The sequence below is a fragment of the Hemitrygon akajei genome, unplaced genomic scaffold, assembly GCF_048418815.1.
Source record: "Hemitrygon akajei unplaced genomic scaffold, sHemAka1.3 Scf000033, whole genome shotgun sequence".
Classification (NCBI taxonomy): domain Eukaryota; kingdom Metazoa; phylum Chordata; class Chondrichthyes; order Myliobatiformes; family Dasyatidae; genus Hemitrygon; species Hemitrygon akajei.
Window position 1 is genome coordinate 16,909,026 of NW_027331919.1, and position 135,323 is coordinate 17,044,348.

The window sequence follows — 135,323 nt, forward strand, 5'->3', positions numbered from 1 at the left end:
GTTCCTCCATAATCGCTAAATTAGAACTCATGATTTGCACCCAATTAATTTCACTACAAATATACCCTTCAGCTGTTTCATCTTTAGGAATTGAAATGGCGTTGTTCGTGGGGCGTGCGTCGTGAGAATCAGATGGCCGGCTATAACCTGTCGGATGGTCGCCAACCCACGGCCACTCCGGTCCATTATTGTCCTCCATCCGGAGTGCACCGTCTGAAGCCGGCATGCATTGCATTTCTGTTGTTTGACTTCCATAAAAAACTACACCCTGCATATCATTGGAAGAATGGTGGAAATTCAGACAGTTGTAACTACCGATAATTCTGTGTTGTTTTTATTTTCCTGCAAATTTCCTGTAGTTAATTTAACGGCGATTGTGATCCTATCTCGGGGAAAATGCGGACTCTCCAAATGCATCACCCGTTACCTGGTTGGAATGGCAACAGCGGATCTGATAGTGGTTATCGTTGCCGTTTTACTGGATGAGATCAGAAGAATCTACATTCAATCCAGATCCCTGCTCATCACTCCGGTATGTGCTCTAGCACTTGTATTTAGGGTTGCGACCAGAGACTGTTCTGTTTGGTTTACGGTCAGTTTTACCTTCGATCGTTTCATCGCGATATGTTGTCGAAAGCTGCGGGAACGTTACTGCACTGAGAGAGCAGCAACGGTGGTTATGGTGACTGTGGTTATAGTGAGCGTCGGGAGATGTGCCCCGTTTTACTTTGCCGTTGAACCTTTTGTCATTATTGACAACATACCGTGGCATTGCGCCCTCACATATGAATACAATACTTCACCCTTGTGGAGAGGATACGAATTGCTGGATAGCATTTTAACACCTTTGCTACCAATCGCCTTAATTCTAGTGTTCAATTGCTTAACAGTGAGGCATATCATTGCGGCCAATAGAGTCCGCAGAGGACTTCGGAACGGCAGTGAAAATCAGCAGGATACCGAGATAGAAAACCGCAGAAAATCGATGATTTTGTTGTTTGCTATATCAGCTAATTTTATTTTATTTTGGATCCCCTATGTAGCTCATTCCCTGAAATGGCAAACGCAAAACTATGATTATCAGGACAGATATTTCAGTTCCTCGGTATATATACTACAACAATTCGGGTTCATGTTGCAAATTCTGAGTATGTGCACCAATACCTGCATCTATACTCTGACACAGAGGAAGTTCAGAAAAGAGCTGAAGGATGGAATAAAGTATGTGGTTACGTTAAATGGCCGTCTGTGTAGATAACATCCACATCCAATTGCGGAGTTTTCTGACAAAACAGTTTTACAAACTCAGCGGAGGCTTCTAATAAAACAGTTCTACAAATGTGTAGGTCATGAATCCAAAGAATCATTTGCCTGGTCATCCTGAAATTGCAAAATCCACAGAAGGTTGCATACTTCACACAGCTGAGGTAGGACCCCGCACACTATCTCCAAATCAAAAAAAAAGAAAGTAGAGTCAGGAAGAATCTGATCAGGAGGTTGATTTTGGACAGGTGGCATATTAACACAGTTGTTGTCACAATCAAATTAAACTTCCCTAATATTCATTGGCACCTTCTCGGGATTAAATGTTCACGTATGATAGTATTTCTCAATAAGCTGGCAGGGGGAATAGAGAACCGTCTAGTCAGGATCTGGTACCAGAAAATGACGCAAATCTCCTCGCGGGTCAACTGTTCGACATGTACCATAAGCATTCAGTGTGCTAGGAGCTGACAGTAGAGAATGTGTTTAATTGGTGCTATTAGGTAGGCACTTGGAGCCGAATTTGGGAAATGGTGTGCTCCTTGAAATGGGCAATAAATGATTTGCTAATGGAACAGTTGATTGGCGTTCAGTATAGACTTGTCTCACTGCAGCCAGGAACGGAAGGTAGCGTCAAATAACCCTGGTTGCCAAGAGATATGGAAAACCTCGTCAAGAAGAAGAGAGAAATATACTTAAGATTCAGGAAGAGAAGATCAGACAGGGCTGCGGAAAGTCACAAGTTGGGCGGGATGGAAATGAACTGAACTTAGAAGAATTGGGAAGGAACATGAGAATGCCTCTGAGTGTCTCATTAAGGTTCATGAAGAACAAGAGGGTGACGAGAGGGTGGGAGGGTGAGAATGCCTCTAAGTGTCTCATTAAGGTTCATGAAGAACAGGAGGGTGACGAGAGGGTGGGAGGGTGAGAATGCCTCTGAGTGTCTCATTAAGGTACATGAAGAACAGGAGGGTGACGAGAGGGTGGGAGGGTGAGAATGCCTCTGAGTGTCTCATTAAGGTTCATGAAGAACAGGAGGGTGACGAGAGGGTGGGAGGGACATATCAGGAAACATCTGGCTGGAGTGCAAGGAGGCAGTGAAGGTCCTTAATGATACTTTGCTTCGGTGTCAGCCGGTGAGCGCGACCTTGATAAATGTGGATCCGGCATAAAAAGACGGATACAGTGGGACATCCCTACGTTACGATCTATGCCTTGGAAACTTGTAAACCATTAAAATAAACCATTCTATATTTATATATAGAAGATATGTACCCCAGGTAACTTGAGCAAGCGGGCGATGATACTACTGCGGTTTTAAACATGATATGTGTGTCTTCACTGGCCACAGGAGTATTACCGGGGAATTGGAGGATGGTGACTGTTAATTCTTTGTTCACGAAATGCAGTAGGGATAGTCCTGAGACTTACAGGACATTGAGCCTTTCGTCACGGTGGGCAAGCTCCCGGGGAGGATTCTTAGAGATGGAATTTATGCATATCTGGAGAAATGTATTCTGGATGAGAACAGTCAGCATGGTTTTGTAGGAGCTGGTCCTCCCATATGAGCCTAAATGAATTATTCGAACATGTGAACAAATATACTGATGAAGACAAACCAGTCGATGCGGGGTGTATTAATCGTGTAAGGTGTTTGACCGGGATATGCATGATAGGCACATTCAGAAAGTGAGACGGCATTGGGTCGAGCGAAACCTGATTGTGTACACTGAGAATGGGCTTATTAACAGAAGGCAGATTAGATACCAGAAGGAAGGAATTCTGCAAGGAAGACGGTGGTCAGTGGTGTTCCACAAGTAACGGATACACGTTAATAGACTTTACAACTATGTCTCCACTCCGCAATGAAAGTGTTCTGAAATTCCGACTGTAATTTGACCATCCTGCAACACTTGGATATTTTATTGAATTACTGCTGACGATGTATGCAAAATTCTGAATTTCTGAATGGAACTGCACGCATTACAATCTGACCTCCCGTTGGCATATTACACAGCTGATGCTACAATGACACCGAAAGAAATATTTTCAATGGAACCCATAACACTCAACATTTGATAGTCTTCAGCAGCATCTGTTAGTGCTCCCCAGATCAACCAATCTCCCAAAATGCCAATTCCAAATTCCAATTTCAATTATACATGAATTTGCCCATCTGCCAACTTATCTTTCAACAATGAGTTTGTCGTGGCCGGAATAGTCACACTCATATTTCGATCCCTTTAACCCTGATTCCACCCGGCCGCGGAGGAATCCGCGTCTCCGTCTGAAATCAATACAAAAGGAGACAAATAAAAGATCATATTCTAAATACGCAGGTAAAGCAGAACCAAAAATACAAACTTGAACTTTTCTATCGTCAAACCGTTGCAGGTCACTGGCATCTGGAGGGTTAATTGCCAGGGTGAAATACCCTATCAAATATGCTAAAGAGCACAAGGAAGGTAAATGAGGGTGATAGTCGCCCAGATACACAAACAGTTTCGGAAAGAAACCCACCCTCTGAAATTCACATCAGGGCCTGGAAATGCATTTCACTCAAGGAAACATAGATTTTGAGATAGACAATTGTGGTGTCGAATGGAGGATTAATTCAAGCATTCTCTCAAAACAAACCTAACAAACACGAGTGCCTTCCGTTCACTTACGCACGAATTGTCTCTCTTTATATTTCAAGTGATCTGACAGATATCCAGACCCTGTGCAATATTTTACGTTCTCAATGCATTCACACTTTAAACTATCACAGAAAATGACATAATTGTAAGTGTTGAACAATTCAAAGATAATCTATGATTAGAATCATACATTTGAGAAATCTTTTCCATGTCTAAAGCAAATGGACGCTGGAAGTTAAGTATCGTCCGCAGATTAATATTCAAACCATTTAAAATACCTCAGCGCGCCATTAAATCTCCAACGGCGTCCACGTTCTCTCACCTGCAATCTATGACCAAGTATAGGATTCAGAGTAAATCAACGTTCTGTTGCATACTAGCAGGCTTAATAAACCCAATTACCACCGCTGAATGAATAGGTTTGGACACAGTACTGGGAACATTTCCCCAACAAAATCCAATCCAGATATCTCTTACTGATGGAGTGATGGTATTTTCCTTTAGAGTGTTACTTCCCTCAGAATTTCACACTTGCACTTTCTTGTGCACACTCGAAAACTTTGTACTGAACCTCAATTCCTCACTGTGTGTTAGGACAGAAGGATGAAACAATATCAAGGACATTCGAGATTCATCGGTGCTGCCAGACACCGCATATATCTGACTATTGGCTTTAAATTGTCTCGATATAATGTTTATTTATTGTGGCCGTTGGGACACCATTCATTGATCTGACGTAAATTTAATTGAGTGCTTGCCGCTCCTCTGGTTACATTTGGTTGGCACGTCTAGCGAGATACTCTGCTCGTACCCAGAAATAACTTAAAGGATTGTTTAATTCTTCACTTGCTGCCTTATTCTTGTATTTGCCGTAAATTCGAGTGTGAAGAATGTAATTCCGGGACTGAGAAAAGGCTGCTATGTATTATGACCTAATGATATGTTCCTATAGAAACACATTCAAATCAATGTCCTTTCATCAGCGTTACCTAGACCGTGTACTGCTCTCCGGTGATCATTGTCTGTAACAACTCAGTATGATAATCCGCAGGCATGAATGTCTCATTTTCCTGAGCAGTATCTCTCAGACGCTTAAACACAAAGGAAGTAGTGCATGTTATATTCCCATTTCAGTTCCTGCTTCGTTTCCTTACATTGCGATCTCTTTCTGGTCTCACATGGGGAAATCGCCAAGAGAGGTACAGGGTTCTTCGGTTTGTATGCTGGCAAGAGATGTTTGGAGCGAGGCTGCCGTACAGAGATGCGTCATTACGTCCTCTTCTATTTCAAAGACCCGTATTATTTCTCTCTGAATGGGCAAGTTGGCTGTGCAGCTTTTCCATCTGCTTTGGAAACTTCTTCTGATCTCTAGTGTTGTGTTTCTTTTCTAATATTGATTTAAGAATTATATTCATAATGTCTTTAAATCAGTGCAAATTTTCCCATCCTTCCACTACAAGCTAAAATGCTTCTTATCTCTCACTCTTTTCTATAATAAGCTCTCTAAAACTGACTGAAAAGCATTGTTATCCACTCTCCTTTCGCCCACTCTCCTTGTAAATTATTGGGCTTCACCCTAATGTGAATATTTTCTCTTCAAGCCCGACACCACCTCATGCAACGCATAATTGCTTCTTCGAATCATTCCCGCTTTACTTTAAATTACTGCCAACAATCTCCACAATCCTCAATTAAACATTCTCCTGCACTGACTTTGCTTAACTACCAGACGTCACATCCTTCCGTGAGGAATCATCCACATCTTTATCGTAGCTTTTTCAAAAAAATTATTTATTTTAATTCATACCTCCATGACCAGCCTAGTCTACACAATGAGGACAATTCCTTGTTACGTATTTCTCCATCAGACGATTAAAAACAACCGTGATGGTGTGTTGTAGTTATGGGTACCATTATCTTCCAAAATACTGACTGGAAGAACCCAGTGACTAATGGACTAGAGGAGAGTGAATTTATTGAAACGTTAAACAAGTGTTTCTTGACCCAGTATGTTCATGCACCAGCAAGAGGAGAATCCTGTCTAAATTTGATATTCTGTAAGCATAACGCTGAGTTTTCAGTACGGAAGTTGTTGTGCCTTTAGGAACAAGTGATCATATCATTGTTAGTCTCGAGGTTTTTTGTTGGGAGAAAATCAGTAAAAACCAAAACAAGTGAATTCAATATCGGGAAGGTACATTTTGTGAAGTTGCGGCTAAGGCTTTAGAAGGTGAACTAGAAGGATCTGCTTGACATTCGGGCCGATTTAAAGAAGTAATACTCGCAGTGCAGGAAAAGTTCATACCCAAGGTCGGGAGAAGCAATCAAAACGATAGATCAATGTTCAAAGGTTAAAGGAAAATTTTTAATCAGAGTACACATCTAACGGCAGACACAGCCCTGAGATTATTTTCCAGTGGCTATACATAGCAAATCTATAGAAGGTGTGTGCTGCCTTTAGGGCAGTTATTTAGTTTATAATATTTTCGCTTAGTAATTTGTTAGCATTTTTTAGGTAAAGTTAGGATTGTTTAAGTAAATTCATTTGTCTGTAATATATCGCGGCTGCGATGACGTCACATCCGGGTTCGCCGCGTCTTGTGGGAAAATACCGGTTTGGGATAAACGCAAGGGTGGGGGTCGCTCACATGTGGCAGTCCAGCGCAAGCAGTTGTTCCCTACGCACCAGAGACACAGTGAAAGCAACGCTGTAAGTCATTAGATAATCGATATGTTGAATTAAAATGTTAACGCCGATTCTGTTAAAAGTAACGACGGTCGATAAGGTTTATGTTTTCGTTAGTTAAAGAGTCGGGATAGTTTGTGTTGAAGTGTATTTAAAGCAGTCAATGGAGCAGGTAGATTCTGACTGTATGCTGCACTTTAATGTAATGTAGTTGTTGTAGTTTTACCTTTGCAAGTATTCACGATGCAAATGTGATATTTAGAAGGAAACAAATACTGTACCAATCTTGTATTGTTTTTATCAACAGTTTTCACCATACGTTAATGTGAAGAGTGAACAGTAAATGGTTAATCTTACTGCGACCTTGTTTTCATTGACTCCGGTTTAACTCGACGTTTAATTCGGGTCCGTTACACCCGAGCGAGAACGTTACAGTGAAAAAGCAGCATTATCAGGTGTTTCAAGTGCAGCAATGTCAACTCGGTCCAGCATAAAGTCGTTGCCATCCTGCGACAGGGGCAGTAGGGCATCAAGTAAGGCCGCCCAAGCAAGAGCTAAAGCAGAACTCGCCGATGTGCGAGCGTGCTTTGCCAAACAAGAATTAGAAGTCAAAATGAAAGCGGCTGCCAGAGAAGCCGAAAACGAGTTGCAAGAGCAAAACCAGAGGAGAGAAGCCAAAAACCAGTTGGAAAGAAAAAGGATAGCGGCACAGTTAGAAGTGCTGAAGCTAGAACGAGAAGCAGCAGCTGCCAGGGTGGAAGCAGAGTTAATAGAAGATGCTGAAGAAATGCATGACCCGGTTGACGGAAAATCTACTTCAGAAAAGATCAGGTTGGAACGCACAAGCGAGTATGTCTAATCTCAAATAAACTGGAAGATTCGTTCTTCCGCTCCACACTCAGTAGATAACGTCCAACTTCACGAGGAGTCTCAGAGAGGCCCGACCGCACCACATCCATCCGAGGAAATCAATTTACGCGTGCAACTCCCCGACGAACTCAAGAGTGAAAGGGCTCACGACAAGTACTTCTCGACACCGAACTTACCAGATTTGGGGAGAAGAGAGGCAAAGACCGAGTCCAGAACAGCAAATTCCATAACAGATGTACGCCCTCAGTCGTGTACCTGCAGACATGTTCCCTCAGCCCGCACGCCACTTGCAGTCGAACCCGTAGCACGGTATTTAGCACAACGGGATCTCGTCACTTCAGGACTATACCAGTTCGACGATAAACCTGAAAATTACCGTGCATGGCACTCCACATTCACCAACGCTATCGACGGAGTCCAGCTCAGAACAACCCAGAAGTTGGATCTTATGGCGAAATGGCTGGGAAAAGAATCATGTGAACAGGTGAGACGCATGCGTTCAGTGTACATCAAGAAACCCGAGCTAGCATTGAAGAAAGCATGGGAGAGACTTCAGGAGGGCTATGGAGCCCCCGAAATTATTGAGGCGGCGCTATGCCAACGTTTGGGAAATTTTCCTAAGGTGTCAGCCAAGGACCACACCAAGCTAAGAGAACTCGGAGATTTACTCATGGAGATTCAAGGCGCCAAAGAAAATGGCTACTCAGCTGGTCTAGTATACCTAGATACTCCAACCGGGATTAGACAAATCGTGGACAAACTTCCATTTGGGCTGCAGGACAGGTGGTTGTCCGTTGCCTCAGAGTACAAGGACGATCACAGAGGTCGATTTCCTCCCTTTGAGTATTTCACTAGGTTTGTGTGCAAGGAGGCGAAGAAGCGAAATGATCCTAGCCTCATAGGTCCAGGAAGCAGTACAATTTACACCAAGCCAGATAAATCCTCTCCGAATAATTTCAACATTAATAAACCAGTCTCAGTGCTTAGGACTGAAGCCTTTACAACTAACGACGACCCTAGCAAGAATTGTCCATTGCATAACAAACCCCACCCCCTCAAAAGATGCAGAACGTTTAGGGAAAAACCCCTTGAAGAGTGGATGGCCCTTCTCAAGGAGAAAAGTATATGTTTTAAATGCTGTTCCTCAACCTCTCACTGTGCTAGAGAGTGTACGATCGCCGTGAAGTGCCCGGAATGTAATAGCACTAATCACGATGGGGCCATGCATCCCGGCCCGTTACCGCGAACCGACAAAGCTCCACCACCTCCACAACAGGACGGCGGGGAGGGAGAAGCTCCGTCCAGGACAACTGTTGTCAGCTCGAGCTGTACAAAAGTTTGCGATCAAGCTCAGTCAAGCCATTCTTGTTCAAAGATCTGTCTCACTAAGGTATACTCTAAGGGAGCCAAAGACAAGGCCATCAAAGCCTATGTAATTCTGGATGATCAGAGCAATCGTTCGCTAGTCATTCCAGAGTTCTTTAACTTGTTCAACATTGAGAGTGAGCAGTTCCCATACTACCTTAGAACTTGCTCAGGCAACATGGAAACTTACGGAAGGAAGGCTGAAGGCTTCCAGATCGAGTCCCTGGATGGTAAAGTCGTCATCGGTCTCCCTCCACTCTTAGAGTGCAACGAAATCTTGAATAACCGCACTGAGATCCCGACGCCAAGTGCGGTGCTACACCAGCCACATCTCCACCACATCGCCAAACACATCCCAGAACTGGATCCAAAAGCGTAAATACTCCTGCTATTAGGAAGAGATGTTCTCCAGGTGCACAAGGTTAGGCAGCAGGTCAATGGACCACACGACGCCCCTTTTGCGCAACGCCTGGATCTGGGCTGGGTGGTGATAGGAGAGGTGTGCCCTGGCAACATACACAAATCGACGGTTAACATACTCAAGACCAATGTGCTGGAGAGGAGCCGCCATTCGATTCTTCAACCCCGCACAAGTTCCATGTGTGTCCAGGAAGCACAACAAGGCTTTAACAAGCGCAAAGTAACTGACGAGACGCCGGGTCAGTCAGTCTTCGCTCAAACGGAGCATGATAATAAACCTGCTCCGTCAGCTCAAGACGTCATTTTCTTAGAATAATGGACACCGAGGTCTTCAGAGATGAAGCAAATAATTGGGTTGCCCCACTACCTTTCAGAGAACCACGCCAGCGACTGCCAAACAACAAAGAGCAGGCAGTCAAGCGGTTCACGTCCTTGCAAAAAACCCTGAAAGGGAAACCTGAGATGCAGCAACGCACCCGATTGACCAACGGGGTACTGTGCACACTAATGGCAGAGGTCACAGCCATTATAAATGCACGATCTCTCCTACCTGTGTCTTCCGACCCGGAAAACCCCTTCATACTCTCGCCATCAATGCTCCTTACGCAGAAGGCGGGAGCTCCCCCCTCCACCAGGGGACTTCTCTCATAAGGATTTGTACACAAAGCAATGGAGACAGGTCCAGGCCCTGGCAAATCGATTCTGGTCTCGTTGGAGACAGGAATATCTACCTTTGTTGCAACACAGACAAAAGTGGACAGAACCCCGCAGGAATCTTCAAGTTGGAGATTTAGTCTTGCTCAGAGACAAGCAAATCGCCCGCAACTGCTGGCCAATGGCCAGAATCACTGCCACATTCCCTAGTAGGGATGGACATGTCAAAAAGTCGAGTTGAAAACTACCGACCAAGGCGATGTGAAAATTTACCAAAGGCCAGTTACAGAAGTCATTCTACTTCTACCTAATGACTGATTTAGAGACTGAAGTTTTGTATTATGTTCATTGTGACCTTACGAAGGTCAAGCGGGGAGTGTGCTGCCTTTATGGCAGTTATTTAGTTTATAATATTTTCGCTTAGTAATTTGTTTGTTAGCATTTCTTAGTTAAAGTTAGGATTGTTTAAGTAAATTCATTTGTCTGTAATATATCGCGGCATGCGATGACATCACATCCGGTTTCGCCGCGTCTTGTGGGAAAATACCGGTTTGGGATAAACGCAAGGGTGGGGGTCGCTCACATGTGGCAGTCCAGCGCAAGCAGTTGTTCCCTACGCACCAGAGACACAGTGAAAGCAACGCTGTAAGTCATTAGATAATCGATATGTTGAATTAAAATGTTAACGCCGATTCTGTTAAAAGTAACGACGGTCGATAAGGTTTATGTTTTCGTTAGTTAAAGAGTCGGGATAGTTTGTGTTGAAGTGTATTTAAAGCAGTCAATGGAGTCGGTAGATTCTGACTGTATGCTGCACTTTAATGTAATGTAGTTGTTGTAGTTTTACCTTTGCAAGTATTCACGATGTAAATGTGATATCTAGAAGGAAACAAGTATTGTACCAATCTTGTATTGTTTTATCAACAGTTTTCACCATACGTTAATGTGAAGAGTGAACAGTAAATGGTTAATCTTACTGCGACCTTGTTTTCATTGACTACGGTTTACCTCGACGTTTAACTCGGGTTTCGTTACACCCGAGCGAGAACGTTACATGGACTATAGTCAGACCATCAATAGGTTCACGCAGCTTGACGCGTACCCCCTACCCCGCATCGCGGATATGGTCAACCAGATAGCTCAGTACAAGGTGTACTCGACGATAGATCTGAAATCCGCTTATCACCAGCTCCCCATCCGCCCAGATGACCGCCCCTACACTGCCTTCGAGGCGGGCGGCAGGCTCTATCACTTCCTGCGCGTCCCATTTGGTGTCACCAATGGTGTCTCAGTCTTCCAGAGGGAGATGGACCGGATAGTGGACCAGTACAACCTGAAGGCCACATTTCCCTATCTAGATAACATCACCATCTGTGGTCGCGACTGGTCGGATCACGACGTCAACCTCCAACGATTTTTCCAAGTGGCCGAAGCTTTGAACCTTACTTATAACAGGGACAAGTGTGTGTTCAGAACCACCCGACTCGCTATCCTTGGGTATCTCGTGGAAAACGGGGTCATTAGCCTGTTAGAACTCCCCCTTCCCACCACTCTCAAAGCCCTCAGACGGTGCCTGGGTTTTTTTTTCCTATTACGCCCAATGGGTCCCCCCTTACGCAGACAAGGCCCGCCCCCTGGTCCGGTCTACCACTTTCCCCCTCTCTGCTGAAGCTTGCGCGGCCTTCAGCTGCATTAAAGGGGACATTATCAAAGCAACGATGCATGCGGTGGACGAGACCATTCTCTTCCAAGTAGAGAGTGATGCCTCCGATTTCGCGCTTGCCGCTACCCTGAATCAGGCAGGCAGGCCAGTAGCATTCTTTTCTCGTACCCTTCAAGGCTCTGAACTTCGACACTCCGCGGTGGAGAAAGAAGCCCAGGCCATAGTGGAAGCTATCAGGCACTGGAGGCACTATCTCGCCGGCAAAAGGTTCACCTTGCTGACCGACCAGCGCTCGGTTGCGTTCATGTTCAGCAACCAACAGCGGGGCAAAATCAAAAATGATAAAATTTTGCGGTGGAGAATAGAACTCTCCACCTACAATTATGATATCCTGTACCGGCCTGGCAGACTCAATGAGCCCCCTGATGCCCTATCCTGGGGAACGTGTGCTAGCGCACAGCTCTGCCAGCTGTATGCCCTTCATGCACATCTTTGCCATCCGAGGGTCACCCGATTTTACCATTTTGTTAAAGCCCGGAACCTGCCGTACTCCCTGGAGGACATCAGGACGATGACCACGGACTGCCAAATCTGCGCTGAGTGCAAACCCCACTTCTACCGTCCTGACATGGCGCAACTTGTCAAGGCCACCCGCCCTTTTGAGCGACTGAGTTTTGACTTTAAGGGCCCCCTTCCCTCCACTGAACTCAATGTCTATTTTCTCAATATTATTGACGAGTACTCGCGATTCCCCTTTGCCATTCCCTGCCCCGACACTACTACCACGTCCGTCATAAAAGCCCTGCGCCAGCTCTTCACTCTGTTCGGATATCCCTGCTATATCCACAGTGATAGAGGGTCCTGCTTTATGAGTGACGAGCTGCGCCGGTACCTGCTAGCTAGGGGCATTGCTACTAGTCGAACCACGAGTTACAATCCCCGGGGGAATGGACAGGTGGAGAGGGAGAATGTCACGGTGTGGAAGGCCACACTTTTAGCCCTTAAGTCAAATGGATTGTCGGTCTCTCGCTGACAGGAGGTCCTCCCCAAGGCACTCCACTCTATCCGCTCTCTGTTATGTACGTCCACCAATGCCACCCCTCACGAACGCCTATTCTCTTTTCCCAGGAAGTCTGCCACTCGGACCACCCTACCGGCTTGGCTGACGTCCCCAGGGCCAGTGCTGCTCCGGAAACATGTGAGGAGTAATAAATACTCCCCGCTGGTAGAGAAGGTTCACCTCCTGCATGCTAACCCCCAGTACGCCTACGTGGTCTTGCCTGATGGGTGGGAGGACACGGTCTCTGTCCGCGACCTGGCGCCCGCAGGAGCAGCAGACCACTACCCCGAACACTCCACGGTAACTATGAACCCCGTACCCGAGGTGACACCGCGCACACCGTGCCCCACACAGACTCCTCACGACGCTCATGTACCGGGCATCTCGTACGCGTATATTCCGGGCGCCTCGCACACACGTGAGGGATCCCTGACACCTCCAGTTAGGCCAGAACCAGCACAACCTCCGTCTCCTGTGCAATCACCACCACCGGCACCTGTGCAATCACCACTTCCGGCACCTGTGCAATCACCACCTCCGGCACCTGTGCAATCACCACCTCCGTCCCCTGTGCAAACACCAGCACCGGCACCTGTGCAATCACCACCACCGGCACCTGTGCAATCACCACCTCCGGCACCTGTGCAATCACCACCACCGGCACCTGTGCAATTACCACCACCGGCACCTGTGCAATCACCACCTCCGGCACCTGTGCAATCACCACCTCCGGCACCTGTGCAATCACCACCACCGGCACCTGTGCAATCACCACCTCCGGCACCTGTGCAATCACCACCACCGGCACCTGTGCAATCACCACCTCCGGCACCTGTGCAATCACCACCACCGGCACCTGTGCAATTACCACCACCGGCACCTGTGCAATCACCACCTCCGGCACCTGTGCAATCACCACCACCGGCACCTGTGCAATCACCACCACCGGCACCTGTGCAATCGCAGCTGGAGCTACGTAGATCGCAGCGACAGATTCGACCACCTGATAGATTTAACCTGTAAATATACTTGTAAGAAACTTCGCCACCTGGGGACTCTTTTAAAACAAAGGGGGGGTGAATTTGGTGAACTACATATACCTGTCTGGACTGCTCCTGTGGCTCCTCCCACAGACCCCTGTATAAAGGCGATTGAGGCCTGAGCCCGGCTTCATTCTCCAGGATGTAGTGTTGTTCATTCTTCCAGTCAATAAAAGCCGATATCTCGCTTCTTCCGTCTCAGAGTGAGTTATTGATGGGGCATCACTGCTGTTGTGCAGATCCTGTCAGTGTCTCAGTGTCACGATGAGGGGCGTGTTCATGTCAGATGTGGGTTGTGGCTGTGACATCGAAACACTTTCAGTGTCCCATTGAAGAACATCTCCGTGTCACAGTGAGGTCTGTGTGTCTCGTTCATAGCTTATGCAAACGGTACTGTCCCGCCTGCAATCAAGTCTCACTAATATCTGCCGTGTCAGGCTGAGAGACGTTGACCCCTGACCTGAGCGCATCGGCCCTTCAAACAATACTTCCCGCATTGAAACGTACGCCGCTCAGAACATGAGTCCCGACAGGCTCGAGTTTTTCAGAAGTCCTCACAACATCAGTCCGAACAACCACTCAACTAACTCTAATGGTGTTCTTATTTACATGTCCCTGCAACTCTAGTTTATACCACCACTCTCCCCTTCTCATGGCAAACATTACCGCTGGGATATTAGTTCGATCCCAGTTCAGGTGTAAACTGTGAGAGTTGCTCATGGGAGAGGAAATGAAGGAGCTGAGCGAGGTGGGGGCGGTGTGGCGCGGCCTCCAGGCAGGGGTCTGTGCTGCCCCCCAGTGTTCGCTCGGCAGTAGACAATCTGCTTTGTGAATAATTGTCGATTACAATGGCATTCAAAATGCCCGGGGTGCTTCAAGCTGCATAAATGTGTGTGTGTGTGTGTGTGTGTGTGTGTGTGTGTGTGTGTGTGTGTGTGTGTGTGTGTGTGTGTGTGTGTGTGTGTGTGTGTGTGTGTGTCTGTGTGTGTGTGTATACTTAATGCGTGAATTTACTTACTGATATCCTACATATACTTGATATCTGTTTTCTTATACAAATTACGTGAGTTTCAACCCTAACTCCTTAGCCACGTATTAAACTCAATGTTCTTGCTAATTTTGTCCACACCTGCACATACATCAGTTTGGAGAACCGGCTCCCTTTTCCTACTTATACACCGGTGACGATAACGACAGCATGCCGTCGAGGAATCTCGTTCCCGTCCACAGTGTCTCTTTTCCTTTCCCCTAACAGAGAGAACACTGTCGATACAGCTCGCCAACTTTCACCCTTTACTCCCTGCTGAGCCACAGAACCACAGTCAGTGCCAGAGACCTGACCGGTGAGACTTTCCCCTGCTTGGTCATTTGCACCTCTCTCCTCCCATCCAGTGGTATCCAAAGTGGTCTGCCTGTTATTGAGCGGGTTGGCCACGAGGGGTAGCTGCACTGTCTCTGGCTGTTTAAGTCCTTTCACCGTACTGTCTGTCACCCATTTTCCTGTACCCTGCACCTTGGGTGTAAGCACCTCTCTATATGTCCTCCCTATCACCTCATCAGCTTCCCGAATGATCCCGAGTTCATCCAGTTCCAGTTCCAACTCTGTAACGCAGAGTGATAGACGGTGCAGCTGGATGACTTTCTTACAGGTGAAGTTGTCGGGGACTCTGGAGGTCTCCATACCTCCCACATCTCGCAGGAGGAGTATTCAACTCTCCTGATAGTCATTGCTACTGCTCTGACTGTGCGATTATAAAGAAGGAAACAATATTTAAACTGAAAACAAATCATGAATAGTTTTGTACCTTCTCTCAGCCAAGAGTCTCCTCCTGAATGATTCAGAAAGATAAACCCTCTAAATCCCACTCAACTTCAATTTCCCTTCACTTTTTCTCTCTACTCCGGCTCATCTCACACACACACACCGAGTGAATCTCCCTCCACACCGTCCCATCAGACACTCCCAGGGTCGGACACAGAGTGAATCTCCATCCACACCGTCCCATCACAAACTCCCGGGGTCAGACACAGAGTGAATCTCCCTCCGCACCGTCCCATCACACACTCCCAGGGTCGGACACAGAGTGAATCTCCATCCACACCGTCCCATCACACACTCCCGGGGTCAGACCCAGAGTGAATCTCCCTCCACACCGTCCCATCACACACTCCCGGGGTCAGACACAGAGTGAATCTCCCTCCGCACCGTCCCATCACACACTCCCAGGGTCGGACACAGAGTGAATCTCCATCCACACCGTCCCATCACACACTCCCGGGGTCAGACACAGAGTGAATATCCCTCCACACCGTCCCATCACACACTCCCGGGGTCAGACACAGAGTGAATCTCCCTCCACACCGTCCCATCACACACTCCCGGGGTCAGACACAGAGTGAATCTCCCTCCACACCGTCCAATCACACACTCCCGGGGTCAGACACAGAGTGAATCTCCCTCCACACCGTTACGTCACTCATATTCGGGATCAGAGCTCGTCCGCTCGTTCTACCGAACGCAGGGTGAAGCTCCCCCTGTGGGGCAGCAATAACGCACTCCCGGGACCAGCCACTAGGTGTCTCTCCCGGCACACCGTCGCTTGACGCACTGCTCGCGTTCGGACACTAGGTGTCGCTCTCGCCTGAAGTCTCGTCGCCACATTCCCGAGATCAGCAGCCTCCCCTCCCTTTCGACCTTGTGATTCAGAGCGGGGGAAGTGGGGATGTTTCCTCACCCTGTCTGCCGGTCATATCGGAGTATAAAAGTTGCATTGTTTGCTGTGTAATCAAAACTATGTAGTCAGGTTTGAACTTGCTATGCATGTATCCAATTTAGTAGGAGAATGAAATCTTAAGAATGTAGAAGACAATGGTGTGTTAATGAGAGGTAGCTAAGAGATGTAGATTAGAACAGTATTAAGTCAATGGGTAGAAACAATAGTGGCGGATGTACTTGTGATACGCAACTGTAGTTGGATATGCTAATGCAACTAAACCAGGAGATTGCTATAAAAAATGCTATGCACAAGGATCGGTGGGCAATCGGCGACTAGCTCAACGACTGTCTCAGCTTTGATTTGCAAATTAAAGTTTAACACTTCTTGAAGAATCTTCTGCGTCTCCTGGTCGTTTGTGGGGCACGAGAAACCGCGACAAAATTGGCGACCGCGGCAAGACCGGAAAGAGACCCGCGGAAAGGAAACGGCAGATTGGGGACACTTCCCAGTCCTCTAGGGACCCCCACAAGGCTGACAGAATAAAGGGTGCGCCCAAACAAAAGGTAAGCGCTTTTTGCGACAATTTGGACTAAGAATTCTGTTGGCTTTTGGGGAGGTCTCGGAGTCTCAGAAGTGTGGAACCACTGCCGAAGGGTCTCTCCGGTCCAAAGAATCTGGCGGAATTGGGGGTTAACAGGAGGCTCAGAGGATTGATCAAGAACACTGCAGTGAGGGTAGGTACAAATAAGCTAATGAGAAGTTAAGTGAAGAAAAATTCCACGTGGTGTTGGTAAGTCCCTGTGGATACCGCTTTGTATGAAACGAAGGGCTGAACGGGCAGGGAAAGGGAAAATACAGAAAATCCTCGTGGATACCGCCTTAAGAGATAAGGGTCTGAATAGACGAGGTGCAAAGAGAAAGTTCTGTGGATACCGCTCTGAATAGAGGTCTGTACGGGCAGAACATAATAGGAAACAAGGACAGTTCAATATATAGTTTAAAGCGCTGGTAGATAGACGATAGACCAGGCATAGAATTAGAGTAAATAATATTATCCAGTAAACGAACTGTGAATCTCTGAAATACCTTAAAAAGAGAGAACAACATGACAGGTAAAGAAACAGCAGTAGAGATTCTGAGCAAAAAAAATCCCGGTAAATAAATATCAGATCACAAAAACTTCAGAAAAATGGGAAAAGAGAACCAAAAACCTGGTCACAAAATGGCCAAGAGAAGGAACGTTTGATGTAAGTTTGTGCGAAGAAATGGAGGGACTAATTAAAAATTACAAACCAAAAGATAAATCTAAGAAAAGAGGGCAAAAAAGAGAACGAGAAATGGAAGTGCTAAGACTCTTCAGAATGGAGGGAGAAAGGCTGAGGAGGACAGGTAGAATATTGATTACAAGCGAGGAAGACACTAAGGTGCTGGAGAAACAGCCTGTTAGAGAGAGGAAGGTACAGTGAGAAGCTGGCTTCAGCTCCGTACCCGGATGCGAAAGAAACAGAAAAGCCCCCTCCCTATAATGAGGAAGGAACCCCTAAGCAGTGCCCCCTGCTGACGGGAACAGTAAACATGCAGGGAGAAGTACAAGTTTGTGATAATGAGGAGGAAACAAGACAACACGAGAAGGAAAAAGCGGCGATATGGAAGGAGATACAGGCAGAAAGGATAAAGGTGGAACAGGCAAAGAGAGAAATGAAAGAAGAGATTGAACGGATGAAATACTTGAGAGAGGAAAAGGAGTATGAGGAGTATCGGTTATACCATAGAAATAAACAGACTAGAAAAGAAAGTGGCTCATCAGGGCAGGAAGAGATGAGGCATTCAAGAGGAAGTGGAAAAAAGATAGGAGATGAGAGTCTTGGAGAAACACAAGAGAGAAGGGAATCAAGCACGAGTAAGGACCATGAGGAGTCCCTGCCACAGGTGTACAGACACGGACAGGAAGAAAGAGAATGTGACTCATTGGAGGAGCAAGAGTTAAGTGGAAAGAGAGAGGATGCGGTATTTGTGGGGAAGAGGTAGGAGGCATAAGCCTAGAAGGGCAGAAGGAGGCGGTGGGGAGCGACTTGCGGAAGTAGAGAGAGAGCTAGATAAGTTACTGAGAGGGGATTGCCAGAGGAGATGCGAAAAATACTCCAGGGGCCAACCAAGTATTGAATCGGGACAGAAAGGAAGGACTCCACAGGGAGACCGAGGGAAGAAGAGGACCCCGGAGACATTTGTGTGGGAGGCAGTAAAGACATACCCGACAGAAGGGGAGTCAGGTGAGGAGGAGAGCCAGGGCAGGTGGGAAGAAGGAGGAAGAATGATGCCGTTGTTAGTAAAAGGATCAGGACAAGTGCAGTACATCCCTTGGGGATCCCAGGACCTAGAAGGGCTGAAAAACACTCTGCCCAATTTACATGAAGGAGCAGGGAAATAGATTAGAGCCTTTGAAGAAGAAACGGCGGGACGATTATTGACTATGGGAGATTTGAAGGCACTGTTGATAAGGTTGATGGGAACCTCCAAATTTAATGAACTAATGGAAATGGCTGGAATAGTAAACTCGAACGACCCAAGAACTGTTGGAGATGGGTTTGAGAGTGAGGCAGAGGGTATGGCAGGCCCTCAGGAAGCTTTATCAACCCAAAGTGGACCTCAAAGCCTTACAAGTGGATCCACTGGGAGACACTGAAAACCCAGCAGCCTCCGTAGGAAACCAGTTGAAAAGCTGGAGACTGGAGACTGAGCAAGAGGTGGAGAACAGCTTATTTATGACCTCACTGTTCCGACATAGCATTTTGGATGCAATGCCTCCACAAGTAAAATGTAAACTGGAGGAAGTGGTTGGGCTGATGTCAATGACCCCACAAGAATTCAGAGACCACGTAGTCCATGCGGTTGATAAATACAGGAAAGACAAACGAAGGTTGTCTGAGCAACAGGAAGAGGTGCAAAGAAAGTTAATACAAATGTAGCTCGAAGAACTCAAAAAGAAGGAAAAAGAGAAAAACAAAAAGATGCTGCCAGGAACCACCAGTTCGAGTAAAAAAGAAAGAGAAGGTGACTCATTGGAGGAGCAAGAATTAAGTGGAAAGTGAGAGGATGCGAGAATTTGTGGGGAAGAGGTAGGAGGCATAAGCCTAGAAGGGCAGAAGGAGGCGGTAGGGGAGCGACTTGCGGAAGTAGAGAGAGAGCTAGATAAGTTACTGAGAGCGGATTGCCAGAAGAGATGCGAAAAATACTCCAGGGGCCAACCAAGTATTCAAGGGCTGGAAAACCCAATGCTAATAATTGTCTTTGAGAGAGCATTCCCACAAATGCCCTATGAGGAGCAGACTAAATTCAAACAGCCCAGACAGGACTGGAAGTCCCAAGGAGGGGGACAGAGGAGCTATGGGCAGAGGGGACCAGTGAGGAAACAGGGGGAAAGAGAGGTAGACAGATTGTGCTGGGAATGTAATCAGCCAGGTCACATGATAGATAGATAGATAGATAGATAGATAGATAGATAGATAGATAGATAGATAGATAGATAGATAGATAGATAGATAGATAGATAGATACTTTATTCATCCCCATGGGGAAATTCAACATGAGAAGAGATTGTCCGTTTATACTATGGCCTGTCACACACCAGCAGGAACCGATAAGAAGGGAACCAAAGTTTAGCCAAGGACCAGCCCCCACAGGCCCAAGCGGACCTGTGAACCCTTATGCGATGTATTAGGGGTGCCCCGAGAACTTGAGTGGGAAGGGACATTACCCAATGATAACAAGGGAGGCAGACGAGGAACCCATTGTTCAGGTTATGTTAGAAGGGCAACTGACACCAATGATGATAGATACTGGAGCCACGTACACTTGTGTACAGCCACAGTATGCCCTTCACCTTCCCATGTCAGGAAAGTTTATTAAGACGGTAGGGTTCTCGGGGGAAACACAGTTGACACAGTGCACGGCTCCAGTGCGCTTGAGAATGGGAAATAAATAAATTGTTTTGCCGGTGCTAGTATTTAAAGGAACTCCGATGAATTTGTTGGGCAGAGATGCCTTATTGAAACTGGAATTAAAATTAGGATGCACCAGAAATGGGCTGAGTGTGGAAAGAGCAGGGGTTCAATTGATAGTGCAAGAAGACAAGAAGGCTAATGTCTTTTGGATAGGAGACATCGCACATCAGATTCAGGAAACCTGGGAAAAATGGAAATAGGGTGTGCAGGCTATATTACCCAGGGCTGTAATGCCCAAATCCGAGCTACATTGTACAGTGATTTTTGACGAGACTCAGAACAGGGAGTTAGAGGAGAGATGGCACCTGGAGGCATGTATCCAACAGCACCTGGAAGGGGAGGCTGTGATAATTGGAAAGCAAGGGGCAGCTTTACAAGTTAAGTGGAACACATTTTTAGAAAAATGGTACAGGATACCGGAGGCTGTGCCCCACGTAACGTTGTTGGTAAACAAGGGATATCAGTCTAAAGACTTAGGACCCTTAGTTAAGAGTGCTGAAACTGTAACAGTGTGGAGGAAAATCACGCCAGAGGTGTGGATATCAGAAGACAACAATTGCATTAAAATAATGGTAAGTGTAGATATGGTAGGGACAGTGAGAGAGGTCGAAATAACTCCCCACCCACACATGCCATTGCTGGGAAAGGAAAGAGGCCAGCAGAAAGATAAAAGGTTGGATGAGTTGCCGTCTATTCTGTGGTCACAGCATGACACGGACGTAGGGAAAGTAAAAAAGAAAACAGCTAGTCCGGTGGAAATAAGGCTGAAAAGGGGAGCAATTCCACGCAGGAGACCACAATACCCTCTAAGACCAGAAGCAGAAGAGGGAATAGCATCGACAGTGCAGGGGTTGCTTGAAATAGGAGTGCTAAAAGAACAAACAGTCCATGCAATACCTCGTTGCTGCCGGTCTTAAAAGCAGATAAATCTAAGTGGAGATTGGTGCATGATTTGCGAGCGGTAAACGATGTGGTAGAGGACTGGCCAGCGGTAGTCCCCAACCCACACACGCTTTTGACTAATGTTCCACCAGAAGCAAGTTACTTTTCAGTGATCGATTTGTGTTCGGCTTTCTTCAGCATTCCTCTGGCCGACCAGTGTCAGTATCTGTTTGCATTTACTTACAGAGGTGCTCAGTATACCTATACCAGAATGCCGCAAGGGTTTAAACATTCACCACACGTTTTTAATCAGGTGTTGAAGGCAGACCTAGAGGGCATACCATTGGAAAGTACATTGTTACAGTATGTGGATGACCTGTTGATTTGCTCCCACAGCGAGGAACAGTGTGAGCAGGACACTCACTATAACTCTGTTGGAGAAGCTGGCGCACGGAGGACATAAAGTATCCAAAAAGGAACTGCAATTTTGCACGCAGCAAGTGGAATACTTAGGCAGGGTAATATCCAAGGGAGTGAAGGCGATAGCACCAGATCAGATTGAGGCAATAACTAAGCCCCCAAAACCCCAGACTGTAGGGCAGATGATGACGTTTTTGGGAATGGCAGGGTACAGCTCAGATTGGATAGGAGAATATGCTGAGATTGTGGCACCTTTGAGAAAGATAATGAAAGAAGCAGGACATACAAATTTGAAGAGCGGCTTACAGTGGAATGGAGAGGCGGAGATAGCTTTCAATACTATTAAGCAGGAATTGCAGTCAGCACCAGCATTAGCTTTGCCTGACTACGAGAAGGTTTTTCATTTGTATGTATCCAACCGACAGGAGGGTTATGTCACAACGGTTCTAACACAAGAGACAGGCACAGGAAAAGCAAAGCAGCCGATAGCATACCACAGTATGAGACTAGATGAGGTGGCTCAGGGGTATCCACCCTGTTATCAGGGATTGGCGGCGCTGTACTATGCATATGAAAAGGCATCATCTGTAACCCTGGGCTATCCTGTGACTCTGTACACACACCACAAAGTAGCAGAATTGCTGGAAAGAGGGAAATTTGCGCTGACGCCAGCCAGGATAGCAGCGTATCAGATGCTATTGACATTTCCAGACATAACAATACAGAGATGCACTACCAGTAATATAGCCGATTTTGTCCCTTTGGGCTATGAAGGAGAACCCCATGATTGTGTAGGGAAGACGATGACATTTGCCAAATTGAGAGCAGATTTACGGTCAGAACCACTAGAGGATGCAGATAAAAAGGTTCTGTTCGTAGCTGGCTCTTGTTATAGGGATTACGATGGAAATCATGCAGGGTTCTCAGTAGTGCAGCGGGATCAGTCGAGCTATAAGATTATTAAGATGGAGTCCTGTCCCCAACCGTGTTCCGCCCAACTAGCGGAAATCAAAGCCCTGACAGCTGCGTGTGAAATGATGGAAGGTGAGACAGTAGACATCTACACTGATTCGGCATATGCTCATGGAGTATGCCATTTGTTCGGGGCAGTGTGGAAACAGAGGTTTTAAAAAAAGCAGTGGAGATCCCATACAACAATGTCAGCAAATTCTAGACTTAATAAAAGCCATAATGAAACCTAAAGCATTGGCTATAGTAAAATGCCAGGCACATAAAAAGGGAAATGATGTAATAACAAAGGGAAATCAAGCTGCGGACGAGGCAGCCAGAAAAGCGTCTGGATGTACATCAGCTGTCATTGCCCCCCAGGTAAGCCTAGCTCCAGAACCTGTGGTAGAGGACCTAATTGAAATACAAGGTAAGGCAACTTTGGCAGAACAGACGATGTGGAGATGAGGGGCGGGGGGGGGGTGTGGGGGGCGCCAAGCAGAACCCGGAAGGCCTGTGGAGCACGGAAGACGGTTTGTTGGTAGCGCCCACCCCTCTACTGACGGTTCTGATTTCAGAAGCGCATGGGATTGACCATTGTGCAAGGGGGGAAGTGTTAAAGAAAATAAAGGATGGTTTTTGGTCACCTTATTTACAGGCTTCAGTGGACTTTGTCTTGTCACAGTGCGAGGTATGCGCACAGAATAATGTTCGGAAGGGAATTACAACCCCAATAGGTCACATTCCTGTACCTGAAGGACCATTTAAATATCTAGTGATCGATTACGTAGACATGATAAAGACAGTGAGAGGGAAGAGATACATGCTGGTAGTAATTGATCGATTTAGCAGATGGGTGGAGGCGGTACCTTCAAGAGATCAAGGGGCAAAGACAGGGGTAAAATTTCTGACAACTGAAGTGATCCCAAGGTTTGGAATACCTACAGAAGTTAGCTCAGACAATGGTTCAGCTTTTATCCAGAAAGCGGTCAAATTGGTACTACAAGCGCTAAGGATAAAGCAAAGATTTGGATGTGTATACCACCCTCAGTCGCAGGGCATGGTAGAGAGAATTAATGGAACTCTGAATGCCAAACTGAACAAGATCTGTGCAGACACTAAACTTAATTGGGGCGATGCTTTACCGTTAGCATTGATGAGTTACCGCATGCAAACGAATCGAATGACATGCCTGACACCGCATGAGATGCTCACTGGGAAGCCCATGCCTGTGCCCCAGTGGAGAGGGCCGTATAAAGGACCTAGCTTGGAACAATTGGAAATAGAATTGAAACAATACATGTAGCAGCTAACTATGATACATAGGTCTATTTATGTCCAGGAAAAACAGAAAGAGCCGGAGACTGTACCAGGGGAAGGACCGATCAAACCAGGAGACCAGGTTTACGTGCGAGATTTTTGGAGAAAGTGGAACGAGCCGAGAAGGGGGAAGGACCCTTTACGGTGGCCAAGGCGTCACCCACCGCAGTTCAGGTAGAAGGACGCTCCCACCCGGTACCGTCTGAACCACTGCACGAGGGCAGTCCTGCAAGGGCAATCAGGTGAAGTGTCCGAGGTAAGTGATGCGGAGGAGTAGTTAGCAGGAGACAGACAGGAGGAACAAGAAGCTGACACTGCACCTCAGGAGTCTGATCAGTTGGTAAGGGAAATTTTTGGTCCTGAGCACGGGCCTGAAGACCCTCAGGATGTGGTGGTGGACAGTAGGGCTTCTTCAGATAATAGGGATGAGCTGGGAACGACCAGTCGTGCCCCTGTGGACAAAGCACCCACATACTCCAGTGCAGACTTGGGAACCATTAGTGTGGCAGATACGGAATGGGACTGTTAAGTCCCCACAGAACCTACAGAAAAGAAGTAAGAGGAGCACAACACTTACCTCCTCGCCATGGTTACAGACACGTACTAATCAGTGGTTTCAATGGGCAGCTTACACGGCAGGAATGATGGAGAGACAGAATTCTTACCTGTGCTCAAGGGAAAGCCCCGCTCAGCATGTAGTCCCCATGCCTTATAACTCCTCCACCTGCACGCGGTGGCAAAGAGAGCACAGGGGAGCAATGTGAACGACAGTGTCCAGGTCCGATTAAGGCTTGCTTCCTGAAGCTTTGTGTTATAACAGACCCCTGCTATCAAAGCTGTATGGGGAACGCACCAATGTGCCCATATTGGTGTATGTTCTATCAGGCTTCCTCGCAGTTAGTGTGATGTTTGGAGAGAAGTGCTGTACTTTTATACCAAATAACACTAGTCCGGAAGGATCGGTTACTAAGGCAATGTATAAGTTGAAATGTCTAAGAAAGGAAGTTAAGCAGAATGCAGGGTCCGGACATCAGTTATTTGACTGGTTAGACAGTAGACTCGGAGGATGGGGAGCATGGCTGACTAAGATGGCAAACACTGTCAGTATTGTATTGTTGAGCTGTGCTGTTTTCCTCCTTGTCTCAAGTCTCTTGTAGTGCGTGCTGCAACCAAACAATTTCCGATGCTCGTGGCAATTACTGAAGCAAGCTTAGTGGAGAAAGAAACACCGAAAATGTATCGTTAGAGCCTACAACACCTGCAGGATGAACAGGAGCAAAACGACAGTGTGGGTGTAGATTGCAAGAGCTTCTGAGTTTTTTCCCCCCTGTCTCAGGTACAAAGGGACAGGTTTTTGGCTCAGCGGCCCAGGGTAACAGGGGGAGAATACTTTGAGGTCTTGGCGCAGAAAATTATAGTTTAACCCGAGATTTGGGAATAAGTGCTTGAGTATATTGGGGCTTTTGTGCGCGGGCTCTTAGTCTTCTTTCTCTGTGTGAGACCCTATGGGTCTCAAAGGGGGGGATATACTGGAGTATAAAAGTTGCATTGTTTGCTGTGTAATCAATACTATGTAGTTAGCATTGAACTTGCTATATATCCAATTTAGTAGAAGAATGAAATCTTAAGAATGTAGAAAACAATGGTGTGTTAATGAGAGGCAGCTAAGAGATGTAGATTAGCAAACACGAGGAAATCTGCAGATGCTGGAAATTCAAACAACAACACACACAGAATGCTGGTGGAACACAGCAGGCCAGGCAGCATCTATAGGGAGAGGCGATGTCGACGTTTCGGGACGAGACCCTTCCTCACGACTAACCTATCTTTCCTTTCCTTTTAGTCCTGACGAAGGGTCTCGGCCCGAAACCTCGACATCGCTTCTCCCTATAGATGTAGATTAGAACAGGATTAAGTCAATGGGTAGAAACAATAGTGGCGGATGTACTTGTGATACGCAACTGTAGACCGATTGGATATGCTAATACAACTAAACCAGGAGATTGCTATAAAAAAATGCTGTGTACAAGGATCGGTGGGCAATCGGCGACTAGCTCAACGACTGTCTCAGCTTTGATTTGCAAATTAAAGTTCAGCACTTCTTGAAGAACCTTCTGCGTCTCCTGGTCGTTTGTGGGGCACGAGAAACCACGACAGTCAGCAGTCGGCAGATTTGAGCCCTGGTTTCGTTGAGAGTTCTGTACTTCAGTTCCAGGTCATTGAATCTGTCTCGGAGATGAGTTTGCGCTGGATGCTGAACAGAGAGATCGGTGCTCAGGACCGAGAGGTTCCTCCGCAGGGCGAACAATTCGTTTTCGAGGGTGGAGCGGTTGCTTTCCAGGACAAACAGTTTGCTCTCGGGGGTGGAGGCGTTGTGGTTTAGGGCCGGAACATTCCTGAGACAGAGATCCGGGCGGGAATCGTCGCCTGTCCTGGATTCATGGGCTGAGTTCGGCTCGTCGATCTGCGGTCGACATGGGCGCTGGGTCCTGTTCGCCTCCTGATATTTTTTTCCAAAGGCTCCGGTATTTTTGATCGGGGGCGATCAGAGACGGACGGATCTGTAACACTGAGGGAGATGGTGAAGGGGGTGTCGGTGATGCTACAGAGAGCGGGGTGTCGGTACCACGGTGAGGGGTGTGAGTGGGAATAAAAGGATCCTTTTCTGGTCGGCTGCCAGTGACCGGTGATGTTCTGCCGGGGCCGGTGTTGGGACCGCTTCTCTTTATGCTGTGTTCCAGTGATTTAGATGATGGAATAGATGGCCTTGGTGCCAAGTTTGCAGCTACGGAGAGGGTGCAGAGGAGATTTACCAGGATGTTGCCTGGTTTGGAGAACAAGTCATATGAAGCAAGGTTAGCAGAGCTGGGACCTTTCTCTTTGGAGCGTAGAATGAGAGGGGACTTGATAGAGGTCTAGACGATTATGAGAGGCATAGATAGGGTGGATAATCAGTACCCGTTTCCCAGGGCACCAATAGCAAACACCAGAGGGCATAGGCACAAAATTAAGGGAGGGAAGTTTAGGGGAGACATCGGGGGTAAATTTTTTACACAGAGGGTTGTGAGTGCCTGGAAGGACTTGCCAGGGATGGTGGTGGAGGCTAAAACATTAGGAGTGTTTAAGAACCTCTTGGACAGGCACACGGATGAAAGAAAAACAGAGGGTTACGGGGTAGAACTTTTTTTAAAGGATTATATGGGTCGGCACAACATGGAGGGCTGAAGGGCCTGTACTGTTCTATGGTGTGTCAGTGGGAACATAATGGGAAACGGGACTGTGGGGTAAGCGATTAGTTTGGGGACTGACATAAGCCTGAGGGAGAGTGTGGGTCAGTGAGTGTATTCCGGAGGCTGACAGAGGGCTGTGTTGTGGAAGTAGGAGATGTTGGGGTCTGCTACAGGTCAGTGGTGAGGGAGGGTGTCAGTGACTTTGGGGACTGACACAGGGATGTATTGGGGAAGTGGGAGATGTTGGGGTCTGCTACAGGTCAGTGGTGAGGGAGGGTGTCAGTGACTTTGGGGACTGACACAGGGCTGTGTTGGGAAAGTGGGAGATGTTGGGGTCTGCTACAGGTCAGTGGTGAGGGAGGGTGTCAGTGACTTTGGGGACTGACATAGGGCTGTGTTGGGAAAGTGGGAGATGTTGGGGTCTGCTACAGGTCAGTGGTGAGGGAGGGTGTCAGTGACTTTGGGGACTGACACGGGGCTGTGTTGGGAAAGTGGGAGATGTTGGGGTCTGCTACAGGTCAGTGGTGAGGGAGGGTGTCAGTGACTTTGGGGACTGACACAGGGCTGTGTTGGGGAAGTGGGAGATGTTGGGGTCTGCTACAGGTCACTGGTGAGGGAGGGTGTCAGTGACTTTGGGGACTGACACAGGGCGGTGTTGGGGAAGTGGGAGATGTTGGGGTCTGCTACAGGTCAGTGGTGAGGGAGGGTGTCAGTGACTTTGGGGACTGACACAGGGCGGTGTTGGGGAAGTGGGAGATGCTGGGGTCTGCTGCAGGTCAGTGGTGAGGGAGGGTGTCAGTGACTTTGGGAACTGACACAGGGCGGTGTTGGGGAAGTGGGGGATGTTGGGGTCTGCTACAGGTCAGTGGTGAGGGAGGGTGTCAGTGACTTTGGGGACTGACACAGGGCTGTGTTGGGGAAGTGGGAGATGTTGGGGTCTGCTACACGTCAGTGGTGAGAGAGGGTGTCAGTGACTTTGGGGACTGACACAGGGCGGTGTTGGGGAAGTGGGAGATGTTGGGGTCTGCTACAGGTCAGTGTTGAGGGAGGGTGTCAGTGACTTTGGGGACTGACACAGGGCTGTGTTGGGGAAGTGGGAGATGTTGGGGTCTGCTACAGGTCAGTGGTGAGGGAGGGTGTCAGTGACTTTGGGGACTGACACAGGGCTGTGTTGGGGAAGTGGGAGATGTTGGGGTCTGCTACAGGTCAGTGGTGAGGGAGGGTGTCAGTGACTTTGGGGATTGACACAGGGCTGTGTTGGGGAAGTGGGAGATGTTGGGGTCTGCTACAGGTCAGTGGTGAGGGAGAGTGTCAGTGACTTTGGGGACTGACACAGGGCTGTGTTGGGGAAGTGGGAGATGTTGGGGTCTGCTACAGGTCAGTGGTGAGAGAGGGTGTCAGTGACTTTGGGGACTGACACAGGGCTGTGTTGGTGAAGGGAGAGATGTTGGGGTCTGCTACAGGTCAGTGGTGAGGGAGGGTGTCAGTGACTTTGGGAACTGACACAGGGCTGTGTTGGGGAAGTGGGAGATGTTGGGGTCTGCTACAGGTCAGTGGTGAGGGAGGGTGTCAGTGACTTTGGGGACTGACACAGGGCTGTGTTGGGAAAGTGGGAGATGTTGGGGTCTGCTACAGGTCAGTGGTGAGGGAGGGTGTCAGTGACTTTGGGGACTGACACAGGGCTGTGTTGGGGAAGTGGGAGATGTTGGGGTCTGCTACAGGTCACTGGTGAGGGAGGGTGTCAGTGACTTTGGGGACTGACACAGGGCGGTGTTGGGGAAGTGGGAGATTTTGGGGTCTGCTACAGGTCAGTGGTGAGGGAGGGTGTCAGTGACTTTGGGGACTGACACAGGGCGGTGTTGGGGAAGTGGGATATGTTGGGGTCTGCTACAGGTCAGTGGTGAGGGAGGGTGTCAGTGACTTTGGGGACTGACACAGGGCTGTGTTGGGGAAGTGGGAGATGTTGGGGTCTGCTACACGTCAGTGGTGAGGGAGGGTGTCAATGACTTTGGGGACTGACAAAGGGCGGTGTTGGGGAAGTGGGAGATGTTGGGGTCTGCTACAGGTCAGTGGTGAGGGAGGGTGTCAGTGACTTTGGGGACTGACACAGGGCTGTGTTGGGGAAGTGGGAGATGTTGGGGTCTGCTACAGGTCAGTGGTGAGGGAGGGTGTCAGTGACTGGGGACTGACACAGGGCTGTGTTGGGGAAGTGGGAGATGTTGGGGTCTGCTACAGGTCAGTGGTGAGGGAGGGTGTCAGTGACTTTGGGGACTGACACGGGGCTGTGTTGGGAAAGTGGGAGATGTTGGGGTCTGCTACAGGTCAGTGGTGAGGGAGGGTGTCAGTGACTTTGGGGACTGACACAGGGCTGTGTTGGGGAAGTGGGAGATGTTGGGGTCTGCTACAGGTCACTGGTGAGGGAGGGTGTCAGTGACTTTGGGGACTGACACAGGGCTGTGTTGGGGAAGTGGGAGATCTTGGGGTCTGCTACAGGTCAGTGGTGAGGGAGGGTGTCAGTGACTTTGGGGACTGACACAGGGCTGTGTTGGGGAAGTGGGGGATGTTGGGGTCTGCTACAGGTCAGTGGTGAGGGAGGGTGTCAGTGACTTTGGGGACTGACACAGGGCTGTGTTGGGGAAGTGGGAGATGTTGGGGTCTGCTACACGTCAGTGGTGAGGGAGGGTGTCAGTGACTTTGGGGACTGACACAGGGCGGTGTTGGGGAAGTGGGGGATGTTGGGGTCTGCTACAGGTCAGTGTTGAGGGAGGGTGTCAGTGACTTTGGGGACTGACACAGGGCTGTGTTGGGGAAGTGGGAGATGTTGGGGTCTGCTACAGGTCAGTGGTGAGGGAGGGTGTCAGTGACTTTGGGGATTGACACAGGGCTGTGTTGGGGAAGTGGGAGATGTTGGGGTCTGCTACAGGTCAGTGGTGAGGGAGGGTGTCAGTGACTTTGGGGACTGACACAGGGCTGTGTTGGGGAAGTGGGAGATGTTGGGGTCTGCTACAGGTCAGTGGTGAGGGAGGGTGTCAGTGACTTTGGGGACTGACACAGGGCTGTGTTGGGGAAGTGGGAGATGTTGGGGTCTGCTACAGGTCAGTGGTGAGAGAGGGTGACAGTGACTTTGGGTACTGACACAGGGCTGTGTTGGGGAAGTGGGAGATGTTGGGGTCTGCTACAGGTCAGTGGTGAGGGAGGGTGTCAGTGACTTTGGGGACTGACACAGGGCTGTGTTGGGGAAGTGGGAGATGTTGGGGTCTGCTACAGGTCAGTAGTGAGGGAGGGTGTCAGTGACTTTGGGGACTGACACAGGGCTGTGTTGGGGAAGTGGGAGATGTTGGGCTCTGCTACAGGTCAGTGGTGAGGGAGAGTGTCAGTGACTGGGGACTGACACAGGGCGGTGTTGTGGAAGTGTGAGATGTTGGGGTCTGCTACAGGTCAGTGGTGAGGGAGGGTGTCAGTGACTTTGGGTACTGACACAGGGCGGTGTTGTGGAAGTGTGAGATGTTGGGGTCTGCTAGAGGTCAATGGTGAGGGAGGGTGTCAGTGACTTTGGGGACTGACACAGGGCTGTGTTGGGGAAGTGGGATATGTTGGGGTCTGCTACAGGTCAGTGGTGAGGGAGGGTGTCAGTGACTTTGGGGACTGACACAGGGCTGTGTTGGGGAAGTGGGAGATGTTGGGGTCTGCTACAGGTCAGTGGTGAGGGAGGGTGTCAGTGACTTTGGGGACTGACACAGGGCGGTGTTGGGGAAGTGGGAGATGTTGGGGTCTGCTACAGGTCAGTGGTGAGGGAGGGTGTCAGTGACTTTGGGTACTGACACAGGGCGGTGTTGTGGAAGTGTGAGATGTTGGGGTCTGCTAGAGGTCAATGGTGAGGGAGGGTGTCAGTGACTTTGGGGACTGACACAGGGCTGTGTTGGGGAAGTGGGATATGTTGGGGTCTGCTACAGGTCAGTGGTGAGGGAGGGTGTCAGTGACTTTGGGGACTGACACAGGGCTGTGTTGGGGAAGTGGGAGATGTTGGGGTCTGCTACAGGTCAGTGGTGAGGGAGGGTGTCAGTGACTTTGGGGACTGACACAGGGCGGTGTTGGGGAAGTGGGAGATGTTGGGGTCTGCTACAGGTCAGTGGTGAGGGAGGGTGTCAGTGACTTTGGGGACTGACACAGGGCTGTGTTGGGGAAGTGGGAGATGTTGGGGTCTGCTACAGGTCAGTGGTGAGGGAGGGTGTCAGGGACTTTGGGGACTGACACAGGGCTGTGTTGAGGAACTGGGAGATGTTGCGGTCTGCTACAGGTCAGTGGTGAGGGAGGGTGTCAGTGACTTTGGGGACTGACACAGCGCTGTGTTGGGAAAGTGGGAGATGTTGGGGTCTGCTACAGGTCAGTGGTGAGGGAGGGTGTCAGTGACTTTGGGGACTGACACAGGGCTGTGTTGTGTAAGTGGGAGATGTTGGGCTCTGCTACAGGTCAGTGGTGAGGGAGGGTGTCAGTGACTTTGGGGACTGACACAGGGCGGTGTTGGGGAAGTGGGAGATGTTGGGCTCTGCTACAGGTCAGTGGTGAGTGAGGGTGTCAGTGACATTGGGGACTGACACAGGGCTGTGTTGGGGAAGTGGGAGATGCTGGGGTCTGCTACAGGTCAGTGGTGAGGGAGGGTGTCAGTGACTTTGGGGACTGACACAGGGCTGTGTTGGGGAAGTGGGAGATGTTGGGGTCTGCTACAGGTCAGTGGTGAGGGAGGGTGTCAGTGACTTTGGGGACTGACACAGGGCTGTGTTGGGGAAGTGGGAGATGTTGGGCTCTGCTACAGGTCAGTGGTGAGGGAGGGTGTCAATGACTTTGGGGACTGACACAGGGCTGTGTTGGGGAAGTGGGGGATGTTGGGGTCTGCTACAGGTCAGTGGTGAGGGAGGGTGTCAGTGACTTTGGGGACTGACACAGGGCTGTGTTGCGGAAGTGGGAGATGTTGGGGTCTGCCACAGGTCAGTGGTGAGGGAGGGTGTCAGTGACTTTGGGGACTGACACAGGGCGGTGTTGGGGAAGTGGGAGATGTTGGGGTCTGCTACAGGTCAGTGGTGAGGGAGGGTGTCAGTGACTTTGGGGACTGACACAGGGCGGTGCTGGGGAAGTGGGAGATGTTGGGGTCTGCTACAGGTCAGTGGTGAGGGAGGGTGTCAGGGACTTTGAGGACTGACACAGGGCTGTGTTGAGGAACTGGGAGATGGGGTCTGCTACAGGTCAGTGGTGAGGGAGGGTGTCAGTGACTTTGGGGACTGACACAGCGCTGTGTTGGGAAAGTGGGAGATGTTGGGGTCTGCTACAGGTCAGTGGTGAGGGAGGGTGTCAGTGAGTTTGGAGATTGACACAGGGCTGTGTTGGGGAAGTGGGAGATGTTGGGGTTTGCTACAGGTCAGTGGTGAGGGAGGGTGTCAGTGACTTTGGGGACTGACAAAGGGCTGTGTTGGGGAACTGGGAGATGTTGGGGTCTGCTACAGGTCAGTGGTGAGGGAGGGTGTCAGTGACTTTCGGGACTGACACAGGGCTGTGTTGTGGAAGTGGGAGATGTTGGGGTCTGCTACACGTCAGTGGTGAGGGAGGGTGTCAGTGACTTTGGGGACTGACACGGGGCTGTGTTGGGGAAGTGGGAGATGTTGGGGTGTGCTACAGGTCAGTGGTGAGGGAGGGTGTCAGGGACTTTGGGTACTGACACAGGGCTGTGTTGAGGAACTGGGAGATGTTGGGGTCTGCTACAGGTCAGTGGTGAGGGAGGGTGTCAGTGACTTTGGGGACTGACACAGCGCTGTGTTGGGAAAGTGGGAGATGTTGGGGTCTGCTACAGGTCAGTGTTGAGGGAGGGTGTCAGTGACTAGGGACTGACACTGGGCTGTGTTGGGGAACTGGGAGATGTTGGGCTCTGCTACAGGTCAGTAGTGAGGGAGGGTGTCAGTGACTTTGGGGACTGACACAGGGCGGTGCTGGGGAAGTGGGAGATGTTGGGGTCTGCTACAGGTCAGTGGTGAGGGAGGGACTCAGGGACTTTGGGGACTGACACAGGGCTGTGTTGGGGAAGTGGGAGATGTTGGGGTCTGCTACACGTCAGTGGTGAGAGAGGGTGTCAGTGACTTTGGGGACTGACACAGGGCGGTGTTGGGGAAGTGGGAGATGTTGGGGTCTGCTACAGGTCAGTGTTGAGGGAGGGTGTCAGTGACTTTGGGGACTGACACAGGGCTGTGTTGGGGAAGTGGGAGATGTTGGGGTCTGCTACAGGTCAGTGGTGAGGGAGGGTGTCAGTGACTTTGGGGACTGACACAGGGCGGTGTTGGGGAAGTGGGGGATGTTGGGGTCTGCTACAGGTCAGTAGTGAGGGAGGGTGTCAGTGACTTTGGGAACTGACACAGGGCTGTGTTGGGGAAGTGGGAGATGTTGGGGTCTGCTACAGGTCAGTGGTGAGGGAGGGTGTCAGTGACTTTGGGGATTGACACAGGGCTGTGTTGGGGAAGTGGGAGATGTTGGGGTCTGCTGCAGGTCAGTGGTGAGGGAGAGTGTCAGTGACTTTGGGGACTGACACAGGGCTGTGTTGGGGAAGTGGGAGATGTTGGGGTCTGCTACAGGTCAGTGGTGAGGGTGGGTGTCAGTGACTTTGGAGACTGACACAGGGCTGTGTTGGGGAAGTGGGAGATGTTGGGGTCTGCTACACGTCAGTGGTGAGGGAGGGTGTCAGTGACTTTGGGGACTGACACAGGGCGGTGTTGGGGAAGTGGGAGATGTTGGGGTCTGCTACAGGTCAGTGGTGAGGGAGGGTGTCAGTGACTTTGGGAACTGACACAGGGCTGTGTTGGGGAAGTGGGAGATGTTGGGGTCTGCTACAGGTCAGTGGTGAGGGAGGGTGTCAGTGACTTTGGGGACTGACACAGGGCTGTGTTGCGAAAGTGGGAGATGTTGGGGTCTGCTACAGGTCAGTGGTGAGGGAGGGTGTCAGTGACTTTGGGGACTGACACGGGGCTGTGTTGGGAAAGTGGGAGATGTTGCGGTCTGCTACAGGTCAGTGGTGAGGGAGGGTGTCAGTGACTTTGGGGACTGACACAGGGCGGTGTTGGGGAAGTGGGAGATGTTGGGGTCTGCTACAGGTCACTGGTGAGGGAGGGTGTCAGTGACTTTGGGGACTGACACAGGGCTGTGTTGGGGAAGTGGGAGATGTTGGGCTCTGCTACAGGTCAGTGGTGAGGGAGGGTGTCAGTGACTTTGGGGACTGACACAGGGCTGTGTTGGGGAAGTGGGAGATGTTGGGGTCTGCTACACGTCAGTGGTGAGGGAGGGTGTCAGTGACTTTGGGGACTGACAAAGGGCGGTGTTGGGGAAGTGGGAGATGTTGGGGTCTGCTACAGGTCAGTGGTGAGGGAGGGTGTCAGTGACTTTGGGGACTGACACAGGGCTGTGTTGGGAAAGTGGGAGATGTTGGGGTCTGCTACAGGTCAGTGGTGAGGGAGGGAGTCAGGGACTTTGGGGACTGACACAGGGCTGTGTTGGGGAAGTGGGAGATGTTGGGGTCTGCTACACGTCAGTGGTGAGAGAGGGTGTCAGTGACTTTGGGGACTGACACAGGGCGGTGTTGGGGAAGTGGGAGATGTTGGGGTCTGCTACAGGTCAGTGTTGAGGGAGGGTGTCAGTGACTTTGGGGACTGACACAGGGCTGTGTTGGGGAAGTGGGAGATGTTGGGGTCTGCTACAGGTCAGTGGTGAGGGAGGGTGTCAGTGACTTTGGGGACTGACACGCGGCTGTGTTGTGGAAGTGGGAGATGTTGGGGTCTGCTACAGGTCAGTGGTGAGGGAGGGTGTCAGTGACTTTGGGGACTGACACAGGGCTGTGTTGGGGAAGTGGGAGATGTTGGGGTCTGCTACAGGTCAGTGGTGAGGGAGGGTGTCAGTGACTTTGGGGACTGACACAGGGCTGTGTTGGGGAAGTGGGAGATGTTGGGGTCTGCTACAGGTCAGTGGTGAGGGAGGGTGTCAGTGACTTTGGGGACTGACACAGGGCGGTGTTGGGGAAGTGGGGGATGTTGGGGTCTGCTACAGGTCAGTAGTGAGGGAGGGTGTCAGTGACTTTGGGGACTGACACAGGGCTGTGTTGCGGAAGTGGGAGATGTTGGGGTCTGCTACAGGTCAGTGGTGAGGGAGGGTGTCAGTGACTTTGGGGATTGACACAGGGCTGTGTTGGGGAAGTGGGAGATGTTGGGGTCTGCTACAGGTCAGTGGTGAGGGAGGGTGTCAGTGACTTTGGGGACTGACACAGGGCGGTGTTGGGGAAGTGGGGGATGTTGGGGTCTGCTACAGGTCAGTGTTGAGGGAGGGTGTCAGTGACTTTGGGGACTGACACAGGGCTGTGTTGGGGAAGTGGGAGATGTTGGGGTCTGCTAGAGGTCAGTGGTGAGGGAGGGTGTCAGTGACTTTGGGGACTGACACAGGGCGGTGTTGGGGAAGTGGGGGATGTTGGGGTCTGCTACAGGTCAGTAGTGAGGGAGTGTGTCAGTGACTTTGGGGACTGACACAGGGCTGTGTTGGGGAAGTGGGAGATGTTGGGGTCTGCTACAGGTCAGTGGTGAGGGAGGGTGTCAGTGACTTTGGGGATTGACACAGGGCTGTGTTGGGGAAGTGGGAGATGTTGGGGTCTGCTACAGGTCAGTGGTGAGGGAGGGTGTCAGTGACTTTGGGGACTGACACAGGGCTGTGTTGGGGAAGTGGGAGATGTTGGGCTCTGCTACAGGTCAGTGGTGAGGGAGGGTGTCAGTGACTTTGGGGACTGACACAGGGCTGTGTTGGGGAAGTGGGAGATGTTGGGGTCTGCTACAGGTCAGTAGTGAGGGAGGGTGTCAGTGACTTTGGGGACTGACACAGGGCTGTGTTGGGGAAGTGGGAGATGTTGGGCTCTGCTACAGGTCAGTGGTAAAGGAGAGTGTCAGTGACTGGGGACTGACACAGGGCGGTGTTGTGGAAGTGTGAGATGTTGGGGTCTGCTACAGGTCAGTGGTGAGGGAGGGTGTCAGTGACTTTGGGTACTGACACAGGGCGGTGTTGTGGAAGTGTGAGATGTTGGGGTCTGCTAGAGGTCAATGATGAGGGAGGGTGTCAGTGACTTTGGGGACTGACACAGGGCTGTGTTGGGGAAGTGGGATATGTTGGGGTCTGCTACAGGTCAGTGGTGAGGGAGGGTGTCAGTGACTTTGGGGACTGACACAGGGCTGTGTTGGGGAAGTGGGAGATGTTGGGGTCTGCTACAGGTCAGTGGTGAGGGAGGGTGTCAGTGACTTTGGGGACTGACACAGGGCGGTGTTGGGGAAGTGGGAGATGTTGGGGTCTGCTACAGGTCAGTGGTGAGGGAGGGTGTCAGTGACTTTGGGGACTGACACAGGGCTGTGTTGGGGAAGTGGGAGATGTTGGGGTCTGCTACAGGTCAGTGGTGAGGGAGGGTGTCAGGGACTTTGGGGACTGACACAGCGCTGTGTTGGGAAAGTGGGAGATGTTGGGGTCTGCTACAGGTCAGTGGTGAGTGAGGGTGTCACTGACTTTGGGGACTGACACAGGGCGGTGTTGGGAGAGTGGGAGATGTTGGGGTCTGCTACAGATCAGTGGTGAGGGAGGGTGTCAGTGACTTTGGGGACTGACACAGGGCTGTGTTGGGGAAGTGGGAGATGTTGGGGTCTGCTAGAGGTCAATGGTGAGGGAGGGTGTCAGTGACTTTGGGGACTGACACAGGGCTGTGTTGGGGAAGTGGGATATGTTGGGGTCTGCTACAGGTCAGTGGTGAGGGAGGGTGTCAGTGACTTTGGGGACTGACACAGGGCTGAGTTGGGGAAGTGGGAGATGTTGGGGTCTGCTACAGGTCAGTGGTGAGGGAGGGTGTCAGTGACTTTGGGGACTGACACAGGGCAGTGTTGGGGAAGTGGGAGATGTTGGGGTCTGCTACAGGTCAGTGGTGAGGGAGGGTGTCAGTGACTTTGGGGACTGACACAGGGCGGTGTTGGGAGAGTGGGAGATGTTGGGGTCTGCTACAGATCAGTGGTGAGGGAGGGTGTCAGTGACTTTGGGGACTGACACAGGGCTGTGTTGGGGAAGTGGGAGATGTTGGGGTCTGCTAGAGGTCAATGGTGAGGGAGGGTGTCAGTGACTTTGGGGACTGACACAGGGCTGTGTTGGGGAAGTGGGATATGTTGGGGTCTGCTACAGGTCAGTGGTGAGGGAGGGTGTCAGTGACTTTGGGGACTGACACAGGGCTGAGTTGGGGAAGTGGGAGATGTTGGGGTCTGCTACAGGTCAGTGGTGAGGGAGGGTGTCAGTGACTTTGGGGACTGACACAGGGCAGTGTTGGGGAAGTGGGAGATGTTGGGGTCTGCTACAGGTCAGTGGTGAGGGAGGGTGTCAGTGACTTTGGGGATTGACACAGGGCTGTGTTGGGGAAGTGGGAGATGTTGGGGTCTGCTACAGGTCAGTGGTGAGGGAGGGTGTCAGTGACTTTGGGGACTGACACAGGGCTGTGTTGGGGAAGTGGGAGATGTTGGGGTCTGCTACAGGTCAGTGGTGAGAGAGGGTGTCAGTGACTTTGGGTACTGACACAGGGCTGTGTTGGGGAAGTGGGAGATGTTGGGGTCTGCTACAGGTCAGTGGTGAGGGAGGGTGTCAGTGACTTTGGTGATTGACACAGGGCTGTGTTGGGGAAGTGGGAGATGTTGGGGTCTGCTACAGGTCAGTAGTGAGGGAGGGTGTCAGTGACTTTGGGGACTGACACAGGGCTGTGTTGGGGAAGTGGGAGATGTTGGGCTCTGCTACAGGTCAGTGGTAAAGGAGAGTGTCAGTGACTGGGGACTGACACAGGGCGGTGTTGTGGAAGTGTGAGATGTTGGGGTCTGCTACAGGTCAGTGGTGAGGGAGGGTGTCAGTGACTTTGGGTACTGACACAGGGCGGTGTTGTGGAAGTGTGAGATGTTGGGGTCTGCTAGAGGTCAATGATGAGGGAGGGTGTCAGTGACTTTGGGGACTGACACAGGGCTGTGTTGGGGAAGTGGGATATGTTGGGGTCTGCTACAGGTCAGTGGTGAGGGAGGGTGTCAGTGACTTTGGGGACTGACACAGGGCTGTGTTGGGGAAGTGGGAGATGTTGGGGTCTGCTACAGGTCAGTGGTGAGGGAGGGTGTCAGTGACTTTGGGGACTGACACAGGGCGGTGTTGGGGAAGTGGGAGATGTTGGGGTCTGCTACAGGTCAGTGGTGAGGGAGGGTGTCAGTGACTTTGGGGACTGACACAGGGCTGTGTTGGGGATGTGGGAGATGTTGGGGTCTGCTACAGGTCAGTGGTGAGGGAGGGTGTCAGGGACTTTGGGGACTGACACAGCGCTGTGTTGGGAAAGTGGGAGATGTTGGGGTCTGCTACAGGTCAGTGGTGAGTGAGGGTGTCACTGACTTTGGGGACTGACACAGGGCGGTGTTGGGAGAGTGGGAGATGTTGGGGTCTGCTACAGATCAGTGGTGAGGGAGGGTGTCAGTGACTTTGGGGACTGACACAGGGCTGTGTTGTGGAAGTGTGAGATGTTGGGGTCTGCTAGAGGTCAATGGTGAGGGAGGGTGTCAGTGACTTTGGGGACTGACACAGGGCTGTGTTGGGGAAGTGGGATATGTTGGGGTCTGCTACAGGTCAGTGGTGAGGTAGGGTGTCAGTGACTTTGGGGACTGACACAGGGCTGTGTTGGGGAAGTGGGAGATGTTGGGGTCTGCTACAGATCAGTGGTGAGGGAGGGTGTCAGTGACTTTGGGGACTGACACAGGGCGGTGTTGGGGAAGTGGGAGATGTTGGGGTCTGCTACAGGTCAGTGGTGAGGGAGGGTGTCAGGGACTTTGGGGACTGACACAGGGCTGTGTTGAGGAACTGGGAGATGTTGGGGTCTGCTACAGGTCAGTGTTGAGGGAGGGTGTCAGTGACTTTGGGGACTGACACAGCGCTGTGTTGGGAAAGTGGGAGATGTTGGGGTCTGCTACAGGTCAGTGGTGAGGGAGGGTGTCAGTAACTTTGGGGACTGACACAGGGCTGTGTTGTGTAAGTGGGAGATGTTGGGCTCTGCTACAGGTCAGTAGTGAGGGAGGGTGTCAGTGACTTTGGGGACTGACACAGGGCGGTGTTGGGGAAGTGGGAGATGTTGGGCTCTGCTACAGGTCAGTGGTGAGTGAGGGTGTCAGTGACATTGGGGACTGACACAGGGCTGTGTTGGGGAAGTGGGAGATGCTGGGGTCTGCTACAGGTCAGTGGTGAGGGAGGGTGTCAGTGACTTTGGGGACTGACACAGGGCTGTGTTGGGGAAGTGGGAGATGTTGGGCTCTGCTACAGGTCAGTGGTGAGGGAGGGTGTCAGTGAATTTGGGGACTGACACAGGGCTGTGTTGGGGAAGTGGGGGATGTTGGGGTCTGCTACAGGTCAGTGGTGAGGGAGGGTGTCAGGGACTTTGGGGACTGACACAGGGCTGTGTTGGGGAAGTGGGAGATGTTGGGGTCTGCTACAGGTCATTGGTGAGGGAGGGTGTCAGTGACTTTGGGGACTGACACAGGGCTGTGTTGCGGAAGTGGGAGATGTTGGGGTCTGCTACAGGTCAGTGGTGAGGGAGGGTGTCAGTGACTTTGGGGACTGACACAGGGCGGTGTTGGGGAAGTGGGAGATGTTGGGGTCTGCTACAGGTCAGTGGTGAGGGAGGGTGTCAGTGACTTTGGGGACTGACACAGGGCGGTGCTGGGGAAGTGGGAGATGTTGGGGTCTGCTACAGGTCAGTGGTGAGGGAGGGTGTCAGTGACTTTGGGGACTGACACAGGGCTGTGTTGGGGAAGTGGGAGATGTTGGGGTCTGCTACAGGTCAGTGGTGAGGGAGGGTGTCAGTGAGTTTGGAGATTGACACAGGGATGTGTTGGGGAAGTGGGAGATGTTGGGGTTTGCTACAGGTCAGTGGTGAGGGAGGGTGTCAGTGACTTTGGGGACTGACACAGGGCTGTGTTGGGGAACTGGGAGATGTTGGGGTCTGCTACAGGTCAGTGGTGAGGGAGGGTGTCAGTGACTTTCGGGACTGACACAGGGCTGTGTTGTTTAAGTGGGAGATGTTGGGGTCTGCTACACGTCAGTGGTGAGGGAGGGTGTCAGTGACTTTGGGGACTGACACGGGGCTGTGTTGGGGAAGTGGGAGATGTAGGGGTGTGCTACAGGTCAGTGGTGAGGGAGGGTGTCAGGGACTTTGGGTACTGACACAGGGCTGTGCTGGGGTAGTGGGAGATGTTGGGGTCTGCTACACGTCAGTGGTGAGGGAGGGTGTCAGGGACTTTGGGGACTGACACAGGGCTGTGTTGGGAAAGTGGGAGATGTTGGGGTCTGCTACAGGTCAGTGGTGAGGGAGGGTGTCAGTGACTTTGGGGACTGACACAGGGCTGTGTTGAGGAACTGGGAGATGTTGGGGTCTGCTACAGGTCAGTGGTGAGGGAGGGTGTCAGTGACTTTGGGGACTGACACAGCGCTGTGTTGGGAAAGTGGGAGATGTTGGGGTCTGCTACAGGTCAGTGGTGAGGGAGGGTGTCAATGACTTTGGGGACTGACACAGGGCTGTGTTGTGGAAGTGGGAGATGTTGGGCTCTGCTACAGGTCAGTAGTGAGGGAGAGTGTCAGTGACTTTGGGGACTGACACAGGGCTGTGTTGAGGAACTGGGAGATGGGGTCTGCTACAGGTCAGTGGTGAGGGAGGGTGTCAGTGACTTTGGGGACTGACACAGGGCTGTGTTGGGGAAGTGGGAGATGTTGGGGTCTGCTACAGGTCAGTGGTGAGGGAGGGTGTCAGTGAGTTTGGAGATTGACACAGGGCTGTGTTGGGGAAGTGGGAGATGTTGGGGTTTGCTACAGGTCAGTGGTGAGGGAGGGTGTCAGTGACTTTGGGGACTGACACAGGGCTGTGTTGGGGAACTGGGAGATGTTGGGGTCTGCTACAGGTCAGTGGTGAGGGAGGGTGTCAGTGACTTTCGGGACTGACACAGGGCTGTGTTGTGGAAGTGGGAGATGTTGGGGTCTGCTACACGTCAGTGGTGAGGGAGGATGTCAGTGACTTTGGGGACTGACACGGGGCTGTGTTGGGGAAGTGGGAGATGTTGGGGTCTGCGACAGGTCAGTGGTGAGGGAGGGTGTCAGTGACTTTGGGGACTGACACAGGGCTGTGTTGGGAAAGTGGGAGATGTTGGGGTCTGCTACAGGTCAGTGGTGAGGGAGGGTGTCAGTGACTTTGGGGACTGACACAGGGCTGTGTTGTGGAAGTGGGAGATGTTGGGCTCTGCTACAGGTCAGTAGTGAGGGAGGGTGTCAGTGACTTTGGGGACTGACACAGGGCGGTGCTGGGGAAGTGGGAGATGTTGGGGTCTGCTACAGGTCAGTGGTGAGGGAGGGTGTCAGGGACTTTGGGGACTGACACAGGGCTGTGTTGAGGAACTGGGAGATGGGGTCTGCTACAGGTCAGTGGTGAGGGAGGGTGTCAGTGACTTTGGGGACTGACACAGGGCTGTGTTGGGGAAGTGGGAGATGTTGGGGTCTGCTACAGGTCAGTGGTGAGGGAGGGTGTCAGTGAGTTTGGAGATTGACACAGGGCTGTGTTGGGGAAGTGGGAGATGTTGGGGTCTGCTCCAGGTCAGTGGTGAGGGAGGGTGTCAGTGACTTTGGGGACTGACACAGGGCTGTGTTGGGGAACTGGGAGATGTTGGGGTCTGCTACAGGTCAGTGGTGAGGGAGGGTGTCAGTGACTTTCGGGACTGACACAGGGCTGTGTTGTGGAAGTGGGAGATGTTGGGGTCTGCTACAGGTCAGTGGTGAGGGAGGGTGTCAGTGACTTTGGGGACTGACACAGGGCGGTGTTGGGGAAGTGGGAGATGTTGGGGTCTGCTACAGGTCAGTGGTGAGGGAGGGTGTCAGTGACTTTGGGGACTGACACAGGGCTGTGTTGTGGAAGTGGGAGATGTTGGGCTCTGCTACAGGTCAGTGGTGAGGGAGGGTGTCAGTGACTTTGGGGACTGACACAGGGCTGTGTTGGGGAAGTGGGAGATGTTGGGGTCTGTTACAGGTCAGTAGTGAGGGAGGGTGTCAGTGACTTTGGGGACTGACACAGGGCTGTGTTGTGGAAGTGGGAGATGTTGGGGTCTGCTACAGGTCAGTGGTGAGGGAGGGTGTCAGTGACTTTGGGGACTGACACAGGGCTGTGTTGGGGAAGTGGGAGATGCTGGGGTCTGCTACAGGTCAGTGGTGAGGGAGGGTGTCAGTGACTTTGGGGACTGACACAGGGCTGTGTTGGGGAAGTGGGAGATGTTGGGGTCTGCTACAGGTCAGTGGTGAGGGAGGGTGTCAATGACTTTGGGGACTGACACATGGCTGTGTTGTGGAAGTGGGAGATGTTGGGGTCTGCTACAGGTCAGTGGTGAGGGAGGGTGTCAGTGACTTTGGGGACTGACACAGGGCTGTGTTGGGAAAGTGGGAGATGTTGGGGTCTGCTACAGGTCAGTGGTGAGGGAGGGTGTCAGTGACTTTGGGGACTGACACAGGGCTGTGTTGGGGAAGTGGGAGATGTTGGGGTCTGCTAGAGGTCAATGGTGAGGGAGGGTGTCAGTGACTTTGGGGACTGACACAGGGCTGTGTTGGGGAAGTGGGATATGTTGGGGTCTGCTACAGGTCAGTGGTGAGGGAGGGTGTCAGTGACTTTGGGGACTGACACAGGGCTGTGTTGGGGAAGTGGGAGATGTTGGGGTCTGCTACAGGTCAGTGGTGAGGGAGGGTGTCAGTGACTTTGGGGACTGACACAGGGCGGTGTTGGGGAAGTGGGAGATGTTGGGGTCTGCTACAGGTCAGTGGTGAGGGAGGGTGTCAGTGACTTTGGGGACTGACACAGGGCTGTGTTGGGGAAGTGGGAGATGTTGGGGTCTGCTACAGGTCAGTGGTGAGGGAGGGTGTCAGGGACTTTGGGGACTGACACAGCGCTGTGTTTGGAAAGTGGGAGATGTTGGGGTCTGCTACAGGCCAGTGGTGAGGGAGGGTGTCAGTGACTTTGGGTACTGACACAGGGCGGTGTTGTGGAAGTGTGAGATGTTGGGGTCTGCTAGAGGTCAATGGTGAGGGAGGGTGTCAGTGACTTTGGGGACTGACACAGGGCTGTGTTGGGGAAGTGGGATATGTTGGGGTCTGCTACAGGTCAGTGGTGAGGGAGGGTGTCAGTGACTTTGGGGACTGACACAGGGCTGTGTTGGGGAAGTGGGAGATGTTGGGGTCTGCTACAGGTCAGTGGTGAGGGAGGGTGTCAGTGACTTTGGGGACTGACACAGGGCGGTGTTGGGGAAGTGGGAGATGTTGGGGTCTGCTACAGGTCAGTGGTGAGGGAGGGTGTCAGTGACTTTGGGGACTGACACAGGGCTGTGTTGGGGAAGTGGGAGATGTTGGGGTCTGCTACAGGTCAGTGGTGAGGGAGGGTGTCAGGGACTTTGGGGACTGACACAGGGCTGTGTTGAGGAACTGGGAGATGTTGGGGTCTACTACAGGTCAGTGGTGAGGGAGGGTGTCAGTGACTTTGGGGACTGACACAGCGCTGTGTTGGGAAAGTGGGAGATGTTGGGGTCTGCTACAGGTCAGTGGTGAGGGAGGGTGTCAGTGACTTTGGGGACTGACACAGGGCTGTGTTGTGTAAGTGGGAGATGTTGGGCTCTGCTACAGGTCAGTAGTGAGGGAGGGTGTCAGTGACTTTGGGGACTGACACAGGGCGGTGTTGGGGAAGTGGGAGATGTTGGGCTCTGCTACAGGTCAGTGGTGAGTGAGGGTGTCAGTGACATTGGGGACTGACACAGGGCTGTGTTGGGGAAGTGGGAGATGCTGGGGTCTGCTACAGGTCAGTGGTGAGGGAGGGTGTCAGTGACTTTGGGGACTGACACAGGGCTGTGTTGGGGAAGTGGGAGATGTTGGGCTCTGCTACAGGTCAGTGGTGAGGGAGGGTGTCAGTGACTTTGGGGACTGACACAGGGCTGTGTTGGGGAAGTGGGGGATGTTGGGGTCTGCTACAGGTCAGTGGTGAGGGAGGGTGTCAGGGACTTTGGGGACTGACACAGGGCTGTGTTGGGGAAGTGGGAGATGTTGGGGTCTGCTACAGGTCATTGGTGAGGGAGGGTGTCAGTGACTTTGGGGACTGACACAGGGCTGTGTTGCGGAAGTGGGAGATGTTGGGGTCTGCTACAGGTCAGTGGTGAGGGAGGGTGTCAGTGACTTTGGGGACTGACACAGGGCGGTGTTGGGGAAGTGGGAGATGTTGGGGTCTGCTACAGGTCAGTGGTGAGGGAGGGTGTCAGTGACTTTGGGGACTGACACAGGGCGGTGCTGGGGAAGTGGGAGATGTTGGGGTCTGCTACAGGTCAGTGGTGAGGGAGGGTGTCAGGGACTTTGGGGACTGACACAGGGCTGTGTTGAGGAACTGGGAGATGGGGTCTGCTACAGGTCAGTGGTGAGGGAGGGTGTCAGTGACTTTGGGGACTGACACAGGGCTGTGTTGGGGAAGTGGGAGATGTTGGGGTCTGCTACAGGTCAGTGGTGAGGGAGGGTGTCAGTGAGTTTGGAGATTGACACAGGGCTGTGTTGTGGAAGTGGGAGATGTTGGGGTTTGCTACAGGTCAGTGGTGAGGGAGGGTGTCAGTGACTTTGGGGACTGACACAGGGCTGTGTTGGGGAACTGGGAGATGTTGGGGTCTGCTACAGGTCAGTGGTGAGGGAGGGTGTCAGTGACTTTCGGGACTGACACAGGGCTGTGTTGTGGAAGTGGGAGATGTTGGGGTCTGCTACACGTCAGTGGTGAGGGAGGGTGTCAGTGACTTTGGGGACTGACACGGGGCTGTGTTGGGGAAGTGGGAGATGTTGGGGTGTGCTACAGGTCAGTGGTGAGGGAGGGTGTCAGGGACTTTGGGTACTGACACTGGGCTGTGTTGAGGAACTGGGAGATGTTGGGGTCTGCTACAGGTCAGTGGTGAGGGAGGGTGTCAGTGACTTTGGGGACTGACACAGCGCTGTGTTGGGAAAGTGGGAGATGTTGGGGTCTGCTACAGGTCAGTGGTGAGGGAGGGTGTCAGTGACTTTGGGGACTGACACAGGGCTGTGTTGTGGAAGTGGGAGATGTTGGGCTCTGCTACAGGTCAGTAGTGAGGGAGGGTGTCAGTGACTTTGGGGACTGACACAGGGCTGTGTTGGGGAAGTGGGAGATGTTGGGGTCTGCTACAGGTCAGTGGTGAGGGAGGGTGTCAGTGACTTTGGGGACTGACACAGGGCGGTGCTGGGGAAGTGGGAGATGTTGGGGTCTGCTACAGGTCAGTGGTGAGGGAGGGTGTCAGGGACTTTGGGGACTGACACAGGGCTGTGTTGAGGAACTGGGAGATGGGGTCTGCTACAGGTCAGTGGTGAGGGAGGGTGTCAGTGACTTTGGGGACTGACACAGGGCTGTGTTGGGGAAGTGGGAGATGTTGGGGTCTGCTACAGGTCAGTGGTGAGGGAGGGTGTCAGTGAGTTTGGAGATTGACACAGGGCTGTGTTGGGGAAGTGGGAGATGTTGGGGTTTGCTACAGGTCAGTGGTGAGGGAGGGTGTCAGTGACTTTGGGGACTGACACAGGGCTGTGTTGGGGAACTGGGAGATGTTGGGGTCTGCTACAGGTCAGTGGTGAGGGAGGGTGTCAGTGACTTTCGGGACTGACACAGGGCTGTGTTGTGGAAGTGGGAGATGTTGGGGTCTGCTACACGTCAGTGGTGAGGGAGGATGTCAGTGACTTTGGGGACTGACACGGGGCTGTGTTGGGGAAGTGGGAGATGTTGGGGTCTGCTACAGGTCAGTGGTGAGGGAGGGTGTCAGGGACTTTGGGTACTGACACAGGGCTGTGTTGAGGAACTGGGAGATGTTGGGGTCTGCTACAGGTCAGTGGTGAGGGAGGGTGTCAGTGACTTTGGGGACTGACACAGCGCTGTGTTGGGAAAGTGGGAGATGTTGGGGTCTGCTACAGGTCAGTGGTGAGGGAGGGTGTCAGTGACTTTGGGGACTGACACAGGGCTGTGTTGTGGAAGTGGGAGATGTTGGGCTCTGCTACAGGTCAGTAGTGAGGGAGGGTGTCAGTGACTTTGGGGACTGACACAGGGCGGTGCTGGGGAAGTGGGAGATGTTGGGGTCTGCTACAGGTCAGTGGTGAGGGAGGGTGTCAGGGACTTTGGGGACTGACACAGGGCTGTGTTGAGGAACTGGGAGATGGGGTCTGCTACAGGTCAGTGGTGAGGGAGGGTGTCAGTGACTTTGGGGACTGACACAGGGCTGTGTTGGGGAAGTGGGAGATGTTGGGGTCTGCTACAGGTCAGTGGTGAGGGAGGGTGTCAGTGAGTTTGGAGATTGACACAGGGCTGTGTTGGGGAAGTGGGAGATGTTGGGCTCTGCTCCAGGTCAGTGGTGAGGGAGGGTGTCAGTGACTTTGGGGACTGACACAGGGCTGTGTTGGGGAACTGGGAGATGTTGGGGTCTGCTACAGGTCAGTGGTGAGGGAGGGTGTCAGTGACTTTCGGGACTGACACAGGGCTGTGTTGTGGAAGTGGGAGATGTTGGGGTCTGCTACAGGTCAGTGGTGAGGGAGGGTGTCAGTGACTTCGGGGACTGACACAGGGCGGTGTTGGGGAAGTGGGAGATGTTGGGGTCTGCTACAGGTCAGTGGTGAGGGAGGGTGTCAGTGACTTTGGGGACTGACACAGGGCTGTGTTGTGGAAGTGGGAGATGTTGGGCTCTGCTACAGGTCAGTGGTGAGGGAGGGTGTCAGTGACTTTGGGGACTGACACAGGGCTGTGTTGGGGAAGTGGGAGATGTTGGGGTCTGTTACAGGTCAGTAGTGAGGGAGGGTGTCAGTGACTTTGGGGACTGACACAGGGCTGTGTTGTGGAAGTGGGAGATGTTGGGGTCTGCTACAGGTCAGTGGTGAGGGAGGGTGTCAGTGACTTTGGGGACTGACACAGGGCTGTGTTGGGGAAGTGGGAGATGCTGGGGTCTGCTACAGGTCAGTGGTGAGGGAGGGTGTCAGTGACTTAGGGGACTGACACAGGGCTGTGTTGGGGAAGTGGGAGATGTTGGGGTCTGCTACAGGTCAGTGGTGAGGGAGGGTGTCAATGACTTTGGGGACTGACACATGGCTGTGTTGTGGAAGTGTGAGATGTTGGGGTCTGCTACAGGTCAGTGGTGAGGGAGGGTGTCAGTGACTTTGGGGACTGACACAGGGCTGTGTTGGGGAAGTGGCAGATGTTGGGGTCTGCTACAGGTCAGTGGTGAGGGAGGGTGTCAGTGACTTTGGGGACTGACACAGGGCTGTGTTGGGGAAGTGGGTGATGTTGGGGTCTGCTACAGGTCAGTGGTGAGGGAGGGTGTCAGTGACTTTGGGGACTGACACAGGGCTGTGTTTGGGAAGTGGGAGATGTTGGGGTCTGCTACAGGTCAGTGGTGAGGGAGGGTGTCAGTGACTTTGGGGACTGACACAGGGCTGTGTTGGGGAAGTGGGAGATGTTGGGGTCTGCTACAGGTCAGTGGTGAGGGAGGGTGTCAGTGACTTTGGGGACTGACACAGGGCTGTGTTGGGGAAGTGGGTGATGTTGGGGTCTGCTACAGGTCAGTGGTGAGGGAGGGTGTCAGTGACTTTGGGGACTGACACAGGGCGGTGTTGGGGAAGTGGGAGATGTTGGGGTCTGCTACAGGTCAGTGGTGAGGGAGGGTGTCAGTGACTTTGGGGACTGACACAGGGCGGTGTTGGGGAAGTGGGAGATGTTGGGGTCTGCTACAGGTCAGTGGTGAGGGAGGGTGTCAGGGACTTTGGGGACTGACACAGCGCTGTGTTTGGAAAGTGGGAGATGTTGGGGTCTGCTACAGGCCAGTGGTGAGGGAGGGTGTCAGTGACTTTGGGTACTGACACAGGGCTGTGTTGGGGAAGTGGGAGATGTTGGGGTCTGCTAGAGGTCAATGGTGAGGGAGGGTGTCAGTGACTTTGGGGACTGACACAGGGCTGTGTTGGGGAAGTGGGATATGTTGGGGTCTGCTACAGGTCAGTGGTGAGGGAGGGTGTCAGCGACTTTGGGGACTGACACAGGGCTGTGTTGGGGAAGTGGGAGATGTTGGGGTCTGCTACAGGTCAGTGGTGAGGGAGGGTGTCAGTGACTTTGGGGACTGACACAGGGCGGTGTTGGGGAAGTGGGAGATGTTGGGGTCTGCTACAGGTCAGTGGTGAGGGAGGGTGTCAGTGACTTTGGGGACTGACACAGGGCTGTGTTGGGGAAGTGGGAGATGTTGGGGTCTGCTACAGGTCAGTGGTGAGGGAGGGTGTCAGGGACTTTGGGGACTGACACAGGGCTGTGTTGAGGAACTGGGAGATGTTGGGGTCTGCTACAGGTCAGTGGTGAGGGAGGGTGTCAGTGACTTTGGGGACTGACACAGCGCTGTGTTGGGAAAGTGGGAGATGTTGGGGTCTGCTACAGGTCAGTGGTGAGGGAGGGTGTCAGTGACTTTGGGGACTGACACAGGGCTGTGTTGTGTAAGTGGGAGATGTTGGGCTCTGCTACAGGTCAGTAGTGAGGGAGGGTGTCAGTGACTTTGGGGACTGACACAGGGCGGTGTTGGGGAAGTGGGAGATGTTGGGCTCTGCTACAGGTCAGTGGTGAGTGAGGGTGTCAGTGACATTGGGGACTGACACAGGGCTGTGTTGGGGAAGTGGGAGATGCTGGGGTCTGCTACAGGTCAGTGGTGAGGGAGGGTGTCAGTGACTTTGGGGACTGACACAGGGCTGTGTTGGGGAAGTGGGAGATGTTGGGCTCTGCTACAGGTCAGTGGTGAGGGAGGGTGTCAGTGACTTTGGGGACTGACACAGGGCTGTGTTGGGGAAGTGGGGGATGTTGGGGTCTGCTACAGGTCAGTGGTGAGGGAGGGTGTCAGGGACTTTGGGGACTGACACAGGGCTGTGTTGGGGAAGTGGGAGATGTTGGGGTCTGCTACAGGTCATTGGTGAGGGAGGGTGTCAGTGACTTTGGGGACTGACACAGGGCTGTGTTGCGGAAGTGGGAGATGTTGGGGTCTGCTACAGGTCAGTGGTGAGGGAGGGTGTCAGTGACTTTGGGGACTGACACAGGGCGGTGTTGGGGAAGTGGGAGATGTTGGGGTCTGCTACAGGTCAGTGGTGAGGGAGGGTGTCAGTGACTCTGGGGACTGACACAGGGCGGTGCTGGGGAAGTGGGAGATGTTGGGGTCTGCTACAGGTCAGTGGTGAGGGAGGGTGTCAGGGACTTTGGGGACTGACACAGGGCTGTGTTGAGGAACTGGGAGATGGGGTCTGCTACAGGTCAGTGGTGAGGGAGGGTGTCAGTGACTTTGGGGACTGACACAGGGCTGTGTTGGGGAAGTGGGAGATGTTGGGGTCTGCTACAGGTCAGTGGTGAGGGAGGGTGTCAGTGAGTTTGGAGATTGACACAGGGCTGTGTTGGGGAAGTGGGAGATGTTGGGGTTTGCTACAGGTCAGTGGTGAGGGAGGGTGTCAGTGACTTTGGGGACTGACACACGGCTGTGTTGGGGAACTGGGAGATGTTGGGGTCTGCTACAGGTCAGTGGTGAGGGAGGGTGTCAGTGACTTTCGGGACTGACACAGGGCTGTGTTGTGGAAGTGGGAGATGTTGGGGTCTGCTACACGTCAGTGGTGAGGGAGGGTGTCAGTGACTTTGGGAACTGACACAGGGCGGTGTTGGGGAAGTGGGAGATGTTGGGCTCTGCTACAGGTCAGTGGTGAGGGAGGGTGTCAGTGACTTTGGGGACTGACACAGGGCGGTGTTGGGGAAGTGGGAGATGTTGGGCTCTGCTACAGGTCAGTGGTGAGGGAGGGTGTCAGTGACTTTCGGGACTGACACAGGGCTGTGTTGTGGAAGTGGGAGATGTTGGGGTCTGCTACACGTCAGTGGTGAGGGAGGGTGTCAGTGACTTTGGGAACTGACACAGGGCGGTGTTGGGGAAGTGGGAGATGTTGGGCTCTGCTACAGGTCAGTGGTGAGGGAGGGTGTCAGTGACTTTGGGGACTGACACGGGGCTGTGTTGGGGAAGTGGGAGATGTTGGGGTGTGCTACAGGTCAGTGGTGAGGGAGGGTGTCAGGGACTTTGGGTACTGACACAGGGCTGTGTTGAGGAACTGGGAGATGTTGGGGTCTGCTACAGGTCAGTGGTGAGGGAGGGTGTCAGTGACTTTGGGGACTGACACAGCGCTGTGTTGGGAAAGTGGGAGATGTTGGGGTCTGCTACAGGTCAGTAGTGAGGGAGTGTGTCAGTGACTTTGGGGACTGACACAGGGCGGTGCTGGGGAAGTGGGAGATGTTGGGGTCTGCTACAGGTCAGTGGTGAGGGAGGGTGTCAGGGACTTTGGGGACTGACACAGGGCTGTGTTGAGGAACTGGGAGATGGGGTCTGCTACAGGTCAGTGGTGAGGGAGGGTGTCAGTGACTTTGGGGACTGACACAGGGCTGTGTTGGGGAAGTGGGAGATGTTGGGGTCTGCTACAGGTCAGTGGTGAGGGAGGGTGTCAGTGAGTTTGGAGATTGACACAGGGCTGTGTTGGGGAAGTGGGAGATGTTGGGGTTTGCTACAGGTCAGTGGTGAGGGAGGGTGTCAGTGACTTTGGGTACTGACACAGGGCTGTGTTGAGGAACTGGGAGATGTTGGGGTCTGCTACAGGTCAGTGGTGAGGGAGGGTGTCAGTGACTTTGGGGACTGACACTGCGCTGTGTTGGGAAAGTGGGAGATGTTGGGGTCTGCTACAGGTCAGTGGTGAGGGAGGGTGTCTGTGACTTTGGGGACTGACACAGGGCTGTGTTGTGGAAGTGGGAGATGTTGGGCTCTGCTACAGGTCAGTAGTGAGGGAGGGTGTAAGTGACTTTGGGGACTGACACAGGGCGGTGCTGGGGAAGTGGGAGATGTTGGGGTCTGCTACAGGTCAGTGGTGAGGGAGGGTGTCAGGGACTTTGGGGACTGACACAGGGCTGTGTTGAGGAACTGGGAGATGGGGTCTGCTACAGGTCAGTGGTGAGGGAGGGTGTCAGTGACTTTGGGGACTGACACAGGGCTGTGTTGGGGAAGTGGGAGATGTTGGGGTCTGCTACAGGTCAGTGGTGAGGGAGGGTGTCAGTGAGTTTGGAGATTGACACAGGGCTGTGTTGGGGAAGTGGGAGATGTTGGGGTTTGCTACAGGTCAGTGGTGAGGGAGGGTGTCAGTGACTTTGGGGACTGACACAGGGCTGTGTTGGGGAACTGGGAGATGTTGGGGTCTGCTACAGGTCAGTGGTGAGGGAGGGTGTCAGTGACTTTCGGGACTGACACAGGGCTGTGTTGTGGAAGTGGGAGATGTTGGGGTCTGCTACACGTCAGTGGTGAGGGAGGATGTCAGTGACTTTGGGGACTGACACGGGGCTGTGTTGGGGAAGTGGGAGATGTTGGGGTCTGCTACAGGTCAGTGGTGAGGGAGGGTGTCAGGGACTTTGGGTACTGACACAGGGCTGTGTTGAGGAACTGGGAGATGTTGGGGTCTGCTACAGGTCAGTGGTGAGGGAGGGTGTCAGTGACTTTGGGGACTGACACAGCGCTGTGTTGGGAAAGTGGGAGATGTTGGGGTCTGCTACAGGTCAGTGGTGAGGGAGGGTGTCAGTGACTTTGGGGACTGACACAGGGCTGTGTTGTGGAAGTGGGAGATGTTGGGCTCTGCTACAGGTCAGTAGTGAGGGAGGGTGTCAGTGACTTTGGGGACTGACACAGGGCGGTGCTGGGGAAGTGGGAGATGTTGGGGTCTGCTACAGGTCAGTGGTGAGGGAGGGTGTCAGGGACTTTGGGGACTGACACAGGGCTGTGTTGAGGAACTGGGAGATGGGGTCTGCTACAGGTCAGTGGTGAGGGAGGGTGTCAGTGACTTTGGGGACTGACACAGGGCTGTGTTGGGGAAGTGGGAGATGTTGGGGTCTGCTACAGGTCAGTGGTGAGGGAGGGTGTCAGTGAGTTTGGAGATTGACACAGGGCTGTGTTGGGGAAGTGGGAGATGTTGGGGTCTGCTCCAGGTCAGTGGTGAGGGAGGGTGTCAGTGACTTTGGGGACTGACACAGGGCTGTGTTGGGGAACTGGGAGATGTTGGGGTCTGCTACAGGTCAGTGGTGAGGGAGGGTGTCAGTGACTTTGGGGACTGACACAGGGCTGTGTTGGGGAAGTGGGAGATGTTGGGCTCTGCTACAGGTCAGTGGTGAGGGAGGGTGTCAGTGACTTTGGGGACTGACACAGGGCTGTGTTGGGGAAGTGGGGGATGTTGGGGTCTGCTACAGGTCAGTGGTGAGGGAGGGTGTCAGTGACTTTGGGGACTGACACAGGGCTGTGTTGTGGAAGTGGGAGATGTTGGGCTCTGCTACAGGTCAGTGGTGAGGGAGGGTGTCAGTGACTTTGGGGACTGACACAGGGCTGTGTTGGGGAAGTGGGAGATGTTGGGGTCTGTTACAGGTCAGTGGTGAGGGAGGGTGTCAGTGACTTTGGGGACTGACACAGGGCGGTGTTGGGGAAGTGGGAGATGTTGGGGTCTGCTACAGGTCAGTGGTGAGGGAGGGTGTCAGTGACTTTGGGGACTGACACAGGGCTGTGTTGGGGAAGTGGGAGATGTTGGGGTCTGTTACAGGTCAGTGGTGAGGGAGGGTGTCAGTGACTTTGGGGACTGACACAGGGCGGTGTTGGGGAAGTGGGAGATGTTGGGGTCTGCTACAGGTCAGTGGTGAGGGAGGGTGTCAGTGACTTTGGGGACTGACACAGGGCTGTGTTGTGGAAGTGGGAGATGTTGGGCTCTGCTACAGGTCAGTGGTGAGGGAGGGTGTCAGTGACTTTGGGGACTGACACAGGGCTGTGTTGGGGAAGTGGGAGATGTTGGGGTCTGCTACAGGTCAGTGGTGAGGGAGGGTGTCAGTGACTTTGGGGACTGACACAGGGCTGTGTTGGGGAAGTGGGAGATGTTGGGGTCTGCTACAGGTCAGTGGTGAGGGAGGGTGTCAGTGACTTTGGGGACTGACACAGGGCGGTGTTGGGGAAGTGGGAGATGTTGGGGTCTGCTACAGGTCAGTGGTGAGGGAGGGTGTCAGTGACTTTGGGGACTGACACAGGGCTGTGTTGTGGATGTGGGAGATGTTGGGGTCTGCTACAGGTCAGTGGTGAGGGAGGGTGTCAGTGACTTTGGGGACTGACACAGGGCTGTGTTGTGGAAGTGGGAGATGTTGGGGTCTGCTACAGGTCAGTGGTGAGGGAGGGTGTCAGTGACTTTGGGGACTGACACAGGGCGGTGTTGGGGAAGTGGGAGATGTTGGGGTCTGCTACAGGTCAGTGGTGAGGGAGGGTGTCAGTGACTTTGGGGACTGACACAGGGCTGTGTTGGGGAAGTGGGAGATGTTGGGGTCTGCTACAGGTCAGTGGTGAGGGAGGGTTTCAGGGACTTTGGGGACTGACACAGGGCTGTGTTGAGGAACTGGGAGATGTTGGGGTCTGCTACAGGTCAGTGGTGAGGGAGGGTGTCAGTGACTTTGGGGACTGACACAGGGCTGTGTTGGGGTACTGGCAGATGTTGGGCTCTGCTACAGGTCAATGGTGAGGGACGGTGTCAGTGACTTTGGGGACTGACACAGGGCTGTGTTGGGGAAGTGGGAGATGTTGGGGTCTGCTACAGGTCAGTGGTGAGGGAGGGTGTCAGGGACTTTGGGGACTGACACAGGGCTGTGTTGGGGAAGTGGGAGATGTTGGGGTCTGTTACAGGTCAGTGGTGAGGGAGGGTGTCAGTGACTTTGGGGACTGACACAGGGCTGTTTTGGGGAAGTGGGAGATGTTGGGGTCTGCTACAGGTCAGTGGTGAGGGAGGGTGTCAGTGACTTTGGGGACTGGCACAGGGCTGTGTTGGGAGAGTGGGAGATGTTGGGGTCTGCTACAGGTCAGTGGTGAGGGAGGGTGTCAGTGACTTTGGGGACTGACACAGGGCTGTGTTGGGGAAGTGGGAGATGTTGGGATCTGCTACAGATCAGTGGTGAGGGAGGGTGTCAGTGACTTTGGGGACTGACACAGGGCTGTGTTGGGGAAGTGGGAGATGTTGGGGTCTGCTACAGGTCAGTGGTGAGGGAGGGTGTCAGTGACTTTGGGGACTGACACAGGGCTGTGTTGGGGAAGTGGGAGATGTTGGGGTCTGCTACAGGTCAGTGGTGAGGGAGGGTGTCAGGGACTTTGGGGACTGACACAGGGCTGTGTTGAGGAACTGGGAGATGTTGGGGTCTGCTACAGGTCAGTGGTGAGGGAGGGTGTCAGTGACTTTGGGGACTGACACAGGGCTGTGTTGGGGTACTGGCAGATGTTGGGCTCTGCTACAGGTCAATGGTGAGGGACGGTGTCAGTGACTTTGGGGACTGACACAGGGCTGTGTTGGGGAAGTGGGAGATGTTGGGGTCTGCTACAGGTCAGTGGTGAGGGAGGGTGTCAGGGACTTTGGGGACTGACACAGGGCTGTGTTGGGGAAGTGGGAGATGTTGGGGTCTGTTACAGGTCAGTAGTGAGGGAGGGTGTCAGTGACTTTGGGGACTGACACAGGGCTGTGTTGGGGAAGTGGGAGATGTTGGGGTCTGCTACAGGTCAGTGGTGAGGGAGAGTGTCAGTGACTTTGGGGACTGACACAGGGCTGTGTTGGAGAAGTGGGAGATGTTGGGGTCTGCTCCAGGTCAGTGGTGAAGGAGGGTGTCAGTGACTTTGGGGACTGACACAGGGCTGTGTTGGGGAAGTGGGAGATGTTGGGGTCTGCTACAGGTCAGTGGTGAGGGAGGGTGTCAGTGACTTTGGGGACTGACACGGGGCTGTGTTGGGGAAGTGGGAGATGTTGGGGTCTGCTACAGGTCAGTGGTGAGGGAGGGTGTCAGTGACTTTGGGGACTGACACGGGGCTGTGTTGGGGAAGTGGGAGATGTTGGGGTCTGCTACAGGTCAGTGGTGAGGGAGGGTGTCAGTGACTTTGGGGACTGACACAGGGCTGTCTGCTGGAGTTGTCATTTGAGGTGGTTTTCCCTTCCTTGACGGAAAAGTGGCCTCTCAGGTCGTGTACGGGAAGAACGCTGGAGAGTTCGAATGCAAAGGATGTACATGGTACACTCATCTCTCCCGCTGAAGTCAGGTTCGCCATCGTTTCATCTGTGAGAAGCCTGCACCTCTGTGCCCGGATATTTCTGAAAAGATCCGGGATCTCTGTCAACAGCCCGTTGGTCCGACTCCAATCACATGACAACACCCTCGTTCTCCCCATCTCTCTCTCTCCGACTCTCACTAACCCATCCTCTCTGCCCCTCGTCCCTAACCTCCCTCCTTCTATCGCTCTCACTCGCCATCTTGCTTTCTCTTTACCCTCGTTCCTCTGAACTCTCTCTCTTTCTCATCCTCCACCCCTCCGACCTTCGCTGTTACAACCTCATTTTCCTTCCTCTCGCTACCTTGCCTCCCTTTCCCCCAACTCTTCCCCCTTCCAATCATTCTCTCTCTTCCCATTCTCTACTCCCTCTCGACCCCGCTCTCCCTTTTATCCAACCCCTCTCGCTCTCCCGCTCCCCTCTTCAGCTGCTTTCACCTCAATCACGTGCGCTGTTGCTCTCGATACCCCAGTCCTGGGGGAAATAAAGCGCACGCATTCGCCTGATCTGTGCCCCCCTCGTGCTTTCATACGTCTCTGAAAAGTCGCAGAACAGACCCTCAACATTCCCGAGCTCTCTCCGTATCCCAGTCCCCCGAGTTCCTCGCAAATCTTCCCCCGGACTCCTCCCAGCTCGGGGGCATCTTTCCCCCAGCAGGGTGACCAGAACCGAACACCGGACTCCCAGCGCGGCCTCACCGACGTCTTGTACAACTGGGACGTGACCCCCCGACTCCCGTACTCAGTGTCCCGACTGACGGAGGCCGGCGTGTCGAATGTCCCGTCCCCCTGTGTCGCATCTCCTCTGCCGGATTCACGGTCCGATTTACCATCGGTGATTTACACGACCTGAGATTTGTTCTTTTGCGCAACCGGTAAAGCAAAAATGATGTAAAGTTAATGGACGGAGGGGGGATATAAAGAGAAGGGAGGGGGAAAGGAGTGGAAGAAGGGGACTAGAGAAGGAGTGAAATACAAAGGGGTATGTATCACTCATGCTGAGCCTTGTTGTCCTGGGGAACTGTGTCCCATCGACACCACCCCCCCAACCCACCCACTGCTCTGCTCATCGCCGGGGATTCAGACCCTCTGTGCGGGGGAAACCACGACCCCGGGGACAAACACCCGACACCCACCGAAGCAAGCGAGCCCCCTCCCTCCGAGTGAAATGAACAACTCCTCACAGTCTCTCTCTTCCCTAATATCTCTCCCCCTCCCTCCCGCTCCATCCCTCCTTCTCTCCCCCTCCCTCCGAGTGAAATGAACAATTCCTCAGTCTTTCTCTCTCTTCCCGAATCTCTCCCTCCCTCCCTCCTTCTCTCTCACTCCCCTTCCTCCGAGTGAAATGAACTCCTCAGTCTCTCTCTCTTCCCTAATATCTCTCCCCCTCCCTCTCTCTCCCTCCCTCCCTCTCCATCCCTCCTTCTCTCTCTCCCCCCGTCCCTCCGAGTGAAATGAACAACTCCTCACTCTCTTCCCTAATATCTCTCCCCTTCCCTCTCTCCCTCCTTCTCTCCCTCTCCCTCCGAGTGAAATGAACTCCTCAGTCTCTCACTCTTCCCTAATATCTCTCCCCTCCCTCCCTCCTTCTCTCTCTCTGCCCCCTCACTCCCCCGTCCCTCCTTGAAGTGAACAACTGCTCAGTCTCTCTCTCTCTCTCCCTCCCTCCGAGTGAAATGAACAACTGCTCAGTCTCTCTCTCTCTTCCCTATCTCTCCCCCTCCCTCTATCCCTCCTTCTCTTTCTCCCTCTCTATATCTCTTGTCTTTATATCCCCCTTTCCTATTTTAAAGGATGTAAGGTTAATGTAAATTACAAATATATATATATATATATATATATATATATATATATATAATAAATACGGCAGAAATGTCGGGGGTGCTCTGACGCATCCAAACACCTGATGGCGGAGGGGAAGAAGGTGTTGCTGAATCGTCGAGTTTTCAGGCTCCTCTCCCTTCCCCGATGGCGGCAGTGAGCCGGGAGCCTGTCCCGGTGATGAGGATCTCCATCATCCAGTTCCAGAGGGAGGTTCGCTGGCCCAGGATCCGGAGCCTGTGGATCAGAACGGAGGGGAGGATGATGCTGAACGCCGAGCTGGTCTCAGTCATCAGCAGCCTGGCGTCGGTGTTGTAATGCCCAGGGACCAGGGGAGAGCGAGTGAGATCGTATCCGCGGTAGACCTTTCGTCGAGTTTCCCCAAATCACAGCGGGCCCACGTCCTCGCTGGAGAAGGGGTCGACTCTGGGTATGACCAGCCTCTCAGCCAGATCCCCACACTTGATTCCCAATCGTTCCCAATTCCTCTCAATCACCAGCACCTGGTTTCCATTCGCCACCAGAGGATAAGACTCCGACGGCTCCGGTCAGCCCTTGCCGGATTGTTGGTCGACTCTCAGAGAGAGAGGAACCTTGCTCCAAGTCGTGACACAAAGCTGGGTGGCAGTGTGAAATGTATGAAGATGTTATGAGAATGCAGGGTGACTTGGACAGGTTAGGTGAGTGGGCAAATGTATGGCAGATGCAGTTTAATGTGGGTAAATGTGAGGTTATCCGCTTTGGTGGCAAGAACAGGAAGGCAGATTACTATCTAAATGGAGTCAAGTTAGGAAAAGGGGAAGTACAGCGAGATCTAGGTGTTCTTGTACATCAGTCAATGAAAGCAAGCATGCACTGAAGAAAGCTAATGGCATGCTGGCCTTTATAACAAGAGGAACTGCGTATAGGAGTAAAGAGGTCCTTCTGCAGCTGTACAAGGCCCTGGTGAGACCCCACCTGGAGTATTGTGTGCAGTTTTGGTCTCCCGATTAAAGGAAGGACATTCTTGCTATTGAGGGAGTGCAGCGTAGGTTCACGAGGTTAATTCCCGGGATGGCGGGACTGTCATATGTCGAAAGATTGGAGCGACTGGGCTTGTATACACTGGAATTTAGAAGGATGAGAGGGGATCTGATTGAGACATATTAGATTATTAAGGGATTGAACACGCTGGAGGCAGGAAGCATGTTCCCGATGTTGGGTGAGTCCAGAACCAGAGGCCACAGTTTAAGAATAAGGGGTAGGCCATTTAGAACGGAGATGCGGAAAATCTTTTTCACCCAGAGAGTGGTGGATATGTGGAATGCTCTGCCCCAGAAGGCAGTGGATGCCAAGTCTCTGGATGCATGCAAGAGAGAGTTAGATAGAGCTCTTATAGATAGCGGGGTCAAGGGATATGGGGGGAGGGCAGGAACGGGGTACTGATTGTGTATGATCAGCCATGATCACAGTGAATGGTGGTACTGGCTAGAAGGGCCGAATGGCCTACTCCTGCACCTACTGTCTATTGTCAAAGCAGTTAATCCCAGTAGGTGTGAGTGTCACTGGGCGATTGTTGTCGAGGCAGCTCTCCCTACTCTTCTCCGGCACTGGTGTGATTGTCGCCTTTTGAAGCGGGGGGAGGGGTGTAATTCAGACTACAGCGGAGAGACACGTCCTCGGATACTCCAACCTCCGCTGCTGTTCTCCTCACATCAGTCGACACATCCCTCACCTGCACGCCTCTCCGTCTCCTTCGACCCCTTCAACATCTACCACAATCCCCTTCTCCGTCATCGCCTCCCTCCCCGTGACCTACCACAGCCATGCAGCCCCCTCGTCTCTGTCACACCCCCTCTCTCCCCAAACGCCTCCCTCTCTGTGTTGACAGGGATTTGTGGAGAAAATGGGGGAGAGTTGAATTCCGGACTTAGACTCCCCCCTTCAACCGCATGTCAATCTCTCAGTTCTGAGCCTATACTGAATGGTCGCTATTTCATAATACCTCACTGTGTAATCAGACCGTGTGGAGGGAGATTCACTCTGTGTCTGACCCCAGGTGTAAGTGTGATGGGACAGTGTGGAGGGAGCTGCACTCTGTGTCTGACCCCGGGAGTGTGTGATGGGACAGTGCGGAGGGAGATTCATTCTGTGTCTGACCCCGGGAGTGTGTGATGGGACGGTGTTTTGGGTGGATTCACTCTGTGTCTGACCCCGGGAGTGTGTGATGGGACGGTGTGGAGGGAGCTTCACTCTGTGTCTGACCCCGGGAGTGTGTGATGGGACGGTGTGGAGGGAGATTCACTCTGTGTCTGATCCCGGGAGTGTGTGATGGGACGGTGTGGAGGGAGATTCACTCTCTGTCTGACCCCGGGAGTGTGTGATGGGATGGTGTGGAGGGAGATTCACTCTGTGTCTGGCCCCGGGAGTGTGTGATGGGACGGTGTGGAGGGAGATTCACTCTCTGTCTGACCCCGGGAGTGTGTGATGGGATGGTGTGGAGGGAGATTCACTCTGTGTCTGGCCCCGGGAGTGTGTGATGGGACGGTGTGGAGGGAGATTCACTCTGTATCTGACCCCAGGAGTGTTTGATGGGGCGGTGTGGAGGGAGATTCACTCTGTGTCTGACCCCTGGAGTGTGTGATGGGACGGTGTGGAGGGAGATTCATTCTGTGTCTGACACCGGGAGTGTGTAATGGGACGGTGCGGAGGGAGATTCATTCTGTGTCTGACCCCGGGAGTGTGTGATGGGACGGTGTGGACGGGGATTCACTCTGTGTCTGACCCCGGGAGTGTGTGATGGGACGGTGTGGAGGGAGATTCACTCTGTGTCTGGCCCCGGGAGTGTGTGATGGGACGGTGTGGAGGGAGATTCACTCTGTATCTGACCCCAGGAGTGTTTGATGGGGCGGTGTGGGGGGAGATTCACTCTATGTGTGACCCCGGGAGTGTGTGATGGGACGGTGTGGAGGGAGATTCACTCTGTGTCTGACCCCTGGAGTGTGTGATGGGACGGTGTGGAGGGAGATTCATTCTGTGTCTGACACCGGGAGTGTGTAATGGGACGGTGTGGAGGGAGATTCACTCTGTGTCTGACCCCGGGAGTGTGTGATGGGACAGTGTGGAGGGAGATTCGCTCTGTGTCTGACGCCGGGAGTGTGTGATGGGACGGTGCGGAGGGAGATTCACTCTGTGTCTGATCCCGGGAGTGTGTGATGGGACGGTGCGGAGGAAGATTCACTCTGTGTCTGGCTCCGGGAGTGTGTGATGGGACGGTGCGGAGGGAGATTCACTCTGTGTCTGAGCCCGGGTGTGTGTGATGGGTCGGTGAGGAGGGAGATTCACTCTGTGTCTGACCCCGGGATTGGGTGATGGGACGGTGTGGAGGGAGATTCACTCTGTGTCTGACCTCGGGAGTGTGTGATGGGTCGGTGAGGAGGGAGATTCACTCTGTGTCTGACCCCGGGAGTGTGTGATGGGACGGTGTGGAGGGAGATTCACTCTATGTCTGACCCCGGGAGTGTGTGATGGGACGGTGTGGAGGGAGATTCACTCTGTGTCTGACCCCTGGAGTGTGTGATGGGACGGTGTGGAGGGAGATCCCTTCTGTGTCTGACACCGGGAGTGTGTGATGGGTCGGTGAGGAGGGAGATTCACTCTGTGTCTGACCCCGGGAGTGTGTGATGGGACGGTGTGGAGGGAGATTCACTCTATGTCTGACCCCGGGATTGGGTGATGGGACGGTGTGGAGGGAGATTCACTCTGTGTCTGAGCCCGGGAGTGTGTGATGGGTCGGTGTGGAGGGAGATTCACTCTGTGTCTGACCCCGGGAGTGTGTGATGGGTCGGTGTGGAGGGAGATTCACTGTGTGCTCACCCCGGGAGTGTGTGATGGGACGGTGTGGAGGGAGATTCACTCTGTGTCTGATCCCGGGAGTGTGTGATGGGACGGTGTGGAGGGGGCTTCACTCTGTGTTTCACGCCGGTATTCCATCCTCCATCCGTCTCGTACTCCGGACCTCAGTGACTCACGTCTGATATTCGAGCCGATATTAACTGTCTGCGGGGTACAGGAGGGGGACGGTTAGCCAGGAAGGGGGTTAATTTGAGACGAGATCCTGGGCACCCAGACTCTGCCAGTCCGACCTCCCTCAGCCTGGAGCTGAGACGCGACTGTGTCAGTGTGAGGAGCTCCGACCCACTGTTACAGTGCACAGGGTGCCGGGGGGCAGCGGAAACCTCAAACAAAACTCAAGTCCGACACCAAGGCAGGAAGTTACAGCGGTTTATTGATTTCATCATGATAAATGATAATTAAACAGTATGTGAGCTGCTGACTTGCGGGAATAAATACACTGTTGTAGCGATGTACTATGTACAGAGTTAGAGACAACGACACGCAGTCGGTGAGTCTCTTCCAGACTAGTTTATTCAAACTTCGCGGCGCTGGTATTTAATCCTGGGGTATTTGTGAGCCGGTGCGCCTGCGCATTTAATCCCGAGCGCCCGCCCTCTCCGAGCGGAAATGACGTCAGAGGTGCTCACCGCGCTGGCTATTTGTGAGTCCATGCGCCTGCGCAGAAAGTGGGTCGCCACACTGTTCCCGACTCACTCACAATTAACTGACCGGTAACAACGGGTGACCGGTAGATTAATCAGTCCCGTCTCTCACCGTCACTCTGCATCCAATCACACTTCAGGGCCGTGTCCGGGATCGCTGCGGATCCGAGGCCATTGCCGAGGGATTTGTCAATTTAACACCATTGTATCGGCCAGACTGCCGAATGCACCGTCCTCAGCAACGGGAGCAAAAGAATTCTCTCCCGGGACACCGGTGTCCCAGACTGAGCCCCGGCCACCCCCCCCCGGGCTCCTCCTGTCCGGGTAATTCCCCGGGGGGGTCACGCGGGAGAGTCTCGTAGACGCACATCCGGCGGAAGTGGCGCCGCCGGACAACGGGCGGAAATGCGTCACCGCGGGAGCGCTTCCGATATCACCGAGCTCGAGACCGGAGCCAGTTCCGTTAAAACCGTTGGGAATCAGCCCCGGCGCGCGGCCGTTAAAGGTAAGGGCGGGAGATAAAGGGGAGGGGGAGTTAAAGGGGAGGTGGGAGTTATAGGGGAATGGGGAGTTAAAGGGGAGGGGGAGTTAAAGAGGAGGGGGGAGTTAAAGGGGATGTGGAGTTAAAGGGGAGGGGGAGTTAAAGGGGACGGGGAGTTAAAGGGGAATGGGGAGTTAAAGGGGATGTGGAGTTAAAGGGGAGGGCGGGGAATCGGCTCCATCCCGCGGGCGGGGATGTTCACACATTCAGAAGTTCACAGATCCACACTGTCAGTCCGGGTCTGACTTCCTGCAGAGATCTCAGTTCCTTCTCCCCGGTCTCACTGAACTCATTGTCCTCCAGCCTGAAACAGAATGGAGAATGAAGATGGAATAAACAGTTTACACAACAGTGTCAGTAACAGGGGACCGGGGTTAATGTTTCAACAACACTCACAGACAAATATCACCAGAAAACCCGCGGATCCGCTGACATTTTATCACATTGAACATTAACACAAACACTCACCGGATCAGCTCCAGACTCGGGAGGGTCAGTATGAGGCGGCGGAGAGCGGAGACAGATCCGTCTGTCAGAGAGTTGAATGTCAGGTCCAGCTCCGTCAGTGATGGGTTTGTACTGAGAGCGGAGACGAGATCCTCCGCACCAGAATCTGTGAGACCGACTCCCAACAGCCTGGAGATGAGAGAGAGTGAGGGTGAAGGACACAGAGAGACAGGAGACGGTACAAATCCCCAGTGTTTATCAGTAACACAATTACTGATCACATTAATGTTCAGTGTCAGACACCCAGTGACTGTAAACACAATCTCCCACAGTCTGGTACTTACCACAGTTTCTGTATTTTACACTCCGGGTTCCTCAGAGCCGCAGACACCAGTTTCACTCCTGAATCTCCCAGTTTATTACCATTCAGGTCCAGCTCCGTCAGTGATGGGTTTGTACTGAGAGCGGAGGCGAGATCCTCGGTCCCAGAATCTGTGAGACCGACACCCCCCAGCCTGGAGATGAGAGAGAGTGAGGGTGAAGGACACAGAGAGACAGGAGACGGTACAAATCCCCAGTGTTTGTCAGTAACACAATTACTGATCACATTAATGTTCAGTGTCAGACACCCAGTGACTGTAAACACAATCTCCCCCAGTCTGGTACTTACCACAGTTTCTGTATTTTACACTCCGGGTTCCTCAGAGCCGACAACACCAGTTTCACTCCTGAATCTCCCAGGTTATTCTCCCCGAGTCTAAACACAAACAGACAAATTGATGAACAAAGTGATACAAACCGTGGGTCTGAAGGTAATTCTCTCAAGCGGATATTTCAGGAAACATTAAACCCTTCCGTAAAGCACTGATCGTAGTTCCCATCACTGTCAATGTCCCTCACTGCCCAGCTCCAGGGTATTCACCCAATGTCAGTCATTTAGTCTGTTGCTGTGACCCTGTGAACTCCACATATTCTGTCTCGTTCTCCGTTGGCTAGAAAAGTGTTACTGACCACAGAGTGTCAGAAGGGGCAGGGATGAAGGTGATATAGCCCCACAGTGAGGAAGATTTGTGAGTCAGGAAATGTCGATGGGAGATGGAGGAAGAGACCCCACCTGAGGGAACGGAGGGAAAGACGCAAGAGGAAAGGGATGGGGGAAAGAGTTCCCACAGGAGGAAGTGGGATGGGGAAGGAGAGATCCCACAGGAGGAAGAGGGATGGGGAATAGACATCCCACAGGAGGACGGGGGACGGGGAAGAGAGGTCCCACAGGAGAAAGGGGGATGGGGATAAGAGATCCCACAGGAGGAAGAGGATGGGAAAGAGATATCCCACAGGAGGAAGAGGAAAGTGGAAGAGAGATCCCAGAGGAGGAAGTGGATGGGGAAGAGAGATCCCGCAGTAGGAAGCTGAATCAGGAAAATAGATCCCACAGGAGAAAGGAGATTGGGAAAAGAGATCTACAGGAGGAAGGGGATCGAGAGGAGAGATTCCACAGGAAGAAAGGGATGGGGAAGAGATATCCCACAGGAGGGAGGAGATGAGGAAATGAGATCCCGCAGGAAGAAGTGGGATGGGGAAGAGAGATCCCACAGGAGGAAGGTGAATGGGGAAGGGAGATCCCACAGGAAGAAGGGGATGGGAAAGAGGTCCCGTAGGAGGAAGGAGATGGGGAAGAGCGATGCAACAGGAGGACGGGGATGGGGAAGAGAGATCCAGGAGGAAGGGGGATGTGGAAGAGGAGATCCCACAGTAGGAAATGGATGGGGAAAAGAGATCCCATTGGACTTGGGGGGATGGGGAAGAGAGTTCCCTCAGGTGGAAGGGGTTAGGAAAGAGAGAACCTATTGGAGGAAAGGGAGTGGGAAGGAGAGATCCCACAGGAGGAAGGAGGATGGGGAAGAGATGCCACAGGGTGAAAGAGATTGGGAAGAGAGATCACACAGTCGGAAACGGAATCAGCAAGAGAGATCCCACAGGAGAAGGGGAAGGCGATGAGAGATCCCACAGGAGCAAGATGGGAAGAGAGATCACATAGGATGAAGGGGATGGGAAAAAGAGATCACGCAGGGGGAATTGTGATGTGAAAAAGAGATACCACAGTTGCAGGGGGATGGGGAAGAGAGATCCCTCAGGAGGAGCTGAATTAGGAAAATAGATCCCACAGGTGAAAGGAGATTAGGAAAAGAGATCTACAGGAGGAAGGGGATCAGGAGGAGAGATCCCACAGGTGGAAGGGGATGGGGAAGAGTGATCCCACAGGAGGAAGGGGGGTGGGGAAAAGAGATCCCACAGGAGGAGGGGGATGGGGAAGAGAGTTCCCACAGGAGGAAGGGGGTGGGGAAAAGAGATCCCACAGGAGGAAGGGGGGTGGGGAAAAGAGATCCCACAGGAGGAGGGGGATGGGGAAGAGAGTTCCCACAGGAGGAAGTGGGGTGGGGAAGAGAGATCCCACAGGAGGAAGGGGATGGGGAAGAGAGATCTCACAGGAGGAATGTGATGGGAAAAACAGTTCCCAAAGGAGGAAGGGGGATGGGGAAAAGAGATCCCACAGGAGGAGGGGGATGGGGAAGAGAGATCACACAGAAGGACGGGGAATGGGGAAGAAACATCCTACAGGAGGAAGGGGGATGGGGAAGAAGTCCCATAGTTGGAAGGCGATGGGGAAGAGAGATCCCACAGAAGGAAGGGGGATGCGGAAGTGAGATCCCGCAGGCGGAAGGGGGCTGGGGAAGAGAGATCCCACAGGAGGAAGGGGGATGTGGAAGAAAGTTCCCACAGGAGGAAGGGAGATGGGGAAGAGAGATCCTACTGCAGGAGGGGGATGGGAAAGAGAGATCCCACAGGAGGAAGGGGGCTGGGGAAGCGAGATCTCACAGGAGGAAGGGGGATGGGGAAGAGAGATCCCACTGGAGGAAGGGGGCTGGGGAACAGAGATCCTACAGGAGGATGGGGGATAGGGAAGCGAGATCCCACAGGAGGAAGGGTGATGGGGAAGAGAGATCCCACAGGAGGAAGGGTGATGGGGAAAAGAGATCCCACAGGAGGAAGGGGGATGGGGAAGACAGATCCCACAGGAGGAAGGGGGATGGGAAAAAGAGATCCCACAGGAGGAAGGGGGATGGGGAAAAGTGATCCCAAAGGAAGGAAGGGATGAGGGAAGGAGATGCCGCAGGGAGAAGTGGGATGGGGAAAAGAGATCCCTCAGGAGTTGGGGGGATGTGGAAGAGAGTTCCCACAGGTGGAAGGGGGATGTGGAAGAGAGTTCCCGCAGGAGGAAGGGGGATGTGGAAGAGAGTTCCCGCAGGAGGAAGGGGGATGGGGAAGAGTGATCCCACATGTGGAAAGGGGATGGGGAAGAGAGATCCAACGGGACGAAGGAGATCGGGAGAAGAGATCTACAGGGGGAATGGGATGGGGAAGAGAGAACCCACAGGAAGAAAGGGATGGGGAAGAGATATCCCACAGTAGGAAGAGGATGGGAAAGAGATATTCCACAGGAAGAAGAGGGATAGGGAAATGAGATCCCACTGGAGGAAGCGGGCTGGGCAACAGAGATCCCACAGGAGGAAGAGGATGGGAAAGAGAGATCCCAGAGGAGGAAGTGGATGGGGAAGAGAGATCCCGCAGTAGGAAGGAAGATGGGGGAGATCCCACAGGAGGAAGGGGGATGGGGAAAAGTGTCCCAAAGGAAGGAAGGGATGAGGAAAGGAGATGCCGCAGGAAGTAGTTTGATGGGGAAAAGAGATCCCACAGGAGTTGGGGGGATGGGGAAGAGAGATCCCACAGGAGGAGGAGGGTGGGAATGAAATATCCCACAGGAGGAAGAGGAAAGTGGAAGAGAGATCCCAGAGGAGGAAGTGAATGGGGAAGCGAGATCCCACAGGATGAAGGGGGATGTGGAAAACAGATCCCACAGGACGAATGTGATGGGGAAAAGAGTTCCCACAGGAGGAAGGGGGGTGGGGAAAAGTGATCCCAAAGGAAGGAAGGGATGAGGGAAGGAGATGCTGCAGGAAGAAGTGGGATGGGGAAAAGAGATCCCACAGGAGTTGGGGGGATGGGGAGTTCCCACAGGTGGAAGGGGTTAGGAAAGAGAGATCCTATGGGACGAAAGGGAATGGGAAGGAGAGATCCCACAGGAGGAAGGCGGATGTGGAAGCGAGATCCCACAGGAGGAAGGGGAATGGGGAAGAGGTCCCATAGGAAGAAGGAGATGGGGAAGAGAGATCCAACAGGAGGACGGGGATGGGGAAGAGTGATCCCACAGGAGGAAGGAGGATGGGGAAGAGAGATCCCGCAGTCGGAAATGGAATCAGCAAGAGAGATCCCACAGGAGAAGGGAAAGGCGATGAGAGATCCCACAGTAGGAAGCAGAATCAGGAAGAGAGTTCCCACAGGAGTAAGGAGGATGGGGAAGAGAGATCCCACAGGCGGAAGAGGGATAGAGAAGAGAAATCCCACAGGAGGAAGGGGGATAGAGAAGAGAAATCCCACAGGAGGAAGGGGGATAGGGAAGAGAGATCCCACAGGAGGAAGGGGGATAGGGAAGAGAGATCCTACGGGAGGAAGGGGGATAGGGAAGAGAGATCCTACAGGAGGAAGGGGGATAGGGAAGAGAGATCCTATGGGAGGAAGGGGGATGGGGAAGAGAGATCCCACAGGAGGAAGGGGGATAGGGAAGAGAGATCCCACAGGAGGAAGGGGGATAGGGAAGAAAGATCCTACGGGAGGAAGGGGACTGGGAACTAGAGTTCCTATAGGAGCAATGCAGATGGGGAAGGGAGATCCCAAAGGAAGAAGGGGGCTGGGGTAGAGAGATCCCACAGGAGGAAGTGGTTGGGAGGAGAGATCCCACAGCAGAAAGGGGGATGGGGTAGAGAGATCCCACAGGAGGAAGGGGTGGGGAAGAGAGATCCAACAGGAGGAAGGTGGATGGGCAAGAGAGATCCCACAGGAGGAAGAGGGATGGGGAAGCGAGATCCCACAGGAGGAAGCGTGATGGGGAAGAGAGATCCCACAGGAGGATGGGGGATGTGGAATAGAGATCACACAGGAGGAAGGGGGCTGGGGAGAGAGATCCCACAGGAGGAAGAGGGATGGGGAAGCGAGATCCCACAGGAGGAAGCGTGATGGGGAAGAGAGATCCCACAGGAGGATGGGGGATGTGGAATAGAGATCACACAGGAGGAAGGGGGCTGGGGAAGAGAGATCCCACAGGAGGACGAGGATGGGGAAGAGAAATCCCACAGGAGGAAGGGTGATAGGGAATTTCAACATGCAGGTGAACTGAGAGAATCAGGTTGGTGCTGGACCCCAGGATAGGGAGTTTGTAGAGTGCCTACGGGATGCATTCTTGGAACAGCTTGTACGAGAGCCGACCAGGGACAAGGCTATTCTGGATTTAGTCTTGTGTAATGAACAGGATTTGATAAGCGATCTTGAAGTAAAGGAGCCATTAGGAGGTATTGACCATAACATGATGTGCTTTTATCTGCAGTTTGAGAAGGATAAGGGCAGCTCGGAGGTGTCAGTGTTGCAGTTGAACAGGGGAAACTATGGAGCCATGAGGGAGGAGCTGCTCAAAGTTGACTGGACGGATAGCCTAGCAGAAAAGACAGTGGAACAGCAATTCTTGGGAATAATACACAATTTGCAAAATCAGTTCATCCCCAGAGAAGGAAGGATTCAAGGCGGGAAAGAGGCCACAGTGGTTGACAAAGGAAGTCAGAGATTGCATAGCATTAAAAAAACGGAAGTATGACAGAGCTAAGGTGAGTGGGAGGACAGATGATTGGGAAGTTTTTAAGGAACAACGAACTTAACTAAAAAGGCAATACGGGGAGAAAAAATGAGGTACGAACTCAAGCTAGCCAGGAAAATAAAGGAAGATAGCAAAAGCTTTTTAAGGTATGTGAAGAGAAAGAAGATAGTTAAGAACAATGTTGGGCCCTTGCAGAATGAATTGGGTGAAATTGTTATGGGAAACAGAGAAATGGCAGAAGAATTTAATGAGTACTTTAGATCTGTTTTCTCTAAGGAAGGCACAAGCAATCTCCCAGATGTATGGATGGGCCAAGGACATAGGGTAACAGTGGAAATGAAACAGATTGACATTAGGAAGGAAACGGTGATGAGTAGACTGATGGGACTGAAGTCTGACAAATCCCCAGGTCCGGATGGTCTGCATCCTAGGGTACTAAAGGAGGTGGCCCTGGAAATTGCGGATGCATTGGTAATCATTTTCCAATGTTCCTTAGATTCAGGATCAGTTCCTGAGGATTGGAGAATGGCTAATGTTATCCCACTCTTTAAGAAAGGAGGGAGTGAGAAAACAGAGAACTATCGACCTGTCAGCCTGACATCGGTGGTGGGGAAGATGCTAGAGTCCATTATTAAGGATGAAATAGTGGCATATCTAGATAGCAGTGATAGGATTGGGCCGAGCCAGCATGGATTTACCAAGGGTAAATCATGCTTGACTAATCTGTTGGAGTTTTTCGAGGATGTAACCAGGAAGTTAGACGGGTGAGATCCAGTGGATGTAGTGTACCTCGATTTTCAAAAGGCATTTGATAAGGTCCCACATAGGAGATTGGTGGGTAAAATCAAAGCTCAGGGCATCGGGGGGAAGACATTGACATGGATAGAAAACTGGTTGGCAGATAGAAAGCAAAGGGTAACGGTGAATGAGTGTTTCTCAGAATGGCAGGTGGTGACTAGTGGGGTGCCACAGGGTTCGGTATTGGGACCACAGCTGTTTACAATTTACATCAACGATTTAGATGAAGGCATTGAGAATAACATCAGCAGATTTGCTGATGATACTAAGCTGGGTGGCAGTGTGACATGTGATGAGGATGTTAGGAGAATTCAGGGTGACTTGGATAGGCTGGGTGAGTGGGCAGATACTTGGCAGATGACGTTTAATGTGAATAAGTGTGAGGTTATCCACTTTTGGAGTAAGAACACGAAGGCAAATGATTATCTGAACGGTGTAGAGTTAGGTAAGGGAGAAATACAAAGAGATCTAGGAGTCCTTGTTCATCAGTCACTGAAGGTGAATGAGCAAGTGCAGCAGGCAGTGCAGAAGGCTAATGGAATGTTGGCCTTCATTACAAAGGGAATTGAGTACAAGAGGAAGGAAATCCTCTTGCATTTGTACAGAGCCCTGGTGAGACCACACCTGGAGTATTGTGTACAGTTTTGGTCTCCAGGGTTAAGAGGAAGTGCAGCGTAGATTCACGAGGTTAATTCCTGGGATGTCTGGACTGTCTTATGCAGAGAGGTTAGAGAGACTCGGCTTGTACACACTGGAATTAAGGAGATTGAGAGGGGATCTGATTGAAACATATAAGATTATTAAGGGATTGGACAAGATAGAAGCAGGAAATATGTTCCAGATGCTGGGAGAGTCCAGTACCAGAGGGCATGGTTTGAGAATAAGGGGTTGGTCATTTAAGACAGAGTTAAGGAAAATCTTCTCCCAGAGAGTTGTGGGGGTCTGGAATGCACTGCCTCGGAAGGTAGTGGAGGCCAATTCTCTGGATGCTTTCAAGAAGGAGCTAGATAGGTATCTTATGGATAGGGGAATCAAGGGATATGGGGACAATGCAGGAAAGGGGTATTGATAGTAGATGATCAGCCATGATCTCAAAATGGCGGTGCAGGCTCGAAGGGCCAAATGGTCTACCTCTGCACCTGTTGGCTATTGTCTATTGTCCCACAGGAGGAAGGGCGATGGGAAAGAGAGATCCCACAGGAGGAAAATGGATGGGGAAGAGAGATCCCACTGCAGGTACGGGGATGGGAAAGAGAGATCCCACAGGACGAAGGGGGATGGGAAAGAGAGATCCCACAGGAGGAAGGGGGATGTGGAAGAGAGATCCCACAAGAGGAACAAGAATGGGAAAGTGAGATCCCACCGGAGGAAGATGGATGGGGAAGAGAAATCCCACAAGAGGATTGTGGATGGGGAAAAGAGATCCCATAGGAGGAAAGGAGACTGGGAAGACAGATCCCACAGCAGGAAGGGGGATAGGGAAGAAACATTCCACAGGAAGTAGGGGATGAGGAACTGAGATCCCGCAGGAAGAAGTGAGATGGGGAAGAGAGATCCCACTGGAGTTAGGGGGATGGGGAAGAGAGATCCTAAAGGAGGAAGGAGAATGGGAAAGATAGATCCCACAGGAGGAAGGGGGACGGGGAAGAGGTCCTATAGGAGGATGGGGGATGGGGAAGTGAGATCCCACAGGAGGAAGAGGATGCGTAAGAGATATCCCGCAGGAGGAAGAGGGATGGGGAATAGACATCCCACAGGAGAAAGGGGGCTGGGGAAGAGATACCACATGGTGAAAGAGATTGGGAAGAGAGATCTCGCAGTCAGAAACAGAATCAGGAAGAGAGATCCCATAGGAGAAGGGGGCTGGGGAAGAGAGATCCCACAGGAGAAGGGGAAGGTGATGAGAGATCCCACAGGAGCAAGATGCGAAGAGAGATCACATAGGAGGAAGGGGGATAGGAAAGAGAGATCCCCCAGGAGGAAGAGGGATGCGGCAGAGAGATCCCTCAGGAGAAAGGGTGATAGGGAAGAAATTTACGGCAGGAGGAAGTGGATGGGGAAGAGAGATCCCACAGTAGGAAGCAGAATCAGGAAGAGAGATCAAACAGGAGGTAGGGGGATGGGGAAGAGAGATCCCACAGGAGGAAGGGGGCTGGGGAAGAGAGATTCCACAGGAGGAAGGGGTCTGGGGAAGAGAGATCCTACAGGAGGAAGGGGGCTGGGGAGAGAAATCCCACAGGAGGAAGGGGGATGGGGAAGAGAGATTCCACAGGAGGAAGGGGGCTGGGGAGAGAGATCCCACAGGAGGAAGGGGGATGGGGAAGAGAGATTCCACAGGAGGAAGGGGGATGTGGAAGAAAGTTCCCACAGGAGGAAGGCTGATGGGGAAAAAGAGATCCCACAGGAGGAAGGGGGCTGGGGAAGAGAGATCCTACAGGAGGAAGGGGAATGTGGAAGAGAGATCCCACAGGAGGAAGGGGAATGTGGAAGAGAGTTCCCTCAGGAGGAAGGGAGATGGGGAAGAGAGATCCTACTGCAGGTAGGGGGATGGGAAAGAGAGATCCCACAGGAGGAAGGGGGATGGGGAAGAGAGTTCCCACAGGAGGAAGGCTGATGGTGAAAAAGAGATCCCACAGGAGGAAGGGGGCTTGGGACGAGAGATCCTACAGGAGGAAGGGGGATGGGGAAGAGAGATTCCACAGGAGGAAGGGGGCTGGGGAGAGAGATCCCACAGGAGGAAGGGGGATGGGGAAGGGAGATCCCACAGGAAAAAGGGGGATGGGGAAGAGAGATCACACAATAGGAAGGAGAATGGGGAATCGACTTCCCATAGGAGGAGGGGGATTCGGAAGAGTGATCCCAGTGGAGGAAGTGGATATAGAGAAGAGAGATCCCACAGGCGGAATGGGATGGGAAGAGAGATCCCAGAGGACGAAGGAGATGGGAAAAAGAGATCCCACAGGTGGAATTGGGATGGGGAAAAGAGATACCACAGTTGTAGGGGGATAGGGAAGAGAGATCCCACGGGAGTAAGGAGAAAGGGGAAGAGAGATCCCACGGGAGTAAGGAGAAAGGGGAAGAGAGATCCCACAGGAGGAAGGGGATGGGAAAGAGAGATCCCGGAGGCGGAAGTGGACATTGAAGAGAGATCCCGCAGTAGGAAGCTGAATCAGGAAGAGAGATCGAAAGGGAGGAAGGAGATCGGGAAAATAAATATACATGGGGGATGGGTAAAGAGATCCCAAAGCAGGAAGGTTAATGGGTGAGAAACATCCCACAGGAGGGAGAGGATGAGGAAATGAGATCCCGCAGGAAGAAGTGGGATGGGGAGAAGAGATCCCACAGGATTTGGGGGTAATGGTAGGAGAGATCCCACAGGAGGAAGGGGGACAGGAAAGAGAGATCAAACGGAAGTAAGGGGAATGGGGAAGAGGTCCCACAGGAGGAAGGGGGATGGGGAAGAGGTCCCACAGGAGGAAGGGGATGGGGAAGGGAGATCCCACAGGAGGAAGGCGATTGGGAAGAGAGATCACACAGTAGGAAGGAGAATGGGGAAGAGAGATACCACAGGAGGGAGGGGGATGGGGAATAGGTCGCATAGGAGGAAGGCGATGGGGAAGAGCGATCACAGAGTAGGAAGGAGAATGGGGAAGAGAGATCCCACAGGAGGAAGGGTGATGGGGAATTTCAACATGCAGGTGAACTGGGAGAATCAGGTTGGTGCTGTACCCCAGGATAGGGAGTTTGTAGAGTGCCTACGGGATGCATTCTTGGAACAGCCTGTACGAGAGCCGACCAGGGACAAGGCTATTCTGGATTTAGTCTTGTGTAATGAACAGGATTTGATAAGCGATCTTGAAGTAAAGGAGCCATTAGGAGGTATTGACCATAACATGATGTGCTTTTATCTGCAGTTTGAGAAGGATAAGGGCAGCTCGGAGGTGTCAGTGTTGCAGTTGAACAGGGGAAACTATGGAGCCATGAGGGAGGAGCTGCTCAAAGTTGACTGGACGGATAGCCTAGCAGAAAAGACAGTGGAACAGCAATGGCAGGTATTCTTGGGAATAATACACAATTTTCAAAATCAGTTCATCCCCAGAGAAGGAAGGATTCAAGGTGGGAAAGGGGCCACAGTGGTTGACAAAGGAAGTCAGAGATTGCATAGCATTAAAAAAACGGAAGTATGACAGAGCTAAGGTGAGTGGGAGGACAGATGATTGGGAAGTTTTTAAGGAACAACGAACTTAACTAAAAAGGCAATACGGGGAGAAAAAATGAGGTACGAACTCAAGCTAGCCAGGAAAATAAAGGAAGATAGCAAAAGCTTTTTTAGGTATGTGAAGAGAAAGAAGATAGTTAAGAACAATGTTGGGCCCTTGAAGAATGAATTGGGTGAAATTGTTATGGGAAACAGAGAAATGGCAGAAGAATTTAATGAGTACTTTAGATCTGTTTTCTCTAAGGAAGGCACAAGCAATCTCCCAGATGTATGGATGGGCCAAGGACATAGGGTAACAGAGGAAATGAAACAGATTGACATTAGGAAGGAAACGGTGATGAGTAGACTGATGGGACTGAAGTCTGACAAATCCCCAGGTCCGGATGGTCTGCATCCTAGGGTACTAAAGGAGGTGGCCCTGGAAATTGCGGATGCATTGGTAATCATTTTCCAATGTTCCTTAGATTCGGGATCAGTTCCTGAGGATTGGAGAATGGCTAATGTTATCCCACTCTTTAAGAAAGGAGGGAGGGAGAAAACAGAGAACTATCGACCTGTCAGCCTGACATTGGTGGTGGGGAAGATGCTAGAGTCCATTATTAAGGATGAAATAGTGGCATATCTAGATAGCAGTGATAGGATTGGGCCGAGCCAGCATGGATTTACCAAGGGTAAATCATGCTTGACTAATCTGTTGGAGTTTTTCGAGGATGTAACCAGGAAGTTAGACGGGTGAGATCCAGTGGATGTAGTGTACCTCGATTTTCAAAAGGCATTTGATAAGGTCCCACATAGGAGATTGGTGGGTAAAATCAAAGCTCAGGGCATCGGGGGGAAGACATTGACATGGATAGAAAACTGGTTGGCAGATAGAAAGCAAAGGGTAACGGTGAATGAGTGTTTCTCAGAATGGCAGGTGGTGACTAGTGGGGTGCCACAGGGTTCGGTATTGGGACCACAGCTGTTTACAATTTACATCAACGATTTAGATGAAGGCATTGAGAATAACATCAGCAGATTTGCTGATGATACTAAGCTGGGTGGCAGTGTGACATGTGATGAGGATGTTAGGAGAATTCAGGGTGACTTGGATAGGCTGGGTGAGTGGGCAGATACTTGGCAGATGACGTTTAATGTGAATAAGTGTGAGGTTATCCACTTTTGGAGTAAGAACAGGAAGGCAGATGATTATCTGAATGGTGTAGAGTTAGGTAAGGGAGAAATACAAAGAGATCTAGGAGTCCTTGTTCATCAGTCACTGAAGGTGAATGAGCAAGTGCAGCAGGCAGTGCAGAAGGCTAATGGAATGTTGGCCTTCATTACAAAGGGAATTGAGTACAAGAGGAAGGAAATCCTCTTGCATTTGTACAGAGCCCTGGTGAGACCACACCTGGAGTATTGTGTACAGTTTTGGTCTCCAGGGTTAAGAGGAAGTGCAGCGTAGATTCACGAGGTTAATTCCTGGGATGTCTGGACTGTCTTATGCAGAGAGGTTAGAGAGACTCGGCTTGTACACACTGGAATTAAGGAGATTGAGAGGGGATCTGATTGAAACATATAAGATTATTAAGGGATTGGACAAGATAGAAGCAGGAAATATGTTCCAGATGCTGGGAGAGCCCAGTACCAGAGGGCATGGTTTGAGAATAAGGGGTTGGTCATTTAAGACAGAGTTAAGGAAAATCTTCTCCCAGAGAGTTGTGGGGGTCTGGAATGCACTGCCTCGGAAGGTAGTGGAGGCCAATTCTCTGGATGCTTTCAAGAAGGAGCTAGATAGGTATCTTATGGATAGGGGAATCAAGGGATATGGGGACAATGCAGGAAAGGGGTATTGATAGTAGATGATCAGCCATGATCTCAAAATGGCGGTGCAGGCTCGAAGGGCCAAATGGTCTACCTCTGCACCTGTTGGCTATTGTCTATTGTCCCACAGGAGGAAGGGCGATGGGAAAGAGAGATCCCACAGGAGGAAAATGGATGGGGAAGAGAGATCCCACTGCAGGTACGGGGATAGGAAAGAGAGATCCCACAGGACGAAGGGGGATGGGAAAGAGAGATCCCACAGGAAGAAGGGGGATGTGGAAGAGAGATCCCACAGGTGGAAGGGAGATGGGGAAGAGAGATCCCACTGCAGGTACGGGGATGGGAAAGAGAGATCCCACAGGACGAAGGGGGATGGGAAAGAGAGATCCCACAGGAGGAAGGGGGATGTGGAAGAGAGATCCCACAAGAGGAACAAGAATGGGAAAGTGAGATCCCACCGGAGGAAGATGGATGGGGAAGAGAAATCCCACAAGAGGATTGTGGATGGGGAAAAGAGATCCCATAGGAGGAAAGGAGACTGGGAAGACAGATCCCACAGCAGGAAGGGGGATAGGGAAGAAACATCCCACAGGAAGTAGGGGATGAGGAACTGAGATCCCGCAGGAAGAAGTGGGATGGGGAAGAGAGATCCCACTGGAGTTTGGGGGATTGGGAAGAGAGATCCTAAAGGAGGAAGGAGAATGGGAAAGATAGATCCCACAGGAGTAAGGGGGACGGGGAAGAGGTCCTATAGGAGGATGGGGGATGGGGAAGAGAGATCCCACAGGAGGAAGAGGATGCGTAAGAGATATCCCGCAGGAGGAAGAGGGATGGGGAATAGACATCCCACAGGAGGAAGTGGGCTGGGGAAGAGATACCACATGGTGAAAGAGATTGGGAAGAGAGATCTCGCAGTCAGAAACAGAATCAGGAAGAGAGATCCCACAGGAGAAGGGGGCTGGGGAAGAGAGATCCCACAGGAGAAGGGGAAGGTGATGAGAGATCCCACAGGAGCAAGATGGGAAGAGAGATCACATAGGAGGAAGGGGGATGGGGAAGAGAGATCCCACAGGTGGAAGGGGGCTGGGGAAGATAGATCCCACAGGAAAGAGGGGATGTGGAACTGAGATCCCGCAGGAGTAAGGAGGATGGGGAAGAGATACCACATGGTGAAAGAGATTGGGAAGAGAGATCTCGCAGTCAGAAACAGAATCAGGAAGAGAGATCCCACAGGAGAAGGGGGCTGGGGAAGAGAGATCCCACAGGAGAAGGGGAAGGTGATGAGAGATCCCACAGGAGCAAGATGGGAAGAGAGATCACATAGGAGGAAGGGGGATGGGAAAGAGAGATCCCACAGGAGGAAGAGGGATGCGGCAGAGAGATCCCTCAGGAGAAAGGGTGATAGGGAAGAAATTTCCGGCAGGAGGAAGTGGATGGGGAAGAGAGATCCCACAGTAGGAAGCAGAATCAGGAAGAGAGATCAAACAGGAGGTAGGGGGATGGGGAAGAGAGATCCCACAGGAGGAAGGGGGCTGGGGAAGAGAGATTCCACAGGAGGAAGGGGTCTGGGGAAGAGAGATCCTACAGGAGGAAGGGGAATGTGGAAGAGAGATCCCACAGGAGGAAGGGGAATGTGGAAGAGAGTTCCCTCAGGAGGAAGGGAGATGGGGAAGAGAGATCCTACTGCAGGTAGGGGGATGGGAAAGAGAGATCCCACAGGAGGAAGGGGGATGGGGAAGAGAGTTCCCACAGGAGGAAGGCTGATGGTGAAAAAGAGATCCCACAGGAGGAAGGGGGCTTGGGACGAGAGATCCTACAGGAGGAAGGGGGATGGGGAAGAGAGATTCCACAGGAGGAAGGGGGCTGGGGAGAGAGATCCCACAGGAGGAAGGGGGATGGGGAAGGGAGATCCCACAGGAAAAAGGGGGATGGGGAAGAGAGATCACACAATAGGAAGGAGAATGGGGAATCGACTTCCCATAGGAGGAGGGGGATTCGGAAGAGTGATCCCAGTGGAGGAAGTGGATATAGAGAAGAGAGATCCCACAGGCGGAATGGGATGGGAAGAGAGATCCCAGAGGACGAAGGAGATGGGAAAAAGAGATCCCACAGGTGGAATTGGGATGGGGAAAAGAGATACCACAGTTGTAGGGGGATAGGGAAGAGAGATCCCACGGGAGTAAGGAGAAAGGGGAAGAGAGATCCCACGGGAGTAAGGAGAAAGGGGAAGAGAGATCCCACAGGAGGAAGGGGATGGGAAAGAGAGATCCCGGAGGCGGAAGTGGACATTGAAGAGAGATCCCGCAGTAGGAAGCTGAATCAGGAAGAGAGATCGAAAGGGAGGAAGGAGATCGGGAAAATAAATATACATGGGGGATGGGTAAAGAGATCCCAAAGCAGGAAGGTTAATGGGTGAGAAACATCCCACAGGAGGGAGAGGATGAGGAAATGAGATCCCGCAGGAAGAAGTGGGATGGGGAGAAGAGATCCCACAGGATTTGGGGGTAATGGTAGGAGAGATCCCACAGGAGGAAGGGGGACAGGAAAGAGAGATCAAACGGAAGTAAGGGGAATGGGGAAGAGGTCCCACAGGAGGAAGGGGGATGGGGAAGAGGTCCCACAGGAGGAAGGGGATGGGGAAGGGAGATCCCACAGGAGGAAGGCGATTGGGAAGAGAGATCACACAGTAGGAAGGAGAATGGGGAAGAGAGATACCACAGGAGGGAGGGGGATGGGGAATAGGTCGCATAGGAGGAAGGCGATGGGGAAGAGCGATCACAGAGTAGGAAGGAGAATGGGGAAGAGAGATCCCACAGGAGGAAGGGTGATGGGGAATTTCAACATGCAGGTGAACTGGGAGAATCAGGTTGGTGCTGTACCCCAGGATAGGGAGTTTGTAGAGTGCCTACGGGATGCATTCTTGGAACAGCCTGTACGAGAGCCGACCAGGGACAAGGCTATTCTGGATTTAGTCTTGTGTAATGAACAGGATTTGATAAGCGATCTTGAAGTAAAGGAGCCATTAGGAGGTATTGACCATAACATGATGTGCTTTTATCTGCAGTTTGAGAAGGATAAGGGCAGCTCGGAGGTGTCAGTGTTGCAGTTGAACAGGGGAAACTATGGAGCCATGAGGGAGGAGCTGCTCAAAGTTGACTGGACGGATAGCCTAGCAGAAAAGACAGTGGAACAGCAATGGCAGGTATTCTTGGGAATAATACACAATTTTCAAAATCAGTTCATCCCCAGAGAAGGAAGGATTCAAGGTGGGAAAGGGGCCACAGTGGTTGACAAAGGAAGTCAGAGATTGCATAGCATTAAAAAAACGGAAGTATGACAGAGCTAAGGTGAGTGGGAGGACAGATGATTGGGAAGTTTTTAAGGAACAACGAACTTAACTAAAAAGGCAATACGGGGAGAAAAAATGAGGTACGAACTCAAGCTAGCCAGGAAAATAAAGGAAGATAGCAAAAGCTTTTTTAGGTATGTGAAGAGAAAGAAGATAGTTAAGAACAATGTTGGGCCCTTGAAGAATGAATTGGGTGAAATTGTTATGGGAAACAGAGAAATGGCAGAAGAATTTAATGAGTACTTTAGATCTGTTTTCTCTAAGGAAGGCACAAGCAATCTCCCAGATGTATGGATGGGCCAAGGACATAGGGTAACAGAGGAAATGAAACAGATTGACATTAGGAAGGAAACGGTGATGAGTAGACTGATGGGACTGAAGTCTGACAAATCCCCAGGTCCGGATGGTCTGCATCCTAGGGTACTAAAGGAGGTGGCCCTGGAAATTGCGGATGCATTGGTAATCATTTTCCAATGTTCCTTAGATTCGGGATCAGTTCCTGAGGATTGGAGAATGGCTAATGTTATCCCACTCTTTAAGAAAGGAGGGAGGGAGAAAACAGAGAACTATCGACCTGTCAGCCTGACATTGGTGGTGGGGAAGATGCTAGAGTCCATTATTAAGGATGAAATAGTGGCATATCTAGATAGCAGTGATAGGATTGGGCCGAGCCAGCATGGATTTACCAAGGGTAAATCATGCTTGACTAATCTGTTGGAGTTTTTCGAGGATGTAACCAGGAAGTTAGACGGGTGAGATCCAGTGGATGTAGTGTACCTCGATTTTCAAAAGGCATTTGATAAGGTCCCACATAGGAGATTGGTGGGTAAAATCAAAGCTCAGGGCATCGGGGGGAAGACATTGACATGGATAGAAAACTGGTTGGCAGATAGAAAGCAAAGGGTAACGGTGAATGAGTGTTTCTCAGAATGGCAGGTGGTGACTAGTGGGGTGCCACAGGGTTCGGTATTGGGACCACAGCTGTTTACAATTTACATCAACGATTTAGATGAAGGCATTGAGAATAACATCAGCAGATTTGCTGATGATACTAAGCTGGGTGGCAGTGTGACATGTGATGAGGATGTTAGGAGAATTCAGGGTGACTTGGATAGGCTGGGTGAGTGGGCAGATACTTGGCAGATGACGTTTAATGTGAATAAGTGTGAGGTTATCCACTTTTGGAGTAAGAACAGGAAGGCAGATGATTATCTGAATGGTGTAGAGTTAGGTAAGGGAGAAATACAAAGAGATCTAGGAGTCCTTGTTCATCAGTCACTGAAGGTGAATGAGCAAGTGCAGCAGGCAGTGCAGAAGGCTAATGGAATGTTGGCCTTCATTACAAAGGGAATTGAGTACAAGAGGAAGGAAATCCTCTTGCATTTGTACAGAGCCCTGGTGAGACCACACCTGGAGTATTGTGTACAGTTTTGGTCTCCAGGGTTAAGAGGAAGTGCAGCGTAGATTCACGAGGTTAATTCCTGGGATGTCTGGACTGTCTTATGCAGAGAGGTTAGAGAGACTCGGCTTGTACACACTGGAATTAAGGAGATTGAGAGGGGATCTGATTGAAACATATAAGATTATTAAGGGATTGGACAAGATAGAAGCAGGAAATATGTTCCAGATGCTGGGAGAGTCCAGTACCAGAGGGCATGGTTTGAGAATAAGGGGTTGGTCATTTAAGACAGAGTTAAGGAAAATCTTCTCCCAGAGAGTTGTGGGGGTCTGGAATGCACTGCCTCGGAAGGTAGTGGAGGCCAATTCTCTGGATGCTTTCAAGAAGGAGCTAGATAGGTATCTTATGGATAGGGGAATCAAGGGATATGGGGACAATGCAGGAAAGGGGTATTGATAGTAGATGATCAGCCATGATCTCAAAATGGCGGTGCAGGCTCGAAGGGCCAAATGGTCTACCTCTGCACCTGTTGGCTATTGTCTATTGTCCCACAGGAGGAAGGGCGATGGGAAAGAGAGATCCCACAGGAGGAAAATGGATGGGGAAGAGAGATCCCACTGCAGGTACGGGGATGGGAAAGAGAGATCCCACAGGACGAAGGGGGATGGGAAAGAGAGATCCCACAGGAGGAAGGGGGATGTGGAAGAGAGATCCCACAAGAGGAACAAGAATGGGAAAGTGAGATCCCACCGGAGGAAGATGGATGGGGAAGAGAAATCCCACAAGAGGATTGTGGATGGGGAAAAGAGATCCCATAGGAGGAAAGGAGACTGGGAAGACAGATCCCACAGCAGGAAGGGGGATAGGGAAGAAACATCCCACAGGAAGTAGGGGATGAGGAACTGAGATCCCGCAGGAAGAAGTGGGATGGGGAAGAGAGATCCCACTGGAGTTTGGGGGATTGGGAAGAGAGATCCTAAAGGAGGAAGGAGAATGGGAAAGATAGATCCCACAGGAGTAAGGGGGACGGGGAAGAGGTCCTATAGGAGGATGGGGGATGGGGAAGAGAGATCCCACAGGAGGAAGAGGATGCGTAAGAGATATCCCGCAGGAGGAAGAGGGATGGGGAATAGACATCCCACAGGAGGAAGTGGGCTGGGGAAGAGATACCACATGGTGAAAGAGATTGGGAAGAGAGATCTCGCAGTCAGAAACAGAATCAGGAAGAGAGATCCCACAGGAGAAGGGGGCTGGGGAAGAGAGATCCCACAGGAGAAGGGGAAGGTGATGAGAGATCCCACAGGAGCAAGATGGGAAGAGAGATCACATAGGAGGAAGGGGGATGGGGAAGAGAGATCCCACAGGTGGAAGGGGGCTGGGGAAGATAGATCCCACAGGAAAGAGGGGATGTGGAACTGAGATCCCGCAGGAGTAAGGAGGATGGGGAAGAGATACCACATGGTGAAAGAGATTGGGAAGAGAGATCTCGCAGTCAGAAACAGAATCAGGAAGAGAGATCCCACAGGAGAAGGGGGCTGGGGAAGAGAGATCCCACAGGAGAAGGGGAAGGTGATGAGAGATCCCACAGGAGCAAGATGGGAAGAGAGATCACATAGGAGGAAGGGGGATGGGAAAGAGAGATCCCACAGGAGGAAGAGGGATGCGGCAGAGAGATCCCTCAGGAGAAAGGGTGATAGGGAAGAAATTTCCGGCAGGAGGAAGTGGATGGGGAAGAGAGATCCCACAGTAGGAAGCAGAATCAGGAAGAGAGATCAAACAGGAGGTAGGGGGATGGGGAAGAGAGATCCCACAGGAGGAAGGGGGCTGGGGAAGAGAGATTCCACAGGAGGAAGGGGTCTGGGGAAGAGAGATCCTACAGGAGGAAGGGGAATGTGGAAGAGAGATCCCACAGGAGGAAGGGGAATGTGGAAGAGAGTTCCCTCAGGAGGAAGGGAGATGGGGAAGTGAGATCCTACTGCAGGTAGGGGGATGGGAAAGAGAGATCCCACAGGAGGAAGGGGGATGGAGAAGAGAGTTCCCACAGGAGGAAGGCTGATGGTGAAAAAGAGATCCCACAGGAGGAAGGGGGCTTGGGACGAGAGATCCTACAGGAGGAAGGGGGATGGGGAAGAGAGATTCCACAGGAGGAAGGGGGCTGGGGAGAGAGATCCCACAGGAGGAAGGGGGATGGGGAAGGGAGATCCCACAGGAAAAAGGGGGATGGGGAAGAGAGATCACACAATAGGAAGGAGAATGGGGAATCGACTTCCCATAGGAGGAGGGGGATTCGGAAGAGTGATCCCAGTGGAGGAAGTGGATATAGAGAAGAGAGATCCCACAGGCGGAATGGGATGGGAAGAGAGATCCCAGAGGACGAAGGAGATGGGAAAAAGAGATCCCACAGGTGGAATTGGGATGGGGAAAAGAGATACCACAGTTGTAGGGGGATAGGGAAGAGAGATCCCACGGGAGTAAGGAGAAAGGGGAAGAGAGATCCCACGGGAGTAAGGAGAAAGGGGAAGAGAGATCCCACAGGAGGAAGGGGATGGGAAAGAGAGATCCCGGAGGCGGAAGTGGACATTGAAGAGAGATCCCGCAGTAGGAAGCTGAATCAGGAAGAGAGATCGAAAGGGAGGAAGGAGATCGGGAAAATAAATATACATGGGGGATGGGTAAAGAGATCCCAAAGCAGGAAGGTTAATGGGTGAGAAACATCCCACAGGAGGGAGAGGATGAGGAAATGAGATCCCGCAGGAAGAAGTGGGATGGGGAGAAGAGATCCCACAGGATTTGGGGGTAATGGTAGGAGAGATCCCACAGGAGGAAGGGGGACAGGAAAGAGAGATCAAACGGAAGTAAGGGGAATGGGGAAGAGGTCCCACAGGAGGAAGGGGGATGGGGAAGAGGTCCCACAGGAGGAAGGGGATGGGGAAGGGAGATCCCACAGGAGGAAGGCGATTGGGAAGAGAGATCACACAGTAGGAAGGAGAATGGGGAAGAGAGATACCACAGGAGGGAGGGGGATGGGGAATAGGTCGCATAGGAGGAAGGCGATGGGGAAGAGCGATCACAGAGTAGGAAGGAGAATGGGGAAGAGAGATCCCACAGGAGGAAGGGTGATGGGGAATTTCAACATGCAGGTGAACTGGGAGAATCAGGTTGGTGCTGTACCCCAGGATAGGGAGTTTGTAGAGTGCCTACGGGATGCATTCTTGGAACAGCCTGTACGAGAGCCGACCAGGGACAAGGCTATTCTGGATTTAGTCTTGTGTAATGAACAGGATTTGATAAGCGATCTTGAAGTAAAGGAGCCATTAGGAGGTATTGACCATAACATGATGTGCTTTTATCTGCAGTTTGAGAAGGATAAGGGCAGCTCGGAGGTGTCAGTGTTGCAGTTGAACAGGGGAAACTATGGAGCCATGAGGGAGGAGCTGCTCAAAGTTGACTGGACGGATAGCCTAGCAGAAAAGACAGTGGAACAGCAATGGCAGGTATTCTTGGGAATAATACACAATTTTCAAAATCAGTTCATCCCCAGAGAAGGAAGGATTCAAGGTGGGAAAGGGGCCACAGTGGTTGACAAAGGAAGTCAGAGATTGCATAGCATTAAAAAAACGGAAGTATGACAGAGCTAAGGTGAGTGGGAGGACAGATGATTGGGAAGTTTTTAAGGAACAACGAACTTAACTAAAAAGGCAATACGGGGAGAAAAAATGAGGTACGAACTCAAGCTAGCCAGGAAAATAAAGGAAGATAGCAAAAGCTTTTTTAGGTATGTGAAGAGAAAGAAGATAGTTAAGAACAATGTTGGGCCCTTGAAGAATGAATTGGGTGAAATTGTTATGGGAAACAGAGAAATGGCAGAAGAATTTAATGAGTACTTTAGATCTGTTTTCTCTAAGGAAGGCACAAGCAATCTCCCAGATGTATGGATGGGCCAAGGACATAGGGTAACAGAGGAAATGAAACAGATTGACATTAGGAAGGAAACGGTGATGAGTAGACTGATGGGACTGAAGTCTGACAAATCCCCAGGTCCGGATGGTCTGCATCCTAGGGTACTAAAGGAGGTGGCCCTGGAAATTGCGGATGCATTGGTAATCATTTTCCAATGTTCCTTAGATTCGGGATCAGTTCCTGAGGATTGGAGAATGGCTAATATTATCCCACTCTTTAAGAAAGGAGGGAGGGAGAAAACAGAGAACTATCGACCTGTCAGCCTGACATTGGTGGTGGGGAAGATGCTAGAGTCCATTATTAAGGATGAAATAGTGGCATATCTAGATAGCAGTGATAGGATTGGGCCGAGCCAGCATGGATTTACCAAGGGTAAATCATGCTTGACTAATCTGTTGGAGTTTTTCGAGGATGTAACCAGGAAGTTAGACGGGTGAGATCCAGTGGATGTAGTGTACCTCGATTTTCAAAAGGCATTTGATAAGGTCCCACATAGGAGATTGGTGGGTAAAATCAAAGCTCAGGGCATCGGGGGGAAGACATTGACATGGATAGAAAACTGGTTGGCAGATAGAAAGCAAAGGGTAACGGTGAATGAGTGTTTCTCAGAATGGCAGGTGGTGACTAGTGGGGTGCCACAGGGTTCGGTATTGGGACCACAGCTGTTTACAATTTACATCAACGATTTAGATGAAGGCATTGAGAATAACATCAGCAGATTTGCTGATGATACTAAGCTGGGTGGCAGTGTGACATGTGATGAGGATGTTAGGAGAATTCAGGGTGACTTGGATAGGCTGGGTGAGTGGGCAGATACTTGGCAGATGACGTTTAATGTGAATAAGTGTGAGGTTATCCACTTTTGGAGAAAGAACAGGAAGGCAGATGATTATCTGAATGGTGTAGAGTTAGGTAAGGGAGAAATACAAAGAGATCTAGGAGTCCTTGTTCATCAGTCACTGAAGGTGAATGAGCAAGTGCAGCAGGCAGTGCAGAAGGCTAATGGAATGTTGGCCTTCATTACAAAGGGAATTGAGTACAAGAGGAAGGAAATCCTCTTGCATTTGTACAGAGCCCTGGTGAGACCACACCTGGAGTATTGTGTACAGTTTTGGTCTCCAGGGTTAAGAGGAAGTGCAGCGTAGATTCACGAGGTTAATTCCTGGGATGTCTGGACTGTCTTATGCAGAGAGGTTAGAGAGACTCGGCTTGTACACACTGGAATTAAGGAGATTGAGAGGGGATCTGATTGAAACATATAAGATTATTAAGGGATTGGACAAGATAGAAGCAGGAAATATGTTCCAGATGCTGGGAGAGTCCAGTACCAGAGGGCATGGTTTGAGAATAAGGGGTTGGTCATTTAAGACAGAGTTAAGGAAAATCTTCTCCCAGAGAGTTGTGGGGGTCTGGAATGCACTGCCTCGGAAGGTAGTGGAGGCCAATTCTCTGGATGCTTTCAAGAAGGAGCTAGATAGGTATCTTATGGATAGGGGAATCAAGGGATATGGGGACAATGCAGGAAAGGGGTATTGATAGTAGATGATCAGCCATGATCTCAAAATGGCGGTGCAGGCTCGAAGGGCCAAATGGTCTACCTCTGCACCTGTTGGCTATTGTCTATTGTCCCACAGGAGGAAGGGCGATGGGAAAGAGAGATCCCACAGGAGGAAAATGGATGGGGAAGAGAGATCCCACTGCAGGTACGGGGATGGGAAAGAGAGATCCCACAGGACGAAGGGGGATGGGAAAGAGAGATCCCACAGGAAGAAGGGGGATGTGGAAGAGAGATCCCACAGGTGGAAGGGAGATGGGGAAGAGAGATCCCACTGCAGGTACGGGGATGGGAAAGAGAGATCCCACAGGACGAAGGGGGATGGGAAAGAGAGATCCCACAGGAGGAAGGGGGATGTGGAAGAGAGATCCCACAAGAGGAACAAGAATGGGAAAGTGAGATCCCACCGGAGGAAGATGGATGGGGAAGAGAAATCCCACAAGAGGATTGTGGATGGGGAAAAGAGATCCCATAGGAGGAAAGGAGACTGGGAAGACAGATCCCACAGCAGGAAGGGGGATAGGGAAGAAACATCCCACAGGAAGTAGGGGATGAGGAACTGAGATCCCGCAGGAAGAAGTGGGATGGGGAAGAGAGATCCCACTGGAGTTTGGGGGATTGGGAAGAGAGATCCTAAAGGAGGAAGGAGAATGGGAAAGATAGATCCCACAGGAGTAAGGGGGACGGGGAAGAGGTCCTATAGGAGGATGGGGGATGGGGAAGAGAGATCCCACAGGAGGAAGAGGATGCGTAAGAGATATCCCGCAGGAGGAAGAGGGATGGGGAATAGACATCCCACAGGAGGAAGTGGGCTGGGGAAGAGATACCACATGGTGAAAGAGATTGGGAAGAGAGATATCGCAGTCAGAAACAGAATCAGGAAGAGAGATCCCACAGGAGAAGGGGGCTGGGGAAGAGAGATCCCACAGGAGAAGGGGAAGGTGATGAGAGATCCCACAGGAGCAAGATGGGAAGAGAGATCACATAGGAGGAAGGGGGATGGGGAAGAGAGATCCCACAGGTGGAAGGGGGCTGGGGAAGATAGATCCCACAGGAAAGAGGGGATGTGGAACTGAGATCCCGCAGGAGTAAGGAGGATGGGGAAGAGATACCACATTGTGAAAGAGATTGGGAAGAGAGATCTCGCAGTCAGAAACAGAATCAGGAAGAGAGATCCCACAGGAGAAGGGGGCTGGGGAAGAGAGATCCCACAGGAGAAGGGGAAGGTGATGAGAGATCCCACAGGAGCAAGATGGGAAGAGAGATCACATAGGAGGAAGGGGGATGGGAAAGAGAGATCCCACAGGAGGAAGAGGGATGCGGCAGAGAGATCCCTCAGGAGAAAGGGTGATAGGGAAGAAATTTCCGGCAGGAGGAAGTGGATGGGGAAGAGAGATCCCACAGTAGGAAGCAGAATCAGGAAGAGAGATCAAACAGGAGGTAGGGGGATGGGGAAGAGAGATCCCACAGGAGGAAGGGGGCTGGGGAAGAGAGATTCCACAGGAGGAAGGGGTCTGGGGAAGAGAGATCCTACAGGAGGAAGGGGGCTGGGGAGAGAAATCCCACAGGAGGAAGGGGGATGGGGAAGAGAGATTCCACAGGAGGAAGGGGGCTGGGGAGAGAGATCCCACAGGAGGAAGGGGGATGGGGAAGAGAGATTCCACAGGAGGAAGGGGGATGTGGAAGAAAGTTCCCACAGGAGGAAGGCTGATGGGGAAAAAGAGATCCCACAGGAGGAAGGGGGCTGGGGAAGAGAGATCCTACAGGAGGAAGGGGAATGTGGAAGAGAGATCCCACAGGAGGAAGGGGGATGTGGAAGAGAGTTCCCTCAGGAGGAAGGGAGATGGGGAAGAGAGATCCCACTGCAGGTAGGGGATGGGAAAGAAAGATCCCACAGGAGGAAGGGGGCTGGGGAAAGAGAGATCCCACAGGAGGAAGGGGGATGGGGAAGAGAGATCCCACAGGAGGAAGGGGAATGTGGAAGAGAGTTCCCTCAGGAGGAAGGGAGCTGGGGAAGAGAGATCCTACTGCAGGTAGGGGGATGGGAAAGAGAGATCCCACAGGAGGAAGGGGGATGGGGAAGAGAGTTCCCACAGGAGGAAGGGGGATGTGGAAGAAAGTTCCCACAGGAGGAAGGCTGATGGTGAAAAAGAGATCCCACAGGAGGAAGAGGGCTTGGGACGAGAGATCCTACAGGAGGAAGGGGGCTGGGGAGAGAGATCCCACAGGAGGAAGGGGGATGGGGAAGGGAGATCCCACAGGAAAAAGGGGGATGGGGAAGAGAGATCACACAATAGGAAGGAGAATGGGGAATCGACTTCCCAGAGGAGGAGGGGGATGGGGAAGAGTGATCCCAGTGGAGGAAGTGGATATAGAGAAGAGAGATCCCACAGGCGGAATGGGATGGGAAAAAGAGATCCCACAGGTGGAATTGGGATGGGGAAAAGAGATACCACAGTTGTAGGGGGATAGGGAAGAGAGATCCCACGGGAGTAAGGAGAAAGGGGAAGAGAAATCCCACGGGAGTAAGGAGAAAGGGGAAGTGAGATCCCACAGGAGGAACGGGATGGGAAAGAGAGATCCCGGAGGCGGAAGTGGACATTGAAGAGAGATCCCGCAGTAGGAAGCTGAATCAGGAAGAGAGATCGAAAGGGAGGAAGGAGATCGGGAAAATAAATATACATGGGGAATGGGTAAAGAGATCCCAAAGCAGGAAGGTTAATGGGTGAGAAACATCCCACAGGAGGGAGAGGATGAGGAAATGAGATCCCGCAGGAAGAAGTGGGATGGGGAGAAGAGATCCCACAGGATTTGGGGGTAATGGTAGGAGAGATCCCACAGGAGGAAGGGGGATAGGAAAGAGAGATCAAACGGGAGTAAGGGGAATGGGGAAGAGGTCCCACAGGAGGAAGGGGGATGGGGAAGGGAGATCCCACAGGAGGAAGGCGATTGGGAAGAGAGATCACACAGTAGGAAGGAGAATGGGGAAGAGAGATACCACAGGAGGGAGAGGGATGGGGAATAGGTCCCATAGGAGGAAGGCGATGGGGAAGAGCGATCACAGAGTAGGAAGGAGAATGGGGAAGAGAGATCCCACAGGAGGAAGGGGGATGGGGAAAGGAGATCCCACAGGAGGAAGGGGGATGGGAAATAGAGATCTCACAGGATGAAGGGGATGGGGAAGAGAGATCCCACAGTAGAAGGGGAAGGTGATGAGAGATCCCACAGGAGCAAGATGGGAAGAGAGATCACATAGGAGCAAGGGGGATGGGAAAGAGGGAAACCACAGGAGGAAGAGGGATGGGGAAGAGAGATCCCACAGGAGAAGGGGAAGGTGAAGAGAGATCCCACAAGAGAATGGGAAGGCGATGTGAGATCCCACAGGAGCAAGATGGGAAGAGAGATCACATAGGAGCAAGGCGGATGGGAAAGAGAGAAACCACAGGAGGAAGAGGGATGCGGCAGAGAGATCCCTCAGGCGAAAGTGTGATAGGGAAGAAATTTCCGGCAGGAGGAACGTGGATGGGGAAGAGAGATCCCACAGTAGGAAGCAGAATCAGGAAGAGAGATCAAACAGGAGGTAGGGGGATGGGGAAGAGAGATCCCACAGGAGAAAGTGGATGGGGAAAAGAGATCCCAAAGGAGGAAGGGGGATGGGGAAGAGAGATCCCATAGGAGGAAGGGGGCTGGGGAAGAGAGATTCAACAGGAGGAAGGCTGATGGGGAAAGGAGATCCCACAGGAGGAAGGGGGCTGGGGAAGAGAGATCCTACAGGAGGAAGGGGGCTGGGGAAGAGAGATCCTGCAGGAGGAAGGGGGCTGGGGAAGAGAGATCCTACAGGAGGAAGGGGGCTGGGGAGAGAGATCCCACAGGAGGAAGGGGGATGTGGAAAAGATATCCCACAGGAGGAAGGGGGATGGGGAAGAGAGATCCCACAGGAGGAAGGGGGATGTGGAAGAAAGTTCCCACAGGAGGAAGGCTGATGGGGAAAAAGAGATCCCACAGGAGGAAGGGGGCTGGGGAAGAGAGATCCCACAGGAGGAAGGGGGCTGGGGAAGAGAGATACCACAGGAGGAAGGGGGCTGGGGAAGAGAGATCCTACAGGAGGAAGGGGGCTGGGGAAGAGAGATCCTACAGGAGGAAGGGGTCTGGGGAGAGAGATCCCACAGGAGGAAGGGGGCTGGGGAAGAGAGATTCAACAGGAGGAAGGCTGATGGGGAAAGGAGATCCTACAGGAGGAAGGGGGCTGGGGAAGAGAGATCCTGCAGGAGGAAGGGGGCTGGGGAAGAGAGATCCTACAGGAGGAAGGGGGCTGGGGAAGAGAGATCCCACAGGAGGAAGGGGGCTGGGGAAAGATATCCCACAGGAGGAAGGGGGATGGGGAAGAGAGATCCCACAGGAGGAAGGGGGATGTGGAAGAAAGTTCCCACAGGAGGAAGGTTGATGGGGAAAAAGAGATCCCACAGGAGGAAGGGGGCTGGGGAAGAGAGATCCCACAGGAGGAAGGGGGCTGGGGAAGAGAGATACCACAGGAGTAAGGGGGCTGGGGAAGAGAGATCCTACAGGAGGAAGGGGGCTGGGGAAGAGAGATCCTACAGGAGGAAGGGGGATGTGGAAGAGAGTTCCCTCAGGAGGAAATAGATAGGAAAAAAGAGATCCCACAGGAGGAAGGGGGATGGGGATGAGAGATCCCATAGGAGGATGGGGATGGGGAAGAGATCCCACAGGACGAAATAGATAGGGAAGACTGATCCCACAGGAGGAAAGAGAAATGGGAAGAGAGATCCCACTGGAGAAAGGGTGATGGGGAAAAGAGATCCCAAAGTAGGAAGGGGGATGGGGAAGAGAGATCCCATAGGAGGAAGGGGGCTGGGGAAGAGAGATTCAACAGGAGGAAGGCTGATGGGGAAAGGAGATCCCACAGGAGGAAGGGGGCTGGGGAAGAGAGATCCTACAGGAGGAAGGGGGCTGGGGAAGAGAGATCCTGCAGGAGGAAGGGGGCTGGGGAAGAGAGATCCTACAGGAGGAAGGGGGCTGGGGAGAGAGATCCCACAGGAGGAAGGGGGATGTGGAAGAAAGTTCCCACAGGAGGAAGGCTGATGGGGAAAAAGAGATCCCACAGGAGGAAGGGGGCTGGGGAAGAGAGATCCTACAGGAGGAAGGGGTCTGGGGAGAGAGATCCCACAGGAGGAAGGGGGCTGGGAAGAGAGATTCAACAGGAGGAAGGCTGATGGGGAAAGGAGATCCCACAGGAGGAAGGGGGCTGGGGAAGAGAGATCCTACAGGTGGAAGGGGGCTGGGGAAGAGAGATCCTGCAGGAGGAAGGGGGCTGGGGAAGAGAGATCCTACAGGAGGAAGGGGGCTGGGGAGAGAGATCCCACAGGAGGAAGGGGGATGTGGAAAAGATATCCCACAGGAGGAAGGGGGATGGGGAAGAGAGATCCCACAGGAGGAAGGGGGATGTGGAAGAAAGTTCCCACAGGAGGAAGGCTGATGGGGAAAAAGAGATCCCACAGGAGGAAGGGGGCTGGGGAAGAGAGATCCCACAGGAGGAAGGGGGCTGGGGAAGAGAGATACCACAGGAGGAAGGGGGCTGGGGAAGAGAGATCCTACAGGAGGAAGGGGGCTGGGGAAGAGAGATCCTAGAGGAGGAAGGGGTCTGGGGAGAGAGATCCCACAGGAGGAAGGGGGATGTGGAAGAGAGTTCCCTCAGGAGGAAATAGATAGGAAAAAAGAGATCCCACAGGAGGAAGGGGGATGGGGATGAGAGATCCCATAGGAGGATGGGAATGGGGAAGAGATCCCACAGGACGAAATAGATAGGGAAGACGGATCCCACAGGAGGAAAGAGAAATGGGAAGAGAGATCCCACTGGAGAAAGGGTGATGGGGAAAAGAGATCCCACACGTGGAAGGCGGATGGGGAAGACAGATCTTACAGGAGGAAGAGGATGGGAAAGAGATATCCCACAGGAGGAAGAGGGATGGTGAAGAGAGATCCCAGAGGAGGAAGTGGATATAGAAGAGACATCCTGCAGTAGGAAGCTGAATCAGGAAGAGAGATCGAACGGGAGGAAGGAGATCTGGAAAATAAATATACACGGGGAAGCGGATGGCGAAGAGAGATCCCACAGAAGGAAGAGGGATGGGGAAGAGAGATTCAAGGGATATAGAAGAGAGATCCCGCAGTAGGAAGCTGAATTAGGAAGAGAGATCGAAAGTGAGGAAGGAGATCGGGAAAATAAATCTACATGGGGGATGGGGAAAAGAGATCCCAATGCAGGAAGGGGGATGGGGAAGGGAGATCCTACATGAGGAAGTGGATGGGGTAAGGTGATCCCAAAGGAGGAAAGGGGATGGGAAGGCAAGATCCCACAGGAGGAAGGGGGATGGGGAAGGGAGATCCCACAGGAGGAAGGGGGATGGGGAAGGGAGATCCTTCATGAGGAAGGGGATGGGGAAAGGAGATCCCACAGGAGGAAAGAGGTTGGGAAGGCAAGATCCCACAGGAGGACGGGGATGGGGAAGGGAGATCCCACAGGAGGAAGGGGGATGGGGTAGAGATACCACAGGATGAAAGAGATGGGGAAGACAGATCCCACAGGCGAAATGAGAAAGGGGAAAAGAGATCCTACAGGAGGATGGGGATGAGGAAAAGAGATCCCAGAGGAGGAATGGGGATGGGGAAGAGAGATCCTACAGGATGAAGAAGATGGGGAAGAGAGGTCCCACAGGAGGAAGAGGGATGGGGAAGAGAGATCCCACAGGAAGAAAGGAATGGGGAAGAGATATCCCACATGAGGTAGGAGATCGCGAAAAGAGATCCCTCAGGAGGAAGGTGAATGGGGAAGAGAGATCCCACAGGAGGAAGGCGGATGGGGAAGAGAGATCCTACAGGATGAAGAGGATGGGGAAGAGAGGTCCCACAGGAGGAAGAGGGATGGGGAAGAGAGATACCACAGTTATGGGGGGATTGGGAAGAGAGTTCCCACAGGTGGAAGGGGGATAGGAAAGAGAGATCCTGCAGGAGGAAGGGGGATGGGGAAGAAACATCCCACAGGAGGAAGGGGATGAGGAAATGAGATCCTGCAGGAAGAACTGGGATGGGGAGAAGGGATCCCACAAGAGTTGGGGGTTTGGGGAAGAGTTATCCCTCGGGAAGAAGGGGGATGGGGATGAGAGATCCCACAGGAAGGGGGATGGGGAAAGTGATCCGACAGGAGGGAGATCCCACAGCAGGAACGTGGGTGTGGAAGAGAAATCTGAAAAGAGGAAGGGTAATGGCTAAGAGAAATCCAACAGGAAAAAGGGGGATGGGGAAGAGTGGTCGCACAGGATGAAGGGGGTGGCATTTGTCACAATTCATCTCAATCTGATTTACTGCAGTTTTACCCAAATCCCTTTTCATTCAAACAGCACAATGGAACAGTTTCACAGTTCTGAGTGAGAGCTAAATCAAGTTACCTCAACTCCTGGCACTTTTGCAGCCCGGGTCCCAGCCGCTGGATTCCTTCACACTGAATGTTGCAGTACTCCAGGTTGAGGTGTTTTATTGTATCACAGAGACCGAAGGCATGAGACAGGACTGCACAGTCAACCGGGGTCAGTGTTATTTCACTGAATGAAAGTGTGTCCACAGATCCCAGTGTAGCCTGAGCCAGTCCACGATTCTGAGACTCAAACAGGAAGTGCAATGTGTTCAGGAGGCTCCTTTTACCAGCTTCACTCTCCATGTTTCCACTCTGGTGTTTAACCTCCTCCTTCACCCAGTCAATCACCCGGCAGGTTGTTTGATTAGGAAATGGACCCAGAAACTCCTCCAGGCCCCGAGCTGTCATTGGGTTGGAGAGACCAGCAAAAAAACGGAGAAATACCTCAAATCGCCCATCTTCCATCTTGTAGGCTTCAGTGAGGAATTTCAGGATATCCTTGGGATGTACAGACAGGAATTTTGCGACTGCAGCTACAAACTCTTGGATGGTGAGGTGTGGGAATGTGTACACCACGCTCTGGGCAGAATCCTCTCTCTCCAAAAGCTCCATCAGGAAACCGGACAGGAACTGGGAAGGCTGCAGATTGAACTTGATCAAATCTCCGTCTGTAAACACAATCTTCTTCTCGGACACTCCTCTGTAGGCCATCTGACCCACCCTGAGTAACACATCACGGGGTCTCTCAATCTCACGGCCGTGGTTTTTCAGGATGTTGTAAATATAGTAGGAGTACAGTTGGGTGATGGTCTTAGGAACTCGCTGCGGGTCCCTGACTCTTTGTGTGAAGAAGGGGCCCAGTGTCAGAGCGAGGATCCAGCAGTAGGAGGGGTTGTAGCTCATGGTGTACAGGATCCCGTTCTCCTGCACGTGTTTGAAAACAGCTGCTGCCACCATCTGATCTTCAAAATGCCTGATGAAATATTCCTTCCGTTCCTCACCAACAAATCCCAGGATTTCAGCCCAGACACCGATCTTCGCCTTTTCCAATAAATGTAACACAGCGGGGCGGGTGGTCACCAACACTGAACACCCTGGGAGCAGCTTGCCCTGGATTAAACTGTACACAATGTCAGACACTTCACACCACCACTCGGGATCTGGGCACTGGTGCTTGGGTTCTGTATCTCTCCGACTGTCCGCAAAATCGATTCTGTGCTTGAATTCATCCAAGCCATCGAATATAAACAGCAATCCCTCTGGGTTCTTCCAGACCTCTTTCAGGATATTCCCAAAGTAAGGGTATTGATCCAGAATCAGTTCCCTCAGGTTTATTCTGCAGTTAATAGAGTTTAAATCCCGGAATGTGAAACTGAAGACAAACTGGAATTGTTGGAATATTTTCCCGGCGGCCCAGTCATAAACAATCTTTTGTACCATTGTTGTTTTCCCTATTCCTGGCACTCCGGCTACTGCTGCGGAACTCCCAGATTTGGATTTACTGCGGGAAAAACTGCTGTGGAATAACTGAGCAGTCTGTATTTTTTCTAACGCTCCACGGAAATGTTTCTCTCTATAATCCTCGTGGTCTCTGCCTCTTGCCAGCAGCTCGTGTTCCACCAGTCTCCGATCTCGAAGAGTAGAAATGACCGTGAGCTTTGTGTATCGATCATCCAGCTGGAAAACCTTCACCTTCTCCCTCATCAGGATCGTGTTCACTCTCAATGTTTCAGTTTGTGCCCGCAGAGTCTCCTTGTGTTTCTGTTGAACATCTTCATGGGAACAAAAACATATTCAAAATGTTAACTAGCTCAACTGACAAAGGTCTTTATAACTGCATTCCAATATTCAGTGTTTGGGATTACATGAATTAATTCAATGCTTCCATGGATATTAGGACAGAAAGTAAAATTCTGTTCACAGACACAGGAGCTAACAGCGATGATTGTCTCAGAAAAATGTCCAATCCTGATATTCTGACGCTAATGACTGATGAAGGTGAACGTTCCCCGGATATCCCATTGCAATCCTGACTGCACTCCCATTACAATATTCCACTATATTTAAAGCATTGTTTGCATCATTAACAGACGATGTTATTGCTGACCTGGTGTGGAAATATGGAGAGCAGGACACTGTGCATTTTGGCAAAGCTACACACTGGGGAGTCACAGGTGTCCACTGCAAACACCAATGGTGTCAAAACAGGAACAGAACATGCGGGAAATGGGGGTTTCTTTACTCAGAGATGTTCCTGATTCGGAAGAGCGTCAGCATTTAGAGAAGGCAGGATAATGGGGTTGAGAAGAATTGCAGAGCAAATTCAATGAGCTGAATGGCTTCATTATCTTCCTAAGACTTATGGTTTTAGGGAGTATCTAGAGTATTGTGTTCACTTCTGCTTGTCCAGCACTGGGGATGATTGGAGAGGGTGCAGAACAGGTTCACCAGGATGTTGCTTGGATTCGGAGGCATGTGAGGCAAGTAGAGCTTTGAGAAACTTGGATTGTTTATTCTGGAGTTAGAATAGAGATCTGCCTGATGTTTATAAGATTGAGAGATAAGATTTGGGGTAGAGAGCCTGTATTTTACTTTCAACTTAGGATTGATGACTCATAGCAGAGGGCATTTGGTAAAGTTGAAATGGGATAAATTTAGAGTACATGTGGGCAGATTTTTCACTGAGTGGTGTGTGCCTGGAATTTACAGCCTGGGTCGTGTTGGAGGCAACTATGTTATAGGTTCTTCAAGGGATACGTGAATGTGCAGGAAATGCGAGGGTATGGTCAATAGCATAAGAGAGGATAACAAAGTGGTTTTTTTTGTTCTTTCCCAGATATATAAAGAGTAAAAAAAGTAGAGGGTTGATATCGAACCGCTGGAAAATGAAGTTGTAGATTTAGTAACGGGTGCAAAAGGAAATGTCAGACATACTCTGTGGAAGTCACTAGCAGAATTCCAAATTGTAAAGAGCATCAGCGGACAGAATTGAGTGCAGCTGCTATTACGAAGGAGAAGGTGCTTCGGAATCTGAAAGGTCTGAAGAGAGAAAGGTCACCTGGACTGGGTCATACAGTGTGTCAGGAGCCTGTCTGGGGTGTGTGGGGATTCCCAGAGCGTTAGGACCCGGAGTGGAGGGTTCAGCAGACACAAGGACTGGATTAATACATTAACAGCTGGAACAGCTGGAAAAATACACTTTACAATGTTCAGGCTGCAACGAGAGATGATCTGAATTGTAACCTGAAACCAGAGATCGGCGACTGATTGATGGTGGATTTTCGTTCCCAGATTCTGCCAAGTCACAGTCTAACATTTGAGATGTGGTTTGAACTGAGCATTTCATCACTCACCTATCAGTTCAGTGGGTAACTCAGACAACCCTTGTGCGATGTTTATGTATTCCTCTGGGTCAGGACCTGTTTAAATCAATAAAAGAGTTCATGAAAACAGAACTAAAATAATTACAACTATTCAATGTGCCTTTGTGTTCAGTGCGTGTTTTTAACATACCGAGCTCCTGTATTTCCCTCAGTATCCTGTCCAACTTCGGTAACTCAGTCCTCCACATCACAAAGGATTCCCACATCGCCCTCCGGGCCCGGGAGCCTTTGCCATTCACCAAACTGAGGAAGAGTCTGGAACTCTCTGTCCGGTTTCCCTTCTCTGTCAGTTCAGTGACTTTCTATAAAAGGAAACAATTAATTTATTGTGGAGTAGATGGACAGACATGGCGAATCTCACAGATTAATATTCATCCTGGATTAATGAGCTGAGGTGAGTTTGACCGACGGTCCTGATAAGATGCAAAATTAATTTTAGACTGAACGCCTGTTCAACAGTCCAGATATGCAGCCCTTGCACTTATGTCATACAACGATATGACTATTACAGCACAGTAACACAGTCCGTGCCGAGCGCTTACTCTCACCTAGTCCCACCTACCTGCACTCAGTCCATAACCCTCCATTCCCTTCCTGTCCATATACATATCCAGTTTTTAAAATGACAATATTGAACCTGCCTTTGCCACTTCTACTGGATGCTCATTCCACACAGTTACCACTGTCTGAGTAAAGAAGTTCCCCCTCGTGTTACCCCTTAACTTTTGCCCCCAACTCTCAACTCATGTCCATTTGTTTGAATCTCGCCTACTCTCAATGGAAAAAAGCCTATCCATATCAACACTATCTATCCCCTCATAATTTTAAATGCCTCTATCAAATGCCCCCCCCCCCCGAAACTTCAACGCTGTAAAGAATAAAGACTTAACTTGTTCAACCTTTCTCTGTACTTAGGTGCTGAGACCCAGGTAACATTCTAGTAAATCTCCTCTGTACACTCTATATTTTGTTGACATCTTTATGAATAATTTGGTGGCCAGAACTGTACACAATACTCCAAATTTGGCCTTACAAATGCCTTGTACAATTTATCTTTACTTCCCAACTCCTGCACTCAATGCTCTGATTTAAAAAGGCCAGCATACCAAAAGCTTTCTTCACCACCCTATCCACATGAGATTCCACCTTCAGGGAACTATGCACCATTATTACTAGTTCACTGTGTTATACTGCACTCTTCAACGCCCTACCATTTACCATGTGTGTCCTATTTTGATTAGTCCTACAAAAATAAAGCACCTCACACTTATCAGCATTAAACTCAATCTGCAAACTTTCAGCCCACTCTTCTAACTGTCCTAAATCTCTCTGTAAGATTTGAAAACTACTTCATTTTCCACAACGCCACCTATCTTAGTATCATCTGTATACTTAGTAATCCAATGTACCACCCCATCATCCAGATCATTAATGTATATGACAAACAACATTGGACCCAGTACAGATCCCTGAGGCACACCACTAGTCAACGGCCTCCAACCTGACAAACAGTTATCCACCACTACTCTCTGGCATCTCCCATCCAGCCACTGTTGAATCCATTTATTACTTCAATATTAATACCTAACGATTGAACCTTCCTAACTAACCTTCCGTGCGGAACCTTGTCAAAGGTCTTACTGAGGTCCGGTACACGGATAAATACAGCAGGTGTGAGAGGAGAAGGTGACTCTGAACCTGCAGTTCCCAGTGCTCCCCACCTGAACAGCTGAAACAGATCTACTGAAGACAAAGGTCTTACTGAGGTCCGGTACACTGATACATACAGCAGGTGTGAGAGGAGAAGGTGACTCTGAACCTGCAGTTCCCAGTGCTCCCCACCTGAACAGCTGAAACAGATCTACTGAAGACAAGTCAGAGATCAAAGTCTCCATTGCCATGTAGAACTCATAGAACGTGCAGGAGATTAATATCGATCACTATTCGCTCTGATACCAGCAGTTCGGTGACAGTACACTAAATACACTCACCTCATTTTCTTCTCTACTGAAATGTCCCTCCTTTGTCAACATCCAACCGAGTCTTTCAACTTTTTCTTCAATTGCTTGTTTGAGTCTGTCCCTGTAGAACTTGGTCAGTTGGTACAGTCGATACTCGCCCCCCTCTGCCAGGAGGTCGGAGATTGTAAACTCTGGCTCTGCGAATATAAAATGTGAATGTAGTCACAAACTCAAATATCGCTTGTCTCCACCGCTCTCACCCAGCCCTAACAAACCAGTCATGTCTTGAACCTCAATGTTTACCTGCTTTCAGCTGGAAACACGTATTTTGCCCTAATCTCCAACACTGGCCTTAAAAAACCGACCCATCAATGCGCTGTGCGAGACGTTCCCAGAAGGAACCCATTCACCAGAAACCTGTCTCTCCCACCGTCCCACCCACTCACCGATTTCAGTTTAAAATGGGCAATAAATGTTGGGGTTATCGCTTCCCAGAGATACTCTCTCTATCCTGGTGAATACATTTCCCATAACTCATATCCTGGAAATTCTCTCTTATCTGGAGAGCTGCATTTCCTCCGATACACATCCTGGAAATCCTCAGAGCAGGTAGGACATTTCCTGTAGTGCGGTAACCGGTGCCACACTACACCGCATGCACCACGCCCACACTTTATCCCTCTCTGACCAATCCTCCAACAAGGAATCACATTTACCCACTTCCCACCTCATTCTGCGAACACATCACCCTCGTGTTTCACTCACCCACTCCCTGTTGGGCACTTGACAATTCCGTGTTTAATGAGTTTCCGAGCTGACAGGAAGTCGCCTCACTTGTGCCGGTTCCAGGGACCTGCTCAGTGTCTCTGACATCACTGTCTCTGGGCTGACAGGCAGTCGCCTCACTTGTGCCGGTTCCAGGGTCCTGCTCAGTGTCTCTGACGTCACTGTCTCTGGGCTGACAGGCAGTCGCCTCACGTGTGCTGGGTCCAGGGTCCTGCTCAGTGTCTCTGACGTCACTGTCTCTGGGCTGAATTTGCTTCTCCTCCTCTGCGGCCGGACCGCAATCCATTGGGACATTGCTCTCAATCTGACCCTGCTTTGGAACCTTGCTTCCCGTGTCTCGATCATCTTCCCTCGATGAGTTGCCTGGTAAAAATCTCTTGAGTACTTTCTGTACCGGATTTAATTTCCCACCTGCAGTAAATGATGAATTGCAGGTTTAGAGTGATTTATACTCGAACAAGGATTCACAACGGGTGTCTGCAATGGAGCCAGGAACCCGGCTGACCGGATTTGGAGTGGGACTGTGCTGGTGAATGTGAACCACACTTCCTGCCAGGTGACCATCACGGTAAGCCAGTGAGTGGACACATCCACTCCCAGTAAAAGAACTGGATAGACACAGTAATACTGATCACCGACTACGCATTAGCTGAACACACCAATAACCAGCGGTTATTAATGGAAAGACATTAGGTGATACCGGGAATTATCATTGGGATTATCTCCCACAAACATAAATCTCCCTGGATCACAAACTGTCCAGTCACCTGTATCACTCACAGACAAGCCACTGGATTACTCGTGGTCCGATCCTCCAGATCGAATGTTTTCCGGTTGCTTTGTCACATGCTGTCTTGTACCCCGGGTCAAAGACTGACCACTGCCTTGAGACGGACAACGTCCAGCCCCCTGGGTTACAGATTGAACATAACCTTGAAGCCCATGATGCCTGGTCCCCTGGGTCTCATCATGTCTCCTGGATAATAATTGTCACGTAGCAACTATACAAGTCATTGGCAAAGGGAGAGTCTTGCGTGCAGTTCCAGTAGCTGAACAAAGTCTCGCTGAGAGAGCTTTGCATTTGCTAAGGATGCAGTTGCTAACATTCTACTGGATGGATGTGATTCAGCTGGAAAGAGTGTCGGGGAGATTCACAAGTACGTTACCGGGTGGGGTTGTTTGATATCTGTTTCGGTTGGGACAGTTTGCCCCGGAACACGGGAGCTTGAAGGGTAAACTTCCACGCGTAAAACAGAATCAGAATCAGGTTTATTATCACCGGCATGTGACGTGAAATTTGTTAACTTAGCAGCAGCTAATTTGTTATCTAGCAGAGAAAAATAAGAATGAATAAAATTAAAAATAAGTAAACAAGTAAACCAATTACGTATATTGAATAGATTTTTTTAAAATGTGCAAAAACAGAAAGACTGTATATTTTGAACAAAGTTAGGTAGTGTCCAAAGATTCAATGTCCATTTAGGAATGGGATGGCAGAGAGGACGAACCTGTTCCTGAATCGCTGAGTGTGTGCCTTCAGGCTTCTGTACCTCCTCCCTGATGGTAACAGTGAGAAAAGGGCATGCCCTGGGTGCTGGACGTCCTTAATAATGGACGCTGCCTTTCTGAGACACCGCTCCCTGAATATTTACAACTTCCGGCAGCTTCTCTCGGTCCTGTGCAGTAGCCCCTCCAGACCAGACAGTGACAGACCGATGCAGACCACAAATGAAGTGTCTCCTGATCCTCAGCCATTTCCAAGGCTGGCAATGTTCTCGGCTCGGCTACAGAAAACAGAGTTCGGAAAACTCCCCTCATCTACTTTGCGCAGCGAGGGGGTAGTTGAGAGCTGCCCTGACAAAACATGAAATGTATTATCGCACAATCTCTGAAATCCCGGAAATACTCTTGTGTTCTGCCTCTGAATTTTATAAATGAAAGTTGGAGATGTCTTTCACCTCTAAACAGGCCCTGATGTGCAACAAACCCTGAACATGGACTTTTACATAACAAACAACACCGCTGTCACATTCCTGTTTGTGTTTCACTCTCAACCTGCTGATTCAGGGTCTCCGGCTCCTTTCACTCAGGTGAAGCTTTGCCTGGTGAGTGGAGTCATTCGACCATTACTGGTGTCAGGTCCCTGCGCTGGAACTGTTGGACTGATCGATTACACAAAGGCACTTTACCAGTGGGATCAATGACACTGCTGGATGAAACTTTTTCTCTGCCCTGTTAGCGCCTGTGTAAGCTTCTTCATCTGAACTATTTTGCACCAACAGGGCAGAAGTTTAGTTATAAAGATCCAGGTGAACATACCTGTAGCCATTCTGATTCTGACTGACAGTTGTTGATTGTCGTCGTCTTGTTTACACTCTGATCGCGGTGCTGGACAGCTGGTGATGCTCTGATCTACACAGAACAAGCAGACAGTGAGTCAGAGAGAGTAGGATTACTTTGCAAATTAGGAACCAAACATCAACTCCCACACCATGTCTGTATGTCCGTCCAGTGATACCTGGAGCATCATTCTGATAAAATCACAGAGCAACAGAACACGGATACTGACCCTTCAGCCCATCGAGACAATGCTGACCACAGTTTAAACTGAGATGGTCCTAATTTTCTAAGTTGGGCCCGTTTCCCTCCTGTTCTAAGTTGCTCTTATTCTTAATACTTATAGTACTGAATTAAACACATTTCCAGCTTACTACATGATGCCCTGTCCACATCCAATCGTTCCACAGTCTCTGTGAACTTTGCATCTGCCTTTATATCAACTCTTCTATCACCTGACAAACACTCTGGTTCCCATCCCACAACGACCGAGTTTAAACCGACCCCGGCAGCTCCTGCAGTCCTGGCTGCAAGAACATTTGTTCATCTCAAGTACAGATTTAACCCAATCCTTTGGTACGGTGTCAAATGGGAACATAACTTCATTGTAAAACCTAATTCTGCTTAATCACAGATCCGTAGGTTCTGACCATTTATTAATAGAAAAGTATTTCATGATGTCAGGGTATGCAAATATAAATTATTATTTGGAATTTGCTAGTTAGGATTGAAATAAATGTGTTGGGACATTTGGCTTTAGGGGTGTTTGCTCTTAGCAGAGGCTCGCACGACGATATACTCGAGGGCAAGTGTATCATTGCAGCTTGCAATAGACAGAGGAGTCAATGACATGTTGCTGTAGTTCATGGTAATTCCACAATTCTGCAATCACTACAGCAGGGAACAAAAGCGGCACCTTATAAAGGGGGGAAATTCTGAGCATATTTTGAGATAATTGTGACATAACACAGACAAAGCAAGGAAACGTCAGAAGAGACGAGTTTGAAATGGGCAAACAGTGTAAGGGAATGTGCGTGGCTTCACAGAGCTGATGCTGACAGCACATTAGCAGATCTGGAATGATTGCAACTGGGACTGATAGAGGCATAAATGGTATTTCTTGGCTTATTCAGTCTCACTCCAGCTATTTTCTACCTTCCTTGGTACATAAATGTAATGTCTTAAAGGACTAACGTTTGAGTAAACGAGACTCACCAAACTTTCTCCTGAGTGAGTCAATGGAAACTCTGATTCAGACGGGTTCTCTCCAGTTGGTGCACTCAGTTCTCGAACTTGTTCACTTGTTGCTGTTCCCTCGTCTTCAGTTGTGATTTCTTCCAGTCGTGGGTTTTCCTTCCAATAAATCTCTCAACACATCTCTTTGACCAGAGAGATAATGAAGCGTGTTAATAATACAAAGGAAAATAAAGCATTGAATTTAAATATTGAACACATATATAATGATCTGAGTGAAGAAATCTGTGACTGCTCCTCACACTTTACAAAACCTGACATGGGATGCAAAAGAACAGACAAAAGTGCTGGAGGAACTCATCAGGCCAAGTGGCATCTGTACGTCGACTCTACTCTCTTCCATAGACGCTGAGTTCCTCCAGCATTGTGTGTGCGTTGCTTGGATTTCCAGAAACTGCAGATGATCTCTTTTCCTGTGATAGGATACAAATAAGTCATCATTCAGTAATGGTAGAAGATACAACTCATAATGCATAGAAGTAGAATTAGGTGACTCTAGTCTTCTCCAGAATCAGTCATGGATGATTATGTTTCCAACACCGTATTCTTGCTTCCCTGCTACAACACTCAACCTATTTAGCAATCCACACGAATATACCCAACGATTTTCCACTGAGGCCAGGGAAGAAAAAAGTAACAGAGGAAATGGGTTAAGGGTGAAGGGGGGAAGTTTAAAGGGAACATTGGGGGCGTGCTTCTTCACACAGAGAGTGGTCGGAGTGCAGAGTGAGCTGCCAGATGAAGTGGTGATTGCGGGCTCTCTTTTGACATTTAAGAAAAACTTGGACAGGTAAATGGATGTGAGGTGTATGGAGGAATATGGTCCAGGTGCAGGTCAGTGGGACTAGGCAGAAAAATGGTTCGGCACAACCAAGAAGGACCAAAAGGCATATGTCTGTGCTGTAATGTTCTATGGCTCCACGATAGCCTCCACCACCCTCTGTGGCTTCAAACTCCACAGACCAACCAACATTTGGATAAAGTAATTGCTGTTGTCCCAGTTTTAAAGTGAACTTTCTTTATTCTGAGGCGGCACTCTCAGATACCAGACGCTCCGTTTAAAAAAGACATTCTTTCCATTGCCACTGCGTCCAGACTTGTTATTTAGTTGGTGTAAATAATCATCCCCACTCTAACTATCCCCCGCTCCACCAACCCCAATCACAATCCCCCTGAACTCCACTGAACACAGGCCCAGGGCCATCAAATGCTCCACATGCATGGCAGGCAGTGACTAGTGGGGTAACGCAAGGCTCAGTGCTGAGACCCCAGTTGTTTGCAAGATATATTAATGATTTAGACGAGTGAATTAAATGCAGGCATCTCCAAGTTTGCGGATGACACGAAGCTGGGCGGCGGTGTTAGCTGTGAGGAGGATGCTAAGAGGATGCAGGGTGATTTGGATAGGTTGGGTGAGTGGGCAAATTCATGGCAGCTGCAATTTAATGTGGATAAATGTGAGGTTATCCACTTTGGTTGCAAGAACAGGAAAACAGATTATTATCTGAACGATGACTGATTAGTAAAAGGGGAGGTGCAACGAGACCTGGGTGTCATTGTACACCACTCATTGAAGGTGGGCATGCAGGTACAGCAGGCGGTGAACAAGGCAAATGGTATGTTGGCATTCGTAGCAAAAGGATTTGAGTACAGGAGCAGGGAGGTTCTACGGCAGTTGTACAAGGCCTTGGTGAGACCGCACCTAGAGTATTGTCTGCAGTTTTGGTCCCCTAATCTGAGGAAAGACATTCTTGCCATAGAGGGAGTACAGACAAGGTTCACCAGATTGATTCCTGGGATGACAGGACTTTCATATGAAGAAAGACTGGATCTACTAGGCTTATACTCACTGGAACTTAGAAGATGGAGGGGTATCTTATTGAAATGTATAAAATTCTAAAGGGATTGGACAGGCTGGATGCAGGAAGATTGTTTCCGATGTTGGGGAAGTCCAGAACGAGGGGTTTAAGGATAAAGGGGAAGCCTTTTAGGACCGAGATGAGGAAAAACTTCTTCACACAGAGAGTGGTGAATCTGTGGAATTCTCTGTCACAGGAAACAGTTGAGGCCGGTTCATTGTCTATATTTAAGAGGGAGTTAGATGTGGCCCTTGTGGCTAAAGGGATCGGGGGTATGGAGAGAAAGCAGGTACAGTGTTCTGAGTTGGATGATCAGCCATGATCATACTGAATGGCGGTGCAGGCTCGATTGGCCAAATGGCCTACTCCTAGGCCTATTTTCTATGTTTCTATAATGCTTATCATTCCTCAGATTATTCTTTGAAACTTGTTTGCAACAACTGTACTGAATACATTTCCGAGGAAAACAGGACAATTGGTACCAGGATAATGTACCGGAAAAAGCTCTCGTTTCTTTACTCTTCTATCAAATCTCACAAAACGAGCGCTACTGCACTGGTCGATTCGCAGGAGATTTAAAGTTTTCCAGGGTGAATGTAATAAAGTGATACTGGAATTACCAGAAACGCTCAGAAGGTAAGGAACAGCTGTGGGGAGACGGAAATCGTTAGCGATTCCATTTTCCGAACCTTCCGTCAGAATGGATTCAAACATCATTCAGGTTTTAGTAAAAATTCTTGGGTTGTTCTCCATGGAACGGTGGGGACTGTGGGAAGATCTGACAGAGGTTTATAAGATTATGAAAGACATAGACAGAGTAGCCAGGGAGCATGTTTTCGCTGGTTAGAAATATCTAATACTAGAGGACATGCAATGAAGGTGTGAGGGAGAAGATGCAAAGGGAATGTGAGGTATTACTCAGACAGATGTGGATGCCTGGATTGCCCTTTCTGTTATGGTGGTGGAAGCAAATACACTGCAGGCTTTTTAAGAGACGTTTAGATAGGCACATGGGTGTGAGGAAGATTGAGAGGATATGGACCTTGTGTAGGAGGGAGTCATTAGTTTATTTCGGGGGGTGTTGATTTTCTTTTCAGCTGGTTTGGAACACCATTGTGGCGGGAAGGCCTGTTCCTGTGACGTACTGTTCCATGTTATGTTCTTTCTTCAACATCTTGAATTTCTCTTTGACTCACACCGGCAGATAGACAGGTGACAGACAGGGGGAATTTCCAAATGCGAATTGAATTCTGAAACCCCGATCTACTTCTGGTGCAAACACATTTAGCCTATTTAATCAGAGCCGTTCCCTGTGAGGGATGGAATGGGGACCCGTTCTCTAACGTCACTCTATGGGCAGACAATCAATATCAGTCTCCATATGTCCAGACACTCCTGTGTCTAACGTCACTTTATGGACAGACAATCAATGTCACTCTCCGTATGTCCAGACATTCCTGTGCTTAACCTCACTTTATGGACAGACAATCGATGTCAGTCTCCATATGTCCAGACACTCCTGTGCCTAATGTCACGTTATGGACAGACAATCAATGTCAGTCTCCATATGTCCAGACACTCCTGTGCCTAACGTCACTTTATGGACATATGATCTATGTCACAGACCCAACAGTTGTGCAATATTGCAAAGGAAGAATGGCTGAATCAAAAATGCAATGACGTTGAAGGCTATATTAACAACAGCAAAGATATGCACAAAAAAAGGAAATTACTGGGATTAAGGAAACCTCCTCTACAGGATGCATAATGATCAATAAAGAATGTGAGAGCTGGATTCAGTATATAGAGCAGCTTTTTCTGAAGATAATAGAGGGGAACCCCCAGATATTAAACACATTAATTCTGGCACACCGGTTGCCAATGAAGAATAGACAATAGTCAATAGACAATAGACAATAGGTGCAGAAGTAGACCATTCGGCCCTTCGAGCCTGCACCGCCATTTTGAGATCATGGCTGATCAATTACTATCAATACCCGGTTCCTGCCTTGTCCCCATATCCCTTGATTCCCCTATCCATAAGATACCTATCCAGCTCATTCTTGAAAGCAAGCAGAGAATTGGCGTCCACTACCTTCCGAGGCAGTGCATTCCAGACCCCCACAACTCTCTGGGAGAAGAAGTTTTTCCTTAACTCTGTCCTAAATGACCTACCCCTTATTCTCAAACCATGCCATCTGGTACTGGACTCTCCCAGCATCTGGAACATATTTCCTGCCTCTATCTTGTCCAATCCCTTAATAATCTTATATGTTTCAATCAGATCCCCTCTCAATCTCCTTAACTCCAGCGTGTACAAGCCCAGTCTCTCTCACCTCTCTGCGTAAGACAGTCCAGACATCCCAGGAATTAACCTCGTGAATCTACGCTGCACATCCTCTACAGCCAGGATGTCCTTCCTTAACCCTGGAGACCAAAACTGTACACAATACTCCAGGTGTGGTCTCACCAGGGCTCTGTACAAATGCAAGAGATTTCCTTGCTCTTGTACTCAATTCCCTTTGCAATAAAGTGCACCATTCCATTAGCCTTCTTCACTGCCTGCTGTACTTGCTCATTCACCTTCAGCGACTGATGAACAAGGACTCCGAGATCTCTTTGTATTTCTCCCTTACCCAACTCTACACCGTTCAGATAATAGTCTGTCTTCCTGTTCTTACTCCCAAAGTGGATAACCTCACACTTATTCACATTAAACGCCATCTGCCAAGTATCTGCCCACTCACCTAGCCTATCCAAGTCACCCTGAATTCTCCTAACATCCTCATCACATGTCACACTGCCAACCAGCTTAGTATCATCAGCAAATTTGCTGATGTTATTTTCTATGCCTTCATCCAAATCGTTAACGTAAATGGTAAACAGCTGTGGTCCCAATACCGAGCCCTGTGGCACCCCACTAGTCACCACCTGCCATTCCGAGAAACACACATTCACCGCTACCATTTGCTTTCTATCTGCCAACCAGTTTTCTATCCATGTCAATGCCTTCCCCCCGATGCCCTGAGCTTTGATTTTACCCACCAATCTTCTATGTGGGACCTTGTCAAATGCCTTCTGGAAATCGAGGTACACTACATCCACTGGATCTCCCCCGTCCAACTTCCTCGTTACATCCTCGAAAAACTCCAACAGATTAGTCAAACATGATTTACCCATGGTAAATCCATGCTGGCTCGGCCCAATCCTATCACTGCTATCTAGATATGCCACTATTTCATCCTTAATAATGGACTCTAGCATCTTTCCCACCACCGATGTCAGGCTGACAGGTCGATAGTTCTCTGTTTTCTCCCTCCCTCCTTTCTTAAAAGGTGGGATAACATTAGCCATTCTCCAACCCTCAGGAACTGATCCTGAATCTAAGGAACATTGGAAAATGATTACCAATGCATCCGCAATTTCCAGGGCCACCTCCTTTAGTACCCTAGGGTGCAGACCATCTGGACCTGGGGATTTGTCAGCCTTCAGTCCCATCAGTCTACTCATCACCGTTTCCTTCCGAATGTCAATCTGTTTCATTTCCTCTGTTGCCCTATGTCCTTGGCCCATCCATACATCTGGGAGACTGCTTGTGTCTTCCTTAGTGAAAACAGATCTAAAGTACTCATTAAATTCTTCTGCCATTTCTCTTTTTCCCATAACAATTTCACCCAATTCATTCTTCAAGGGCCCAACATTGTTCTTAACTATCTTCTTTCTCTTCACATACCTAAAAAAGCTTTTGCTATCTTCCTTTATATTCCTGGCTAGCTTGCGTTCGTACCTCATTTTTTCTCCCCGTATTGCCTTTTTAGTTAAGTTCTGTTGGTCCTTAAAAACTTCCCAATCATCTGTCCTCCCACTCACCTTAGCTCTGTCATATTTCCTTTTTTTTAATGCTATGCAATCTCTGACTTCCTTTGTCAACCACTGTGGCCCCTTTCCCCACTTTGAATTCTTCCTTCTCTGGGGGATGAACTGATTTTGCACCTTGTGCATTATTCCCAAGAATACATGCCATTGCTGTTCCACTGTCTTTTCTGCTAGGCTATCCTTCCAGTCAACTTTGGCCAGCTCCTCTCTCATGGCTCCATAGTTTCCCCTGTTCATCTGCAACACTGACACCTCCGAGCTGCCCTGATCCTTCTCAAATTGCAGATAAAAGCTTATCATATTGTGATCACTACCTCCTAATGGCTCCTTTACTGCGAGATCGCTTATCAAATCCTGTTCATTACATAACACTAAATCCAGAATAGTCTTGTCCCTGGTCGGCTCTCGTACAAGCTGTTCCAAGAATGCATCCCGTAGGCAATCTACAAATTCCCTATCCTGTGGTCCAGCACCAACCTGATTCTCCCAGTTCACTTGCATGTTGAAATCCCCCATAACTACTGCGACATTACCTTTGCCACATGCCAATGTTAACTCCCTATTCAACTTGCACCCAATATCCATGCTACTATTTGGTGGCCTGTAGACAACACCCATTTGGGTCATTTTGCCCTTACTGTTCCTCAGTTCTATCCACACAGACTCTACTTCTCCTGACCCTATGTCCCCCCCTTGCAAAGGACTGAATCTCATTCCTCACCAACAGGGCCACCCCACCCCCTCTGCCCACATTTCTGTCCCTACGATAGCACGTATACCCTTGTACATTCATTTCCCAGGTCTGATCTCCCTGCAGCCATAACTAAAGCAATGAAAAGCATGAAACATGGTAAAGCCACTGGACCTGATGAAATATCAATGGAAGTGATACAAGCCCTAGAAGATCTGGGCATAGACATTCTTTCTGAAGTGTTTAATGGCATATATGAGTCTGGTGTATTCCCTGACCATCTCTTGAAATCAGTGTTTATAACTCTGTCTAAAATTCCTGGAACTATTGGCTGTGAAAATTATAGAACAATCAGTCTTATTAATTACATAATAAGGATTTTGTTGAAAATAGTTCTGAGTCCAATTTAAAAAAGTTAAGGCCAGAAATTTCTAAACTGCAATAAGGGTCTATTTAGAATAGAGGAGCTAGGAACGCAATTGTCATACTACGAATACTTTCAGAAAGGGCAACTGAATATCAAAATGATTTCTTTTTTATGATTTATTAAGTTCACTAAAGCATTCGACAAAATCAACATGAAAAATTATTTCAAATTCTCACTAAACTAAACATTGACAGAACGGACCAATAATCTCTTCAAAATGTATTTTGGAATCAAATGGTGGAGGTAAAAATTGATGATTTAATAAGCATTTGGACTAAAATTCAAACAGGAGTTAGGCAGAGATGCGTTGCCTCACTGAAATTATTTAATATCTATACTTAAATGATTTTCAAAGAAATAGAAGACCTAAATGGGATAAAAATTGGGGGTGTTAACATCAACAATATGAGATATACAGATGATACCACCCAAATAGCAAGTGCTGCAGAAGGCCTACAAATCCTCCGAGACAAAGTAGCACAGACAAGTGCAGATTTTAGTCTGACCATCAATTGTAAAAAAAAAATCCAAATATATCTTAACATCAAAAGAGCAGAATTCTCCCAAGTGCCAATTGTCCATCGGAAACAAAAGAGCGGCTGTAATTACCATGGTAGCTTTATATCACAAGATGCTGGAAGTAAAGTAGAAATAAAAAGAAGAATTGCCATTGCCAAAAACAACTTCCAAAAAATAAAATCTATTTTTCCCAACAGACACATTTCTGTGACAACAAGGCTTAGGCTACTAAAATGCTACATCTGGTCAATCTTGCCGTATGCTTCCGAAACATGGACGATAACACCAGAACTCCAAAGAAACGTAGAAGCAGCAGAAATGTGGTTTCTCAGAAGAATTCTGAAAATATCATCTAGAGATGGGGTAACTAATGAGACAGTACTCCAACATGCCCAGACAAAAAGATCTTTAATGAGAATATTACATGAGAGGAAACTTAAATTCCCGGGCCACGTCATTAGAAAGGGAGAAATAGAATGTCTTACATTGCAAGGCCGTATGGCTGGGAAACGTGACAGAGGAAGGCAAACAAGAAAATATATGGACACTGTGAAAGAATTAACAGATCTAAGTGTGCGAGGTATCATCGACGCTGTGAGGGAACATTGGATGTGGAGAGTCATGATCGGCCAGGCATGTAAGGCGCAAGTCACATGCAGAAGAAGAATCAATGTCAGTCTCAGATGTCCGGACACTCCTGTGCTTAACCTCACTGTATGGACAGAGAATCAATGTCAGTCTCATATGTCCAGACACTCCTGTGCTTAACGTCACTTTATGGACAGACAATCAATGTCAGTCTCCATATGTCCAGACACTCCTGTGCTTAACCTCACTTTATGGACAGACAATCAATGTCAGTCTCATATGTCCAGACACTCCTGTGCTTAACCTCACTTTATGGACAGACAATCAATGTCAGTCTCAGATGTCCAGACACTCCTGTGCTTAACCTCACTTTATGGACAGACAATCAATGTCAGTCTCAGATGTCCAGACACTCCTGTGCTTAACCTCACTTTATGGACAGACAATCAATGTCAGTCTCCATATGTCCAGACACTCCTGTGCTTAACCTCACTTTATGGACAGACAATCAATGTCAGTCTCATATGTCCAGACACTCCTGTGCTTAACCTCACTATATGGACAGACAATCAATGCCAGTCTCATATGTCCAGACACTCCTGTGCTTAACCTCACTTTATGGACAGACAATCAATGTCAGTCTCAGATGTCCAGACACTCCTGTGCTTAACCTCACTTTATGGGCAGACAATCAATGTCAGTCTCATATGTCCAGACACTCCTGTGCTTAACCTCACGTTATGGACAGACAATCAATGTCAGTCTCATATGTCCAGACACTCCTGTGATTAACCTCACTTTATGGACAGACAATCAATGTCAGTCTCAGATGTCCAGACACTCCTGTGCTTAACCTCACTTTATGGACAGACAATCAATGTCAGTCTCATATGTCCAGACACTCCTGTGATTAACCTCACTTTATGGACAGACAATCAATGTCAGTCTCATATGTCCAGACACTCCTGTGCTTAACCTCACGTTATGGACAGACAATCAATGTCAGTCTCAGATGTCCAGACACTCCTGTGCTTAACCTCACTTTATGGACAGACAATCAATGTCAGTCTCATATGTCCAGACACTCCTGTGCTTAACCTCACTTTATGGACAGACAATCAATAGTTTTAAACGATCATACTTTACGTATCGTGTTTTGTCTATTACTGTGGTCTCCATCGTTTTTTTTCTGTCTTGCTTTGGATTCAGAGTAACAATTATTCCGTTCTCCTTCACACTTGTGTACTGGAGTGACATTAAACAATTTTGGATTTTGAACCCTGGGGAGAATACCACGACCATCCACATTATGTAAACTCCCTCTTGATTCCATCAGCTCCTACAATGTCACCCTCATTCTCCTCTGGAATAAAGATCCAGCTCGGCCAAACGCTTCCTATGACTCGGCCCTCTAGCCCAGGCAACATCTTCAGTAATCTCTTCCGCACCCTCTCCAGCTTGCAAATATATTTACTACAGTAGGGTGAGCACAACTGTACATAATACTCTGTGTAGCCATGTTGATTCATACACAAATCAATGGCATGAATAGTGAATTACAGAGGTCTCAACACTGACACACACACCCACTCCATTCACAGGCCTCCATTCGCTAAAACCATCTTCAATCATCTCCCTCTGCTTCTTGTTCTCGAACCCGGAGTGAATCCTCCTCGCCAGCTCCCCGTGAATCCCACGTGACCGAACCTCCCCAATCAGCTGACGCGCGGTATTTTGTTACAGACTTTACCAAAGTTCAGAAAAACAACATCACTGCCCAACTTCACCCAACTCCCTAGTGAACTCTTAAATAATATCCAAAATACTTGACAGATACGATGTCCTACTGGGCAGTGTAGAGGGTGATTTCCCCATGACTAATGCCCAACCGCCCGAGACTTCAGCTTCACTCCATACTGAGAAAATTCCGATCCCGGCTGTGGAATTACCAACCTGGACTGAAGCCCGCATACTGCCAGTTCCATATCCTCAGTGTCACCAGCCCAATATCATCACCCATACACAGACGCTTTGGTGCCGGCGATTTGCCGTGGTGTTCCTGCCATTTGCGATTCACAGACTAAGGTGGAACTGGAACCTAATGACCCTCTGCCGGGGCCGGGGCTCAGACTGATTCCCCGGTCTGTGTAGAGGATGCGGATACACTTCAGCCTGACCCCAGCAGCATAACCGAGCACATTTGATCACACAATCTTCCTGCTGTGAGGGATCTTGCCCAGCACAGCTGGCTGCCATGTTTCCCGCAGTGTAGCAGGAACAAACTGTAAAATTACAAAGTAGAAAATGCTGGGGAACTCAGTACATCAGACTACATCTCTGAAAGGTGAAATGGTGGAAGACCCAGTTCCAGAACTGAGACTGTCCGAGATCTGCTGAGCGTCTCCAGTATTTTTCTCCTCCTTACTTTAAATTTCCTGCAACTGTAGCACTTCCTCCCTCATCATTTTAATGCACAGATAGTAACTGATTGCCACCCTTAACTGTAAATGTTATTCTGACCCTGGTGTAACACAGCCCATACAGTCAATGCTCACAGCATCCTTTCCCCCCACTATCGCTCTGTGCATTTGCCCCTGAGGCCGCTGTCTCTGCGCTGAGAGGCCGTGACCACAGAACCAGTGAAACACTCGCTGCAGCTCTGACAGGCTGTTACCATGGAAACAGAGGAAGTGGCTCACTGAAAATAACCGAAAAAGGAAATAGCAAACTCACCATGTGATACAAGTGTCGTTTTGACAAAGACGAACACTGCAGCCATTTTGTAACGGTGAAACTAAAATTGAAATGGCCGCTTTTACCCCGCCGCGTATTGTGTTCAAATAAACCTCTGTCTGAACGGGGGAAAGATGCATCTACTCATACACGTGGAGCAGTGACCCGAGGGTGAGATCACACTGTTTAACCCTCGCTGTCTGCAAGCACACAACGGGCCGAACGGCCGCTTCCGGTGTGATGGAAGCATTTAAAACAAATATCGACCCCCAGGCATCGATCCAGATGAAGTCTGGATCCGCTACCGGGCCGGGTGATGGAGGTAAAGCTCCCCAGGTACATCTTAATGCGTGTGTTTAATCTCGGCATCACCACCTCATCCCGCTCCTGGGACCAGAACACCAGGGGCTGAGCGGCGGCTCATCTCAGGCGGTCCGGCGTGAAGGTCCCATAACCCGGACCGACCACGACAGGTTGGATCCAGGAAGCGGGACGAGGCCGCCAGTTCGAGGAAGTTAACGGGACTCTCTGCCCGACATCAGGTACCCTCAACCACCCCCCTCCCCCGAATCGGCTTCAGTACTCACCGATGGGAAATTGTTGGTCGCGTTCACCACTAATGACCGGCCTCAATGCTCACTGATGAGAACTTGATTAATTTGTCCCGCAGACAGCGGTCGGTCCACCAGCTCCCCGCCGACGTCCCGCTTCAACAGAGGACGGAAAGAAAAGCACCGCCCATCCGGAGACTGTGAGAGCGGGGGCGGGGCCTCGGAAGCGAGAACCTCAGATGCTGCAGATCTGTGTTTGAAATGGGCGCCAGACGCTGGATCACGTGACGGGTGGAGGGACTCCCTCCTGAACCGGGGACTCTGCTCCTCGCCCCTCACACTGCCCGACCTACGCCGCATTTTAAACCTTATTTCATAATTACACCAGCTACATTTCTTATTTTCCCCTCTGTCTCTTTCCCGTCCCCATTGCTCCGCCTCCCGGTTCCTGGAGCTTTGCGGGTTCGATTCCATCCCGGTCCGATACACAATGTGCACCCGAACAGGAATTGCGCAGTTTTCATTGAAATCACTTGTATGTTTATAAACAGTAACTTCTATTCACAATCCTCCGGAGCCTCACTGAACAGGAACCCTGTAACATCAAGTGAGAAACAGCAGGAGGATGTTCGGCCCCTCCAACCATCAATAAGATGGCGGCTGCTCTCCCATCTCAGCCCACACGTTTCTGCTTGATCCTCATTTCCTCGATCCCTTCGGTCTCCACACAACCGCCGGCCTCTGTTTTATGTGAAGATGATCACTGAGACTTCATCGTCCTCCAGGAATTAGTCTGGTGAATCTCTAAAGCATTCTCTAACTTCCTATAATCCTCTATGGAATTAAATTCTATTTCTGCAGCCCTGTCTTCCCTCCACAACTCACCTCCCACCCCTGTCACTATTTCCACCTCCCCTCTAACCTGGATCCACCTCTCTCTCCCCAGCTCTTGCCCCATCCCCACCACTCACCGCTTTTCTCTGAATATTTCCTGTCCACTCTCAGTCCAGTGGGAGGGTATCGGCCCGAAATGTTCACGGTCCATTTCCTTCCACAGCCGCTGCCCGACCCATTGTATTCCTCCGGCAGTTTGTTCTTTGGTCTGTATAACCCGTGTTAGTATGGGGAGCGGGATTTTACACCAAATACTCTCAGATGCTGCGGTCAAAGGAACACGTACAACACGCTGGAGGAACGTAAAGTCAACGTTTCAGGCAGAGACCCTTCGGCAGGACTGAGAGGGAGGGGGCAGGGGCACTATAGTCTGTGGTGGGAAAGCTGTTGGAAAAGATTCTTAGAGATAGGATCTATGGGCATTTAGAGAATCATGATCTGATCAGGTATAGTCAGCATGGCTTTGTGAAGGGCAGATCGTGCCTAACAAGCCTGATAGAGTTCTTTGAGGAGGTGACCAGGCATATAGATGGGGGTAGTGCAGTGGATGTGATCTACATGGATTTTAGTAAGGCATTTGACAAGGTTCCACACGGTAGGCTTATTCAGAAAGTCAGAAGGCATGGGATCCAGGGAAGTTTGGCCAGGTGGATTCAGAATTGGCTTGCCTGCAGAAGGCAGAGGGTCGTGGTGGAGGGAGTACATTCAGATTGGAGGCTTGTGACTAGTGGTGTCCCACAAGGATCTGTTCTGTGACCTCTACTTTTTGTGATATTTATTAACGACCTGGATGTGGGGGTGGAAGGGTGGGTTGGCAACTTTGCAGACGACATAAAGGTTGGTGGTGTTGTAGATAGTGTACAGGATTGTCAACGATTGGGGAGAGACATTGATAGGATGCATAAGTGGGCTGAGAGGTGCCAGATGGAGTTCAACCCGGAAAAGTGTGAGGTGGTACACTTTGGAAGGACAAATTCCAAGGCAGAGTACAAAGTAAATGACAGGATACTTGGTAGTGTGGAGGAGCAGAGGGTTCTGGGGGTACATGTCCACAGACCCCTGACGTTGCCTCACAGGTAGATAAGGTAGTTAAGAAAGCTTATGGGGTGTTAGCATTCATAAGTCGAGGGATAGAGTTTAATAGACGCGATGTAATGATGCAGCTCTATAAAATTCTAGTTTGGCCACACTTGGAGTACTGTGTCCAGTTCTGGCCGCCTCTCTATAGGAAGGATGTGGAAGCGTTGGAAAAGGTACAAAGGAGATTTTCCAGGATGCTGCTTGGTTTACACAGTATGGATTATGATCAGAGATTAAGGGAGCTAGGGCTTTACTCTTTGGAGAGAAGGAGGATGAGAGGAGACATGATAGAGGTGTACAAGATATTAAGAGGAATAGACAGAGTGGACAGCCAGCGCCTCTTCCCCAGGGCACCACTGCTCAGTACAAGAGGACATGACTTTAAGGGAAGGGGAGGGAAGTTCAAGGGGGATATTAGAGGAAGGTTTTTCACTCTGAGAGTGGTTGGTGCGTGGAATGCACTGCCTGAGTCAGTGGTGGAGGCAGATACACTAGTCAAGTTTAAGAGACTTAGACAGGTATATGGAGGAATTTAATGTGGGAGGTTATATGGCAGGCAGGGTTTGAGGGTCGGAACAATATTGTGGGCTGAAGGGCCTGTAATGTGCTGTACTATTCTATGTTCTATAAAGAAGAGGGAAGGGTGGGAAGGAGAAGGCTTTTAGGTGCCAGGTGAAAAACGGGTAAGGAGAAAGATCAAGGTGTGGGGGAGGGGAAGCAGAGTGGGGTCAGGCAGGAAAGGTAGAGAAGGAGTGTAAGGGGAAAGCACTATGTGTAGTTGAAGAAGGCAGAATCATGAGAGAGATGATATTGGTGACAAATATGATTATATGATATGTATGTACAATATCTGAAGTATATCTTCTGGAAATGTTTGTTTGATGATGAACTTCAATAAAAAAAAAATTACAAAAAAAGTAAATTTACTGATGACACAAAGTTTGGGGGTATTGTGGATAGTGTGGAGGGCTGTCGAGGTTACAGCGGGACATTGATAGGATGGAATACTGTGCTGAGAAGTGGCAGAGGGCGCTCAACCCAGATAATTGTGAGGTGGTTCATTTTGGTAGGTCAAATATCATGGCAGAATTTCGTATTAATGGCAAGACTCTTGGCAGTGTGGAGGATCAGAGGGATCTTGGGGTTCGAGTCCATACGACACTCAAAACAGCTGCGCAGGCAGACTCTGTGGTTAAGAGGGCGTACGGTGCATTGGTCTTCATCAACCATGGGATGAGTTCAAGTGTCAAGAGGTAAAGTTACAGCTATTTAGGATCCTGGTCAGACCCAACCTGGAGTACTGTACTTAGTCCTAGTCCCCTCAGTACTGAAAGGATGTGGAAACTATACAAAGTTTGTTGAAGAGATTCATAAGGATTTTTCAGGATTGGGGAGCAAGCCTTATGAGAATAGGTTGAGTGAACTTGGCCTTTTCTCCTTCGACAGATGGAGGATGAGATGTGACATGATAGAGATGTATAAGATGATGAGAGGCATTGATCGTGTGGATAGTCAGCGGCTTTTTCTCAGGGCTGAAATGGCTAACGCGAGAGGACACAGTTTTAAGAGGCTTGGAAATAGGTACCGAGGCGATGTCCGGGGGAAGGTTTTTGTACGCACACAGTGGTGAGTGCGTGGAATGGGCTGCCGGCGACAGTGGTGGAGGCGGATAGAGTGGGGTGTTTTAGGAGAATTTTGGGCAAGTAGATGGAACTTAGAGGAATAGAGGGCTGATGGGTAACCCTAGGAATTATCGAAAGTAAGTTCATGTTTGGGACAGCACTGTTGGCCGAAGGGCCAGTATATTATGTTATAGGTTCTCTATGTTTCTATGCTTCTATGTTCTCAGTTCATTCCATACCGCCAATGCTCACAGCATCCTTTCCTCCCACTATCATTCTGTTTCATTTGCTCCTGAGGCCACTGTCTCTACCCTGAGAGGCGGTGAACACTGAGCGTTAAAAAAATGTGCAGCTCTTCTTGCAGCTCTGGTGGGCCGTTACCCTGGAAACGGAGGAAGTAGCTCACCACAAAATAACCGAAAAGGGAAATGACAAACTCGACATCGTATGCTGTGAGTTTCATTGTGACAAAGGTTGACACTGCAGCCATTCTGAAATGAAGAATCTAAAACTGTAAAGTCTGCTTTTAACGTGCTGTATTCAGTTAATTCTCTAGTAGTTCTGGCTAACAAAAAATGATCAATAGTTAGCGATCAATAATATATTAACCCCTGCCGTAAATATACGCAGTGTCAGCCTCAATCACCATCTGTTGCTACAAACTCCACAGATTGACCACTCTTTTGCTGACGAAGTTTCTCTCATCTCAGTTTTAAAGGGAAGCGTGATTATTCCGAGTCTGTCCTCTCAGACCCCAGACTCTCCGTCTGATGGAAATATCCTCCCCATGTCCACTGTATCCAGGCTGTTCAGCATTCTGTGGGTTTCAATAAGATCCCGTCCCCCTCTATACTTCTGAACTCCATGGAGTACAGGCCCAGTGTCATCAAAGGCTTGACTCTTGGCCGTGTGGAGGATCAGAGGGATCTTGGGGTCCGAGTCCATAGGACACTGAATGCAGCTGCGGAGTTTGATTCTGTGGTTAAGAAGGCGTACGGTCTTTGATCTCAACAAGATCAAAATCCAAGATCAATTTTGATAAAATGCTTAAGGTATCAAGATAAAGAAATGATCCTGAAGGCAGCTACTCAGGATGCCAAAGAGAGAAAAGGGCCATTGATAATAGAAGGGAAACGAGTTTGTTTTTTTTTACCCAGACATAAGTTAGATCTTCTGAAGAGGCGGAAAGAATTTAATCCAGTGAAAAAATCTTTATGGGAAAAGGGTTATAAATTTTTATTGAGCTACCCAGCAAAATTGATTATTTTTCTGGAAGATGGAGAAAGAAGTTTTTTTGTTGACTACCGGAAAGTGGAGAAATTTGTACAAGAACTACCCGATGTTCATGACGAGGACTAATAAATTATAGAAATGAAATGGACTTATGATAAAGATTGAAATAAGGTTGGACTTGATGGACATTTATATAGAAAAAATAGTCGAGGAGAATTAATTGGGAGTAGAGATATTAATTATTTTCTTTTTTTTTCTTCATTCATATATATATATATGTTTTTTTTTCTTTCTTTTTGCGGGGGAGCTGGAGGAGCTCCTGATCGACGGCTGCGAGTTTCATGTGTACAATCATGGCGACTGCCTTGACTGGATGGTTGGGGAGAGGCACATAGCAACATGGAGAATTTTAAAGAGTTCCCAAGGTATTATGAATGACTAATTTGCTTAATTTATTAAGTTTTAATGTTAATGGAATTAATGGGCCTGTGAAAAGAAAGTGAGTTTTAACATATATTAAGAAAATGAAAGGAGATATAACTTTTTTACAAGAAAAGCATTTAACAGAAACAGAACATAAGAAATTAAAGAGAGATTGGGTTGGAAATGATATTGCAGCTTCATTTAATTCAAAATCGAGAGGAGTTGAAATGTTGGTTAATAAGTCTTTACCAATTAAAATACAAATTGTAATAATTGATTCTGGGGGGAGATATGTAATTATACATTGTCAATTTTTTCAGAATTATGGACTTTTATGAATATTTATGCACCAAATGAAAATGATACAACATTTATACAAGAAGTCTTTTTGAAATTGGCTGTTGCACATGAAATAGACATAAAACTTATTCAAGGATTGATTTTTTTTATTATCAAAAAATATTCAAGATAGAGTGAAAAGTGTGGAATATAAAGCAAGAATACTGTCAGATCATTCTCCCTTGATAATGACAATGATAATGATGGATAAGGAGAAATCGATTTATAGATGGAGATTTAATTCAATTTTATTAAAACGTCAAGATTTTTGTGATTTTATGAAAAAAACAAATTCAGTTTTTTTTGGATACAAATTTACATTCAGTAGAGGATAAAATTGTATTATGGGAAGAGATTAAAGCATATTTAAAGGGTCAGATTATAAGTTATACATCTAAAATCAAGAAGGAATATGCAGCAGAAATAGATCAGTTGGAAAAAGATATTATGAAGATAGAAAAAGAATCTCAAAGACACATGACAGAAGAAAAACGAAGACAACTTGTTAACAAAAAACTACAATATAATACGCTCCAGGCATATGAATCAGAAAAAGTAATTATGGGAACTAAACAGAAATATTATGAACTAGGTGAAAGATCACATAAAGCTCTTGCTTGGCAGTTGAAAACAGAACAGGTTTCTAAAACAATAAATGCAATTAGAGCAAGTGTAAACAAGGTTACTTATAAGCCTTTAGAAATTAATGAAACTTTAAAAAAATTTTATACTGAACTATATCAATCAAAATCAAAAAATAAGATTACTAAGATAGATAATTTTTTATCACAAATAACCCTTCCAAAATTAAATTTCGAAGAACAGAAAGGATTAGATATGCCTTTTACATTAAAAGAGGTTGAAGAAGCTTTAGGATCACTTCAGACTAATAAATCTCCAGGAGAAGATGGTTAGTCTCCTGAGTTTTATAAAAAAATTAAAGGTTTATTAATTCCTCCTTTTATGGAATTAATATATCAAGTGGAAAGAATGCATACACTCCCACAATCTTTTTTAACAGCGATCGTAACTGTACTGCCAAAAAAAGATAGAGATCCTTTAAAACCAGCATCATATAGGCCTGTTTCTTTGCTGAATACAGATTATAAAATAATAGCAATTTTTTTTCTAATAGAATATCTAAATATTTACCAAAATTAATGCATATGGACCAAACAGGTTTTATTAAAAATAGACAATCAATGGATAATATAACCCGGTTAATTAGTATAATTCATTTGGCACAAAAAAACGAGGAAATGGGTGTGGCAGTTGCTTTGGATGCAGAAAAAGCGTTTGATAGATTGGAATGTGATTTTTTATTTAACGTATTGGAAAAATATGAATTCGGAAAATCTTTTATACAATGGATTAAAATTCTAAATACTAATCCTCAAGCTAAAGTAGTTACAAATGGTCAGATTTCAACACCATTTTGTTTAACGAGGTCAACTTGACAAGGCTGCCTATTATCACCTGCTTTATTTGTATTGGCAATAGAACCATTAGCGGAATTAATTAGAACAGATTCAGATATTGAGGGCATTAGAGTTAATCAAGAAGAATATAAGATTAACTTATTTGCTAATGATGTTTTGATTTACTTAACAAACCCATTGCAATCTTTGCAAAGATTATCTTTTAGATTGGAAGAATATGGGGAAATATCGGGTTATAAAGTAAATTGGGATAAAAGTGAGATTTTACCCCTTACCAATGGAAATTATAATCAATGCCGATTAGCAACTCAATTTCGATGGTCAATAAATGGGATAAAATATTTAGGTATCAGAGTTAATAATGATGTAAAAAATTTATATAAACAAAATTATTTGCAATTATTAAAAAAATAAAAGAGGATCTTGATAAATGGATGATATTACCAATAACATTAATAGGTAGCGTTAATGTTGTAAAAATGAATATATTTCCTAGATTGTAATATTTATTTCAAACTCTACCAATACAATTACCTCAGAAGTTTTTTCAAGAACTGAATAAATAAGTAATGAAATTTCTTTGGAAAGGAAAGATGTCAAGAATATCATTGGAAAAATTGACATGTAAATTTGATTTAGGAGGGTTACAACTTCCAAACTTTAAGAATTATTATAAAGCAAATCAACTTAGATTTATTGCGTATTTTTTTGATGAAGAAAAACCGGCATGGATTAGAATAGACTTAGATAAGATAGGAGAAAATACACCAGAAGATTTTATATATAAATGGGAATCCAAATGGATACGGGAAAAAAAAGATTCTCCTATATTAAGACATTTGATTGATTTATGGAAAAATGTAAATATGGATGATGAGATAAAGAAATCTTTTTTAGCAAAAAGGACTTTAATTCAAAATAGGCTTATTCATTTTACAATGGATAATAAACTTTTACATAATTGATTTCAAAAGGGGATTAAATATATAGGTGATTGTTTTGAAGGAGGTATGTTGATGTCGTTTGCTCAATTAAAAAATAAATATAAAATATCAAATAACACTCTTTTCTGTTATTTTCAATTAAAAGCTTATTTACGAGAAAGGTTGGGACAAACAATGTTGATGCCAAAACCTAGTGAAATAGAAATATTAATTCAGAACGGAAAAATTAAAGAAATTACATCTTGTATGTATAATTTGATTCAAAAGCAGACAATTAAATTAGGAATTCATAAATCAAGACAAAAATGGGAATCTGATCTGAATGTTAAAATTGATGGAAAAAATTGGTCAAGATTATGTTCTGATAGTATGAGAAATACAATAAATGTTCGACTTAGATTAATACAATATAATTTTTTACATCAATTATATATAACACCACAGAAAATAAATAGATTTAATTCAAATATGTCTGACCAATGTTTTCGATGTAAACAAGAAATTGGTACTTTTTTACATTCTACTTGGTCTTGTTCTAAAATTCAACCATTTTGGATTAATTTAAGATTTTTATTGGAACAAATTATTGGAGTGCAACTTCCACATAGTCCATTGTTATTTTTATTGGGAGACATTGAAGGGACAGTAACGAAATTTAAATTGAATAAGTATCAGAAAAAAATTATAAAAATTGCTTTGGCAGTAGCCAAAAAAGTTATCGCAGTGACTTGGAAATCTGATTTAAATTTAACTATGGATCGTTGGAATAATGAAATACATAGTTGTATTCCATTTCAAAAAATTACGTATAATTTAAGAAATGAATATGAGAAATTTTTGAAAATTTGTTCACCATACTTACGAAAGATAGGATTAGATACATAGGTCCTTTGAAGATAAAATTATAGTAATTGGGGAAAGTGAAAATAAATACCAAAATTATTTTGAACTCCATGGAACATGTGGGGATCCTCCGATATCCAGGCAATCTTTCTTCTCTTTTCTTCCTTTTTTTTCTTTATTTTTCTTTAGATAAGGGCTAAGGGAGGGAGGGTTAAGGGGAGCGGAGGGTTAGTATCACTTTTCTTACTATTTTATTATTAAATTTATTCCTGCAATTTCTAAAATTCAATAAATAAATAATATTAAAACAAAAAAAAAAGAAAAAAAGGAAAGAGAAAAAAAAATTCGGCTACCAATTTGCTACCTAATAGCATCAATACCATCTCCTCTTATCCCAGTGTAAGGTATTAGTAAATGTCGAATAGCTGTGCTCCATCGTTCTGTAAAGCTGACCTGCGGATAGATCTGTCTGACTTTCCTGTACTAGGTCTAGGATGGACTATTCGCTGGTCTGCCTGACAACTTATTGTGATAGGACTCCTTTCCGGAAGTAACCGAGAAATTCTGTCATATCTAAACCATTATAAACAGAGGAAGTGCCCATGAAAATTACTGAAGTTTAAGTTGCCTATGACAACGGCCGTGTTAAATGACACCGCTCTAAAATCTACCGCTCGATCTGTCATTGTCTCTGTGTGTTGTTTTCGCTTTGATGATGGGAGCTCTGTACAGAATACTCTCAAACGGATGTTTGTTCCCTTCCTACTTCTGAGTTCCACTCAGAGTCTATTAACATGCAAACCCAGCACAGTGTCCCACCCTTCCGCAGCTGAGATACAATCACACTCTCCCTGTGTTTAAAAGGCTTTGCTTTACTCTCTTTTACCCGACTATGAACATGTTGAATCATCTGAACCTCGAGATGCCCGGAGGTCATTCCTCCCTTTGAGATTGAATAGACTTCATTTCCTACACAGACGTGACGAATAAAAATCTTTACTTCTCCGTCTAAATGTACAATGTACAATCCTAGTAATTTATAATAAATTATAATAAATTGAACAGTTAATGCAGCATAGAAAACCGCTCGGATCAGCGAGTTAATCAGTCTGATGGCCCAGTGGCTGATGCTGTCCCGGAGCCTGTTGATCCTGGCTTTTATGCTTCGGTTAACGTTTCCCAGATGATTGTCAAGTCTCTGCGATAGTTTGGAATTCGTTCATTTCAGGATGACCAGACACACGAATGTTTGAACTTATGACATATTTCCCAAATCCACTCAGTTTAACACTATTCTATTCGATAGCTCCGCTGAATTGCAATTAGACATGGGCGTTATCTACACAGATGCCCATTTAATGTATACGCATATTTAATCCCGTTCTTCAATTCTTTTCTGAATTTCCTCTGTGTCAGTGTATAGATACAAGTATTAGTGCACATACTTAGAATTTGCAGCATGAACCCAAATTGCTGTCGTATATACACTGGGGAACTCAAATATCTGTTCTGATAAAAATAATTTACTGTTTGCCATTTCAGGGAATGGGTTACATAGGGCATCCAAAATAAGATGAAATTAGCTGATATTGCAAACAATAAAATCATCGATTTTCTGCGGTTTTCCACCTCGGTATCTTTCTGATTATCACTGTTCTTCCGAAGCCCTCTGCGGACTCTATTTGCCGCAATGATATGTCTTACTGTTAACCCATTGAACACTAGAATTAAAACGATTGGTAGCAACGGTGTTAAAATGCTGTCCAGCAATTCGTATCCTTTCCAAACGGGTAAAGTAGCGTATTCGTGTGTGTGGGCGCAATGCCACGGTATGTTGTCAATAATGACGTAAGGTCCAATGGCAAAGTAAAACGGGACACTTCTCCCGCAGCTCACTATAACCACGGTCACCATAACCACCGTTGCTGTTCTCTCGGTGCAGTATCGTTCCCCGAACTTTCGACAACAGATTGCGATGAAACGATCGAAGGTAAAACTGACCGTGAACCAAACAGAGCAGTCCATTGTTAGAATCCTAAACACAAGTGTCAGGGCGCATACGGGAGTGATGAGCAGGGATCTGGAATACATGTAGATATAGTTGGTCTGTTCCACTAAAGCAACAATGATAACCACCATCAGATCCGCTGTTGCCATTCCAACCAGGTAACGGGTAATGCATTTGGAGAGTCCGCATTTCCCCCGAGATAGGATCACAATCGCCGTTACATTAACTACATGAAATCCGAAACAAAACAACATTACCGTTAGCTGCAACTTTCTGAATGCCCAGCATTCTTCCAATACTATGCAGGGTACAATTTTTGGAAGTGAGCAGCAGAAATTCAACGTGTACCGGCTGCATCGCTAGACTCCTACTGGGGGACCATAATAGACTGCCGATTTTGCGACAGTTTAGAGCGAGGCATCTGGTTTCCACGGCTCACCTCCCGGTGAGCGGTCGATCGCTCCAGCAAACATCACTATGAGCAACGCCATTTCAACTATTAGAGGTAAAACAGTGGAAGGGATTATTTGAAGTGCAATTCGCGAGGTTTAAAGCATAATTCAGTGATTTATGAATGAACAGACCTGCGTGTCGATATTCGGCTGGCCGGTCATTCGAGAAACCTGCCGATCTGGAAAAGCGATCACCGTCGCTTTGGATAGCCAAGCAAGGTCCGACGATGAAACTATCGGCATCAAAGTATTTGACAACAGAGAAGAAAAAAAAAATCCGAACGAGAAAATACAGAAACTGAATTTTTAAAAAATGTCAGATGTTTGAATCCTCAATTCTGGAAAGCGATTTCAGACGATGGTCGTATCTGTGCTGAATAAAAGTCCGAACATTACAGCGCAACAAAAGCAAGACGACGGCACCATGCATAGAGTGACCAGCGCCAGTATCTTACCAGGGACACCGATCGCTACAATTGCAGGATAGAAAACACCCGCGATGTAGTAAATCGCTGGATATCCCATATTCCGTTAGAGGCAGCGTTCAGTTGTACGGAACGTTCTAACTGCTGAAATGTTCCAGTGATTGGTTTTACTGGGATATATGGAAATCAGAGTAACTCCACTGAGACAATTAGTGTGGTTATCACATTAGTCGCATTAGGGACAATCAGCAACACAGACACTTACATTAAATTTGTTTTTCTCACTGTCATCGCACTATGAATTCGGATTCCCAAGGGATATTACAAGTTATTCAACTTTAAACAAAAAATGCTATGAACCTTGCCAATGTACTTTCCAAGACACGTGGCTTCAGATGCTGAAATGGGACATTTTCTGACATAATTAATCATTCTCCACATGAACATGGAAATCGCCTTCCAACAGATTTATTTTGCCACATCGGCAGAGCACATTCGCTTCCGAAGTTGGGGTTGGGACATTAGCTCGGCAGGTGACACGGAATACACGTTATTGAAGGGGAAGAAAGGAACATATTTATTTCGCTTGTTCTGCTCATTTCCAGTCATTTGAATGACGAAAGTCACTGTAATATCTGATGACATGTTTCGTAATAAAAGACAATGTACGTATGTCATTTTAAGCATATAAACGAGCTCGAGAGCAATATTCCAGGGACATTTCAGAATGTCAAGCTCCCATACGACTTTACTTGCGGATTGTGAACAGAGTGATAAACGTTCTTTTCAGGATTAGCAGAGAGCGGATGTTTGATTTTTGGACTGTGACAATTATACTGCAGTGATTGATGTTATGTCCGTTGTTATTAATAATGTATTTCAATGACTTAGATGTCGATGTAGAAAACCGAATCGTAATCATATTCGGAAAAATCCAAGGTTGGGGTCACTGTCACAGCCAGGAACTCTATGCAAGCTTGTAGCTTGATGTTGACTGGCTGGAAAATTGGTTGAAAATGGCAAATTGAATTAAATAGACACAAGTATGAGTTCGTCTGCACTGTGAGTTTAGATACAACAGGTTTAGAAGCACATTGATTAGGTGGAAGTTAGTTTGCAGAGGGAGACCTGGGAATACAGATCGATAATTCCAGTAGAGTGCGTCACGGCAGATCTGCTTGTATTGAGCTCTAATCACATTGACCTTCACAGTCAGTTCACTGAGTACAGGAGTTGTGAAGTTATGTTGAAGCTGTACAACACGATGGTGAGGCCGTAGATAGAATATCGTGGGCTGCTCCGGCTACCTACCTACCGTTTTACAAATTCAATGAGCTTCAAAGTGTGCTGCGAATATTTGGAAGCAAGAGTTCGGGAACTGAGTACAAGAGTCAGAAGGAACTGTTGAACTGGAATTTATCCCCTTGACAACAGGAAAATGAATGGAAATCTTGCAGAATTGTACACATTGACGAGAGTAATGGACAGGGTGATTATTCGCAGTTTTTCCCCATCTTCTGAGTAAATCTAAAACTACTTCATAGGTGTGGGATAAAAGCTGAAATATGCCAGAGGGGTGTGTGCTCAAGGTGACCTGCTAAGAAGTTCGAGGATTGTGGAAGGATCTGCCAGTGTAAGTGGTAGATGCGGATTCGATTGTATAATTACAGGGAAGCTTGTCTAGTTAAGTGGATGTGAGACGGACCGAGGGTGCAGATTAATGGGACGAGGCTGAGGATCACAGAAGGATGATGCAGATGAGCGAAAGAGCCTACTCTCTGTAGTAATAATCTATGACTCCATGACTATCTCTGTTCCATTTCTCCATTCAGTGTCTTCTCATTTTCCACTTCGTCACCAATTTAAGTATGTACAGAACTGTGGATGTGTTCAAATTCACAATTCAACCACACTTCCTTCTGCTCTTGCAGTACATCACGCTTGTGCCAATTGAGAAACTCGTACCGGTGAGCGGCTATCGGCTTATTGGGAAAAAATAAGTCTCACCACTCTGTATCCATTGTGGAACTTCCCTCTGATCACTCTGGAATGACTCACATCTCTGTATTCATTGCGGTGCTGCTATCGATTAGCGGCCGTCGGGCACCCTGCATCCGATTGTGGAACTCGTGCTGACGCGTGGCCCTCGGCTCATTTGAGAATATCTCAGCGCTGATGCACGCTTTCCGCTCTTACACTTTGAATACCATTTGTGAGTCTAACTGCACCAGTCTCACTGTTTTACTCACGTTTTCTTGTGAATTATTTTCATTTTTTAATTCGTGAATGTTTCTCTTTTTTTGCGACAGCTGTTCACTCAATTCCCACTCAGATATGTTATTGTCAACGGCACCATTAATCAATACATCGGATTAATTGATAAATACATTTACGCCAGCACTGGTTTTGTTTACTTCTCCGACGTATGCGTTGTTACTAAGGCATCATTTATCATCTGTCTCCAATTGCTCTTCAGATGGAAGTGATGTACGATTGCAGTCTTTCAAGTAGCGAATGGAAAGAGGTGGACTGAAGAACAGTGACGGATGGAGATATATTTCGGGCAAAGCAGCAGTCTGACTTGCACGCGATCTCTGAGGTGGCAAGGTTTCCCTGGAACTGTGGTCATTGCTCCAGACGCTGGAGATGCTGCCTGGACGATCACTGCAGCCGGTGCACAGTGCCGAATGAAATATGATAAAGTGGAGTTCCTTTTCTGGATGGTATTCATCTACTTGCGACTTGCTGAAGACCCATTTCCCCGTTCAGCGGGCAATATTCCACCGTTACTCTTGTTACGTGCACTGTGTGGACAGAAAGTAGGATAACTAAAGAGGCGATTCACAGAGCAAGTCTCCACCGTGAATCTGGGCCTCCTGTTGCAAGGCAGTCTGAAACTAGCCTGGGATTCACTGTATTCCATGGTTACAGACCGGCCGCATATCCATTTGGATGGGAATGCTGAGAATTGTTTACACGTTCATTCGCTAATGCAAAGGCCGTGGCCATGCCGGCAGAACGCGATTTAAACGTCTGATCTGGAAGGGCAGACTTCCGTGAATGGTGGCTGGTGAGGGAGGAGATACAGATGCTGATGTGGCACTTGTAACGCTTGCGGGGATAAGTACCAAGATGAAGATCCGTAGGAAGGGATGCTGGGCAAGGGATTGATGTATAAACCAATATCTGCAGATAGCGGAGAAGGCGGTGGAGATCAGGGATGTGAATCGTCGTCAGATCCTGTTTGAGACTGAGGGAGTTACGGAGGACGAGATGCTCGTGGTGTGGTAGGTAACGATATGAAGGGGTTGTTTCGTGGGGGATGGGTTTGGTAATAGGGCAAATTCTCTAAAAGCTGAGATATGGAATATCAATACATTCTCAACGAGTTCTGAGTGCTAATACCGTTCAGGTAAGCCTAGGTCAGGCAAACTTTGGGGTGACATCCAAAACACTGGAACCTTCAAAATAATAGTGATTACTATCTGTGGCAAATGAGAATAAGAAAATTCCGGTCCTTCAATGAGCTTCTGAGCAATTTGGGCAGTACGGTAAATTTATCTGCGAGAAACTATTGTTCACCCAACTCTGCAAAAGTTCCAGGTCGTGTGTCTGCGTTAAATACAATTACTATCATTGTCGGTATGAAGTGATGAACTCCTACTGGTACAACAAATATTGTAAACATTTATTATGCTAAATACAATCAATTACAACCTGCCTTAAATTACTAATGGCTCAGGGAAATATGGGTTTCCAACTTCAGGAACAGATATAATTCATTGTACCTGCCAAATAAATTTCCTTACTTTATCAAAGAACATTGGGAGCTGTCGAATTTTCAGTAAGAACTTACCCTTGCATGAAGCTAATTGTTCATATTATAAAAATGACTAATTCTTAGTTTTTTTTTAATGAACAGCTGAGTTTTCGTGCCAAAATAAAATCTCCTCCATTACAAATATTACAATCTATAATAAAAGAACAAAATTTGTAATACTTTAAGGGACAAAATTAGTTGCTAATCGATGCAATGAATCATAATAATAATAAAATATTTTTCTCTCGAGTTTTCCAGTGCCTTTTAACTGATGCGCCAGAAGATGCGTTCACACTAACTGAGGCCTCTGCGTATAGAAACAAGTCAAATCAATCACAGAGCACAACGTCCGTTGGAAGACATTGAAAATTAATGGCAATTTCCTAGGGAATCTAAGATAGGCAGGGATTTACTACATGGGAAATATCTCCTGCACGGTATTTGTAGCCGTCGGTTGCCGTGGTATGTGAATGGGGCGATAAGGCATTTGTATGCTTTCCCTTTCTTGATCTCCGCTGCATCCAGAGCAATCGCCTTGAATCCGTCACAAATACTTCTATGATACTTTCCAGTACTGTTCCGAATAAAAAAAATAACAGTTTTTGGTTTTATTCTATCATTGATTTTGTTATTGCTCAGTTGTTGTGTCGAGTGCGTCAATAAAGTCAACGTAGTCTGCCCTTGCTCATGGCTTTTCCCGTTTTCCTAAGATAAGAACATAGATACGTTCTAGTCCCGGCGTAAGATTTATCGTTCACCAATGCGTTGCAGTACCCAAAAAACTGCGTAAAAAAGCAGTACGTCTCGGCGTCCGCACGAAATATAGTTCCATATATTGATTAGAAATCCGCCGATTTCCAACAAAGGGTTTCTAACTCACAGAAACACAAAATAGCGAAAATGGAAAGTGCAAGTAATCTGAAGGTAATTGCCTACCAACGTAGTAATAAGTAATTAACAACAGCTGTGAAACTACAATTTAAGCAGTGAGGTCCAGTAATTAAAAATAAAATAACAAACATACCAGGAAGACCATAACACAGAACTAACATCGATATTTTCCCGGCATTTTACCGTGCACCATTTTCACAATCATTGCAAATATGCATTTGTTTACTAGTTATGATTCTGCATATATTCCAAAGAAACCATCACCACGACTATTTCAAAGAAAGAGGTTTACAGTTTACCACCAATGTAAGCGCATAAAAAAGTAAATTGTTTGATATACAAATATATGCATAGACAGAAAAATAGATAGATAGAATAATAGATAGAATAATAGAGATAGATAGAAAGACAAATAGATAGATAGATAGATAGATAAATAGATAGATAGATAGATAGATAGATAGATAGATAGATAGATAGATAGATAGATAGATAGATAGATAGATAGATAGATAGATCGTTCGATCTAATTCTCCAAATATCTCTTCATTTGCCTGAAAACATCTCCATCACCTGTTTTGTCCAAGTGGTATCTTGATAAAAATATATGGAAGAAATGTTGTTACTAGCTAGATACTAAGGGGTTAAAGAGTAGTTTTTTTTTGTTTGTTTTTGTTTACACACCAGCCTTAAACTGCTCCTGCAGGATTGCTGTAAATGGCTAAGTAGCTTGAGAAGGAGTAATCACGTGATGTTCTGTTCCTTCTTTATTTGAACTGTGTAATTGTGCTTGTTTCAGGGCTGCAGGCAGATGTATCTCGAATAGATAAGGAAATAGTAACCTAATTATACCTTTTTTTCTATACTGTGCTAAGACATGATTGTTGAGCAAAGTAATTATCTGCTTGCATGCTGTATTTCACAAACATGCTTGGAAGCTTTTGATAACATACGCTATGTGTATCTAATGAGAAAACTCTGTGTACTCAGGGAGTGTCTCAAGAACTCTGCTTTAAGACGTTGAGCTCTCCATGATACGTATCATGTTATAATAAAGACTTTCAAAAGCGATCTCCCTTCGTGTCCGAGTAATACCTTTTCTAAAGCAATCTGGCGACGAAGGATGGGATCCTCATAGTGCTCTACCACCTTTCCAGTTAGATGGAAATTAGTGGAACGAGCAACTTAGCAGGATTAACAAAAAACAGTAACTGAACAGAAAGTGGAGACTTTCCAAGTTAGGAAAAGCACCAGCGAACCAGCTGTAATGGGGGGGGGGGTGCTGACAGTAAGGGTCCTAGCTGAAAGTGGGACTGAAGGTAAGAAAGGGCAGCTACCGAACTGAAGATAAAGTTACGAAGGGACCGCTGACGAAACTCTAACACCGGTCAGTGCTGTAAATAGATTACCAAAAAACGCGCGGCGTAACCGGGCTCTTTAGCAGAAAATGTGAAATACGAGCAGTCGAGCGCCTTCTGCTGCTCCTTGAACTCCGTCCCGACAAGCAAGCTCGAAAGGGGCCTTGAAAGTAAGGAAGAAAATGGAGAAGAGAATGAGAACTGTGAAGAAGATTCGACAAAAGGTAGGAGACCCTCTGGTGCCCGTGGGATCACCTGCCGATATGGTGATCCGTGAAACCGGAGACGACCGATATAAGACCATAAGTCAAAGCAGCAGAAGTCGGCTATTCTGCCAATCGAGTCTGCTCCGCCATTTCATCATGAGATGAACTAATCACCCCTTTAGTCCCATTCCCCCCCCTTCTCACCATAACCTTTGATGCCCTGACTATTCAAATACATATCAATCTCTGCCTTAAATACACCCAATGACTTGGCCTCCACTGCTGCCCGTGGCAACAATTCCATAGATTCACCACCCTATGGCTAACAAAACAAAAAAAAATCACACCTCTGTTCTGAATGGGCGCCCTAAAATCCTCAAGTCATTTCCTCCCGTACTAGACTCCACCGCCATTGAAAACAACTTTGCCACATCCACTCTATCCATTCAACATTCGAAATGTTTCTATGAGGTCCCCTCTCATTCTTCTAAACTCCAAGAAGTACAGTCCAAAACCGGTCAAGCGTACCTCATTCGTTAACCCTCTCATTCCTGGAATCATTCTTGTGAATCTTCTCTGAACCCTCTCCAATGTCAGCACATCCTTTCTTAAATAAGGAGCCCAAAACTGCATATAGTATTCCAAGTGAGGTCTTACCAGTGCCTTATAGAGCCTCAACATCACATCCTTGCTCCTATACTATATTTTTCTGGAAATTAATGCCAACATTGCATTCGCCTTCTGCACCACCGACTCATCCTGGAGGTCAACCTTAAGGATATCCTGCACGAGCACTGCCAAGTCCCATTGCATCTCAGAACGTTGAATACTCTACCTATTTAAATAATAGTCTGCCCGCTTATTTCTTCCACCAAAGTGCATGACGGTACACTTTCTGACATGGTAATTAATTTGTCACTTCTTTGTTCATTCCCCGAATCTATCCAAGTCTCTCTGAAGACTCCCTGTTTCCTCAGCACCACCGGCCCCTCCACCTGTCTTTGTATCATCAGCAAACTTAGCCACAAAGCCATCTATTCCATAATCCAAATCGTTGATATACAACGAAAAAAGAAGCGGCCCGAACACGGACACCAGTGGTAACCGGCAGCCAACCAGAATGGGATCCCTTCATTCCCAGTCTCTGTTTTCTGCCAATCAACCAACTCTCTATCCAGGTATGTAACTTTCCCGTAATTCCATGGGCTCTTATCTTGTTTAGGAGCCACATTTGCGGCAACTTGTCAAATGGCTTCTGAAAATCTAAATACACAACGTCCACTGCATCTCCCTTGTCTAGACTACTTGTAATTTCCTCAGAAAATTGCACTATGTTTGTCAGACAGGATTCTCCTTTAAGGAAACCATGCTGAGTTCTGCCTATCTTGTCATATTCCTCCAGGTACTCCGTAACCTGATCCTTGACAGTCGATTCCAGCAATAACCGATGTCAAACTCACAGGTCTATCTTTTCCTTTTTTTTGCTTCCTTGCCCCCTTCATAAATAGCGGAGTGACATTTGCAATCTTCCAGTCCTCCGGAACCTGGCCAGAATCTATCGACTTTTGAAAGATCATTGCTAATGCCACCGCAATCTCCAGTGCTACTTCTTTCAGAACACGAGGGTGCATTCCATCTGGTCCAGGAGTTTGATCTACCCTTAGACTATTCAGCTTCCTGAGTACTTTCTCTGTCGTAATTGTGACTGCACATATTTCTCTTCCCTGACACCCTTGAATGTCAGGTATATTGCTGATGTCTTCCTCAGTGAAGACTGATGCAAAATACTCGTTCAGTTCCTCCGCCATCTCCTCATCTCCCATTACAATTTCGCCAACATCATTTCCTATCGGTCCGCTATCTACTCTCACCTGTCTTTTACTCTTCATATACGTGAAAGAGCTTTTAGTATCTTCTTTGATGTTATTTGCTAGCTTCCTTTCATAGTTCATCTTTTCCCTCTTAATGAACTTCTTCGTTTCCATTTGTAAGCTTTTAAAGACTTCCCAGTCCTCTGTCTTCCCACTAATTTTTGCTTCCTTCTATTCTCTCTGCTTTGCTTTTAATTTGGCTTTGACTTCTCGTCAGCCACAGTTGCATCCTTTTTCCATTCGGAAATCTTCTTCTTTGGAATATGTCTGTCTTTCACCTTCCGCACTTCTCTCACAAACTCCAGCCACTGCTGCTCTGCCGCCCTTCCCGCTAGTGGCCCTTTCCACTCAACCTTGGCCAGTTCCTCTCTCATGCCACTGTAATTTCCTTTACTTCACTGAAATACCGATATCTTTTGAGGTCTGGAAAATCCAGGTCCCCTTGGCTACAGGGAGGCTGTAAGTTAGACTTTGTAATACAGGGTCTTTATTTGTTCGAGATGAAAGAAACGAACCAGCCATTTATTTTTTAAGTGTTTGATGAACGACAGTTAAACATGAAAACCCCAAAGTCACCCCCCCCCACCCCGCATGTGAGCGGCGGCGAACAACAATCCACCCTCCCCTACCGGCAAAACAAAACTGCACTTGAAAGAGGTTTTACTCTCCACTTTGATATTATTTGCTAGCTTGTTTACATATGTCATCTTTTTTCTTCTAATGATTCTTTCAGTTGCCTTCTGTAGGTTTTTTTAAAACTTCCCAATTCTCTACCTTCCCACTAATTTTTGCTTTGTTGTATACACTGTCTTTTGTTTTTGCATTAGCTTTGAATTCCCCCTGTCAGCCACAGTTGTACTATTTTGCCATTTGAATATTTCTTCACTTTTGGAATTCACATGTCCTGCCCTTCCTCATTTTTTTTTTCCAGAAACGGACGCCCATTGCTGTTGTGCTGACATCATTCCCAGCAGCTGATTCCAATTTACTTTGGCTAATTCCTCTCTTAAACCACTGTAATTTCCTTTATTCCTCTGAAATACTGCTATGTCAGAATTTACTTTCTCCCTATTGAAATTTTAAGTTCAACTATTGAAATTATTTGTTCCAATATAATTACGGAGAAGGATAGAACTGGACCTAGGGTTGAGATTTTAGATTGGAGAAAGGATAACTTTGAGGAGATGTGAAAGGATTTTAGAAGGAGTGGATTAGGACAATTTGTTTTATGGGAAGGATGTAATAGAGAAATGGAGTTCATTAAAGATGACATGTTTTGGGTACAGGAAACTTTATGTGCCTGTTAGGTTGAAAGGAAAGGTTAAAGGTTTGAGACAGCCATGGTTTTCAAGGGATATTAGAAAATTGGTTAGGAAAAAGAGAGTTATCTACAATAAATATAGGCAGCATGGAGTAAATGAGGTGCTCG

At 49.2% G+C, this 135,323-nt stretch overlaps 1 protein-coding gene across 1 annotated transcript; it reads right to left on the bottom strand.

The window, feature by feature from the left end:
- Positions 1-63,145: 63,145 nt before the first annotated feature.
- Positions 63,146-114,238, bottom strand: LOC140719899 (NACHT, LRR and PYD domains-containing protein 3-like). Its single transcript, XM_073034825.1, has 10 exons — positions 114,083-114,238; positions 102,764-102,927; positions 101,531-101,623; positions 99,191-99,622; positions 98,456-98,622; positions 96,595-96,766; positions 96,435-96,500; positions 93,116-94,853; positions 63,476-63,562; positions 63,146-63,320 (listed from the first exon to the last, which is right to left on the bottom strand). Exons 3-10 carry the CDS (start codon positions 101,538-101,540, stop codon positions 63,146-63,148), a joined length of 2,847 nt encoding a protein of 948 aa, XP_072890926.1. The 5' UTR covers positions 101,541-101,623; positions 102,764-102,927; positions 114,083-114,238.
- Between the last annotated feature and the right edge of the window lie 21,085 nt (positions 114,239-135,323).

Excerpts from the sequence above, each read along its gene's own strand:
- LOC140719899 (XM_073034825.1), bottom strand. Across the intron at positions 98,623-99,190 it reads AAGTGCCCAACAGGGAGTGG|AGCCAGAGTTTACAATCTCC; the intron begins GTGAGTGAAACA and ends TTATATTCGCAG. Across the intron at positions 94,854-96,434 it reads GTTACCCACTGAACTGATAG|ATGTTCAACAGAAACACAAG; the intron begins GTGAGTGATGAA and ends GTTCCCATGAAG.